The 144179-nt window shown below is 37.6% G+C and overlaps 3 protein-coding genes across 3 annotated transcripts; 1 reads left to right on the forward strand and 2 right to left on the reverse strand.

Moving 5' to 3' along the window:
* Nucleotides 1-49607: 49607 nt before the first annotated feature.
* Nucleotides 49608-93779, reverse strand: LOC115226843 (pyridine nucleotide-disulfide oxidoreductase domain-containing protein 2-like). Its single transcript, XM_029797842.2, has 16 exons — nt 93478-93779; nt 91229-91248; nt 90438-90531; nt 87615-87688; nt 82118-82273; nt 81666-81819; nt 78731-78792; nt 76615-76712; nt 73769-73910; nt 70534-70665; nt 68527-68599; nt 67165-67321; nt 63781-63935; nt 54621-54727; nt 51170-51290; nt 49608-50962 (listed from the first exon to the last, which is right to left on the reverse strand). The coding sequence occupies exons 1-16, from the start codon at nt 93626-93628 to the stop codon at nt 50889-50891; spliced, it is 1770 nt and encodes a 589-aa protein (XP_029653702.2). The 5' UTR covers nt 93629-93779; the 3' UTR covers nt 49608-50888.
* Nucleotides 93780-100918: 7139 nt separating this feature from the next.
* LOC115226854 (39S ribosomal protein L49, mitochondrial-like) lies at nt 100919-101749 on the forward strand. Its single transcript, XM_029797849.2, has one exon. The coding sequence runs from the start codon at nt 100951-100953 to the stop codon at nt 101518-101520; it is 570 nt and encodes a 189-aa protein (XP_029653709.1). The 5' UTR covers nt 100919-100950; the 3' UTR covers nt 101521-101749.
* Nucleotides 101750-109041: 7292 nt separating this feature from the next.
* Nucleotides 109042-122338, reverse strand: LOC115230490 (tryptophan--tRNA ligase, mitochondrial). The gene is made up of 7 exons (XM_029800657.2): nt 121930-122338; nt 119173-119363; nt 115981-116062; nt 114122-114202; nt 111588-111670; nt 110763-110881; nt 109042-109531 (listed from the first exon to the last, which is right to left on the reverse strand). The coding sequence occupies exons 1-7, from the start codon at nt 122071-122073 to the stop codon at nt 109077-109079; spliced, it is 1155 nt and encodes a 384-aa protein (XP_029656517.1). The 5' UTR covers nt 122074-122338; the 3' UTR covers nt 109042-109076.
* Nucleotides 122339-144179: the final 21841 nt, after the last annotated feature.

Genomic DNA, 144179 nt, shown 5'->3' on the forward strand with positions numbered 1-144179 from the left:
CGCACACACACACACACACACACACACACACACACACACACACACACACACACACACACACACACACACACACGAGGAGGTGCTGAACGTTCCCGACTTTAAGGGTATCGCGAAAGGCCTGGTTGGGGCGGGCTGGGGGGCGGCGGAAAGTCGGGGTCTCGCCGGCTATGTAGAGTCATCTGTTATTATAAAAGGCAGATTTTATCTGCCTCCCTTTGTCTCTTATAGAAATCTACAATATAGGATTTCTTCAATTACAATTTACCTAGCATTTTTAAGAGTAGAATAAATCGGGTCGTGCCAGGTCCAGTTTTTAAAATTTCAACCCCAATTAAGCAAAATTTAGAGAAAACTCACATTCTGGTGTGTTAGTCAAGTGCTTTTCTTAGTGTGGGCTATAGCACACGCACACACACACACACAAAAAGGGAGCGATCTGCTTCACTGATGCTATCACCCTAATATCTCCTCCTGTCTCTTTGCAAGTGTGCAACGATTAAAGTGAAAACAGTGAATCCGAGAGCTCCGACAGCGATAAAGAAAATGAATTGGCACCTGAATGGAGTGAAAATTTAAAAACTGTTTCTTTCGGTGATTTTTCTGAAGAAACTGGACCAAGCCACAGACTTTCCCAGAAGAGTAAAGCCTTCGACTATTTCTTTTTACTTTTTCGAATGAGCCCATTTGAAATCATTATGGCGGAAACGAACCGTTACGCTAAACGTAAACAAAGCGAAAGAAAGGATAGTTTGTTATTTCCCACAACCTTAAATGAAATTAAGGCCTATTTTGCCATAAATATTATTATGGGTATCAGAAAGTTACCCAGAATAACAAATTCTATCGTAAAATTTTGTTGTATACCCAATTGAATATTAGCTAATAACCCATTTTCTATAGCGATGTTTGAACAAAATTTTAATAATTTTATATTTTGTTGAATTTATCTGTATCTACCTGCAATTAGAGTCACTTTGTGACAAAAATTATAGTATAGAATTGGTTGAGAACATTTCATTAAATTATCTTCCAAAATTCACGTTAATATATTGATAAATAAAAAAGTTATAAATGTTTAATGAAACCAGACTGAATTTATGATTACGTTAGAAATTAATTGAAACACATAAGGGGTGTATTTTGGTCAGAAATATAGTAACGAAAGGGTTAAGAAAAACCAAAAAATATTTTATTCTTTATAAATGTTGTGTTCAAAATAACATTTTCTTTTAAGAATGTGTATATAACAAAGTATGTGTATATAACTACGTGGCTTATATCTTTATATATAAAAGTGAAGTTGTGTGTCTGTCTCCTACGATTTAGATTCGTAACTACTCCCACATTTTGCGGTGCAGTTTAACCAAAAGCGGGTATCTTAAAGTCGTGAGTCATATCGAGCCCTTCTGGGTATTAGCGCGCGTCTACGATGAGTCTACGATTTAAAAAAAATTTACCATCATATTTTTCCATTTTAATGCATTTTTTTCCGCTATTATATAAGGGAGGTAACTCTCTAAAAATATCTACGATGTGTCAACGATTTATAAAAAAAATTTACCTTAATTTTTTTCCATTTTTAATGCATTTTTTTGCTATTTTTTGGCTATAACTCTCTAAAAATGCTTATATAGTTATTTCTCTTACAAACCCGAGCAACGCCGGGCGATACTGCTAGTGGGTACTAAATTTTCTTCCTGACTGAAAGACACCCAATTAAATTATTATCCCAATAGTTTTGGTTTAATCAGAGAATCAGCTAAAAAATATTATCATCCACCCTATTAGTACGGTTTAACGTGGGTTCACTGTATTAGTATGCGAGTGTTTGTATGCATGTATGCATATATACATACATACGATTCAAAATACTGCATATACAGACACTAAAGTACCTCGTTGTTGTTGAAATTCCAACGAAAGAGCCTTGGATCTAGGTTAGAGGGCGGCTCTTTATTGGCAAGAAACCTTGAAATAAAACTGAATAATTACCTACACACACGTGCGTATACACACACACACACACACACACACACACCACACACACACACACATTGTGTGTACAGTTAGAGATTGACGTAGATTATCATTATCTAGTCGGCTTCCAGTATGAGTGGTTTGTCAATACTAACAGAACATACCTAGCGGAAATTCTGATTAAGTTCTATACAGCCACAGTGTTATAAAAATTAAAACTTACTCATATATCTTCGTAAAGTGTTTTCTAACCTAAATTAACATATTTCTTTCCGGTTTAGGTGAATTTGTTCTCTAAGTTTTAAGTTTTAATTAGATAATTTTTAATTAGGTTTTCACACACACACACACACACGCACACACACACACACACACACACACACACACACACACACACACACACACACACACACACACACACACACACACACTCCACCCACTGTAACGTATACTTCCGTGTGCGCGTGTGTAAGTACGTGTGTGTTGGTGATAAAATATTACTGACTCACAGAGCTCGAATAACCGAATGACGTGTTAATACATATAAACCGTTTGAAATGATTCTTAATTTACCGACCTAGCTGTCCATTGAACATATATATTTATATCTACCTTTATTGGGAACAGTATAATATATATTCGTTATAAAGAACCGTGGACATGCCTCAACACGCAGTACACACAGGCACCTCTATACAGTGTATGTTTATTTAAGATTTATGTCAGTTCAGATTTCCTCTATCGTAGTAATTTTCTGGCAAACATGATGCTCGCGGGAGTCTTTACGTATCTGCTCCACTGGCAGTCCAATTACCGTCTAATCATACAACCACCGTCTTTAAGTAGGAAGAACACATTACGTAATGTAATTCTAGATACACTACGTTTGAGTGAAAGATGGGATAGTCACGCTTGAAACGCTTTTCAGTTTATTAGGTGTGATGAGTAGAGCTGAACGGGAGGCGAGGTTACTAAACAAGTAAGTGCAGATATAAACGTAAATGTTCTTAATTTGTACTGATGCGTTCAAATCTCTTTATACTAGAGCATCGGATAGAATATCGGGCGGTATTTAGCTACGTCCTTTTACATTTTTTGAATTTAAATCCCGCCAGCCTTAAGTTTGTATCAGTTACTGAGGTTGATTTAATCGACTGTTCGCTTCCCCAAAATTTGTGATCGTATTCATATTTATCGTTACATATTTAACTTAAGTCATTCGCTTCCTATGAAGCATAGGCCATCGACGGTTTTTCTGTAGTTTGGTTTTGAGCTAACATCGATACTTCTGTAACTTTGCTTTTTTTTTTTCTAGTTAGTGTTGTTGGCCTTAAGCAAATCCATTTGGTGGTCAATATAAGTTTGGCGTAAGACAGTGAGCTGGTAGAATCGTTAGCACGCCGGGCAAAATGCTTAGCGGCATTTCATCCGTCTTTACGTTCTGGTTTCTTTGTTTTGCTGAGGCCATCTTTGCCTCTCATCCTTTCGGGGTCTATAAAATAAGCACCAGTTGAGCACTGAGATCGATGTAATCGACTTAACCCCTCTCCCGAACTTTCTGGCATTGTACTAAAAATTTGAAACCAATATTAGTTTGGCCCCCATCCTTTAACCTATCCAGCATGGGAAGCCCTACTAGGAGTTGTATGGTGGCTTGTGTGCCACCACCTGTGTGGCGGATGTCTATTGTGGAAAACCATACTTTGTCTTTTCCTCGCTTCGATCAACTTTGCATTGCATTCTTCCTGGAAAGACAAAATTAGTATGAACCAAATATTGGGATCAATTTAATAACTACGTTTCCTTCCCACCACCTAAAAAATAAGGCTTTGTATCAATGTTAGAAACCATTATTACCACTATCTTCGGATACATGTCAACTACAACACATGTAACTCTTTTCTCTTCTTCAATAAAGGGCCTGACTCTGAAACGTATTCCTCATATCTCTACTATATTCAATTAAACTATAACACTTCTACTTGAATTACTGTTACCGATTCAGACCCGTCTCGTTTCCTTTTTTTCTGATTTCTACATTATTAGCACTGCTTTGTCACCGAAAATTATGTTTTGAGATTCCTTGGTGCCAGAACCAGCACTAGGGCTTTTGGAACGCTATGAAAGCAGAAGTACTCCGCATTGCTTTTATATATATTTAAAAATTTTCACAAGGAAGTGAAATTGCAAGTAGTTCCAAATACTCCCAATTAACTACTCTCAAGATCACTAATTACGCAAAATTTAGAAATACGCTTAACTTTACTCAAGGACTTTTCACATTTGAATACTTTTATTTTCATATTCTCCCTTTGTGTTTAGAAGATCTCAACAGCAGGAGTGGCTGTGTGGTAAGCTTGCTTACCAGCCACATGGTTCTGGGTTTAGTCAAACTGCGTGGCACCTTGGGCAAGAAGTGTCTTCAACTATAACCTCAGGCCGACGAGAGCCTTGTGAGTGGATTTGGTACACGGAAACTGAAAGAAGCCCGTCGTATATATATATATGTATATATATATATATATATATATATATATATATGTGTGTGTGTGTGTGTGTGTGTGTGTGTGTGTGTGTGTGTGTGTGTGTGTGTGTGTGTGTGTGTGTGTGTGTGTATGTGTGTGTGTGTATGTGTGTGTGTATGTGTGTGTGTATGTATAAGTTTGTGTGTCTGTGTTTGTCCCCCGACATCGCTCGACAAACGACGCTGGTGTGTTTATGTCCCCGTCACCTAGCGGTTCAGCAAGAGAGAGAGAGAGCGATAGAATAAGTACTAGGTTTACGAAGAATAAGTCCTGGGGGTTGATTTGCTCGACATAAAGGCGGTGCTCCAGCATGGCCACAGTCAAATGACTGAAACAAATAAAAGAAATAAAGAAAAGAAAAGAATATGATTTAGAGTCCCCTAGCACGCGTGACCCTAGGAGACTGCCTAAGTGGCCAATGCCTTCAGCTGGCTCTGGTTGAATCTATATTACATACTCAACCTTTCCTTCAACTGTATTTAGGCGGCGAGCTGGCAGAAGCGTTAGCACGCCGGGCGAAATGCTTTGCGGTACCTCGTTTGACGTTACGTTGTGAGTTCAAATTCCGCCGAGGTCGACATTGCCTTTTATCCTTTCGGGGTCGATAAATTAAGTACCTGTTACGCACTGGGGTCGATGTAATCGACTTAATACCTATGTCTGTCCTTGTTTGTCCCCTCTATGTTTAGCCCCTTGTGGGTAATAACGAAATATGTATATAGGCTCGTTCGATAAAAAACAACAACAATTGTTTATGTTTGCACTCCAAGAAGAAATGTATCTATTAGAGGAGTAAATAGAGCTCTTTGCTTTTGATGGTGGTGGTAGTAGTGGTGGTTGTGGGAAGTATTTGAAAGCGGGAGAATTCTGAATTCAAACGCCTGCTGGGTCTCTTTGTTTGGAGAGGATTAAAAGTTGAAATACTATGTGATATAAAACCTAATCTTTTATTCCGCCGAAAATTAAAAAAGTAAATTATGTGAAGTGCAATCTCAGTTTATTATAAAAAGTTCCCATACAGTTATCTTTTGTTAACGTTACATTGTCAGGCGATTTCCATTGATATGAATATTTGAAAGTCTATTGACGGTTAGATATTTGGTGACGTGTATAAGTTTACCAATTAGAAGTAAGCAGGTAAAACCCAACCCACGCGTAAGGAGCCTGTAAATAATTTTGATCAAGCTTCAGTTGTCTACTCGGAGAACGAGTATGATTAGATTGAATTGTGAGTAACCAAGCAGTTTTTCATATAAATGCTACTGATCGGTATGCGCGGTATGCAATAAAGAGTAACACTCGCTGGAAGACCTGAAGCATTACCTTACGGTTCATGAGTTGTAAAACAGATTGACACGGATGGTAGACAGCCATCGTGTAGGCATGCATGTTTGCATGTATATGCGTAGTATGATTTTTCAGTTTAATTGAAGTTCTTGAGAGGGTTCAAACCAGTTGCTAACATACATACATGCATACGTACATATATACATACATGCATACATACGTACGTACGTACATACATACATACATACATACATACATACATACATACATACATACATACGTACGTACGTACGTACGTACATACATACATACATACATACATACATACATACATACATACATACGTATGTACGTACGTACGTACGTATATACGTATGTAGGTGTATGCATATGTGTGTGTATGTATGTTCAAACCGGTTGCTAACATATGTATGTATGCATGTGTGTATGTGTATATGTATTCATATGTGTATGTATGAATGTCATTATTCAGTTTTTATTTCAAATTTTATTTTTGCCAATAGAGAAAGATCCGGTTTCTAACCTAGATCCAAGGTTCTTTCATTGGAATTTCAACAAACATCAACAGGGTATTTTTATATGTATGTATTTGTGTAGATTTGTATGTTTTCTTGTGCACATAGTTGCATATCTAGACATGCTCCTATATATTTAAATGATAAACTTCTGGAAAGTTTTGCAGATTTTTACAGTTCCAGTGATGGACTGGATCTGCAGTCTTCGAGTCAGCTTTTTCTTTTCTAGTTTTGAGAAGCCTAATTTCTCAAATTGGCATTTAGGTAGTGTGTTACATATCCCAATGTCCCAATAATTACAGGTATAAGCCTGAACTTGTAATCTGGATAGAGTAGTGTCAAATTTCTCAATATTTCAACGTAGGTATTTTGTTTTTCGCTGATCTTTAGCTTTATGTTAGCATCCGCTAGTTTCCATAACCCTAACCCAAATCATTGTGTCAGGTTTATTGTGTTTACATTTTATTGAGGTTTTTACTGGGACATTCTACGAGTGCTCCTTTTTATTATGAGTAGCTATGGCTTCCCCCATACTGTCGGTTCTTATTTCTTTGTCCTCGCGGTTACCTTTCCGACGGATCTCATTATACAGTGTCCGAGCTACAACATCTTGTCTCTTCGGTAGATAATACCGTGATGACATTTTACGGCAAATGATTATGATGTGGGTGATATCTTCGGTGTTAACTCCACAAAGTCTGCATCGGTTGTCACATTTTGCAGCTTTTCCTGTATCTCTGTTCCTTTTGTGCATCAGGTATTTGGTTGATATTCCCTGTTTCTGGATTGCAAACGCATACTCTTCAAAGTGCAAGGTAGTAATTTAGTCGGTCCATGATAGACTGCTTTGACGATCAATGTTACTATCATCTCAGAGCTTGGCAGAATCGTTAGCACACCGGGCGAAATGCTTCGCGGTATCTTGTCTACCGTTACGTCCTGAGTTAAAATTCCGCCGAGGTCGACTTTACCTTTCATCCTTTCGGGGTCGATTAAATAAGTACCAGTTACGCACTGGGGTCGATCTAATCGACTTGGTCCGTTTGTCCTTGTTTGTCACCTCTGTGTTAAGCCCACTGAGGGTAGTAAAGAAATAAATATATTAACATATCCTGCTGACATACTTTCATATTTTCATCTGATGATACATAGCAGTAGAGTCGTGTGACTTCTTTGGGCAAGTATTGAAGGTTATCAGACAAGGAATGCTGCTCAATGAGCTGCTTTCCGTGTCTTATGATGTTATCAGCGTCATGAATACAAACTTTGTCAAGTGATGCACTTCGACAAGAGTTGCCGATGGGATATGAAACAACATTCAAAGGCAGTCTGGATCGATGTGAATCTTTTGCCGCCTCGTTTTCGTTAGAGGCGGACTGAGTCACTGTCGAAGTGGAAATTATGTGTGCTGGTTAGTATTTTTTCGGGTTTTCACATCAATGGCTCGGATCTTATTAAGCGGCCCGAATGTCGGCATGAGCACTGGCACTGTAAACACATTGTGGGCCTCTGCTTTATTGAATGTAGAGTTCCGAGGTCCAAATTTTCCTTATTCGACTGTAATATGTGTGTGTGTGTGTGTATGTGTGCGTGTGTGTGTGTGTGTGTGTGTTGTGTGTGTGTGTGTGTGTGTGTGTATTTAAGTAATAGTTAAGTTCTATTTCGGAGAAATGAAGCCGATTACTAAGAATGAATCAAGACAGTTCTTAGGATTCGTGGGTATGTGTGAATATATGGTGTGCGTATATGTGGGTGGATGTGTGGATGTTGTTCGCACTCGTGTAATTAGTGTATGTATGTATGTATGTATGTATGTATGATCGCCTGGCTTTATCATTAAAATTTCTCACCAATAGAAAAAGAGCCGGTTTGCAAACTGAAAAAAAGTCATTTTTCAATGGAATTTAGAAAACATTAACTAGCTAGCCATGTGTGCATGTATAAATGTGTGCTTGTATTTATATGTATATGCATACATATTGATATAAATAAATATATATATATATATATATATATATATATATATATACATGCATATATATTTTTTCACACATACACATGTATGTGTGTGTATATACATATACGCACGTATGTATGTATGCATGTATGTATGTATGTATGTATGTAGTATGTATGTATGTATGTATGTATGTATGTATGTATGTATACACACATATATGTGTGCACGCATGGATGTTATTGCATGTGTGGTTCTGTATGTTTTACCGTATATGCTTTTAGGTCTCTGTGCATGAATATGTATCTACAAAAGTCTAAATTTTTCGAATGCTTTACATATTTTCACTTTTCTATTAGTGAATTGTAAATTAATTTCATAATTAGTAGTGACTTTTCTGGTTTCATGAATTCCACCTTTACATGATTGGTACTGAGGCAGGCCAATATATTCACAGGTGGACGGATAAAGTTTTAGACAGGCTTTCCTTTTTTCCTTTAAATTTGCAAGACAACTGACAATTGAATGCGACTACTGTGTACTTTTTCTCCGTTCCGGATCATTGTCAAATTTGTTGTGCCTACATTTTGCAGAGGTTCAACAGGAACATGTGAGAGTGCGTGGCTTAGTGGTTAGGGTATTCGGCTCACGGTCGTAAGGTCGTGAGTTCGATTCCCGCCCGGCGCCGCATTGTGTCCTTGAGCAAGACACTTTATTTCACGTTGCACCAATCCACTCAGCTGGCAAAAATGAGCAGTACCTGTATTTGAAAGGGCCAGCCTTGTCACATTCTGTGTCATGCTGCATCTCCCCGAAAACTACGTTAAGGGCACACGTGTCTATGGAGTGCTCAACCAGTTGCACGTTAATTTCACGAGCATGCGGTTCCGTTGAGCCCTCGTCGTCGTAATCGACTGAGTGCCAGAAACAGAAATATTCCACGCGTATTCCTTTTTATGGATATCGCTCTTTACATCACTGAAATTCCTTTCCTCTCCAGGACTGTCATTTTCGCAACGTGCCGTGTTTAGCCACCTCATTATGCTTCATACGTAGATAGCATCAGGAGGCCTCTCTAGATAATTACTTATGATATGTGTGACATATAAAGTATCAATTCCCACGAAAGTGTATTCAGGTGTTTTTTAATCTGCGTCTCTATCCTTTTTCTGCATCATGTATTTTGTTATTTTCTGTGTTAGGAAAATAATTTTGCTCAGATTGCTTTCAGTTTGGGCGGATCGATCCAATTTTGAATGTTGATTACGATCAACCAATTACTATATCACGTAAATTTTAAAATCTGACGTTATTTGGAATTAAAGTTGGGAAATTTGGGTAATTTTAGCCAATCAACAGACGGCGTGACATTAGCAGCTTGTTACCATGACAACCGCACGCTGTATTGTGGTTCACTGTTGTCTGTGTTGATTTTTCACACTTGATTCTTCTTTCGGGACTCATTGACTCAGCTGGATTTATGATTTCACTAGGTTAATTCTATTCATAAAAATCTAAATTAAGAGTATTTCTTAAACCGTTAGCTTCACGTTTCAACAGCTTAACTGAAATTTAGCCTACGTAACAGGAACTGAGAGGGACATCGGGGAACAGAGAAACTGTTGGTGATACAGATAATTTGACATTATTTTTGAATTCTGCATGCAAAAACACACGAGTTACAGGTATTCTTTTCTTTGGGACAAATTCTTTGTTGACCAGTGTTACTCTTACCGTAGTTTACAAATCCAAGTATGAAAAACGTTACTCAACTTTGGAGTTTTGAAGACAAATGCCCCTTTCACACACACACACACACGCACACATACATTAACGATGTACGCAAATACATGACATGTATACATAATACTGAAATACGCATAAGGTATGTATGTATGTATGTATGTATGTATGTATGTATGTATGTATGTATGTATGTATGTATGTATGTATGTATGTATGTATGATCGCCTGGCTTTATCATTAAAATTTCTCACCAATAGAAAAAGAGCCGGTTTGTAAACTGAAAAAAGTCTGTTTTCAATGGAATTTAGAAAACATTAACTAGCTAGCCATGTATGCATATATAAATGTATGTGTGTATTTATATATATTTTTTTCACACATACACATGTATGTGTGTATATACATATACACACGTATGTATGTATGCATGTATGTATGTATGTATACATACATACATACATACATACATACATATATATGTGCACGCATGGTGTTATTGCATGTGTGGTTCTGTATGTTTTACCGTATATGCTTTTAGGTCTCTGCGCATGAATATGTATCTACAAAGGTCTAAATTTTTTGGAATGCTTTACATATTTTCACTTTTCTATTAGTGAATTGTAAATTAATTTCATAATTAGTCGTGACTTTTCAGGTTTCATGAAGTCCAACTTTACATGATTGGTACACAAATGGACAAATAAAGTTTTAGACAGGCTTTCCTTTTTTTCTTTGAATCTACAAGACAACCGACAATTGAATGCAACTGCTGCGCACTTTTTCTCCGTTCCTGATCATTGTCAAATTTGTTGTGCCTTCATTTTGCAGAGGTTCAACAGGAACATGTGAGAGCGCGTGGCTTAGTGGTTAGGGTATTCAGACAAATATATTAATATAGCAAATTTTTAAAAAATAATAAAAAATACAATGAATGAAGAGACAAAAGAAATAGTAAGATGATACATGTTGATTTTATTAGGTATTTCTGTTTATTTAGAAACCTACAATGTACAGGTCAGACGCTAAACTATAAATTTCACAGGGTACAACCTTGAAGTCGACACCGCTCCGCTAAACGCAAAAAAAAAAAAGAAAAAAAAAGAAAAAAAAGAAATTCTGTCTCGCTATTAGCTATAAATACAGTTTTTTTTTTCGATTTTTAAACCTCTGTAACTTTTTTCTCCACATCATCATACCTTCAAAGCAGTGAGACTGGTAGGCTACATTAATATAGGCGATTTTAAGATTTTTTACTTCTTTTTAAAAACAAAATGCATATTTTGCAAAGGAAAAAACTAGATCCTGTAAATGCACTCAGTGGAGTAGCTTGAGTGTGTGCCTCCCAAGGCAAGCCTAGAATGTGCAAACCTTCCGAGCTCCCAAGCCTATTCAAGCTTTTACAGTAGATCCAAAAATGTTGCCCATAAAAGCGTCGCCCGGGGCTGACCCCCTCCCCCAGCTACGCTACTTATACCGTTCAAAGAGCTAATATAACAGTTGCTTGATAAATAGAGTGTTCTAGTTATCTCTGTCTCTTTGGCTCCCCACCTCTCTCTATCTCACGTTGAAGTTTTCTGACAACATAGCCATGCATGGACCTTCTGCTGATAAGCCAAAGTTTTTCGTCTGATGATCTTTTGCTCTAAAGCTGCGCAACTTCTCTGGATGTGTATCTTTCCCTGGTTATCAACCAAGGAATAGTTTGCAAGGAGCTCTTGCTCCGCTCTCATGATTCTAATGATTTGTGTAATTCGACGCCTGGGCTTAGTAGTTACCATCAAAAGGAAATGATACGACATTTGAAGGCCGTTTTTTTTTTATCTTTCTGTCAGGAAAGAATCTTTATAGGATCTACGGGACGGGAGAGAGAGAGAGAGAGAGAGAGAGAGAGAGAGAGAGAGAGAGAGAGAGAGAGAGAGAGAGAGAGAGAGAGAGAGACAGACAGACAGACAGACAGAGACAGAGACAGAGACAGACAGACAGACAGACAGACATACTGTTATCATCAAGCAGGAGACACTGTGGCCTGAATTCTTGCAATAGAATAGACTCAATTAAAGGTAGCCAAGAATTAAGTGATGGTATTAAACTGGGCGACGAATGAAGTCTACCACACATCTAGGCTATAACAGGATTTGAACTCAGAACGCAAAGAACCAGATTAAGTGTATTCAAACAATGACTGGAATCAGCGATTGCCATATTTTCTCTCTTCGTAAGAGACAAACAGACACGATTCTTGACGCACACGCTTACATATACAAATACACATGCATACATTCACACACAAACAAATGCGCTGATATGGAAGCAAACAACAGCACCATCTATTCTTCATAGACAGAGTCAACAGACATGCGATGATGTAGGTGGCATGCCTCTGTAGAAAACGATGTCTTTCATTCAGATCTTAGATACATAGACTGAACATGTTGAATAAAAGCCGTTGTGATGAATAATTTCTGTTTAGCTTTTATTCGTCACCATTAATTTCTTGCTTACGTTCTTACTCTATTTTGTTGTCTATATTTTTCTTGTAGCTTTTCTAATTAAAACCATCATTCACATCGTAGTTAAGATGTCATCCATTCATAGATTCATTTAAGATATTTGATTTACAATGATGTATTTATTCATACTCAGTACACCCTATATCCTAGAAGTTTCTAATGAGAATATCTGATCTTTGTGGGTTTTTTTCTTTTTTGTCGGAGAATATCTCTCTTTAGTCGATGTCTGTTCAAAACACATGCAATTCACAAATGTAAGGGAACATGAGACACCACGGTGTTTCGACCTTATTGAGCATCTCCTCAGTCAAAGCTACTCCGCCAACCCGATGAATCTAACAAGAATACAGGGTCTTCTCCAATAAAAATAAATAACAAGATATTTGTGTTCAAAATGCTTTGAGAATGAATACATACTTTTTTGTTTGGATTCTCGCTTTCTGTGTGTGCCTCATGAATTATCATCTGTTTGGCAGACATAAACATATACCAGTAAATAATTTGTTTGCTGATTTCTATAAACAAGGGCCTGTGCTCCTGTTAGAATTATCGGTCCGGGTAGCTTTATCTGAGGAGACACTCAAAAAGGTTGAAACACCACGATGTCGCTAAGTTCTTTTACTCTGGTGATTGACGTTATCGAAAAGGAAATGTTCTCCAATGATGAAAAATAACTGCGACCAGAATCTGCCAGAACGTATTTAGAATGAACGGACAAATTATTGTTTGGAGTCTCACGGTTCTGCATGAACCTCATGAATTAATATCAATAGAATAGTTAGGGAGCGGGTACTAGGGGACGGTTCGTCCGGGCGACGCTATTATGGTAGGGCGGTATTTTGAGTTTGTTGTATAAGCCTGTATAAGATTGGTGGGGCCGTGAGCTGGTGGGGAAACAAGGGCTGTTTCGGGCCGCACACACTAACTATGCCATTCATTAATATTTGATTTATTTTATCGCTATTTCCTTTTTGCTTGGGGATGTTTATGGCAAAGCATTTATTTTTTATCTATTACTTGCTTCAGTCATTAGACTGCAGCCATGCTGGGGCACCGCCTTATAGAATTTTTAGTCGAATGAGTCGGCCTCAGTACATGTTTTAAAGCCTAGTACTTATTCTATTGGTCCCTTTCTCGAACCACTAAGTTACGAGGACGTAAACACACCAACACCGGTTGGAAAGCGGTAGTGGGGGACAAACACACACACACACGCACACACACACACACACACACACACACACAGATACACACACATTATATATACACACGATGGGCTTCTTTCAATTTCCGTCTACCAAATCCACTCGCAAGACTTTTGTCGACCCGAGATTGTAGGTGGCATGCAGTGGGACTGAACCTGGAAATATGTGCTTGGGAAGCTATAAGATTTATCACTTTTTGCATACATACAAGCTTATGTTTTGCCATAACTGTGCGTGTGTGTCCGTGTGTCTCCTAAATGATGTTCGAGATACCCCGCCATCTCATTTCATTTCCTACACAGATATTTGTTGTTATAGTTTTAGTTAAATTCTAATTAATTATTGGACACTTCAAAAAAAATTCCTCGTTTTCCTTTTCTAAATGAATCAAAAGGCTTACTATGAAGCACGTGTGCATCTTTAACCTACACACACAGACACGTACGTGCACATGTCCACATGCACACATATACTCGTACACATTATTTTCATATACATATTCACAGTCATACAGGCGCACGCATGCAGACATTTGGCAACATATGGCATCCGATGACGTAAATGAAGTATAATTTCACTTAAAAAGAATGAATATAAAGAAAGGTCAAGTAATAAGAAGTAATTGAGAGAGAGAGAGGAAGAAAGGAAGGTGAACAAGATATAATAGTAGAGAGAAAGAGAGTGACACAAGTGTCTTGCGATTTTAGTTTCAACGACTGTTATAAAGAAACAATAAAACCTTGACTTCGCTGTTGGTGGTTTTGAAGATGATATTGGTGTTGGTGGAAGTAGTGACGGCGGCCTTGATAGCCATCTCGATGGTGGTGATTATATACATATGTATATGTGTGCGTGTATGTGTGTGTGTGTATGTGTGCGTGTGTGTGTGTCTACATATATATATATATATATATATATATATATATATGGGTGAATTCACAAAAAACAAACAAATTTAAGACGAAGGCAGGTGGTGTAGACAACAAACAGATGTATTAGTATAACGCTCGGGAAGTGAAAAAGTTTTTAACGTTTCGAGCCTGCGCTCTTCCACAGAAAGAAACAAGGAGAGAAAATGAAGAATGTATAATGGTTAGCGGTCTATCATGGTGTGTGTGTGTGTATATATATATATATATATATATATATACACACACACACACACATACATACACACATACATACATACATACATACATACATACATACATACATACATACATACATACATACATACATACATACATACACATACATACATACATATATGTATATGCATGTGGAGGCAAATGACCTAGTGGTTAGAGCAGCGGACTCGTGGTCGAGGGATCGCGGGTTCGAATCTCAGACAGGGTGATGTGTGTGTTTATGAGCGAAATACCTAATCTCCACGCAGCTCCGGCAGAAGGGAAAGGCGAGCTTCTGCTGACTCTTTCGCCACAACTTTCTCTCCCTCTTTCCTCCTGCATTTTGAAGCTCGCCTGCGACGGACCGGCGTCCCGTCCAGGTTGGGACCCTATACGCTAAGGAAACCGGGAAACCGGCCCTTATGAGCCAGGAGTGGCTCGAGAAGGAACAAACAATATATGCATACATGTATATATGTATACATATTTATATAGATATACACATATATAAATACACGCGCGCGCGTGCATACACACGCACATGTAAATGTATTCTTAAACAAGGACATTTTTAATTAAATTTATATTTTATGGCCTAGTCAGAGGAGGAAGAGCACCACCCACGACCTTTGCAAAGCTTCCCTGCGACTGGAGGTAGAAATCATGACTTGCGACTTTTAGCTGTTGTAATTGTTATTGTTGCTATCCTCCTCTTCCTCCTCCTTAGATAGTTATCGTTGTCGCTGTTGTTTAACCCCTGTTTGATGAGCCATGATCAAATTAGGCTGTAGCCTTGATCATACTGTGGTCTCTGTCTCTGTCTCTGTCTGTCTCTGTCTCTTACTCTCTCTTCAGATATGGTGTACTTGGGACTACATTTCTCAATATATCCTTCTTCTCTTGATCCTCTAGGGTGTGATTTGAAAGAGATTTGAACGCTATTTTTAGTAGGCCCAGTGAACGTTTCCAAGAAGCAATGCCTCGATACATTGAGTTATCTTCAAAGCTGAAACCTAGTCCTAATACATGCAAGGCGGTGGTGGTGGTGGTAGTAGTAGTAAAAGTAGGGGCATTATTGTGGGCGGGGAGTGGTGTTGGTTGTGAAATTTCATTGGTGAGTGATGGTGGTGTATTGTTGTTTGAGAGTTAAGGGACGTGTGGTCACGATGATAACGATGACGATGGTGATGATGATGATGATGATGAGAGTGATTGGGTCATTGCTTTCATGGTATTAATGTCTGACGTAATTGTTAGAGGTGGCTGTAGTAGTTGTAGTAGTAGTAGTAGTAGTAGTAGTAGTAGTAGTAGTAGTAGTAGTATTGATTGGTAGTGTATTGGGAGTGAAGAGTAATATTGGTAGTGATGGTGCTTTGTTGTTGGATAGAAAGTGTATTGCTGGTACTTTTAATAGTTATTGTTGTTTAGCCCCAGTCAGGTAATCGAACACTGTTAAAGGCCTGCAAGGACCAGATGTTGGCGTCAAACTGGACAACAAATGCGCTAATATTACCAACCACACATTAGTAAAGTCCTTTGGAGTAAATGTGATGCAGTTTCGATACCTGATTAAGCCATTTGGTTTCAGTTGCATCTCGTATTTGAGATTTTCCCCTCCTTAGTTGATAAGGGCATGATTGACCCATAGGAAACTCCTCGAATACAGGGTTCGAATTATAACGATCCGATAAAAGTTATAGGACATTTTCATAGTGTTGATAGCGATGGTGATGATGAATACGGTTATGGTGGTGGTGATGGTGGTGTTTGGGTTGTTGCTAGGTAGTTATGGTGGTTATGACAGTTGTAATGGTGATGTTGATGGTAGTCGTGGTTAATGGTTGTGGTTGGAGGTGTCGCAATGGCATTTGTAATGATTGTTGTTGGGTTGTTGTTGTTTTGTTAATGTTGTTCTTATTGTTTTTCTCCAAGTCAGCCCCGGTGGCGTTAAACCTATGATCAAAGGTGTCCCAAACTTGACCATACCGTCTTTTATCGAATATATTGTATCTAAGACTGCATTATCTAATTTATCCTTCTTAGAATTTTAAGAAAGCCGGGTATGGTTTGAGGGAAATTTGGCTTCAGTTTCTAACAGGTCGATTGACCAGACAGAAGTTCCCTGATTCCTTTTGGTGGTGATGGTAACAGTAGTGGTGGTAACGATTGTTATGGCATTGTTTTGGAGATGCTAGAAACAGTATTGGCTGTTAGGTGCTGTATGTAGTGTTGATAGGAATAACTAGTAAATATGACTAAAATACACTCTAGCAGATTAGGTTGTTTTTCCCGACGATTCCAACTGAATCGAGTGGACGATGGTCAAAGGCAATGCTGCTATGATAACCACCGTTTGTGTGTGTGTGTGTGTGTGTGTGTGTGTGTATGAGAGAGAGACAGAAAGAGAGAGAGAGAGAGAGAGAGAGAGAGAGAGAATTTGAGAGAGTAATTCGATGGAGATTTGGTTACTATTTCCAGCATATCAAACGACTGCGTAGTGGATTTCTATTTTGATTCCAGCTCATGAAACACTGTTTCTCTTTCATATCTGACGCAAGCAGATCATTTATTCCAATAATGGTCCTGCCTATGTATTGAAGGTGTTGCCGTTGGACCATCGTTGTTTAGTTTAATCTAGTTTCAGTTCATGAATTCAGTATTGCCATACTTAGCGTTCTTATTCTAGAAATTTGTAACCAAATATTCTAATACTAACAGGATCTTACTATATTTATGGCAGATGAGTGTTATCTTCCCTGATAACATTTGTTTAATATATTATCTTGTACTGCTGTAGTTCAATAGGTAGACACAGGTCGGTGTTATGAGTGCATACGTGACATCTACACAACAAAATTTGCACTCACTACGCAGTTATCCACAAACAAAAATAGTTATACAAACGCTGATAAGTGTACGTGTGCATAAATGTTTTTGAGTGTAGTCTAAGGTCGCAAGAACGAAAAGTTTTCTAGATACAAATATTTTGTTTCTGAAAGATACACTAGTGATTACTAAAGATAGACAGGTTTTTTTGTAAGATGATGTATTCTGGAGACTTTTCTGACTTCAAAAATAAAGAGACTTTGTGACGTATCGTATTTTAAATAAAGGAATAGATAAGCCTTACTTGTATTCAGTTGCATTTAATTTGGGAATGGAACTTCTACAGTGAAACACACACACACACACACACACACACACACACACACACACACACACACACACCACACACATTATAGACATCCTAGAGGCTATATCATTGCACTTGAAATTTATTAACCCGTGATTATAGTTGAGTACTCAGTGCTTATGAATTTGACGCACACAGCCACCTACTTAAATCAGTAATGTTAGTTTGGGATAAAACTGTCAAAAAAATCAGTTAGATGTTAATTATGGGAGATTCACATTCAGAGAATGAGTAATAGTTTAATTGATAAAATGAATATCAGCGGATAAATATTTGATTGTCGTTGTTGTTTAATCTCGGGATGGTCCTGATTAAGTAAACCTATGATTGAAAGTATTTCAACTGTGTCCATCTCGTTATTTTCTTATAAGCAAGAACCCACATATTTTTTCTTATATATATATATATAATATATATATATATATCTATATATATTTAATATGGTGTGTGTGTGTGTGGTGTGTGTTTGAAGTATATTTGCCACTTAAATGTGGCTAACCACTAAGGGTGGATGCTACTGTAGCTTGTAGCTCCGGGAGAACATCATCTCCAGCTGGCTATTGACACACTTTCTGTGCCCTATGCCTATTTCTGTACTACCCACAAGGGGCTAAACACAGAGAGGACAAACAAGGACAGACAAACGGATTAAGTCGATTACATCGACCCCAGTGCGTAACTGGTACTTAATTTATCGACCCCGAAAGGATAAAAAGCAAAGTCGACCTGGGCGGAATTTGACCTCAGAACGTAACGGCAGACAAAATATGGCTACGCATTTCGCCCGGCCAGCTAACGTTTCTGCCAGCTCGCCGCCTTCTGTGCCCTATACCTCGTTCAGAGATTTATATGTGGTCGTGGCTGTGTGGTAAGAAGCTTGCTTCCCAACCACATGGTTCCGGGTTCAGTTCCACTGCATGGCACCTTGGGCAAGTGTCTTCTACGATAGCCTCGGGCTGATCAAAGTGAGTGGATTTGGTTGACGGAAAACTGAAAGAAGCCCGTCGTGTGTCGGTGAAATGAAAAAAAGGCCCAGGGATTTAGCTGGGAGTTATGTCCCTTGGTTAGGTATGTTGTGAAGTCGGCAAGAGTTTGTATTAATAATGTGGTGTTTCTGCGTGGTGTATAGTATGTGTAGCGGTGTCATATGTATAAATTTTTCGCGGGGTGTAGATATATATAGCGCTGTGTTCGTTGCTCTGTTTTCTTTCTGTAAAGGACAACACTTTGGTGTTTTTTATATATTAGGTACGGTGTGTAATATATGTGTTATGTGTGTGTGTGGGGGGGTGTCTGTTTATATGTGGGGGTACAATTTACGTGAGGGTGTATGTGCTGGAGGATAATTATATGCGGGGTGTCCGCCTTATGGGGATGGGCGTGTGTACATGGGTGCGTTGGTGTGTGTCTTGGTCAAAATCTTTTTGGTGGGCCCAAGGCCATTGGCGGGAGGTCGTTTACGAAGGTCGAGGCACGGGACCTGTGGTTGCAGTCATGGTGGGTCGCGTAGGTACGACAGAATATACTTTTTTTCATGCAGAAAAGGACTAAACACCTCGCTCCTGTTACTGAGGTAAACATCTGGGTGTTAGGTACCTTTTAAAATCGATCTCTTCTCAGCCACGTATAGTCTGCACTTCCTGCTACTATTGAAGTACGGATTGCATCTTTCCATGATCTTCCTCTTTATGCTGTACTCCGTGGTGCTTTCTTTTAAAGCCCAGTTGTGCTTGGCTTGGGTCGTGGCGTTAGTCTCTCTAGAATGTTAAATGAGGACTTGTGGTTATTATAGCGGGTTCTGAAGGGGCTTCCGTTGCCTCCACATATTTCTGCACGATCGGTTGTCCATTGGGTCCTGAAGCTGTACTTCTGCCTCGGAAACAACTGTTTCTGTATTGCATTGGCCGTTTAGTGGACAAGTTGTGTTAACCCTACATGAGCATCATGCTTCAGTCTTGGGTCTGGGTCTACCTACTAAAATCTTTTTTTAATCTAGGTGCACAGCTAAAAGATAGTCTCAGAGTATGTCTATTAAATATTTCGTAAACTATATTGGTACGAGGAAAGTGTCTATCAATTAAACTAAGGAAGTTCTTATCTACTGCTTAAAGAGAATGGCAGTGTGAACCACAGTACTTTCCGGTGGCGCTTTCCCTTGGTGGGGATAGGGTCTGGTATGTAACTAATACTATCCTTAAATTCGCTGGCAGCCAGAGCCCAGTTGTAGTTCGGGATGGCAGCATCGAAGATCTCTGAGTGTATGTTTCGAGTCGCTTCGGCTGCAGACTTTCCTTTTTTGTACTCATAAAGCATTATGTGCCTTAAATGTTATTTGGATACTTACATGTTAGAAAGGGTTTTATTCAAAGAAATTTTAATTTTATTATTCTGTATTATAATATCTAATTAGTTTAAATGTACACAAATGCATAAAAATAATTTTAATTCCATTAGACATTCTAAAATACTATTAAATTTCATTCAATTTTAAAAAAGGTAAAATCGGACAGAACATATGGGATGAGCTGATATATACATATATATATAATATATATATATATATATATATATCTATATATATATATTATTATATATATATATATATATATATATGTATATATATATATATATATATATATATATATATATATATAATATATAATATACAATATATATATATATATATATAATATATACACACATATAATATATATATATATATATATATATATTATATATATATATATACATATAAACATATATATATACAATATATATATACACATATATATATACGTATATATATATATATATATATATATATATATATATATATATATATATATATATATATACTATATATATACATATATATATATACATATAAACATATATATATATATACAATATATATATACAGATGTATATATACAGATATATATATATATATATATATATATATAATATATATATATATATATACAATATATATATATATATATATATCACATATATATATTACCTGGCACTCCGTCTGTTACAACGGAACAGCCTGCTCGTGAAATTAACGTGCAAGTGGCTGAGCACTCCACAGACACGTATACTCTTAACGTAGTTCTCGGGGAGATTCGGCGTGACACAGAGTGTGACAAGGCTGGCCCTTTGAAATACAGGTACAGCAGAAACAGAAAGAAAGAGTGAGAGAAAGTTGTGGTGAAAGAGTACAGCAGGGGTGGCCCCCTCCCCTGCCGGAGTCTCGTGGAGCTTTAGGTGTTTTCGCTCAATAAACACTCACAACACTCGGTCTGGGAATCGAATCCACGATCCTACAACGTCGAGTCCGCTGCCCTTACCACTGGGCCATTGCGCCTCTACACCCCCACATACATACACACACACACATATACTTTACTTTGATACTTTGATAGGTTTCGGCCATTATTGGCCCAGGCCATGTCTAACTTAATAGCACCACCTGGTGAAGTCTTTCAAGTCAGAATTTGGGCACTATGGCCCACTCAAGTAGAGAGTTATTGTTTACAGAGACATATCCGGGTGTAGGGGGTTTATCCGGGATTTCTTGAAGGAATCTGTCCAAAGACTTCTTGAACCCTATAGGGTCAGTTTCTGTTTTAATGTGTTTTGGTGTAATGTTAAAGGAGCGGGGCCAATTGAGGTGAAATAATTGTGCCGTATTGTTGTTATGAGATGAGAGTGCGATTTTTTTTTGGGCGGATGGCACGGGGCCAAGCCTTGGATGTACCTTAAAGGTGATGCCAACATCATTTGGGCAATGCTGATGGAATATTTTCCACATCATGCAGATGATGTAGCGCTCACGACGACGTTGGAGAGAATAGAGTTTAGCTTTTCTAGTCGACCCCAATAGTCGAGGCCGTGTCATGCCATCTCTTTTTTGTGTATATATATATATATACACATATATACTCAAATATATATATATATATATATATATATATATATAATATATATATATATTATATATATATATATATATATATATACATACATATATTTGTACATACATACATATACATACATATATACACACGTACATATATATATATTTACATACATACATATACATACATATATACATATAACAGCTGCATCCTCGTTGCACGAGAAAAACCATTGCCAAGAAGACTTACTGACATGATTCATGATTGTTGCCATGTGATGCTCTTATATGACTTTTAAGCCCAGCCAGTCTTTTACACATTTTATTACATACTAGACAACTGTGCTGGCTGGCAGGAGGGACAGGTGCCACCATATGCACTCTCTTAACATATCTTTTTAAACCTCCAACTGAGAGGCACACCTTTCCACATTTTAGACACGTTTTGCTATGAATTTTAATAGCCACATCATTGTTTATCATGGGTCGATTTCTATAAGAATTTTCGTGGCTCACCAGGCCTGCACGACTCAAACACCTCCGCCCACAAGCCACACATATAAAAAGCAAAACTCTCTCTCTTTCCACAAGTTCCCCCCTTCTAAGCCCCCTCCTTATTCTCTCATACTTCACTCTCTCCCTCTCAAACCTTGAACAACTATCATGCACTATCTTCCCCCATCCATCACGGTCTTGTGCCTCCCTCTCCCAATTACAAGCTGCAATTCCTCTCTTTATTAGAGCAATTTTAACGCAATCCTTAAACCTTAGTTTAGGCTTATGCGCTGGTCTCCTACGATCTTCCAGCTCACCATACAATAGCTGCTTGGGCAGTCGCTCATCACTCATCCTTACCGAATGTCCCCCCACCTCAAACGTCTTTGCAAAATCATTGACTCTATACTTCTACTGCCACTCCTCTCAAGCACCTCCACATTATTAATGGCCATTTTTCAGTTTATCCCCAAAATTTTTCTCAGACAGTATTGATGAAATCGTTCCAATAACCTTACCTGCCTACAATAAACAACCCTTGCCTCACTTCCATATAGCATTGATGGGAAGACGCATGTGTTACATACCTTCACTTTAATCCGTGAAGATATATTATGTTGTTTCTACAGACGCCTATCAATCCTACGAAAAGCATTACTAGCCCTGCTGATTCTGTATGAAATTTCATCATCAGACCAGCAGTGCTCCAGGTACTTCCTAAATAACTAAATCTAGGTACAGTCTCCAACCTTTGACCATTCACAGTTATAAAAGGTTCCACATACATCTTGGAGGGAGCGGGCTGGTACATTACAACAGTTTTTTTTAGATTGATTGTTAGACCCAATACTGCACATGCTGCAGAAATCGCATTCACTTTGTGCTGCATATTTTTCTGAGAATGTGCCAACAGGTCACAATTATCTGCACACAGAAACTCAACATGGTGAGAATGCAGAACTTTCGTTTTGGCACAGAGTCTTTTGAGATTAAACAGTTTTCCTGTTGTCCTATATCTTATGTAGACCCCTTCAAGGCAATCTTTAAAAGCTATTTGATAGACTATTGCGAAATGTATAGCAAACAGTACAGGAGCAGGAATATCACCTTGCTTTAGAACATTTTCTACAGAAATTGGATCTGATAAGGTACCCCTAACATTAACTCTCACTTCCATCTTGTCATGAAATTCTCACAAATTTTTCAGGGCATCCTAGCTTTTTAGGGTCTCCCAAGGTGCAATTCTATTGATAGAGTCAAACGCTTTTGTTAGGTCAATGAAAACCAGGTATTAGTCCATATCCTGTTCGATGCACTTCTCTTGCAAGTGTCTAGCCGAAAATATCATATCAATAGTACTACTACTATCCCTAAACCCACATTGCGATTCTGGTAGAACCTCATCAGCAATGTGCAGAAGCAATCTATCCAGCATTAACCTACAAAGGACCTTTCCAGCAACAGGTAACAGACAGGTGCCGCGATAATTATCACAAACATCCTTTCCACCTTTAGATTTTTATAGTATCTCAATAGTTGCATCACGCCAATCCGGAGGAATCACATCCGTCAGCATTGCACAAAGATGATCACAACCATATTTATATATCTCTGCATCTAGTCCATCCATACCAGGGGCTTTTCCATTGTTCAATTTCCTAATTGCTGCTTTTATTTCAGCCAGGTTTGGAACTTCTGCTATAAGACGTTTTATTGGTCTCTCGGGTATATTATCAAGAAAAGAGAGATCAACTTCAGTGGGTCTATTGAGCAACTCATCAAAATGTTCTTTCCACCTCCCAACAATATCTTTAGGATTTGTTAATAATTCTGTGCCATCCTTGCACCGAAGTGGCACAACCTTTGATGAAACTGGTCCATAAACATTTTTCAAGAGAGAGTAAAAAAGTTTAGAATTGTTAGCATTTGAGGCTTCTTGGATTTTATCGCATCTATCACACCACCAATTCCTCTGCACTGTTGCTTTTACAGCCTTGAAATATGTAGCCACTGCCTTTCGCTTCTCCTCTAAGATAAGATTAACTTCATCATTATCGTCAAACCAAACTTGGTGTTTTTTTTTTACAACAAAGCCAAGAATGTTACTACAAATCTCGTACACTCTTTCTTTGAAAAACCTCCAGCTTGCATCACAGGACAAATTATTTATCCCACTCATAAACTCACTGCGTACTGGCGGAATTTAAAGTTTATTCACATCAATATATATATATATGTATATATATATATATATATATGTATGTATAAATGTGTATATATATGTATGTATTTATATATATATGTATATATATATACATACATATATAGATATATGTATAGATATATGTGTATATATATATGTATATATATGTGTGTGTGTATATATATGTATGTGTATATATGTTTATATATATATGTATGTGTATATATGTATATATGTATATATGTATATATATATATATATATGTATGTGTATATATATAATGTATGTATGTATATATATATATATGTATGTATATATATATGTATGTGTATATATATTTATGTGTGTGTATATATATGTATATATATGTATATATGTTTATATATGTGTATATATATGTATATATATATGTGTATATATACATGTGTATATATATGTGTATATATATATATGTATATATATATGTGCATATATGTGTATATATATGTATATATATGTGTATATATATATGTGTTTGTTTGTGTATATATATGTGTGTGCGTGTGTGTATACATATATGTGTGAATATACGCGTGTGTATATATATATGTGTGTATGTATATATATATATATATATATGTATACTTATATTCATATATAGTTGTGTGAATTCCCGTGTGGAGTACACAAATTCTGAGTACACAAGTTTTCTGAAACCAAGAATTAAAAAATTATGCGGGCTTATATGGCGCGCTTAAAGTAGAATTTTGCCGACTTAGGATCTTACCACACTTGTGTGTTACTGAAATGTTTAACAAAATACTTAACTATTTAACATAGTGAGATGAATATTAGATGACTCACTAAAACCTTCATATAAATGAATAATTTTGACGTCAGTTTCCTATCAGGGAACACATTTCAGTTGATCGTCAACAACGTCTCTCTTCTGTCTGCCATCCCTTCTCTCTTTTATGTGTGTGTTTGACATAAATACAGAAACGAATACCTCACTAAACTAGAACATCAAAAGTCATGATTCTCACGATCCTCCAGTAAATTTCCCATAATTTTATAGGTTTCGAAATACCGCCAGAAAAACTAGCTGCGATAATAGGCCATCGATGTACACACTCGTGAAGGTGCTTGACCTCTGCTTAGGATATTGCATTCATGATCACAAAATCTTGATTTCGATTCTACCAACTTCACTTAAATTGATTGCAAAGAATATTACAAACGTTTTGGCACTTGTAGAGGAAGGTGGGTGCTACTATTGTATATCCAACATCCATGTTCTACTATAGTATATCTACATAATGGATGTTGGATATACAATAGTAGCACCCACCTTCCTCTATAAATGCCAAAACGTTTGTAATATTCTTTGCAATCAATTTAAGTGAAGTTGGTAGAATCGAAATCAAGATTTTGTGATCATGAATGCAATATCCTAAGCAGAGGTCAAGCACCTTTACGACTGTGTACATCGATGGCCTATTATCACAGCTAGTTTTTCTGGCGGTATTTCGGAACCTATAAAATTATGGGAAATTTACTGGAGGATCGTGAGAATCATGACTTTTGATGTTCTAGTTTAGTGAGGTATTCGTTTCTGTATTTATGTCAAACACACACATAAAAGAGAGAAGGGATGGCAGACAGAAGAGAGACGTTGTTGACGATCAACTGAAATGTGTTCCCTGATAGGAAACTGACGTCAAAATTATTCATTTATATGAAGGTTTTAGTGAGTCATCTAATATTCATCTCACTATGTTAAATAGTTAAGTATTTTGTTAAACATTTCAGTAACACACAAGTGTGGTAAGATCCTAAGTCGGCGAAATTCTACTTTAAGCGCGCCATTAATTTTCTACCATGATATGATATCTACCAAATGTTGGTAATGTGAAATATGTTAAAAATCATTAAACATTTATACTAGAAGAAGAAAGGAGTATAACAAACAGCTTGTGTAAAATTTATTCAAAATCAGTAACACATTATATATAATTTTTTTTAAATCATCAGATATTGATTTTAGTGTTTGTTAACTGATCTGATATCATTAAAAAAAAGCAGTAAACAGGTCATCGTTCTTCCTAAGTATTTTCCAACAATAATGATCCGAAAGTGATTGAAAATGTTGAGTAGGTACGCTTCTTTTTTTTCTTGAATATTTCAATCTTGGCCTCAAGCCACGATCGCTCAAAAGCTTGTATGTGAGGTCCTGATGTCGGGTCCATATAATACACTTGATGATTGACGGTTTTGTGCTGATAGCCGATATTCTTTAAGCAACGGTAGGACGGCTACTCATAGAGCTAAGCTTACATTCACGTTCTATGATAGGAATCAAAGTGACCCTATCTCTTCGTTGAACATAAAAGTACCGACAATCAAGCCCATTTTACAGACCAAAAACTCAGGGGCCATTTATGCCCCATGGTTCTTCTAAGTTCGTCATCAGATTCCTTTGAGTTCGGAGGTTGATCACCAGTCAACATACGACCACAGTTATATTTACAACAACCAGCAAACCATGCCTCGTCGATCTGTATAGGATTTTCCTGTGTACCAATCATTTCACTCCTCGTTTGGTGTGATATTATCACGCTACAAACTTCACGACACATATTAAACCAGTCTGTAATAGTAGTAGGCAACTTTCCAGTAAAGTACTCATCAGGATTTCGTGAATAAAATAGGACAATAATTCTAAAATTTTAACACATTCAATCTGCTATTCATCTTCCCATTTAAGACGGTATAGTGCAAAAACTGATTTCCTTCCCGAACTGAGCTTGGCGCCTTTTATTTGGCCATCTCAATATTGGCCAGAATTCTCCGGTTCTAATCCTCTTTCTTCTTTTTTTTCATTTGTGTCCCGCATTTATGACAAGGAGACACATTTCCTACCTGGTCAATAAGATTGTGCTCTCTCAAAAAAAGACACCGTTTCATCATCACTTGAGTAAAAGTCTCTGGCCAGCATGGTGCTAGTGTGAACAACTAAATAGCTTAGAATTAATTGCTGAAGGCCGTAAGTGGGTTGTTTGGTAGAGTGCATTGCCATTTACGGTAGATCACAAATAGTAAGGTAGATATCACACTATAGTAGCACCAGAGGGCATTTAAGTTTTTGCTGATAACGACCGCAATCGGGAAGGAAAAAAAGATTATATGTGGTGTCTACAAAGTGGATAGTTCCACCATTGAGGATGATGCACCATAAATATCAAACAACTATGGATAAGTTCTTCACGCCCTATCTAAATATTGATTTTAAATTTTGGCATAAGGCCAGCAATTTTGGAGGAGTTGAGAAGTCGATTTACACCGACCCCAGTGCTCAACTGGTACTTATTTTATCGAGTTCGAAAGGATAAAAGGCAAGTCAACCTCGGGGGAATTTGAACTCAGAACGTAAGGATGAATGAAATGCCGCTAAGCATTTTATCCGGCGTGCTAACGATTTTGCCAGCTCGCCACCTTACTAATCAACTAGATATTAATGATGATTAAACTGTACGGGAGAAGATAGTGTCCCGTATCCTCACAATTTAGTCAACATCTTTCGAAGTAAAAACGTACCCTTTTAGAATATTATGAGTCATGTCTATTCTCTAATGTGTTTCTTTCCAAATGTTTTTATATACATATATTGTACTATCTACATCTTGAAAATATTTTCATAATTAAAAGAGGTTCTGAAGCTTTTTCTTCTTTTTCCAAACCCGTTTGTAAAATCAATGGGAAAATAAATTCCTCATTACGCGATTTCGCCCTGCGGCAAACTCAAGAATGCAATACACCCTTAACGCAGTGGATTGTACTTATGTCAATGTTTTCCACCACTGAGCACATGTAATGTGCTCATTAACAATCGCACACTCCTACTCTATCTTTTTTCTTAAAAAAAATAATAAATAATTATATATATATGTACTGCAGTTCGACGATTGCTTAGCTGGCCGAAACTTCGAAGTCACTGTCAACAACATTCTTGCATAAGAATAATAAATTTGTACTCTACAAATGTATAGAGTAACCCATCACATTATGGTAAAATTGCTTTTATTATTACCGAGCATTAAAAACAAAGATTACTTTACCTACTTACTTGCCTGCCTACCTGCCTACCTACCTACCTACCTATCTCGAATAGCTTCCTAGATTCGAAACTCAGTCTATCAAGAAAGAGTTTTTGAGAATCTACTGTCACATACATATTAGTTTCTCTTCTTTCATTAACCATTCAAGTCAAACTTAGGTCAAGGCAGCTAAGAAACGAAAAATTAGCGCAAGTGCCGAGAAGAATAGGAAGGACCTCGTAGAATACATCTAAGCTGGGGTTCTAATCTTGACTAAGAATCTAAGAAGCTATTCGCTACGTACGTACGTGTGTATGTATGTATGTATGTATGTATGTATGTATGTATGTATGTATGTATGTATGTATGTATGTATGTATCTGGGTGGAGTCCTAAGAACCTATAGCCACGTCAAACTCATCGGCCGTGGACTATCTGCAGCAGTGTTTTTCAAACATATTTTGCCTATGGACACCTTTGATTCCTTTATTAACTTTACTGGACCTCCATAGCTATTTACTGTATATAAAAAATGATCTTACTGTATTTTTATAAATAAAATATTATTAGGAACTGTCTCCCCCAAAATTACAGTATCTTGCGTATTGTAGAAGTATAAGCAATTCATGGCACATAAATTCTAACAATAAAATCTATAGTATAAATTGGACATGGACAAGCGTTGTATTCTTTCTTGTCTTGAGGTTCACAGCCAAACGGCTGAGTGTATTCGCGTGAAAAATGGCACACATATGCAGACAGATGCATAGATTGGAATGCGGTTTGTATTTTTTTCCTAGCACCCATACTTACCGAGAATATCGATCAAAACATTTTTTAATGGCGTTCCCCTCTTTCTTCTGCCATTAAAATAACCAGTTGCTTAGAAGCTGTTTTCTGACGGAGTGGGGTCAGGAAATTTTCATACACCTGGATGCTCCAATCGAAACAGGGGACCCGAAATGATAAGGTTGAGAAAAGCTGTTATAGATTATGCCTAACCGAAAACGATCACAGCCACATCATCCAAACAGACCGGGTGAAACCGGACTTAGCTGCTAGTCTTATATAAATGAAAACCACTGGTCTACACAAATGGTCAGGAAAGGCTCGGATTCTGTTCTCTATGCAGTCCAGGTTCACCAAACATAATCGCATTGCAACACAATTACTTTTCCTCAACAGGCCATGCGTTTTAATTCCCTTCTTAATATTATCCGGAAACAAAGCAGCGAGCTGGCAGACACTTTAGCATGCCGGGCGAAATGCTTAGCAGTATTTCGTCTGTCTTTACGTTCTGAGTTCAAATTCCGCCGAGATCGACTTTGCTTTTCATTCTTTCGGGGTCGATAAATTAAGTACCAGTTACACACTGGGGTCGATGTAATCGACTTAATCCGTTTGTCTGTCCTTGTTTGTCCCCTCTGTGTTTAGCCCCTTGTAGGTAGTAAAGAAATAGATATTTCGTCTGCCGTCACGTTCTGAGTTCAAATTCCGCCGAGATCGACTTTGCTTTTCAGTCTTTCGGGGTCGATAAATTAAGTACCAGTTGCATACTGGGTCGATCTAATCGACTGGCCTCCATATCCAGAAATTCGGGCCATGTACCTAGAATAGAAAAGAATATTATCCGGAAAAAAGGCAGCGAGCTGGTAGAATCGTTAGCACGTCGGGTGAAATGCTTAGCCGTATTTCGTCCCTCGTCACGTTCTGAGTTCAAATTCCGCCGAGGTCGACTTTGCCCTTTATCGTTTCGGCGTCGATAAAATAAGCACCAGTTGAGTACTGGGGTCGATGCATTCGTTTTCCGCCTCCCTCGAAAACAAAGTCAAATATAAAGATCCCATAACTTTCAAACGATATCTGGACAAACCCCGTATACCTGAACATATCTTAGTCAACAACAACTATTTACTAGGATAGCACAAAACCTGACGTAATATTTACTTAATCGATTGTATTAAATTAGCCAAAGTCTGAGCCAATAATGCCCGAAACATATATCAGCTTATTCATATATCGACCACCAGTGTATAATATATATATCCGAAAAAATCAGCACATTCTAAAACATAGAACAGTAATGTATTTATATGTTGTATTTAAGAATGGTCATTTTGCCAGTTTAGCCAATAAAAACACATGCACTATATATTTGGTGTGACTTTGCTTCAGTGTTATTTATTTATTTATTTTTTACATTAATCTTAATCTTATTTCGGCCAGAGTTCTTTCGCTACACTCCTGTGACCACATCAGTGGTCCTTTGCTTTCTTCTTTCTTATTTGTGTGTCTCTCCTTACTAACCGTCAGCCATTTTGTATTACTATTGTATGTGTCTTCATTTGCGCATGCGTATATCTCTTTGTGCGCCTATGTTTAGTTAGTGTGTGTTATATGCAGTTAAGTATATATCCGGCCATAGAGTGACCAATGGTTTCGCATACATAAAAGCTCAGCCCTACGGCTGACTCGTCAGAATCTAATGGCGAAGGTATGTGCTCTCACTCATAAGGCGGCTCCATACCCATGATAGTTCTCTCGAGTATGAAATTAATACCTTTTGTTTTCAAATCCCAAATGCACCAATTTAGAATAAACGATTAATGATGGAAGCAATACTTATAGCAAAGCATTCTGCTAAAACAAACATAAGCGTAGCTGTGTGGTAAGAAGTTTGGTTCCCAGCCAAATGGTTCCGGGTTTCTAAGTGAATTTGGGAGACGAAAAGTTAAATAATCCTGTTGTATATGTATATATCTAGGTGTGTGTGTGTGTGTGTGTGTGTGTTCACGCGCACGTATCTGTTTATCTCCCCTGTCGCTTGACAACCAGTGTTGGTGTGTTTACGTCCCGTAATCTAGCAGTTCCGCAAAATGACCGATAGAATAAGAACCAAGCTTAAAATGAAATTAGATATAAGTACTGGGATCGATTCATTGTTCTCAAAATTTTCCAAGGCGGTGCCCCAGCATGGCGGCAGTTTAACGACTGAAACAAATAAAAAGATAAAAGAGATACAATATATGGATCTTTTCGGTTTGAACGGCAGTTTTTAACATAATTTCTAGGTAACTAAAAAAATTTAAACTTCGTATACTGGTAGAATGTGTTTATAAAACATCTTTTTCTCTTGGCTTTATTGAGAAAATTCTATAGTTTGTAAGATATTTGTTGTTTTTTTTTCTTCAATTTCTGCAATTTCAACCAATCAATGACGTTTATTGAGGTGAAAACATTCTGTGCCGTATGAATATGTCCCTTGTTTAAGAAACAGATTGGGTTTATTTACATTTCTGAAGACAGAAAGATACCCTTCCCCCACCCCTAACCCTAACCCTAAAACAGATTGAAATGCAATAGATCGATACTAGGGTCATAATTATGGGTGACAATTTCATATGACACCGCTAGAAAAAACTGCCGTTCAAACCGAAAAGATCCTATTTACGTCCCGTAACTAGCAGTTCGGCAAAATGACCGATAGAATAAGAACTAAGCTTAAAATAAAATCAGATATAAGTACTGGGATCGATTCATTGTTCTAAAAATTCTCGTAGGCGGTGCCCCAGCATGGCCGCAGTTTAACGACTGAAACAAACAAAAAGATAAAAGAGATACAATATACAAATCAAACAAAAATAATCAGCCTATTAACTGTTAATCTCAGTCACCGTGTGAATGTATGCGTGTGTATGTGTGTGTGAGCGGAAGCAACGCTTATGTATAATCACTGCAAGGCTTCTTTCATATGGAAGCCTGGCAGTGATTATATTTCTAAATAGTAAATAAATATGTAGTCTTATACCCTAACGTATTTAGTTCCATTATAAATTAGACCTTTCGAGAGACTTCCGGCAGCTTGGGATCAAAATGCAACTAATCAGTTTCTTTGCTTTTTAACAACTCATCGAAGGTCGTTCGCCTCTTCCTGCCAAGATGACGCGCAATAATAACAGAAAATTATTCATTAAGATGTAAACAAGATTGTCTACAGGGTAGCTTAAACGCTAATAGCTAATGCTTAACCTCGCCATATTGGAACTGGTTTCATGGTAGATATCTATGCGACAGACAGAGAGCAATTATGGAATCCAGAATCTGTGTATGCGTGCACGCTATGTGAGTGTGTGTGTGGGGTATGTATGCCTGTATGTCATGCATGAAATAGTTAAGAGTGTTGAATGTATATGTGTATATATGTAATTGGGAGGTCAAAATTTCCTTATCTAAGTTTTTAAACGATGATGTGTATTTTACGGATATGAGCAATCATGTGTGTGAGTGCATGAATGTGTGTATGTGTCTACTTTTATATCAATTTATTAGAATCATAAATGTGTATGTACATGCGGATGTATGATCATAAGTAGGTAGGTAGACATGTACGTAATTATGTATGGAAGCTTGGAGAGAGAGAGAGAGAGAGAGAGAGAGAGAGAGAGAGAGAGTGTGTGTGTGTGTGCGTGCGCGTACACAGTTTTTTTTTTGTTTAATATTGCACGTTGCGAGATATGCTGACTAGGGTATAGTCGGAGCGAAATATTCATCTGGGAACCTACTCTACAGCATGTATTGAGTACTTTCCCTCTTTTTTGTATACTGAAACAGTTTTTACTACGTTTTACCGCCATCGATAAATATGTCTACCAAAATATATGCCAAAATCGTTAACACCAAGGAGATAGTCATGACAGCTGAAACCAGCTCAAGAGACCGCGGGTAGAACCCTTCCACAGGCGACGTCTAACTTAGTTCTCGCTGTCTAACTCATGCAAAGTGTACAAGCAAAATGGCTGTGACTCTGATATACGTGCTGATGATACAGAAGGGTTTCCAACATGGCAATGGAGTTAAGAGAAGAGCTTCCAAATCTTCCGAGTAGCTCCTGTAGTTTCTTCGTGGTACTATAAGCATCTTCGATATTTATTTCACCTCGTAAGAATCAAAGCAGTCGCTGGTATGGATAGGAAAACCATTAAAGATTGGGATTAACAGTTTCAAACTAGAGATTAAAACAAGAATCTATAAATCGTGTGACATGTCATCTATTATGTATGCTGGTGGCAACACATCTGGAGATGTCCGAGCAAACGTAAGAACTTCTTCGGAACGAATGGAAAACATCTTACCTAGATTAACATATGGTTCATCTCACTAGCAAGTTCATCTAAATATCCATATACAAATAAATAGATGGTTGACAAACTTTCGTTAGGAATATATAAAATGTCCAGCAATGAAGCAAGAGAATTGGTATCGGAGAACTATCGGTAATATAAAAAAAATCCTGTCTTTGATTTACTACTAAAAGAATGTAGACAGCTGTCTGTAATATAGCAACGGAATCTGTCCCTCGCCATTCCTGCCCAACGGCTTAAACCTATGGTCACTAACAACATGCTGTATTAAAACCGAGTTAAACAAAATTTATTTAACCAGATACCCCTTATAACCTCACCTGACGAGGCACTTCTGCATCGAAGGATGCATCACGACGAGTTGTACAGTATCCCACCCGCAAGAGATCGATGCAGAATGGGTCGAAACGATCATCGAGAGCAATAAAGTTTCTTGTATACTCCATTTTCCGTTTCTATTATTTGTTATGTATATCTGTATGTGTTTCTTCTATTTTTTAAGTATTATAAATCTTCCACTGAAGAGGGAGCCGGTTTCCAACAAGGATACGAGGTTGCATCTTTGGGATGTAGTTAACACAAATTCACCCTTGGAACTTGAGAAAAGTCTTACATATTTTTACTGTTCCACTCACAGATTGCACTTGTACGAATTAGCCGGTCGATTTCTCTTTCTGAAAATCCCAGTGTATCCAGATTCTCATTTAAGCATTTACTAACAAAACCTAGTGATCCAATTATTGTTGGTATGAATATGTATGTATGCATGTATATATGTCTGCATGTATGTATGCATGTACGTATGCATGCTTGCATGCATGTCTATTAGTTCTTATTAAAATCCCAAAATTAAAATGAACGGATTATTTAGCATGAAATGTCCGTCTGTCTGTGCCTTGTAAATCTTTTGGCTTGTTTTCGTCACTGGACTACAGTGGGGACGCCGCTCTGACTCCGGTACCATATTTTTCAAAGTCTGGTACTTATATCGATTTCTTTTGCCGAACCACTAAGTTACGGGGACAAACACACCAACACCAGTTGTCAACCAATGGTGGTGGGGACAATCACTGGAATATATCACAAAGACATACTTATACATACATATGTCTATATATTGGCGACGGGATTCCACAGTTTCCGTTTACCAAATTCACTCTCAAAACATTGGTCGGTCCGAGATTATAGCAGAAGACACTTAATCAAGACCCCGTGCAGTGGCCTGCGCCTCAAAAACCAGAAAATGAAATAAAATGATAATATCTAGTACAGTAGATGAATGACACATTGTGTACATACACCATTTGAACTCTCATAGATATAAGTAGAGAACAAGTCGTCGGCTAATTTATATACTCTTAACGAAAGAATGTCAAGCGGATTAAAGTTTTAAATCCAAAAGGGTAATTTGATATAAGTTTCGGTGATCTTTCGTATTATGTACATAAAATGGCCTGTGACAAAGTGAAAGGGTGTGGTGCAAATGAAAGCGAAAGAAAACCATAATTGGCATTAGATAAAATTTACCATATTTGATGGTATAGATGATGCACGGTCATAAACGCATCTCAATTTCGGTAGCGCGTCTTAAAAAGAAATAATTTAGTGCATTTAAGCATGTGTTATGGGCCCAACTTCATATACAGGCAATTTTTTGTGACATTTTTTGAAATAAAAAATGCGTCTTATTTGCTATCAAATACAGTAGTAATCTCTAATGTATTTGATAAATAATGTAAAAACGTTATATTTGTGAAAATAAAGTCAGTTATACATTAACAATTTAGAAGAGTTTACTTGAAATTCTTGTAATTTATAACACGTTTGGGAATAGCCAATTACATTTTTAGCAAAATTTCCCTGGAGTTCGGAGAGAAGCTCTAGTCAGGTACAAAATGGATTTGGAGCTAAAACTCCTGTGCCAGACGGCCAGCGCCAAAACAGCTGCATCCAGTCGTCCCACTTTGACAACGGGTTGTCAAACCATTTACAATGTTCTAAGTCTCTTTCAGTGAGTACCTGATAGTGAACTCCATGTGTCCAACTTAATCTGGGAACATCTACAACCTATATTATGGAAAACGTAACCTAATCAGATGTAATGAGAGCACTTCTTTTGACAAACATACCCCAACTGAAAACAAGTGGAGCAAAATTGATTAACATTCAGAAAATGCTTAAAACGACCTCTTCTGAGTAACCATTTTCAGAAAGAGTTAGTTTGATATAATAATTGAAGGATCTGCCAGTTAGTTTCCGGTTTCAAAAGCCATATCGACAACAGGTATTAGTTGGCTTCTGCCTGAGCTGTTTACTTGTAATCAACTACATGTGGTTTCTATGGAGATCTGTCCATGTCAGTTACCTGCAGCCTTGTCTTTCTCGACTTTATTGACTGCGTAGGTTGAGAATTGAAGCCAAATCGCAGATTCCATTGACCATACTCTTTCCAAATTATTGTTGATTTCTAGCATTGCTGTCACCAGGTCAGAAAGTTTTTGAGTGCGTTGGGCTGGGTATAATTGAGTATTTTGATCTTTGTACATTATTGACCCTTATTTTATCGATCGGGAGGAACAGAAGGCAAAATTGACTTCGGTGTAATTTGAACTCAGAGCATAAAGAATCACAATTAGATGCCACAAAGTATTTTGTTTCCATGCTCTACTAATTCTGCTAACCCGGCACTGCTTCACCTGGGTAGTGCATTGATTTCATATTTTGGCACAAAACTGTCAATTTCAGGGATAAGTCAATTACATCGACCCCAGTACTCAATTGGTACTTATTTTATCGACTCCGAAAGGATGAAAGACAAAGTCGACACCGGCAGCAGTTAAACTCAGAATATAAAGACGGACGAAATGCCGCTAAGCATTCTACTCAGCGCAGTAACGGTTCTGCCAGCTCGCCGCGTTACCTGGGTAGTATATTTGTTTCAAATTTTGGCACAAGGGCAGCAGTTTGGGTGGGTGGAGGCAATTCGATTGACTCGACCCCAGTACTCAACTGGTACTTATTTCATCGATCCCAAAAGGATGAAATTCGACGGAATTTGAACTCCACGTAGACACAGACGAAATGCTAACGATTCTCCCAGCTCGCCGCCTTGGCGAGCTGGCAGAAACGTTAGCACGCCGGGAGAAATACTTATCGGTATTTCGTCTGCCACTACGTTCTGAGTTCAAATTCCGCCGAGGTCGACTTTGCCTTTCATTCTTTCGGGGTCGATTATATAAGTACCAGTTACATACTGGGGTCGATATAATCGACTTAATCCGTTTGTCTGTCCTTGTTTGTCCCCTCTGTGTTTAGCTCCTTGTGGGTAGTAAAGAAATAGATATTTCGTCTGCCGTCACGTTCTGAGTTCAAATTCCGCCGAGGTTGACTTTGCCTTTCATCTTTTCGGGGTCGATTATATAAGTACCAGTTACGCACTGGGGTCGATATAATCGACATAATCCGTTTGTTTGTCCTTGTTTGTCCCCTCTGTATAGGTATTTCGTCTGTCTTTATGTCCTGTGTTCAAATTTCGCCGAGGTTGACTTTGCCTTTCATCCTTTCGGGGTCGATAAATTAAGCACCAGTTGCATACTGGGGTCGATCAAATCGACTGGCCCTCTCCCCAAAAATTTCGGGTCTTGTGCCTAGAGTAGAAAAGATTCTGCCAGTTCACCGCTTTTTACCTGGACAGTATATTAAAATACATTTTACATCCTTTAACAATCGGTATAATCAGGAAACGGGTGCGATAAGATTGATAGATAAAATGTCTGTTCTGGCGGAAATCATTTGTAACCAGATTGAGGAAATTCAGTGCATGAGTGGGTTGTAGAGAACATAGCTCAAACCTAGTATCTGTAATCAAGCAACTATGTAAATAAGATAGTCTTATCTTGTAGTTTGTTTTTTCGACGAATGTTGAGTAGATACATTGTTGGAGTGGAAAACATATCGGCTTTGTAATGTGTCAGTTCGTCCTCTGTGTATGATGTGGGTGTGTATTAAGTTTTGTAGTTTGCTTATTTCGCAAGCACCGGTATAGGAACAAAGATCAAATAGCTGTAAACTGCGAAGGAGGCACAACCAACAGCAGAAAGGAGAAGGGGTAATCAACAATATATATATAAAAAAAGAAAGCAGACGAGTACACCTGAAATTCATACATGCCATGTGACTGGCGGTTTTTAATTATGTATTTATTTTCTTGACCGCTTATACGTACTGTTCTTTATTTGGCTCTACGGCCATAACACAGAGGGGGCACTACAAGGACACAGACAGAACATCACAGTGGGGACGAAAACAAAGCGAATGAAAATGAAGATATTATATAATGAAAATGATATGGCTGCATGGGCCCCACTCCTCATGCAGTATCATTTGAACGTTTAATACACTGTTTACAATAGTTCAATTTCCTTTATTTTTTTCCCCTTATCATCGTTTCTCTCTCTCCCTTTTTTTTTTTAAATAAAACAATTTTACTTCTTTTCTTTTTTTCCAATAAACAATTTCACTTACTTTTTTTCTTTTTTAGTATTTCATAAAAGGTTCGAGATCTTTCAGTTCCACTACTGGTGGTAATCCATCGAATTCCACCGCTACTCCTGGCGGATCAATTCCCCCTCCACACACATCTCTCAGCCTGTTGTACTTCTCCCTGTCGACCACAATGGCCTTCACATTCTCCGAATACACAACTATGGGCAGCTTCACCCTTATGATAGACTTAAATTTCATTATTTTCCGTTCTGTTTCCTTGTTTTTCGCCTATGTCACAAAATTCCATCGATATTTTGGGAGCTTTCTTACTTGCTTTCCCTTTTCTTGCTCCACTGCTGGTACCTTTTCTCTTTCCATTCTGAATAATCTCTCCATTTCACCCTCGTTTAATTGTTCTCCGTGGAGGCGCAATGGCCCAGTGGTTAGGGCAGCGGACTGGCGGTCATAGGATCGCGGTTTCGATTCCCAGACCGGGCGTTGTGAGTGTTTATTGAGCGAAAACACCTAAAGCTCCACGAGGCTCCGGCAGGGATGGTGGTGATCCCTGCTGTACTCTTTCACCACAACTTTCTCTCACTCTTACTTCCTGTTTCTGTTGTACCTGTATTTCAAAGGGCCGGCCTTGTCACTCTCTGTGTCACGCTGTATATCCCCGAGAACTACGTTAAGGGTACACGTGTCTGTGGAGTGCTCAGCCACTTACACTTTAATTTCACGAGCAGGCTATTCCGTTGATTCGGATCAACCGGAACCCTCATCGTCGTAACCGACGGAGTGCTTCCTTCCTTCCTTTTAATTGTTCTCCTGAATCCTCCTCCTCTACTGGTACAATCAATGTCCTTGCTGCTGTCTCCTCCTTCTGAAACTCCTCTTCGATCTCCTTTTCAAGTTCCTTTTCGATCTCCTTGTCAATCACCATTTTATTTTCCTTCCTTCTGACTTCCTTCATAACTTCTTTCTTTACCGTTTCTTTCTTCTTTTTCTGCCTCTGTGGCGGAGAGCTTACTCTATCACTTCTCTTTCGTTTTTTTTTACTACCGTAAATCCTTCATCCGTTCTTGTCTCCTTTACCTCGACTTGTGCCACTTGGTCTGCACTTTGTTGCTTCTCAGTCTGTTCCATCTGTTGTTCTCTCTGGGGGCACCTCGCCGTAATGTGGCCTTTTTCACCACCACTCGCAGCCTTACGTCCTCAGGCAGAACTATTTCTTCCGCAATTCTATATTCGCTTGAATGGCCATTTCTATGCCATATCCCCAATAGTTCACCCCTTTGGTTCTTGTGGCCTTGAGAATCTTGGCCTCCTCCTCCATATTAAACATAATGGCCGCCATAAGTCATGTTTCTTTTATTTCTGGTGGCACTTTGCCAACTCTTACCCTGGCAACACGCTTGCCACAGTAGGACAGCAAAAGCACCCATTCCTCTGTTCTTATGGCTACCGTGGAGTGCTTAATCGCTTCATCCTCCGTCGCGAAACGCACCTCCACAGTGCCGTACTTTCTTGCTCTGGTAATGAACGTGGTCAGCCTCTTTATTTCCTTCAACCATTCCTCATTAGCCTCGATTGTTGCAAATTCGATCTTTCTGCTTGCTACCTTCAGTGTTTTATAAATTACTATCCTTTTGGTTACATTACTTGTGAGTTCTGCAGGCGGCGTTAGTCTCAATGTTATTCCTTCCTTTTTCAACAATTTTTCACATTCTTTCATTTTCTTTGGTTCGACTTTTACTTCATGCAACTCTAGCACGTCAACCTCCGTTCCTCTACTGGTTGCAGCCGCATAGCTGTGGCCTCCTGTTGGCACCTTCTCCATTTTTCCCACAATGGGGAAAAAAATAACAATTCAAAAATAACAATAATCAGCAATTTTAACAGTAACATTCAATAATCTTAGGTACACCCCAGAAGGGAGACCTTCAACAAATATTCAACAAAGTGACTTACGTCTAACAAATAACACGACAAAATTAACTCCGATACGAATATCTCAAACCACCAGCTACGTACTCATTCTTTCTATTGTCCACAAGGAACCAACAAAGAGGGGACAATACAGGACATTACATATGGGGCCGAAAAAAAAATCGAATGAGCAGATGTATGATTAATAAATGAAAAGGTGAAATGATAGTCACCCGTGCCCCACCATCCAAGCAACATCATTGAACATTTTTTGGATCTTTATCTTTTGACCTACTGAGTTAAAAAATAATTTTTGTAACTAAACACTTTCAAACTTCGGACACTGGTAGAATGTGTCATATAAAATATCTTTTACTCTTCGCATTTTTAAGAAAAACTTATATTTACGATGTTATTTCACGTCAAAGTTCTGGTATTTCGGTAATTTCAACCAATCAATGACGTGTATTCAGCTGAATAAAATTACTGCTGTTGTTTGTCAACAAGAACTTCCGGCGGTGTATATTTTGTTTGTCACTGTTATTTATGACAACCTTAACCCTAAAACCTTAACCCTTGAAGTAGACGGTGTATCTTTCTCTGTCTCCACCATCACCTCCTCCTGCTTCATACTTGCTTCCATCTGGCTTTCTGCCCACATCCGAAGCACTTTGGTACTCTGCCCTGAGCAGCGACCTTCACTCTTGTATCATAGGGAAGGATAACAAACTCCGGTATGCTATCAATATCTGTTGGTGTGGCCTGGATTGTTGCTCTTACGCCCTTGCCACATCAGTTCTGGGTACCTTTTTCTTCCAACTCCAATAGAGTCACTTCTTTTATGTTGGCGAAGGCCGCCGCCAGGTGCCACATTGGTTTGATTTCCGGATCGAACCCGTTTATCATTATTTTCGTCTTTCTTTTGCTGAGACATAACGGTAAAAGAGCTAATCTGCTTGTTTGCATGATGGCATCGCTCTCAGTCACAAACTGCGCCTCCACCGTTCCAAACTTTCTTCCGCGCTTAACGTACACCAATTTATACATAATAGGCTTTAATGCTTTTCAATGTCCTCTATTGACGCTATCTCTATTTTTCTGGTCTTCAAACATAGCATCCTTTAAACAATTGTTGTTCTCTTAATTCCTTCCATCACCTTCTTGGTGGGATTTAGCCTCACGTTGTCTCCCTTCCCCTGAAGAAATGTCTGGAACTTCTTGTCTGCCTTAGGCTTGATGTTGTAACGTTTCGTCCTTCTTCGTGCTGCGGCCGTACTGTCACCGGAATCACTTGTGTAGTCCTCTCCCAGAGCTCGTAAAATGTGTCGTCATCCATTTTGTGTTGGACATCCTACACAAAATGTAAACGCTTCACCCTCCAAAGGGAGAAGCCAACAGGAAACAAGCCTGTGAAAGCTAACAATGTGTCGCAAGACACTAACAGTTTTAAATAATTTTAAAAAAAAAAGTGATCCCAAAAGGGAAAACCTGCAACAAAATCAATGGCAATCCAACTATAAACTTCAGATAAAAAAATTATAACAGACCGTAACCCGAAAGCGAACACACACCATACCGCCTACTACGTATTTCATTTTTGATTATTTAAACAAATATACAGCATTTGTTATATATTCATTAGGAGTTCAATACTGGCAATTCATTGGTTAAAATTCGAAGAATTAAACTACGTTAAACTTACAAATTACAATTTTCTCAAAAAAGCCAATGTTTTCTTTTGACACATTCTACCAGTATACGAAGTTTCAAATTGTTTAGTTAACTAGAAATTGTGTTGAATTCCGTCCATCAAAAGGAAAAGATCCGAAATACAAGTAACTATAGAATATGTGGAGATGGACAAGAAACAATAAATCATATTGTCTCTGGCTGCCCAGTCTGACTAAAAAGGAATATATTCAGACACAACAGAGTTATAATCTATATACACTGGAAGCTATGCCAACTCTATGGAGTAATAAGAGAAAAAAGATGTTATAGGCACACACCAGAAAAGGTCACAGAAAATGAGAAAGCAGCCATACTCTGGGATATGCCAGAAATTAAGACCAATAGGCCGGATATAGTTGTCAAAGATCAACAAGAAAACAAGTGCTTTCTAATCAATGGATCAATACCAACAGATGATAATGTTTCTCTTCAAAATACAAAACTCTGGAAATAAAGCTAACTCGAATGTGGAGTTTAAAAACAGAAATAATTCCTCACATAATCGAGGAATTGTTTGTTCCTTCTCAAGCCATGCCTGGCTCATAAGGGCCAGTTTCCCGGTTTCCTTAGCGAATAGGTTCGCTACCTGGACGGGACGCCGGTCTGTCGTAGGTCAGCTGCAAGATGCAGGAGGAAAGAGTGAGAGAAACTTGTGGCGAAAGAGTCAGCAGAAGTTCGCCATTACCTTCTGCCGGAGCCGCGTGGAGCTTAGGTGTTTTGCTCATAAACACACACATCGCCCGGTCTGAGATTCGAACCCGCGATCCCTCGACCGCTGCTCTAACCACTAGGCCATGTGCATTAGGTTTGATAAAAGCATATTCAGACAAATACATAATAAAAATATCAGGATTAACAAGTATATATAACATACAGAAAATAGCACTTATTGGCACCGCACACATCCTACGTAAAACACGTTCAATACTGTAAAAATAAGAGTATCTCAACAAACCACAGCACACAGAGTTGCGCTCGGTATTGCAGTGAAAGCACGTGATTAAAATAAGACTACTGAATAATAATAATTATGGAACTGAAGAAGGTGGAGGTTATACCTCTTGTAATAGGGGCACTTGGAACCGTAACAAACCAATTTCAGAAGTAGCTCGGTAAACTTGTATTCACTATCAACACCGATACTTCAGAAAAACAGCACTACTTGGAACAGTCAATATTTTGAGAAGAGTTGTGTCAATGTAACTGGAATGAGAAAGTTCACAGGACCCATGGTCAATGGTTATGACTCGCTCCTGATCAAAAGATATCGACATACAATCAATTTGAGAAATGTAACAATGATAATAATAGTAAAAGGGTGGGTAACTAACTTTTCCCCTTTCCCCTGCATTCCAAATGTATTGCTATAAGTTTCGAAGCGCTTAGAATCTGGGAGCTATGACATTGTTAGAATGCGGAAAGAGAGATGAGTGTAGGAAATACGTTTCGGAGGCATGCATTTTTTAAGTTAGTAGATACCACTGAGTATAAGTGGAAACAGCTCAACGAGAGTCCAATTGTTGTTTAACTCAGTCAACTTAGACCCATTATCAAAGGCATTTCAGCTACAGGAACTCCGACAGAAGTTTCATAAGGAGCAATAAAACTTCTTTTGGGATCAGGGAGAAGGAATCTCCTTTCAAAATTTAAGGAGGCAGGAGTTTTTTTTTAGAGAGAGAAAGAGAGAGAGAGAGAGAGAGAGAGAGAGAGAGAGAGAGAGAGAGAGAGAGAGAGAGAGAGAGAGAGAGAGAGAGAGAGAGAGTCTTTCTTTGGATGTCTTGGTTCTGGAACGCCACTTTTAAAGGCCCAGTCCAACCGTGAAATAACATCTTGTTTTTTATTATTATTTTTTTCGGTTGGGGACTACATTATCAAATGTGGTTATTCCTTTTTTTAAGGCGATAGTTTGTGGCTGAGAGATTTACCTACTGTCTCTAGCACAACGAATGACCGCTTCGAGGCTCCTTCAGTGGCTGGTGGTGAGTGACTGCGACACTTTTGTCTCTCAAGAATGTGAATGCGTGATGATCACATCAACCATTTATACATTACGTCTATCTGTTCAAGGTGAAAATTTCTGTCTGTAAAGAAAACCCGGATTTGTGATGACGAGTTTTGGAATGTAAAAAAATATATGATCATCATGAAAGGTCGTCAGAGATTTAGAAGAATATGTGTGATGGTCATAAATATTGAGGATGTAATGCTATATTACCATTTTTATTTGTGTAATGTCTACGTTTACGTCAGCATATAATTATGTATATGTATATGTATCTATGTATGTGTACCTGATTGTGACAATGTACATATTTATAGTTTATTGCCTGAATTGTAATTTTTATTGAATTTTTTAGTGTGTATGTGTAAGCTAAGTTTTCCTAATGACGTCAACAATGATTCATATCGATAATTATATCATTCCATTTCTCCACATCCTCTTGTTATATCAAACTAATCCACAAAACGAGTACAAACGTGTCTTGTCCTGTCTGCTGAAGTGTATAGTTATACTTTCTTTCTTTACTCATACCTATACATTGCCACTCAGAACGTAAAGACAGACGAAATACCTATTTCTTTACTACCCACAATAGGCTAAACACAGAGAGGACAGACAAACGGATTAAGTCGATACATCGACCCCAGTGCGTAACTGGTACTTATATATAATCGACCCCGAAAGGATGAAAGGCAAAGTCGACCTCGGCGGAATTTGAACTCGGAACGTAGCGGCAGACGAAATACCGCAAAGCATTTCGCCCGGCGTGCTAACGTTTCTGCCAGCTCGCTGCCTTAGAAGAAGAAGAAGAAGAAGAAGAAGAATGCCCTGATGCAGTACCAGGCAGTGGCTCCCGTGGCTTCTGATCTTAACTGGTTGGAAGTGTTATCATGTACATTGTTTTGTCTTGGTATAAAAGATGGGCTACAGCAAATATTCTGCTCAATACCACAGATTTGCTTGTCAGTTGTTTGACCTTAACCAGTTGAGCATGTCCCTTAGTGTCTGACGATATGTGCATCTCTGATCACAAGCAGAAGTAGTGGGGGAGCATCATAGCCATGTGTTGAGAGGGATTCTTTGGGGTTTGAATAATTCACCTCTGGAAGCATGGGTGTTTCGTTCAACATCCTTAAACAACCCTTACTCAGTGACCTTTTGAGAGGGATGGGTTACTCGACCAGAAGAAAATTCTAACTGGGCCTCACCTGCAAGATCATGTGCTGTTTATCTTGATATGAGATCACCATGTCACGCACATATGGTTATGATGCATGTGCCTGGTGTACCCTTATCGGACAGGTAGTCATGATGGGTATACTGGGCTTGGTATATTTTACCCCAGTGTCACTTTGATGGCATGCACTGCTCTCTCACTCAATAATAATAATAATAATAATAATAATAATAATAATAATAATGGAAACATTCCTAAAAAAAATACAAAGCCAAATTTGAAAACATTTAATATATTTCCATTTACTGACATTTAATAAATGACTTACGGAGATGTACTTGCATAGCAAGTGACCTGATCTGAGATCGTGTGCTGGAACGAAAATAATTGCAGCGTGGAAAGTGTTTATAAGCCATTTAAGAAACACACAAAAACCGTTAGATTCACTTCAACATTTAAATTTAATTTGTCAAAATATTTTCATCGCTTTGAGACCGCGACCTGTTCACTGACTTCTTTCTCTCTCTAAAAAAACTCCCGCCTCCTCAAATTTAGAAAGGAGATTCCCTCTCCCTGATCCCAAAAGAGGTTTTATTGCTCCTTATGAAACTTCTGTCGGGGTTCCTGTTTTCGGTTTATTTCAACCAGAAAAATGTTCATTTAAAGAGAATAACAAGCTACATAATGCAAAATTTTTACTTTTCAAAAATTCCAATTCTAAAGGGTTGAAACAAACCCGAGCAACGCCGGGCGATACTACTAGTATTGTGATATACTTCTGTTAATATAAATGTTATCTAAACAACTTTGGAGTTGATTTTATTATAGGACATCACGTTGATTAACATCACACCAATACTTCAATACCCATTTCACTTATTCTCCAAATATTCCTCAACATTAAAATATCATAAAGAAACAACCTACACCGGAACATTTTACAAAGTGGCAGTCATTGAAGTTAAGTGCTCAGTATTGACTCGTAAACAGGTTATTTTTCAACGGTTAACTAAGCGTTATCGTCTGTCACTTAAATAGATAAATTAATCTACAGTCCCACTACTGGACGAGTATAAGAATCAGACAAGGTTTCGATCAAATGCGCAATGTTCAAGAATGTAAAAAAGAAATCGGCGCATATGGGGAAAGGGTGGACATGCCCCCCTCTCTCTCTCTTTCTCTTTTTCTCTCTCTGTAACTGGCAGGACGGAGTTAATGAGGAAGTTAATGATAATAAAGGCGGCGAGCTGGCAGAAACGTTAACACGCCGGGCGAAATGCTTAGCGGTATTTCGTCTGCCGCTACGTTCTGAGTTCAAATTCCGTCGAGGTCGACTTTGCCTTTCATCCTTTCGAGGTCGATTATATAAGTACCAGTTACGCACTGGGGACGATGTAATCGACTTAATCCGTTTGTTTGTCCTTGTTTGTCCCCTCTGCATTTAGCTCCTTGTGGGTAGTAAAGAAATAGGTATTACGTCTGTCTTTAGGTTCTGAGTTTAAATCCCGTCGAGTCGACTTTGCCTTTCATCCTTTCGGGGTTGATAAATTAAGTACCAGTTGCGTACAGGTGTCGATCTAAGCGATTGGTCTCCTCCCACCAAATTTCGGGCCTTGTGCCTAGAGTAGAAAAGAATATATCTGACAATAAATGCTGAATCATTGACAGACAAATGCGCATGACTTGATATGACAAAAAGATAAAATCACAAATATCTCTTTTGTTACTACTGGCTAGATGGAGTCCGAGATAACAGGATAACTCTAATAAGCGTAGGAGCATAATGAAATCAACCACAGCTCGTTCGAAAATAGGGAGAGTTACTAACAATTGCTGATAAGTTTTTATTTTCTTTCTCCAACTACGAGGGAGATTTCACTTTAAAAAAAAAAAAAAAACCTGTGTACATCATTCCAAATTCATGCCATCAGAGCAATTGAATTATTCCCCTTAGCTTATTTTATTTATTATTTATTTTTAATTATGCAAATGGTTAAAATCTTTGCAAGTATTTTCGGAAATGCACCTGATCAAGTTTGATTATGCCCCACTAGTGAGGCTCCAATATGGCCAAAGCATGTCTGTAGCTAACACTTAACTCTAAGCATGTGACAGAAATGGATGAGACATTATTCCCCCTCCCCGTAACTGAATGAAATATGACACTGAAATATTGCAATCTTGATAACTTAGCTTTCCAATTTATGAGACATTTTTGAGAGGTGTGCCGATAACAAATAGGTTTTTGAGTTAGTATTCTTACTGACATGTCAGATGATGTTTGTTGGAACACTTGCCTATTCCACTCCCTTGAAGTCACTCACAGAAATATTCTGGGGTTTCAAACATTTTCAGAGCACACCAGTCTCACCAGACACAATGTATAAATTGAGGGAGTGAGCAGGCCTTCATCATCATCTTCATTTAATGTCTGCTCTCCATGCTGGCATGGGTTGAACAGTTTGACATGGAGCTGATTGGACTCTGTCTGTTGAGGCATAATTTCTATGGCTGGGTGCCCTTCCTAATGCCAATTGCTGGGTGTGTTTATGCAGTACTGATGCAAGTGCGTTAATGTAGCACCAACATGGGTGCTTTTTAAGTGGCACCGGCATCTGAAAGGACAAGCCTGTATGTGTGGAAGACAGCATTTTTACTTAGCTTGATGCGTCTTATCAAGTACAGCAAATTGTCACAACTCCCGGTCCCTTGTCATTTCCTCAGTGAGACTCAGCATCCAGAGATCCTTCCTCGTCACTTCGTCCCATGCCATCCTGGGTCTACCCCTTCCACAGGCACCCTCCACAATTAGAGCTCAGCACTTTATGCAGCTGTCCTTATCCATATGCTGCCTGACAAGACCAAACAAGGTCAAAATCACGTGATTTGGTGGTCTCAGAGTTGGAGGTAGCAGGGATCTAATTCCCCACTAGTGATATAAACAAGAGTGCATTTTGTACCCAAAGACAATATAAGAGCTTCCCTTGTGATAACTAACGCAATAAAGTTTCTTCTAATAGAACATTCACGTTTGAGTGGAGATAAATACTATCTGTAGAGGAATGTCAGCTGTGGAACACTGATGTTTGTCTTTCAATCATCTAATTTCACAAAATTAAATGGTTGAAAGACTGTCTAATTTCCAATTTTTGAACATGGTTAAGTATTGGCTTTATAGAGTTTTAGTGAAATTTATTTAAATGCTTTACGAAAAACGTAAATGTCAAAAATACTGAACTTGAAATTATAAAGCCATATTTTGTGACGTCATCATCATCATCATCATCATTTAATGTCTGCTTTCCATGCTAGCATGAGTTGGACAATTTGACTGAGGACTGGCAAACCAGATGGCTGCACCAGGCTCCAATCTGATCTGACAGAGTTTCTACAGCTAGATGCCCTTTCTAATGCCAACCAATTCTGAGAGTGTAGTGGGTGCTTTTACATGCCACCGGCACGAGGGCCAGTCAGGCGGTACTGGCAACGGCCATGCTCAAATGGTGATTTTTATGTGCCACCATTTACTATTAATAATTTATCAGTATTTTATGAAAAAAAAATTTTTTACTTTTTTGAAAAATGTAGTATTATTGTAAATATTTCAATGACATCATCTATAGGAAACAGATACATTGTATTTTCAACTAGGTAATGTAATATTGACTCAAATTATATAACTGGAATTGTTTTCAAGATGTCAGAGGTTGAAAAGCAAAATCAACCTAGGAGGTGTATAAGCTAAAAGACCTGAGGGTTCAAACTTAAAAAAAAACAAAATACCAGTGTAGCATCATTGTTATAATTCATTATGATACACAAATCAATGTAGGTATATAGAATATACTAAATTTTTGTTTACAGGCAACATGTTTTGGATATAAAGTTGGAGAAATTAGAGTGCACACTTTCACTTTTTGAGGGACACTGACAATGTTAAGTAGAATGTTTACAGTTGGGAATATAAACCAGCATGTCAAGTTCTCTGCTTTGATTTACTTTTTTTCTTTGTAACTCAACACATGACTATGGTTGCTACTTACGTAGAACACATTTTAAATTATGGGTACAGACATGAGATATTTGATAAACAAGTCAAAAGCAAGTATTCACCCTTCTGTTAATATTCTACCCTGAAATGCTATTAGTGGTAGTAGCGGGAGAAATACTTTGATCATACATAATCATGTGTAGCAGATGGTGAATGGTATTATATTTATATACAAACAGAAAAGTATCAGTTTGTATTATATCTTCCCATATCAGTTTTCTGTTACTCATGATCTCATTCTTACAGAGACCAAAATCTGGAACATTTTTATTGTTTTTGTTTTCAAGACAAGAGTTTTTGAAAGGTAGAATGTAGGACGTTGACATATTTAGACTTTCCTGTAAAACTACCCATTTATTAAGTCATTGGATACATCATGAAAAGCTCATTAAAAATTCTTTGTTGGCATCTTATTGTTTTGTGTCGGATGCTATGTTTAATTCAGCCATTCAGCCAACAAGGATGACTTAAAACAGTGTAACATTGACGTCAAACAATCCACCTCATACATAACATGACAAATCAGAGATTTATGTTTAGATTAATTTAGAACAAGTTTGCGTAGGTCTGCAATAAATATTCATAATGCTGCATTAATTTTTAATAAACCAAAAATGAAAAGGCAAGTCAACAAAATTTGGAGACTGAATTATAGAATTTATAGATTGGTGCCAACCTTCTCTTTCATTCCTTTGAGATCAACAGATTTAATCAATCCAACCTGCCCCTACTTCATAAAATCCTGTTATTTCTCTCTCTTTCTCTCCCCCCCCTCTCTCTATCTATCTATATTTTGGTAAACAGATATGACAATATGGTTTTGATTCTTGTTTTATGCCATTTATTTTTCATATAAGCTAAGAAATTCCAGTTTCAATTGTAAGATCTCAGGTTCAATCTTACAACCATTGACATCTTGAACAAGGTGGGGTATCTTTTGCCATAATCCCTGGTAGACCCATTGCTGTGAATAGAATTGAAAAGCTAGAAATTGTAGAAACCCATCAGATGGATTTTACTCATGATTCAAAGGGCCCGTCATTGTCACATACTGTGTCATGATGATTCTGTTTGAGAATTATGCTATGAATACATGTGTCTGTGGAACATTTAATTACTTACATTTGTCTTCAATAGATAGTTCAATTGATTAAACAACTGAAATATACATTGCTGAAACTGACAAAGATTCATTTACATAAACTGCAAGCGCCTTTGGGAAAAGCCTGAATGCCTGAGCATTGTATTTATTCACTCATGAAACTGTAGGATCTTAGAGACAAGTTGAAAGAAATCAATATATTACATATAGGTCTTAAATTTGTGTTATTTTTTTCCCTCAGTTTTTCATTAGTTTATTTTATCATCCTTTTTAGTTATGCTTTTTCAGTTGACAAAATCATTACAGCAGCAGACAAAATGCCTAACAGGGTTTAGTTATGGCCTTTTGTGAACTGGAGGTCAATCTTTGCTTTTATTCTGGAGCTGATGAAAGAAAATATCAGCTAAATACTGTAGTTAGTTAATATTCCTTCTGTGCATCCTAAGTGTCAAAGGAATTATAACAGAAGACTAAAATTTTCCTCATCTCACACTAGAAGAGAAAAGAATTGTTTTCACTTTAGTTTCTTCAGATCTTTCAGAAGTTTTTCAGCGGCAAGTTTCCCAGCTGCACCCATCACACCTCCACCTAAATCAAAGATAAAATATTAAATAAATACCTAAAAATCATAGAAGTTAGATGAAGAATAAAAGACAAAATAACAGGCAAGATTTTTATCTCAATTTCTCATAATCTTTGTAAGTTTAAAATTGCCAATTCATTAAAGAATGATTGAATATTACTACAAATGCTTTGTATCATATAGGTAAGCTTCCAGTCAAAAAATAAACATACCTGGGTGTGCACCACTGCCACAAAGATAGAGGCCAGACACAGGAGATTTGTTACCACACAAGGAAGTTGTTGGCCTACCAGAATATAGCTGGTCAAGACTCATAGAACCATGGAAAATGTTCTGAAAAGCATTTGAAAATTAGTACATATAAATAAACATATATTAGTAAATATCTGTTGGTCATTGGATCATATCTATTACATGTTAGTGTGTAAGGGTTCATCATCATCACCATCATAATTTAATGTACATGTTCCATACTGGCATGGGTTGAATAGTTTGAAGGGATCTGATGGGGCCAAAGACTGCATTGTATTGCAGTGTCTGCTTTGGCATGGTTTCTACAGATGGATGCCTTTCCAAATACCAACCACTTTATAGTGTGTATTAGATACCTTTCCATACCACCAGCATTACTGAGGTTGCAATGCAACTTGCAACACTATGAACTCCAAAGGAACAGCTGTACACTAGAAGATGAGGAGTAAAAGTATGAGGGAAAGGGGAAGTTCATTATTCACGAATATCACTACTTGGGTAAAATGGTTAAGAGAAGCCAAATCTACAGTAGTGTAAATAAACAGCATATCATAGCATATTCAAAGGAATATACTATTTCATTTAACAGTGGAAACTACTCTATGACATAACATTCATAAATTAAGTTTGTGAGGAGAATATTTGTTATAGTCGATGGTACTTGTGACAAAGTCATTGTTTTTATGTCTGCTTTCCTGTGCCAGGATGAACAAGATTGAACTTTTGTGGGACATTGGTTTATAGCAGGATGCCTTTCCTAATACAACTTCCTACAACACAGGGTTAACATGTACCGGTTCAAAAAACTAGTATACACATGGATGAGATGAGAAATATCAAAACTGATCCCCTCCTTGTTTTATGAATCTTATTAAGTAGTTTTGCCAATGCAAACTTTCACCAGTGACCTTGAACTGTGGTTTTTCTCTTAGCACAATGAATTAGCTCTGTTGAAATATTGTATTTCATTTAATAATTGGCTTCATGATGGAATTTTAACATATAAAACAATATGTCAAAATTGTATTGACGTAACCTGTAATGTTGAATACTCTTAAATAATGGGGTTCATCAATAACTTGCTTTCTTTCCTTATGATATATGGCAATTTTGACTGTTAGAAATCATTATTGAGGCAGAAGAATGCTTAGATAATATTTAGTTTCAGCACAGGGCCAAAGATGTGTAGGGATGGGTAATGTCATTTAAGTCAATTAGATCATGTATTTGGTACTTATTTTAGTGACTTTTAGAAGATAAAAGGCTGAAAATTGATTCCAGTGAGATTTGAAATTAAAATGTTGACGTATGAAATTAAATACAACTTGACACATACTTTAACATTCCAGTGTTTTTGTCTGTCCCTTCACTAATTGTTTTAATATAAAAATATTATTTAATAAGTTTGACCATAACATATTTTTGGTATTTTATTGAGGCTGCAGGGATGGAAAATAGAGTAGACTCTGAATGGAAATGAACTCAAACTATTGGCCCAAGACCAGAATTCTAAAGGAGCATATAGTCAATATAGTTTATTGACCCCAAAAGATAAAGTCAGCCTTTGTAAGATTTGATCTCAGAATGTAAAGCACCGGAATTAAATAAGCAAGTAATATTGTTTGATGTCTCTAAAGTATTTAGATTAATGTCTGACTGCTTCCATCACTTACAAAAGGTTCAAATAATTTTTTTATAAATTAAACACAAGGCCAATAGTTTTTTGAGGGGAGGGATTACTTGAAACTATTACCTCTAGTACTTGACTGATATTGATTTAACTTTATCAACCCTGGAGGGGTGAAAGACAAAACTGATCATGGGAGGATTTGAACTCAGAACATAAAGAGCTGGAACAAATACTGTTTTTCCAACGTGCTCATTACTGCTAATCCATCACCTTATATAAAGGTTCTAACAAAGAATTGTTATATTGAAACAAAGCTGTAGATTTTGAAGAGCAGAACAAGTTTATTTTATTGGTACATATTTGAAAATGGGATAAAAGTTATGCCAGCTTCAGCAGGGTATGAACTCAAAAAAAATATAAAGATATAGCTAAAAACCATCTGCCACCCTTTATGATGATATCCCAAGATAGGTTATGATTCTAATAATAATAATAATGATAATAATAATAAAAATAATAATGTCTGAAATTGGCACAATGTGAATACAAACGACGCCATGGCAATGTGGCAAAAATGACCCATGGGGAGCTCTGTGGAAATCATGGCCTACAAGGAGCAAAGATGTGGTATGAACAATCCCCAGAAGGAGTCACTGAAAATGGGAACTGCAAAATCTTGTGGGATGTAATGATCCAGTGCGATCACCTGACCAGACATAGGAAACCAGACATTGTTGTGGTGAATAAAAAAAAAGAACATGTATGATAATCAACATAGCATGCCCCAGTGACGACAGGATCAAAGTGAAAGAAGAAGAAAAAATAAACAACTATGACAATTTGAAGTGGGAAACATGAAGGTTGTGGTCAGTGAAGAGAGTAGACATGATATCAGTAGTAACTGGTGCACTTGGAAGTATCAGCACTCAACTACCAACATGGCTGAAAAAGATTGGTTTAAGTGTGAAGGTAGAACACTTACAAAAATCAGCATTGCTTGGAACTGCAAGAATTCTTCGCAGGGTTCTTGAAGCATGACTAGTAAACAAGTGTCACCTTAGTCTGCTAGCTGTGGACAGCTGACACTTCTCATCATACCCAGTAAAATAAGCTGTGAGTTTTTATATAATACTCCTTTCTATTATAGGCACAAGGTCTGAAATTTTGGGGGGGGGATAGTTGATTACATCAACCCCAGCAACTGGTACTTAATTTATTGACCCTGAAAGGATGAAAGGTAAAGTCGACCTTGGTGGAATTTGAACTCAGAACATGGCGATAGACAAAATACAACTAAGCATTTCATCCAGCGTGCTAACAATTCTGCCAGCTCACTGCCTTAATGATGATGATGAGGATAATAATAATAATAGTAATAATAATAATAGTAATAATAATAATGTAGGATCTCTAGGAATGATAAAAAAAGGTACTGAAACCTATTTGAAAATCTTACCAGGCTTACCATCCCTACAGGAAGTGCAAAAAATGATGTTAACTGGAGCGGCTCATATACTGAGAAGAGCATCATCGCTGTGAAAACAGTATCCATTCAGGAATTTATTTATTTATTCATTTTTTAAAATACATATTTTACCAGTGAATTTGCGGGTGTTATCTGGGAATGCTTCTCTGCCCTAGGTTTATGAAAACACTCGGCGAGAAATGGAAGAAAATTTGAAGAAAGAAGGAAAAGAAAAATAATAATAATAATTACAAGGTTGAGCTAGAGATTAGTAGAGTTGATTTTAGTTTCTATAAACATAGTAAATAAAACTCACCCCTCCTGTAAGTCCAAAAGTACTTTCAAGGTCTGGTGGAGCCAGTAGGTCATATCCAATGATGCTTGATTTAAATCCAGGGGCATAGTTTTCAATATCATTAAACACTGGAAAATACATACATACAAAAGAATATATATATATATTATATATATATATATATATATATTATATATATATATATATATATATATATATATATATATGTATATATATATATATATATATATATATATCATCATCATCATCATTTAACGTCCGCTTTCCATGCTAGCATGGGTTGGACGGTTCAACTGGGGCCTGGGGAGCCCAAAGGCTGCACCAGGCCAGTCAGATCTGGCAGTGTTTCTACAGCTGGATGCCCTTTCTAACGCCAACCACTCCGAGAGTGTAGTGGATGATTTTATGTGCCACCGACACAGGTGCCAGACGAGGCTGGCGAACGGCCACGCTCGGATGGTGTTTTTTATGTGCCACCGACACAGGTGCCAGACGAGGCTGGCAGACGGCCACGCTCGGATGGTGTTTTTATGTGCCACCGACACAGGTGCCAGATGAGGCTGGTGAACGGCCACGATCGGATGGTGTTTGTTACGTGCCCACAGCACGGAGGCCAGTCGATGCGGTACTGGCTACGGCCACTTTCGGATGGTTTTCTTGTGTGCCACCGGCACTGGTACCACAAAGATACAAATTCCATTGATGTTCATCTATTCTGATTTGTTTTGATTTTGATTTTGATTCTGATTTTATATATATGCATATATATCAGAGCTTCCTTGCAGCTGGCAAACTTCCAAGAAAACTGAAGGAAGGTAAAATATGCCCTATTCATAAAGGAGGTAGCAGAGCGGAGGCCAAGAACTACAGACCTATCTCTCTGACCTCACACATCAGCAAGGTCATGGAATGAATAGTCAGAAGGAAACTAATCACCTTCCTTGAAGAAAATGACTTGCTGCCTGACACCCAACATGGTTTCCGACCAGGAAGAAGCTGCTTAACTCAGCTCCTGCAGCACTATGACTGGGTGCTGAAACAACTGCTCAACCACTCAAATGTGGAAGTCATATATCTCGACTTCGCAAAGGCCTTCGATAAAGTCGATCATGGAATGATATGTCACAAACTGCTTGATCTTGGCATAGTTGGAAAACTAGGAGAATGGCTTCATGACTTTCTGAAGAATAGAAGTCAGGTGGTAGCAGCTAATGGGGCCACTTCCATTAGCACGCAAATAGTGAGCGGTGTTCCACAGGGCACTGTTTTGGGACCACTACTGTTCATAATGGCCCTCTCAGACATGCCCTCAGCCACGTGGAGAGCCACGATCACAAGTTATGCAGATGATACAAAAGTTTCACAGGCAATACAGAACCCTGAGGACACTAAGCACCTGCAATGTGAGCTGGACGAAATATACAAGTGAGCTGAAAAGAATAGCATGCAGTTCAATGCTGAAAAGTTTCAAGCTTTATACTATCAGCATGCAAAACTGAATGCAATACCCAATGAATACACTGGACCCGGAGGGATTGCAATCCCAGAGGCACAATCAGTGCGTGACCTGGGTATTCACATGAGTGATGACGCGACCTTTCATGTACATGTTGCTAAACTGACAATGAAATGCAGACGGCTGGTTGGATAGATTCTTAGAACCTTTAGAACAAGAGAACAAGAAACCATGATGGTCCTCTGGAAGACACTTGTCCTAAGCCACTTTGACTATTGCTCTCAGCTATGGTCACCATCCAGTGTCAAGTTGATCACAGAACTTGAGGCGATCCAACGAAGCTACACGAAGAAGATAGCCTCTGTGCAGCATACGAGCTACTGGAGAGACTCAAGAGATTAAAGCTCTATTCCCTGGAGCGTAGGCGAGAAAGATATGCCATAATATATATCTGGAAGATCCTGGAAGGTCTTGTCCCAGACTTTGGCATCGAGAGTCACACAAATGCCAGAACCGGACGCCACTGCGTAGTACCAAGGACTCCAAATTTGCCATCAAGATGTAGGACAAGATATTGTGATAGCCTGGGCTTCAGAGGCCCACGGCTCTTCAATGTCCTCCCGAAGAACCTGAGGGACCTGCATGGTGTAGATGCGGATGTCTTTAAAGTAGGACTGGATCTCTTCCTGTCAGGTGTCCCGGATGAACCAACTTCACGGCAGGAGGTGCAGATGAGGGCAGCTGCATCGAACTCTCTCATGCATCAGATGGCGTTTGCTAAAAAGCATCCGTGAGGTAAACCCGTGTAGCAAACCAAATGGCGGTGCCCCAGCATGGCCACAGCTCATTAGCTGAAACTGGAAAAATCAAAATCAAAATCAAAATCATATATATATATATATATATATATATATGTATATAGTTTCACCAGCGATAATAATTAATTTTATTTTATCGCAATTTGACTTGTTTATATATGTGTATATATATATATATATAATATATATATATATGTATATATATATATATAACATCCTCCTCCTCCTTCTAGTCATCATCGTCATCATTTCAGTATCCACTTTTTCATGCTTACATGGGTCAGACATAAGAATCAAAGTTTCTATGATTGCACCCCCTTCCTGTCACCAACCCATGCCCATTTACAAGCAGGGTGATATTTCCCCGAGTTCTTCAAGCAATCAAACAATGAACAACTCAATGGCTGGATATATTTCCATGGAAGGTTGCAAACAAATGACACTGTTTGTATGAACATGGACTTTGTGTACAATCAATGCCCAAATTTCAAAATGAGGGAAGACAAATGCACACATACATACATGCATGCCTGCTTGCCTACCTATATATATATATATATATATTATATATATGAGTCTGATGAGATTTATTGAGGTAGATTTTTCTATGCCTAGATGCTCTTTATGTTGCCACCCCTCCCTCTTCCCAATCAAGGTATTATTTCTCCATGATTTGACATGTTTTATTAAAGGCTCTACTTGTATGGTAGCGATACTTGCTATGTCTATCCATTGGTGTCAAGACAAGGAGAGACAAACACACACATGCAAGCATGCATACACACACACACACATTACGGAGATGTACTCGCATAGCAAGTGACCTGATCTGAGTTGTGTGCTGGAATGAAAACAATTGCAGCATGGAAGGTGTTTATAAGCCATTTAAGAAATGCACAAAAAACGCTAGATTCACTTGAACATTTAAATTTAATTTGTCAAAATATTTTCGGCACTTTAAGACCGCGAGCTGTTCACTGACAAAACTTCGTGCTGCATCTCTTAGGTGTGGGTGTATATATGTATGTATTATATGTGCAGGCATGTGTGGTAAGAGATGCAGCACGAAGTTTTGTCAGTGAACAGGTCACGGTCTCAAAGCGACGAAAATATTTTGGCAAATTAAATTTAAATGTTGAAGTGAATCTAACAGTTTTTGTGTGTTTCTTAAATGGCTTATAAGCACCTTCCATGCTGCAATTCATCATCGTCGTCATTTAACGTCGTTTATATATATATATATATATAATATATATATATATATATATATATATATATATATATATATATATATATAGCTGCCAGTACCGCCTGACTGGCCCTCGTGACGGTGGCATGAAAAAGCACCCACTACACTCTCGGAGTGGTTGACGTTAGCAAGGGCATCAAGCTGTAGAAACTCTGCCAGAGATCAGATTGGAGCCTGGTGCAGCCATCTGGTTTGCCAGACCTCAGTCAAATCATCCAACCCATGTCAAATTGTCCAGTATGGAAAGCGGATGTTAAACGATGATGATGATGATGATATATATATATATATATTATTATCATTATTATTATTAATATTATTATTATTATTATTATTATTATTATTATTATTATTAAGGTGGCTAGTCACTATCTAAATTTCTCTCTCCCCTAAATTTGTGACATAATGTTTATGTTAGAAAATATTTTCCTTACTAGCATTTCTGCCATCATCATCACCATCACTATTCTCTCTATCGTTAGGATGGGCATCCAGTTGTAGAAGCCATGCCAAATTAGATTGGAATCTGGTGCAGCTTCCAGCTTAATAGTTTCAGTCAAACTGTTTAACCCATGCCAGCATGAAAAACAGATGTTAAATGGTGATGGTGATGATCACACACATACACATATGACAGGCTTCTTTCAGTTTCTGTCTCAAATTCACTCGGTATAATAAAAAACACTTGTCCAATGTGCTGCACGTTGTGACTGAACCTGAAATGATTTGGCTGCAAGCAAATATCTTAATCACACAGCCATGCCTGTGCCATGTATGCAACAAAATATGAAGTTGATATTTCGGAGTATAAATTGTGTGGTGCTAAATATTTTAGTGATTGCTGTTAGGCTTCCATAAATTCAAGAAAGTGGGAATTGGCAATAAAGTAGAACTACTTCACTTCACAGAGTTAATTCTTGCGAAAGCTTGCCACTTTCCTCATCTCATCTCTCTCTCTCAACATACACACCCAGCTTAATGGCATAATATATGTAAACAGCCCACTTATGAGTACCCCTCATTCATTGGACAATAAACCCTGCTTGCAAAGATCAATTGAGGCAAGTGAAATCAAATCAAAATCACTGACGTGGCTGATGACAGTACTGCCTGATTGGCACTCATGCCAGTAGAACATTAAAAGCACTTCTGAGCATGATCGTTGCCAGGGCCATGGATTGGCTCCTGTGCCGGTGGCATGTAAAAAGCACCATTCGACCGTGATCGTTGCCAGCATTGCCTTATTGGCACATGTGCTGATGGCACGTGAAAAACAACATTTGAGTGTGGTCATTGCCAGTGCCACCAGACTGGCTCCCGTGCAGGTAGCACGTAAAAAACACCTTTTGAGCATGGTCGTTGCCAGAACCGCCTGATAGGTCCTCATGCCAGTGGCATGTAAAAGCACCCACTACACCCTCGGAGTGGTTAGCGTTAAGAATGGCATCCAGCTGTTGAAACTTTGCCAGATCAGATTGGAGCCCGGTGCAGCCTTCTGGCTTACCAGTCCTCATTCAAACCGTCCAACCCATGCCAGCATGGAAAGCAGACGTTAAACGACAATGATGATAATAATGATTTATATATATATATATATATATACAGTTGAAACACTCCTGTCACAACCTGGGACCTTGAAGACTGCTTTAATGCAAGAAAGTATACTAGTCCCTTAATATTTTATATTCAATATTTCATCTATTCAATAAGACGATCAATACTTCATTTCATTTTACTATATATATATATTATTTATACTATATATTCTATATTCTACATTAATATTATAAAGAATGAAAATAAAACATAAAAAACAGAGTTGGAATTTCTTTGAATAATATATATCCCTCTATACACAATCATACAAACACCTTTATACACACACATACATATTATATACTCAAGTGTGTGCATATAGTGAAGAGTCCAAACAATGCTACCTACATCCTGTCTGTGATTTTTATCTCTGTTTAGTATTATTTAGTGCTGGAAATAAACAGTTGACGTAACACACAAAAAATATTATATATGGTTGCATGTTTCCCAACAGTGGTATCTCACTGCTGTAGTGTTACAAAAATGCTGAATGACATTACATCAAAGATAACTGATACTGCTATGCCAGATCATCAAAATTTAGCATATCTCCTCTTTAATCTATTTTAGACTCCATGCCTTTATAAGAAACAATTATAGTCAAGGTCTTATATGGCATGATATTTTATCAACACAGAGTATTAATCTCTTAAATTTGCATTAATGTGATAGCTTCTACAGGTTAACCTAGATAAAACCTGGTTGAAGAGAATTATGATCAAAGATTATCTAGCTGGTGTCATCCCCCACTTCATTTTTTTAAAGATAGTAGGATCAGATAAAAGAGGAATTTAGCTGCTATTTGTAGCAGACTGAGTGACTTTGTAGAGGCCTCCTCATTGGCTTCGGCACATATAGTTTTTACTCTCCTGTGCAACATTACTTTTGGAATAAGGAGTGAAGTAACTGAGTACAGTGAATATTCATTCATTCATTCATCATCATCAGCAGCAGCAGCAACATCACCAACACCACCATCATATTCACCAATACAAGGTAGCTTTTAAAGGGTCATTTGATCTGCCAGAAATAGCTGCTACATCTTACCATCTTGAAAAAGAAAGTATGCATCAGACAATGCACTATTTCCGAAAACAAGGCAGAGTGGTGGTCAAAGCTGGAATGCCTTTTGATCATAGATTTCCTAAATCAAGGCTAAACTTAATCTAAACAATATGATCACCACCACTCACTCAACCTCCTCCTCCTCTTCCGCCCACCACAACCACTGCTGCCACCACCACTACCACCACCCAATATATCAATCATTCATTTTCCCCATCCATTGAGTTGAGGTTTCTATTGACAATAAATCTTGAGGCTTTCTTCTTTCAGTTGTTTCTTTATGAAGCTCTTTCTCTGCTGTATTGATTACTTCCGATTGATATATTTTACAGGCTTAAACAACCACATCAGTGTTATCCAATAGTTTGTTATGAATTACGTAATATATAGCAATCCCTCCAAACCTTTTTTTTTTGTTATTAGGGTTTTATGTGAAATAATTCAACCTTGTATTTAGAGGAGAGCATGTGGAATATCGATAAATTCAGTTTCCTCTCCTACTTTACTCCACACAGAACAGGCCTACAACACCTTCATCTTTCTCTATTCTCCACTGATGAGCAAGAGCTGGAAATGGTTGATTTTTTTCATTCTTCTCCTCTTGCCAACTGTATTTACTGATATCCTTTGAACTCCTTTTAATCAATTACTACTGATGCCCACTCTCCCTCGTTTCCTTAGATTGTACTTTACACACACACACACACACACACACACACACACACACACACACATACATATATATATATATATATATATATATAGGTGCAGGCATGGCTGAGTGGTAAGAAGCTTGCTTCCCAACCACATGGTTCCAGGTTCAGTCCCATTGCGTGTCACCCTGGGTAAGTGTCTTCTACTACAGCCTTGGGCTGACCAAAGCCTTGTGGGTGGATTTGGTAGACAGAAACTGAAAGAAGCCCTTTGTATATGTGTATGTGTCTTTGTGTTTGTTCCCACTGCTTGACAGCTGGTGATGGTGTGCTTACGTCCCTATAACTTGGCAGTTCAGCAAAAGTGATTAGTAGAACAAGTACCACGCTTTTAAGAAGTAAGTAGTGGTGGGGTGGTGCGATTAATACATTCGACTAAAAATTCTTTAAGGCATGGCCCCTGCATGGCCAGTCTAATGATTGAAATAAGTAAAAGAAAAGAGATATATATTATATATACGGTGATACCTTGCAGTAGAAGTTTAATTTGTTCCACAACCAAGCTCGTCTTACAATTTACTCATTTCATAAATCAATATTTCCCATTAAAATTAGCTAAAATATAATTAATCAGTTCCAGCCCCCTAAAACCATTGAAAAATATTTTTTTATGGATTTAAAAATAAAGGTGTAGTAGTTACAAGTAAAGTGATAATTATAAAAAAGAGAATGCAAAAGAAATATGTAAACTAGTTTTATTAACTGAAGTACCTTAAAGACGAGATGATTTGTGTGCTTGTACTGTGGATTTCCGCTCATACTTCAAGACAAAAATTGGCACGTGTCTTGGCTCGTACAGCAAATTACTCATACAATGCTACATTCGTACTGTGAGGTTCTACTGTATATATATATATATATATATATATATATATACACACACATTATCATCATCATCATCATCGTTAATCATCTGCTTTCCATGCTAGCATGGGTTGGACAATTTAACTGAGGTCTGGCGAACCAGATGGCTGCACCAGACTCCAATCTGATCTGGCAGAGTTTCTACGGCTGGATGCCCTTCCTAACGCCAACCACTCCGATAGTGTAGTGGGTGCTTTTACGTGCCACTGGCATGAGGGCCAGTCAGGCAGTACTGGCAACGGCCACGCTCAAGGGGTGTTTTTTACATGCGACCTGCACAGGAGCCAGTCCAGCAGCACTGGCAACAACCTTGCTCAAATGTTTTTTCATGAGCTACCCGCACAAGTGCCAGTAATGCAACACTGGTAACGATCACGCTCAAATGGTACTTTTTACGTGCCACCAGCACAGAAGCCAGTTAGCTGCTCTGGCAATGATCACACTCGGATTTTTGATGTGCACTAAGGCATGACATTTAATTTTGCATTGCCTCAGCCTACCTAACCCAGAGATAAGTACAGGACAGGCTTTAGTAAGATAGGGAGTAAATTACCTGTGATAGCCAAACATCCCGTCCAAGGGATCTTTATCTCGTGTTCTCTTAATATCAGAGGATCTCGAGTTTTGTTGCTGACATCATCATCATCATCATCATCACCATCACCATCATCATCATCATCATCATCATCATTTAACACCCGTTTTCCATGCTGGCATGGGTTAGACGGTTTGACTGGAACTGGTAAACTGGAAAGATGCACCAAGTGGCATGGTGTGTATGGTTAGATGCCCTTCCTAATGCCAACCACTCCAAGAGTGTGACGGGTGCTTTTTATGTGCCAATGGTATGGGTGCTTATATGTGCCACTGGCACAGATGCCAGTTATGTGACACCAGTATTGGCCACAATTATGATTTCACAAGGCTTGACGAGTCTCCTCAAGCATGGTATATTGTCAAAAAAATAGCTTGGTCAGAAGAAGAAAGGAATCAACCATGGTTCTTCTCAGAATATCTGAGACTGATTGGAGGAAAAGAAGAATTGATCCACAGATCAGAGAACTTGTCTGGAGGCTTGCAACAGAGTGGGTTCCACAAATAACTCAAGTATCAGATTGTGGTATTAAACTTGAGAGATAGATTAAATTCTACTATCCAATAACAAAAATGGTCTCTCTAACAGACTCCCAGTCAGTTTCAAGCTACCAAGTTTCACTTATGAAGATTTGGTTGATCTGAGGCTGGAGTGGAAGACACTTGTTCAAGGTACTACACAGAAGGATTGTACTCAAAGCTATTTGGATGTAAAGCAATTTTTTTTAGCTGCAAAGACATGCCTGCAGAATGATTAACTTAATATTGGCATCTTGTATGATAATAAATCAAATGATAAGCTTACCTATGTCTGCATAGTTCTTTCTGGCTTCTTCATCCCAAAAGAGTCCATTCTTTAGAGTGTATGGTGTGTACTGGGTAAAGAGTAAGACAACATGAGAGCCAGGGGGAGAAATAGTTGAATCAACACTGGATGGAATCACCATTTCAATGACTGGCCTTTCAAAAAATAAAAAAGAAGAAACGAAAAAGAAAAGGCTTATAAAATCAAAAATTATATATGTATATATGTATGTATATATATATACTGGGAAGCACTCCGTCGGTTACGACGATGAGGGTTCTGGTTGATCCGAATCAACGGAACAGCCTGCTTGTGAAATTAACGTGTAAGTGGCTGAGCACTCCACAGACACGTGTACCCTTAACGTAGTTCTCGGGGATATTCAGCGTGACACAGAGAGTGACAAGGCCGGCCCTTTGAAATACAGGTACAACAGAAACAGGAAGTAAGAGTGAGAGAAAGTTGTGGTGAAAGAGTACAGCAGGGATCACCACCATCCCCTGCCGGAGCCTCGTGGAGCTTCAGGTGTTTTCGCTCAATAAACACTCACAACGCCCGGTCTGGGAATCGAAACCGCGGTCCTATGACCGCGAGTCCGCTGCCCTAGCCACTGGGCCATTGCGCCTCCACTATATATATATATATATATATATATATATATGAGATCAGTAGAATATCAGGTAAAATTATTATATTTGATGGCTGTGTGAAGAAGTTTACTTCCCAACCACATGGTTTTGAGTTCAGTCCCACTGTATGGCATCCTCAACAAGTCTTCTACTATAGCCCTTGGCTGACCAATGTCTTGTAAATGGATTTGGTGGACGGAGACTGAAGATCATTGTGTATATACATAAACTAATAACACCTTTGTTGAAACTTGCTCCTCTTGTGTTAGTTTTTTTTTTGTTTTTGCTCATTCACCATATATATGTATGTGTGTGTGTCTGTCTGTCTGTGTGTACTTGTCTTGGCATCATGGGATAGTTGTAAACATATGTCACTGTCATACAAACAAGGTCCTTTGTTTCTGGTCTTCCATAAAAGCATGGTCCTGCCACATATTACCTTACCTGGAAACAGGTGAAGGTTCCTGATAGGAAGGGCATCCGGCCAGAGAAAACCTGCCTCAAAGAATTCCATCTGACCCATGCAGGTGCGGAAAAGTGGACAAGAAAATGATGGTGATGATGGCTTATAAGGCAAACATTTTACCTAAAAATGTCCGAGAAAATCAGTCTTTATCTTATAAACATACAGTCAAGGTTTGGTTTATGGGTGGTTCAAAAAAAGGCTGCTAATTCAAGCTCATGTATTTTATAAGCCATCAACTGCAGTCATTTTTAAATGTCAGAAGAATTTGATCTTGTTACTGCAGATTACCTAATTATTTGTTAAATCTCTTTAGTTTGGTATTGTATACAGGATTTTCTCTTAAAATTTGTTTTTCTATTACTACTGCTATGTGTGTGCTTGGATAAGATGTGGATGTCAAGTTGACCCAAGTTGCCTCTATGGCGGTCTTTGGCATGTTGGTAGAGTATAGAGGACTGTTTTTTGTCACTGGTAATGATCACGCTTGAATGGTGCTTTTTACGTGCCACCAGCACGAAAGCCAGTTAGCCACTCTGGCAACAATCACGCTTGGATGGTGCTTTTAGTGCTCCACTAGCATGGATACCAGTCATCAAATTTGACTTCGATTTTGATTGCCTCAACAGGTCTTTGCAAGCAGAGTTTAGTGCCCAATGAAGGAAAGGTATGCATAAGTGGTCTGGTTACACTCCTGGCATAGGCCATGAGGTTATGGTCTCATTTGGCTTTCCGGGTCTTCTCAAGCACAGCATATTTCCAAAGATCCCGGTCACTAGTCATTGCCTCAGTGAGGCCCAATGTTTGAAGGTCATGCTTCACTACTTCATCCCAGGTCTCCCTGGGTCTGCCTCTTCCACAGGTTCCCTCAACCGCTAGGGTGTGGCACTTTTCCCACAGCTATCCACATCCATTCTTGCCACACGGCCATACCAGTGCAGTTGTCTCTCTTGCACACCACATCTGATGCTTCTTAGGTCCAACTTTTCTCTCAAGATACTTACAATCTGTTGAGTATGCACACTGACATTACACATCCATCGGAGCATACTGGCTTCATTCTTTGCAAGCTTACGCATATCAAGCTTACCAAACCTTGTGTGAATTTTGTATACGGAAATTGAAAGCTTGTTGTATGTATGTGTATATTTGTGTGTGTGTGTTTGTGTGTCTGTATGCAACACCATCGTCTGACAACCAATGTTGCTGTGTTTACATGCCCATAACTTAGCAGTTCTGTAAAAGACACTGATTGAATAAGTACTAGGCTTAGAAATAAATCTTAGCGTTGATTTGTTTGACTAAAGACAGTGTTCCAACATGACCACAGTCACATGATTGAAACAAGTAAAACAATAAAAGACTAATCCATTTTAATCCCAAGCAATGTCAGGTATCTCTGCTAGTTTATATATAAAACACTACAATTAGCCGTCATTTTTGACAGCACAGGGCCAGCTAGTTACTAACATAAACACTATGTCAACAAATTTAGTGGAGGAAGAGGTGGAGGAGCCAGTCAATTAAATTGATATTAGTACTTTACTGGTATTCTATTTTAATGAAGGAAATTCTATTTTTGAAGGAAGAAAGACAGAGATGACCTCTGTAAGATTTGAACTTAAAAAGGAGAGGGCTGTAAGCCATTTTGTCTGATGCCCTAAAAATTCTATTAAGTAGTTAATACTTTTAGTGATGAGAACACTGATGATGGCAGTGGTCATGGTGAGGAAAATAATGATGCTAATGAGGACTGTAGTATGATGATGATTAGGAGAAAGAATGAGATATGATGCTGATACTGATATAATATTAACAAACAATAGTATATAACTGTTAACTTAAAATATATATAATAACAACAGCAATGACAACAGCTAGGTGCAGACATGGTTTTGTGATTAAGAAGCTAGCTCCTCAACCATGTAGTTTCAGGTTCAGTCCTACTGTGTGGCACCTTGGACAAGTGTCTTCTACTTTAACCTCAGGCTGACCAATGTCTGTGAGTGAATTTAGTTGAGGGAAACAATGGAAATATGTTGTATATGTAAATATATGTGTGTGTGTCTTGCATTTGTATTTGCCTCCACATCACCTGATAACAGGTGTTGGGGTGTTTATGTCCCTATAACTTAGCAGTTTGACAAACTGATAGAATAAGTATTGGGGTCGATTTGTTTGACTAAATCATTCAAGGCAGTGCTCCAGCATAGCCACAGTTCAATGACTAAAAAAAGTATAAGATAGTAAGGACTAAGCAACAAAGGTTCGAAAGTTGAAATTCTTTATTACTTGCGTGAAGGATACCCATTTTGTGCATCTAGATAAGCTTGATGAATTAAATCAGTGTGTTCACAGTTTAAATGGATGGTACACTGGTGATGTGGCATTGGTGTGTTCTTCTTGGTGTTTGGATCAGCAGTAAAGTTGGGCAGCTCTTTCACAGCGACTAAAATTACATGTTGGTATTTGGAAGGAAAAAAAAAAATCTCAATTAGCAAATTTTATGACTTTAAATAAATTATTTATTCAATTATTTGACTTTATTTCTAAACATCAGATCCACTACCACTCCTCTCAAATAAGTTAGCTTTTCAAAGTTTTAATTTTATTTGATTGCTTTGTTGTTACACTGCTAAACCTCAATATAATTTACATTGTTAAATATGGCACATAAAAGGCACCATTTGAGCATGGCCGCCGCCAGTACCGACTGACTGGCCTTCATGCCAGTGGCACGTAAAAGCACCCACTACACTCTCGGAGTGGTTGGCGTGAGGAAGGGCATCCAGCTGTAGTCCAACTGTAATCCAGATTGGAGTCTGGTGCAGCCATCTGGTTCGCTAGACCTCAGTCAAATCGTCCGACCCATGCTAGCATGGAAAGCTGACGTTAAACGATGATGATGGGTAATCAAAAGATTGAGAGAGACTGTTACATTCCTGTCATTAATAGGGAACTGTTGCAAGTGTTATGCATTACATAAACTGGCTAATTGCCTAAGGCATTAAAATCAGGGTCCTCCCACATCAAGTAACCTACTCAAAATTTCTTAATACAGTTTGAAACATGAATGAAAGGAAGTGAGGTCATTCTTGGAACAAAGAAGAAAGGACATGGGTAAGTGGCAAGGCAGGGTGAGAGGTCTATGCGGTGTTATGACCTACCACATGATTCAACATGAAATATTTCAGATTTTACTCAGTGAAAATTTACTTATAGATTACTTGTTTGCAATTAATTAATTTTCTGACTGTATTTTCCAACTGGTGTGAAGGGAGAAATAGCTGAAGGATGTTCAGGGGTAAAATTGGAGACTCTTATTGTAGGATTGGGAGAAGCAGGTTACACTTTGTTGGACTGGAAGAAGGTCATGTAATTTGTAGGGATGGGTTAAGGGTGCTGAATATTTGGCCCCAGCCTGGTTCTTTTCTTACATGTTATTTTCAGAATTATGTTATTCTGTATATTCAGCCATTTTAAAAATGGTATGGAAAAGTTTAGAGGAGATTTGGCTATCATTTCTAGCAAAATGAGCAGCCACATACAAACTGCCAGTCTTCCTCAAAACATCTTGCCTGTAGACACATGTGCAGAAAACTAATTTTTATTATAAATAAATAAATATAAAAGAAAGCACAATTTTTTTCTTACCATTGATCTTTGTCACTGGTGAAGTATAATCTATCACTTCTATTTCTTTGGTAAGGTCACTGGATAAGGTTCCCTGAAATATTGCAAATTAGAAGCTTGACTTCATATAAGAAAGTACTTCTACCCTTACTGTAAATCAGTTTTAGATTTCTAACATCTAAAAATAAGATAGTAGAAGGAAGATGACCAGTGATGATGATGTTTGCAGGACCTATGAAAACCGTAGATATTAGGTTTGTTTGTAGCAAAAACATAGGCAAAGAAATAATTCTAGAGGAATGTAGTTTTAGAAAAGATGGATTGGGAAAGTAGGAAAGATTTTGATTAGTAACATTCAGATCAAACCACAAAGGTGTCATAATTTTGCCTTTATTTAGCTTTTTATTTATATTTGGTGTGGTTAGGGCTGTAAGTTCTCTCAAGATTAATTCATATTCTCTATGATGTTCTGTAAATTTCTTCAGAAATTACTTTGTAATGGCTATTAAACTCTACTGGAAAACAATGTTGATAATTCTGTCAACATTATGTTGATCTGTTGTTCAAACCAGCAAACTGGCAGAATTGTTAGCATGCTGGGCAAAATGCTTTACGTTTTGGGTTCAAATTCTGCCGAGGCCAACTTTGCCTTTTGTCTGTTCGGGGTAGATAAATTAAGAACCAGTCAAGTACTGGGGTTGATCTGATTGACTATCCCACTCCCTACAAATTCCAGGCATTGTGCCTACTGTAGAAAGGATTATATTGATCTCTTGTGAGTTAAATATATTATTTACTTGACAGTTACCAGATGAAGTGGAGTACTATTTACATAAATGGGATCCTGTTGCTATATACGCACTCACACATATGTACACATACACACACGCTAGCTCACATTCAACAGATTGCCAATCATTAAACTGATTGGCAATGATGCACTCACCTACATGCAGCAACAACTTACACACAAATAGGGTTTCTGCTCTCCTTCTATTGCTACTACAATGGCTTCTTTTCTGAACTCTATGCCCCATACCCTCTTATAATAATAATAATAATAATAATAATAATAATAATAATAATAATAATAATGAAATTATTGTATACAGTGCTCAGGTGCACCACAACTTGTCAAAAGTGCATATAAAGCGTATGCAGTAATGTACAAATGTCTGGAAAGTGAACAGTGTATGAGTCAGATACATGCTTGCGTGTGTATGGAGTGGAGAAAATCAGGTGTAGTGTTGGCGAATCTCAGGAAGCATAGAAGTTTTGAAGGATGCAGTGCTCCGACAACTAACAACTGATGCCGGCAGTTTGTTCCATGCTTCAGCAACTCTTAGCGTGAAAAAATGTTTCTGAAAGTCATGGGGAAGATCTTATAGTTCATTCATCTTTTTTCTTCCTAAAACCTCCATTGATTCTCACCTCACAGGCTCTGAATTAGTCTCAGAGAAGGAAGAGTTAGCCAGTGTACTACAGTTTTCAAGACCTGTTTCAACTAAATAATCTTTCCATTGCTTACAACAAGGAATTGTACTATTCTTTAAAACCTATTTACATCTAGATGAACTGGATTCTTGACAGTTGTATTTTGGTCAAATACTTAGTGTAGAACCAGTGCACAACACCTTTATTAGAACTTATTGTACCTCACCCCAAACACATCTTACTATATCACATCAACAACCTTATTATATCACATCAAACATCTTGCTGTAACACATCAAACATCTTGTTATATCACATCAAACATCTTGCTATAGGACTGTATCTCACATACTTAAGTAATAACTTGCATCAAAACACATTTTACTGCCTCATCACCGAACACACCTTGCTATGCTGTGCCTAAAGCACATTTATGCCCTCCTCAAACATAATAAACTATGTCTGAAGCAGGACAGATTTCTGAAAATTGGTTTAATTATGCCATAACTCTAAACAAGAAAAAAGAGAAAATGCATTAAGGAAATGGAAATGGCAAATAAGTACAAATAATTAACTAATTAAAAAAATACTAACTTTTGGAAGAAGATCCAAAAATGTAACTTTAGGAGTGGCATTGGACAATACTGCTCGAGCAATTACTTCAGTACCGTCTTCTAGAACAACACCTCTAGCTCTGTTGTTCTCTATCAGAATGGTGCTGACAGGCTGGAATAAAATACAAGGGAGATAACAGTGGGTTGACCTAAGAATAAAAACTTCTTTTGATTAGGTGCAAAGTTGAGCTGGAGTCAATTGAAATGGAATAGTTTATTACTCTATTGATATCTATGAAATACAAAACTAGATGCATTACAATGAAGTAGTCGATTTAGTACTCTGCTGTCTTAGCTACAGCAATTGTATGAATAAAACCAAAAACGAAGCATTATGTGAATATAACCAATATATTAATCAAATAAATGTATAATGAAATAAATTTAGTTATATATTATTCTGGAAAGGGATGTTATTATACTTTTGTTTTATTAGCAAATAGTTTGGGAGTTTGAAGTGATAAAAGAATAACTGAAGTTATTTGTGAAAAGTGTAACTGAATCCATATTTTTATTGGATAAAAATTAAACCATTTTTCTACTCTTATTTTATTCTGAGGCATCCTATGACTATTCCTCCTCCTCCTCAACCCTTGGACATTAGTATCTCCAGTCCCAGGAATCATAGGGCCAGTTACCTGGTTTATATGGTATATATGAGGGACTCCTGAAAAGTTCCTGATTTTGGATAAAAGAAAATACCGGAGGATCAGTTAATTATAATTTCATTCGACATATCCCCCTCTCAGATTCGCACATTTATTGCAGCTGTCCTTCAGTTTTTCTAAGCCCTGTAAAAAAACTCAGAAGGTTAGATTTCTAATCAGACCTTTCCCAATGCCCTTAAAGCCAGGAACTTTACAGCACCCCATTGTGAATAACCAAGATCAAAACATTCCCCCTGCACAGGATGCCAGTCTGTCACAGGGTTATTTATTTACAGCTGAGTGGACTGGAGCAATGTGAAATGAAGTTGTTTGGCTCAAGAACACAACACACAGCCCAGTGGGGTACCTCAAATTTTCTATAAGTGCAAAATAGAACAATTTCAAGTATGCTCGGAATGCTGACATGGTGGTATGCATGCTATAGCACAGATATTCTTTTACTTGTTTCATTCAATCTGACTGTGGCAAAGCTGATGGGTAGTATTGACAACTCCAACCAGTATTGGGCATACTACCCAGTTGGATGACCTGGAAAGAAATGGCGGAGGTACATTTTGTGGTTTTTTGTGAATTTAGCTATTGTTAATTCATATATTGTTTATGTAAAAAGCCACTAGGTACCTCCATTACCAAAGGACTATGATTATATGAAATTTTGGGTTGAGATTGCATCTCAGTTATAATAATAATAATAATAATAATAATAATAATGAAATTATTGTATACAGTGCTCAGGTGCACCACAATTTGTCAAAAGTGCGTATAAAGCATATGCAGTAATGTATAAATGTCTGGGAAGTGAACAGTGTATGAGTCAGATACATGCTTATGTGTGTATGGAGGGGAGAAAATCAGGTGTAGTGTTGGTGAATTTCAGGAAGCATGGAGGTTTTGAAGGATCCAACAACTAACAACTGATGCCGGCAGTTTGTTCCATACTTCAGCAACTCTTAGTGTGAAAAAATGTTTCCGAAAGTCATGGGAGCTGTGCTGTTTTCTGACTTTGTAAGCATGTCCACGGGTGTTAGACAGTTTGAAAAGGTGCTCAGAGTTATTGTTAGTAAGATGGTTAATAATTTTATGGGTGTCTGCAAAGTCAGCTGCCAGACGTCGGAGTTTCAATGCATCCATGCCCAAGGAAGTAAGGCGTTCAGAATATGGCAAATGCCTGATGAATGGAGGGTAAAAGCCCTTATGTAAGGGCTTTTCTTCAGGAAAGTACAGAATTGGGAGAAAAGCAAAATTAACTGAGATGGATGTCAACAGAGAAAATATCAACTTCCAATAGATTGCAATGAAATTAAGAAAGGTAGTGTTGATAATACATATTTTACAAATCTTTTGACACATGAACATAAGAAAAGATAATAAAGTATAATGTCACTATATGTCATAAGATTGAAGAATATAATTACATGTGTTATTTGGGTAGATTTTGAGATAATTTATTCAGTAGATATTCATACTGATAAAGTTGAACTCTTTAGTTCACCTTTATCACATCTGAGATTAAGCATCTTATATCAACAATACAAGCCATAAAACGACCATTTGACTAGTGGATATTATTTGATATTTTAATAATTTACTTCTAATTCTCCATATTATAAAAAGTGGAGTGTTTATTAACAGAGTAACAGAGTAACAGACTGTCCTTCATATCATTATCTTGCCATCTTTGAAACAGGATTTAACCATTTTGATGCCAACCTGCTTGAGATTGTCTCTGATTCTGTTTTTAAACTCTTTGCATTTAAATTAAAACTTTTTATCATAATTTTATATAAGAATCTTTTATTAAACTATGTTCCAAAAGCCAGTTTAATTATAATAATAAAAATGTTAATTTACTAAATCAATCCTAATTCTTAATTATTTTCAAAATACAGTCACAAAAGGGTTGAACAACTTATCAGTCATACAAACTGGGGCAAATTGACTTATGCATTTCAATTTATGACTTAACTAGCAGTATCGCCCGGCGTTGCTTGGGTTTGTAAGGGAAATAACTATAAAGCATTTTTAGAGAGTTATAGCCAAAAAATAGCAAAAAAATGGAAAAAAAATTATGGTAAATTTTATTTTGAGTTAAAAAGGTCGAGTTGCGTCCCCTAGACAGTCTGTGGTTTGAGTTTCTGATTCTCGACCCCATTTCGAATTTATCGTTTTTTTTCAGAACTGGGGAAATTTTCAAAATTTTCGCTGCGTTAGTTTTGAATTATGACATTGGGCTATGTGTGTGTCAAGTTTCATCAGAATCGGTTGAAAGCCGTGGTCAGGGTGAGGGTACAACCTGACAGACACACAGACATGCAGACACACAGACAGACAAACTGCCGTTTATATAGAGAGATATGAATAGTAATGCAGTACCCTAAACTCATAGTAATCGTGTCTTATACATTACTACAGATAGGAATATCTATTGGAAGATCAGAAAATTCATGGTATGTTTCTGCAGTTGACACTGGAAGGTATCAATATTCATCTGAGAAAGAACTAGATGTAAAAATCAAACAAAGATTAAGAATAATAAAAAAGCAATACCTTGTTTGTGAAAATATCTGCACCTTGGTCTGTGGCACAATTAGCAATTGCCTGAGAGACTGAACCCATACCACCTTGGACATAACCCCAAGCACCCTTCACACCTTCCAGCTGACCCATCACATGATGCAACAATACATATCTGTAACAATAAATACATTTTATATATCAACACAAAAAGACTTTTGCATTTCATGTCGTATCTAATTATATTTCTGAAGAAAGTATATATTCCTTTTAAAGACAAATAAGTCTTAATGGCTCTGTTAACCTTGATGGTTCAACACTGTAAACAGCCGTCCAAGAATTTGGACCTGGAGATCTCCATTTCCAGCGAGTTCGAGGGCCACCTCCCAGTGGTGTCAGGCGTCAACGAAGAGCCCTCGACTACAACAAGACGACCAAAGTTTTTTTTTTCCTTCAAGGTCTGGGGTTTCCCGCCACAAAGCCCTAGACTATCACCTAATCACCCATACCCATTTTGTTGCTTAACAACAACAACAACACTGTAAACAGTAAGAACATATGTATGATTGACGAGAGTCTTGTTGCCTACTAGCGATGCATATGTCAAATTTAGCCACGAGTCAACCTTAGAACAAACTAGTAGTTTATATGAAGGAAGAAATACTTTGCAATTGCTTAAAGCCATAAAAGAGATCAACTTCAATGCACAATCACATTTTCTAATAGCAGTAATGTAAGAAGAAGGAGATTGTTTTTACCATTTAAAAATGTCATATTGACCAAAAACGCCTCAGCAGACGAAAATGAATTATATAAAAAATTGTTTTGATGTATCTAAATCTGTTGTCAAAATTTTCTCTGTAACTAGACAAAAAGATTATTCTGATTGTTGTGCGAATATTGAAAATGTAAGCCACTTGGCTACCGAATGGCATAGAAATGTAAACAGAGTGTAAAGTCTGTTGTTGTAATAACAGGCAAGATAGATTACTCTACCTTCTTTACTCTCTTTTTACTCTTTTACTTGTTTCAGTCATTTGACTGTGGCCATGATGGAGCACCGCCTTTAGTTGAGCAAATCGACCCCAGGACTTATTCTTTGTAAGCCGAGTACTTATTCTATTGATCTCTTTTGCCGAACTGCTAAGTTACAAGGACACAAACGCACCAGCATCGGTTGTCAAGCAACGTTGGCAGAGACAAACACAGACACACAAACATATACATACACATACACTCACACATATATATACATATATATGATGGGCTTCTTTCAGTTTCTGTCTACCAAATCCACTCACAAGACTTTGGTCGACCCAAGGCTATAGTAGAAGACACTTGCCCAAGGTACCACGCAGTGGGACTGAACCTGGAACCATGTGGTTGGTAAGCAAGCTACTTACCACATAGCCAACTCCTACGTTTAGTGAATTTAAATGAAAGACTGACTTCGCAGTTCAGAGAAATATTTCAATAAGTGTTTAAAACGATATGGCTATTGATTTCTATGAGCTATTTTGAATTGAGCATCTCCAGGTCAGTAGGACAAAACTTTAATTAATCAACCACTACATTTCTGGAATGTAGGAATGGGCATTTAACAACTAGTGATGGAATCTTTATGTAGCTACACAACATGTTGCTGTAATTGTCAAACCTCTTTTTCCTTACACCACTTTAACTAACTGGTACTCCATCGGTTATGATGATGGGTATTCCAGTTGATCCGCTCAATGAAATTAACATGCAAATGACTGAGTACTCCACAGACACGTGTACCCTTAACATATTTCTCAGGGAGATTCAACATGACACAGAGTGTGACAAGGCTGGTTTCTTGGATTACAGGTAAAACTATGTTTTTCCGGATGAGTGGATTGGAACAGCATGAAATAAAGTGTCTTGCTCAAGGACACAGTGCACGATTAGGAATCGAACACACGACCTTACGATTGTGAGCAAATAACCCAACCACTAAGCCATGTGCCTTCACAAGTAAGCCACATTATTTAAGAAAGGAAACACAAATTGCAGTCCAGTACACATTCCTCTGAAACCAAAGCAGAATGGATACAGCTTGAACATTGATTAAAAAATAAATTGTAATATATGTGTAACGGTAATAATTTGTTGTTATAATTGCATGTTGTAGGATGTGAAAGATGAACAATGCTTGAAGTTTTAAGGAAATATTTATTTACCGTTACGTTACAAATACCTTGCCTTGACGAGCAGGTTGTGATAAATCCAAAAGTATGCGAAGTAAAGTTTGTGTTTGTGTCCTCTTCATTGTTTAGTAGTAGTAATTACAGAGAGAGATAGAATGATGTTGTAAGAGAACAGAATCAGAGCTAATGAGAATTGTAGGGTGTGGGACGTTGCCTCACAGTTACTGACAATAAACTTCATTTCTCCCCCAGACCAAGGTTCTAGCTGGTCAGCCAGACTTCATTGAGTCGTCACCGACTGTGACTAACTGATTTTGGGGTGTGCTTGCTTATATAACTATCCAGAAGGATAGATATTTCATTGAGAACAATAGATTTAGTTGGTGGTCGTGTTATCTCTATTCTAGCTTTTGGTGAAGTAGAAGAGGTTAGAAAGGGTCAAGTGATGAAGACATTATTTCGGCTTAGCTAAAGGCATCTGGAAAATGTAAAACTGCTGTCAGAGAAAAACCATTATTCCACCATGGGAAAAGTTCTGTCACAGCATTAATTTAAATTTGGCTATGGTGGATCAAATCCACTTCATGCATGCAAGATTCACTACATGCTCCTGGAGGTTAAAAACGGTAGTAATGTTGGTTCCTACTACCTTTGGTTTTGTTGAATAGAAATAACTAATGATGATAGGAATAAATGAAGCTATTGACTTACCCACTACCTGAATGATGAGGACTGGTCATTGATCCAATCACAGCATCAGTTGCCAAACTGGCTTTCAGGGGTTCTGATTCAAACCATTTATTCAAAACCTGAAAGTATCAACGTCATCAAATAGTCGTGAGGCTGGTTTAAGAAGGAATGGTACAAGAAGATCAAGGCAGACCTAGTAATTTTAATTCACATAAAAACCTGAACTAGATAAATTAGGAGTAATTAAATAGAAATAAGTTAAGTCGTATATAGTAAACAGAGATTGTAGAACAAATATATAAAGTAGAATTGATACAATAAGTTTGGGGCTGGGGATTATATTTCTTTATTACCCACAAGGGGCTAAACATAGAGGAGACAAACAAGGACAGATAAGTGGATTAAGTCGATTACATCGACCCCAGTGAGTAACTGGTACTTAATTTAACGACCCTGAAAGGATGAAAGGCAAAGTCAACCTCAGCGGAATTTGAACTCAGAACATAATGGCAGGTGAAATACAACTAAGCATTTTGTCTGGTGTGCTAACATTTCTGCTAGCTTGCCGCCTTTGGGACTGAGTATTAATGATAGCTAGGGTAGTGTTAAGTCAAGGTGTACCCCAGAGTAAAGAAGTCAGAATACACATTTGGAAATTGACAAAAAGAAAAAAGATCACTGTTGATCGCTGATGAGAGGATTATTCATCTGTGACTAACAATATGGCTTCTGTGGAATCATATCTATCTGAGACTTCTTTCCCTGTCACACACCAGGAGGCTCTTCTCATTCAGAACTTAGGTGAAATTTGCCAAAAAACATCGACACAGTCTGACATCAGCTCCTCCAAAGTTTCTGACAAATGGGTCTATCAGAAACATTACATCATCACAGTTTATACTGAGGATCTCTCTAGCTCACATTCATTTAACACTGGTAACGTAATTCCTTTTGTGAAATTATTTCCTCCTACTTCTTACAAATCTCTACCCAATGGTATAATTTTCTATTTCCCTTTAACTTTCTGTCCAGGATTTAAGCACACCATGAAAGATATTCAATATTTCCATAAATAGAAGTCATCATCATCATCATCATCTTCGTCTAACATCTGCTTTCCATGCTAGCATGGGTTGGACAATTTGACTGAGGGCTGGCAAACCAGATGGCTGCACCAGGCTCCAATCTTAATCTGGCAGAGTTTCTACAGCTGGATGCCCTTCCTAACGCCAACCACTCTGAGAGTGTAGTGGGTGCTTAGATATTTTCTAGCAGGCAGAGACTCGCAACCTAATTTCCTACAGCTGACTTAAAACACTCACTCACATGTCAAGAAAACACTCTTGCAACATTGCACCACCTAACTTTAAACAACACACAACTAAAACTCTCAAAGTTGCAACAAATGTAACACATTGTTGTCTCTGGTAATTTACTATGGTAACCACATATACAACATTATTAAATCAACATCCTAAAGACTATGACACATCTTCAGAGCTAAGATGCACTTTAGCTCTGATCAGTAGCTAATCTTCTACAAAGCACAAACAAGACTCCAATGTTTACATATTGAGAATGGGGCTGTTCCACACAATACAACATTCTAGAACATATATAAAAGAAGGTCATTTGATCGACTGCAGAAAACTAATTTACAATCAGACATGTTTTTCTATCCACATCCTCTGCCACTATTTCAATAGTTTCTCCCCTTCTTAATTAACAAGCTTCATACCACCATTGCCTAATCCACTGAATGCATCAATTCTTCTTCTCTCGTTCACCATTCTGTGTATCCCAATCTTCCCCATAAACACTTTTACTAGTTATTCCTCCCAAGAACTGCAGACCCCTGAGAACGTTTTCTCAATCCATTGTTTTTCTACGGGCATTAACCTACACAAGTTGAAACTGAACATCAGTTGTATATATTTCTCCAGTCTAGTGGATATTTATGAGGACCATTGGTACTTCACACACACACACACACACACACACACACACAGAAAAAAAAGAGACAATCACATTTTTTCAAACATGATAGAATCAGTGTGGACAGCCCTCTTGGTTCTCAACATTTTCCAGACAGAAAATTTGTTGGACAAAAGAAAACAAGACATTGAGTGAAACTAACCTTGGAAGCAGGGGCTGTCATTAACTCGAGAAGTGCTGTTTTATCATGTTTCAGTTGTTTTACTAAAAATAGAACAAAATGTTGACATTTCAAAAGAGAAAATATTTAGTGTAATTGGTTAAAATAAAAAAATTATTTGTTTGTGGTTGTGTGTAAGAGGATTGCTTCCTAACCATAAGTTTCTGGGTTCAGTCCCACTATGAGGCACCTTGAGTAAGTGTATTCTATTTTGGCCCCAAGCCAACTAAAGCCTTGTGAATGGATTTGGGAAATGGAAACTGAAAGAAGCCCCTTGTATATTATCATCATCATCGTTTAATGTCCACTTTCCATGCTAGCATGGGTTGGACAATTTGACTGAGGACTGGCAAACAAGATGGCTGCACCAGGCTCCAATCTGATCTGGCAGAGTTTCTACAGCTGGATGCCCTTCCTAACGCCAACCACTCCGAGAGTGTAGTGGGTGCTTCTACATGCCCCCGGCACGAGGGCCAGTCTGGCGGTACTGGCAACGGCCACACTCGAAATGGTGTTTTTACGTGCCACCTGCACAGGAGTCAGTCCAGCGGCACTGGCAACGACCTCATTCGAATGTTTTTTCACGTGCCACCGGCACAAGTGCCAGTAAGGCGACGCTGGTAATGATCACGCTCAAATGGTGCTTTTTACATGCCACCGGCACAGAAGCCAGACAGCCGCTCTGGCAGTGATCCCGCTTGGATGGAGCTGTTAGCGCTCCACTAGCATGGGTGCTTGTCATCAAATTTGGTTCAATTTCGATTTCACTTGCCCCAACAGGTCTTCGCAAGCAGAATTTAGTGTCCAATGAAGGGAGGTTTACATCAACTTATCTCCTCTGAAATTGCTGGCCTTGTGCTAAAATTTGAAATCAACTTAAAACAATGTTTTATTGTAAGTAGCTTCGAGTTTTGGGCCTTGCATTTCTGAACTGAAATGGTATTTGAATTCATGTCAGTATTTGTTTCTAAGTTAGAAATTATTATTAAACCCACTCTTATGATATCTGTCTGTCTGTCTGTCTCTCTCTCTATATATATATATATGTGTGTGTGTGTGTGTGTATGTGTGTATTTAGCATTCTTCTCTACAAAAGTGAAGTGACTAATAACAACAAAGGTATTTTGATCATTATTTACATTATTTACATTTGACGGATATTTGTCCTCATCTTGTTTGTTGTTAACACATTTCGGTTGATATACCCACCAGCCTTTATCAGGTGTCTTGGTGAAACTTCAAACCTGGGTTCTCATTCCTAAGGTATTTTTCGATATTATTATTATTATTATTATTATTATTCAGATCTTACTACTTGGAATCAAACTTGGAATCTTGGGGTTAGAAGCTTGCGCTCTTAACCACTATGCCATATCTGTCAAATGTAAATAATGTAAATAATGTACATAATTCTTCATCTCTTAAATATAGAACTGAACAGTATTTTGAGTTGTTTATTGCAGATACTGCTTTTTATATTTGGATAGATCACTTTATCCTGCATACCTCAGTTTACTTAGAGCTGTTATTGATAGACTTTTATGACAAGGTTATGTGATAGAGTAGCATCTATCTAGATGAATACTATTTTCCTTGTTTTGAAACTTAAATGTATTGAGAAAATGGTTGGGCATAAGAACCCAGGTTCGAAATTTCCCAAAGACACCTGATGAAGGCTGGAGGGTATATCAGCCGAAATGTGTTAACAACAAACAAGATGAGGACAAATATCCTTTAACTGTAAATAATGTACATAATTCCTCATCTCTTAAATATAGAACTGTAAAGACAACTTTATCTGTTAATCTACCTGTGATTCCACTGCACCTCTTATGTGTCCATAGTTTCTTCCAACTTCTTTCCTACATATTGAGCAGGGCCATTTACCCGATGGAAAGAGAGTTTTATCTTCTTTCTTACTAACAACTTTGGTCTTTGCTAGGTTAACTTTAAGGCCCTTTTATTCCAGGTTTTGTTTCCATATCTGGAATTTCTTCTCCAATTCTGCTAAAGATTTTGCAATAAGAGCAAGGTCATCAGCATATAACAGTTCCTATGGGCACAGTTTTGAATTCCTCTGTTATGGCCTGAAGGACTATAATGAATAAGAGTGGGCTGAGAACTGAGCCCTGGTGACTCCCTACCTGTATGCTAAATTCATCACTGTATTCATGGCTAACTCTCACCTTACTGACAGCACCAATGTACATGGCTTGTACAGCTCTAACAAGCTACTCCTCAACTCCTAACTTCTTTAGAGACCACCATATAACAAAGCTGAGAACTCTGTTGAAAGCTTTCTCCAGGTTGACAAAGGCTTACTTTTGGCCAAGTACCTTTCCTGCAGCTGTCTTACTGCATCTGTGGTACTCTTTCCAGGTACAAAACCAAACTGCATCTCATCAATACATTAAAACTCTTGAAGATACTATCTTACCTTTTACCAGTAAATAAAAAAAACCCAAATAAAACAAAAGGATTCTTATATTTTAAACCATTTTTTCATGTCATTGAAGCAGATATTGAACTGCCATATATCTTTCTTTCTTAATAGAGAAACTGTAGATTATTGTGGAGGTGGTATAAACTTAAAGGGATATAGAAAACCAACACCATGGCTTATGATAAAAGGCGGGTAAAAAAAGACCCATATTAAATATTTAGAAACATAATATCAGAAATATTATCAAATTTGAGAGAATATCAGACAGAATAATTTGTGGTATATTGTCCCTTTAGATTCTGATTTCAAATTTAGTTGAGACCAGCTTAACCTTTTGTACTTCTGAAGCCAATGAAATAATATATCTCCCAAATACTAGTGTTGATATAATCAACTACCCCATTTGAGGATTTGCCCCAGCATGGCCACAGACTAATGAGTGAAACTAGTAAAAGAATAACACAGACAACTTACTAGACTTTCCAAAAGAATTCAAGGATGACCATAATTCTATGTATTTCTTAATCCCTCTTTCATTGAAAGTTGGTAAATGTAGAGCAGGATTATCTAACAAAGGATCCAGAGAATCCACAATTCTTTGTAATTGCTCTTCATATCTTTCAAATTTCTGAAATATTTGTAAATAAATATAAATGTGTGTGTGTGTGTGTGTGTGTGTGTGTGTTGTGTGTGTGTGTGTGTGTGTGTGTGATCACAGTATTATACCTTTGTTAGAAATGTTTGTGAAATATTGTTTTGTAAATGTTGACTGGAATTGAAGATGAAAAATATCTTCATAATATAGGTGCAAAAATTTGAATGAAGATGCATTTTATGAACCCTCATTTAATAAACCTTCATTATTATATTACATAGATTTATAAAACATATTTGTGTTTACAATAAATGAATTTATGATTCTTTACCTCAGCATCAGATTGAGAGAACTGAGCAATTTGCAGTTTATTAAGGTGGCCATCTCGTCCCAGTGTGAGAGATTTAGCTTTAGGATTTGAACTATTTGGCTGCAACAATGGTGTGTAAGAACTTGGATTTCTTAGAAAGATCTTTAACCCATATTTCTGGAAAAAGAAATGAAAGAATAAAGTTATGTTTACATTAAAATTTGATGCTGTCTTCAGAAAACTTATGAATGTAGTTAAAAACCTCTTTATTTATACTCATACAGGATTGGTAAACTGTGGTTTTGAATACAGAGTGCAAAGAAGATTATGGACAAGATAATAGTTTCTTGGAAATAAACACCTTAATGTTTAAATAACTATACACTTTATTTATAAATATTGAAAGAAATGTAAAGTAAATTTAGAACAGGAGACCCGTTTTGTAAATATTGAACAGAATATGAAAATAACAACTCAGCACCAAGTGTTGCTACCTAAATTTTTGACATTATGTGATAGTGATACAGACTACCATTCTTAATTTCTTACATTCTCCTGTGGCTAGTATTTATCTGTGCTTGAATATGTGCTTACTATCTTCCTTCTTAGTTTCAAGTCACAGTGGTTTTGGCTGCTGTTACAACAATTAAATGGTAGCAGCTTAGCTTGACAGTTGATGTATGCAAATTGTATGTTATAATGCATTGTAGTGTAGCTGATGAAATGAAAATTGGTAATTTATTTGCACTAGATAAAATTACACAATCATTATGTCATCTCTATTTGTGAGTATGCAGTGCAGACATATGACATCAAAACATACACCTACCAAATCTAAATATATATATAAACTACATCAACATACCAGAACTAAACATACATAAACTACATATGCATGTATATATCTCTTATTATAATCTATATATATATATTGTATCAGACTGCCTGAAGGGGAGCTAGGAGACAGGTTTATTTAGCCAGAGGGGAAGCAGATAAAAAAAAATTTGCCAATGTTCTGTACCATGAGTACCAAAGACTTGACCTATTTTGTGTTGCAAGACTATGTGAGAGAGAATTGTGATGTCATGGATGATGGTTCATTTGCATTAAACGAGGCTGCAAAGAGAGAGGTTTGGAGATACCACTATGAAAGGTTACTAAATAAAGTGAATGAATGGGAAAAAGAGAGTCTGCTGAATGCCAACCCAACAGAGGCACCAGCCATCCAAATTGACAATACCTTAGTAGATAAAGCAATTAAGGGTATGAAGACAGGGAAAGCCCCCAGCCCATCAGGAATCATTTGCAGAGATGCTCGAAATATCTGGCGGTGTTGGCTATAGCCTAGTCACCCATATAGTCAACCAAGTGACACAAGAAGGAGTCATACCCAATGACTGGTGTAGCAGCATCATAGTCAACTGCTACAAAGGTAAAGGTGACACATTAGATACAAATAATTACAGAGGGATCAAGTTGTTGGATCAGGTAATGAAGGTCACAGAGAGGGTCATAGCCCAACTAATTAGGGAAAGAGTCAGCCTAGATGAGATGCAGTTTGGGTTCATGCCAGGGAAATGCTTAAATTCATTATTTTAAACTCTGAAGCTTGCATTTAAAAAGTGACCAATCCACCCTCCCCTTTTTCAATTCTGTACAATCTTAGTTATGGTTGTAATGCACAACTTCCAGTTGTTCATTTAAAACTTTCATTGCACAACCTAAATATATTGCTTCCTAACATTAGTACAATGCCATACATTCTGGAGAAGGTATAGCTGATTAAATTTACTCCAGTAATTTATTCCATTGACCTGAAAAGGACAAAAGGCACTGCTGTTCTCAGAAGGAATTGAAGTGAAGTCATTACAGGATGTAATGAAATATCACAATGGATGTGTCTAATGCTCTTACAGTTCTTGTAAATTTATTGCCTTTGCAGAAGCTAAATATATTAGTAATACAGATATGTAGTTATTTTGTGATGTGGTTGGATACATTGTCTATCCCAAATGACTTTTGTTTAGAAAAGATGTTGATAGGCACTGTGGAAACTTGTGAAAAATATAAATCTCTCTATATATATAAAGCTGAAGTTGTCTGTGTATGGCAGGTTTGGTAGCCTTCAACTAACACTATCTCCTCCAAGACCCTGCAGCGCAAGTTGACCAAAACTGAGAGTATGATAGAAGAAGGCTTGCTCTTCCTTCCATAGAAGAAAACAATTCAAATCGGACCATGTTAACAACAAAAATTATTTACATCAAAAAGGTGCTTTTTTCCTATGAAAATCCCTATTTTTTACGATTTTTTTACTGCTATGTCACCATTTTTCAGTGTATTTCAACCAGAAAAATGTTCACTTAAAGAGAATAACAAGCTACATAATGCTAAATTTTTACTTTTCAAAAATTCCAATTCTAAAGGGTTGAAACAAACCCAAGCAACGCTGAGTGATACTGCTAGTCATAAATACAAATAAATGAATAAATATATGTATGTATGCACGCATATGAATATATGTGCGTATATATTATTTATCGTTACATTTTAGCTTTTACTTGTTTCAGTCATTGGACTGTGGCCATGCTGGGACACCACCCTGATTGGTTTTAGCTGAATTAATCAACTTCAGTATTAATTGTATTAGACCCTTTTACTGAACTGCTAAATTACAGGGACATAAACAAACCAACACTAGTTGTCAAGCAGCTGTGGGAGCAAACACACACAAATACACATGCACCTCCACCACAGACGCACACACATGATAGATTTCTTTCAATTTCCATGTACCAAATCCACCCACAAGGTTTTGGCTGACTTGAGGCTTTAGCAAAGACGCCCAAAGTGCTGTGCAGTGGGACTGAACCCAAGGCCACATGGTTGGAAAGTAAGCTTCTTAACCACACAGCCATGCCACATCCACCCACACACACACATACATCTATCAGATTCCTTTTTAAAATAAATATGAACTGCAAAACGCAAAACCTCATATACTGCATTACCTGCCCAAACTGCAAAGAAAATTACATTGGCAAAGCAAATAATTCCCTCTGCCAACGTGCAAGAATCTACAGGCAACATATCCGACAAGAAGAATTGCGCAAGATTCCATAAAGTAAGCATCTGGAAATATGCGGTGATGGAAAATTCAAAATTTTTCCCTTTTACAAATGTGCATGGGACGATTTGCAATACCAAAAAGCAATGGAGCTACATTTCATCAAAAAATTCTCTCCAAAATTGAATGCTTGAAAGAAAAGCAGAGACAGTACGTTTTGTAAGTGTTATACTAATGTTCTCTAATGCAAAATCATGAATTGAAAGAGGCGTGATCGAAGTTACACAGTATAAACATGGACATATTCTCAACCACACATACACACACAAAATCATGCACACATACACACACACACTTCATCAAGGAATCTTCCCTAAAATTGAATGCTTGAAGGTAAAGTGGAGAATTTGAATACTTTATTCCAAATGTAGCTCATCTCTAAAAATGTTCAGATACATATATGTGTAGCATTGGGATGTTCTAGCTTTACATATATATATAAACGTGTGTGTGTATATATATATGGATGAATGGATGGACAGATGGCCAGATGGATGGATGGATGGATGGATGGATGGACAGAGGGATAGATGGATAGACACACGGATGGATGGATGGATGGATGGGTAGAGGGAAAGAGAGAGAGAGAGAAGGGGGATCCACCTTCCTATTCACCATTCATTCATTTATTTAATTATTTTGCCTTTACCATTATATTGGAATGGGTTTAATGATGGTGACCACTTAAAAAAAAGAAAGGAAGGAAAAACAGGTGATGATGATGATGATGATATATATATATATATTCATTTTATTTTATTTGTTAATTTGCAAATATCATACTAATGTTTTTTCCTTTAGAACTACACTGTATCAAAAAATTCCCTCCAAAAATTAAGGTTTGGAAGGGGTATATTCTAAATATAACTCAAAGAGGAGAAAAAGAGTGGAGGAAAAAGGAAAAAAATGAAAGAAGAAAGGGGAAAAGGAAAAAGAAAGAAGAGAGATAGAAAGAAAGCAAAAAGACTTTCAGTGATGACCAAACCACACCTGTTTTTCCTTTCTTTCTTTTTTTTTTTAAGTGGTCACCATCCTTAAACCCATTCCAATATAATGGTAAGGGGAAAATAATTAAATAAATGAATGAATGGTGAATAGGAAGGTGGATACCTTTTCTCTCTCTCTTTCCTTCTACCCATTCATCCATCTATCCCTCTGTCCATCAATCCATCAATCTGGCCATCTGTCCATCCATTCATCCATCCGGCCATCTATCCATCCATCCATCCATCAGCCTATCTACCTACCTATATTTCTATCTATTCATCTCCATTGTCTTGGAACCTCACCCCCAAAAAACAAACAATGTTCTCTTCTAAACAATCCCCCCTCAAAAAAACGTCTGTTTTATATAAATGAACAAGCTGTTTGTACATTCACAAAATTGTATTTTACAAGTTCTAGAGAGGAACGAAAGTGCTAATAATAATGAAGAAATAAAAGGATATTTTCTCAAAGTTCTGACTTTTTTTTCAATACATACACATACATACATACATACATACATATATATATCATCATCATCATCATCGTTTAACGTCCGCTTTCCATGCTAGCATGGGTTGGACGGTTCAACTGGGGTCTGGGAAGCCTGAAGGCTGCACCAGGCTCAGTCAGATCTGGCAGTGTTTCTACAGCTGGATGCCCTTCCTAACACCAACCACTCCGTGAGTGTAGTGGGTGCTTTTTATGTGCCAATGACACAGGTGCCAGACGAGGCTGGTGAACGGCCACGCTTGGATGGTGCCAGGCGAGGCTGATAATGGCCACGATCGGATGGTGTTTGTTACGTGCCACCGGCACAGAGGCCAGTCGATGCAGTGCTGGCTACGGCCACGTTCGGATGGTTCTCTTACATGCCACCGGCACTGGTATCACAACTACAAATTCCACTGATGTTGATTGATTTCGATTTTGATTTTCACTTGCCTCAGCAGGTCTTCACAAGTAGAGTTTTGTGTCCCAAGAAGGAAGGTATGCACAAGTGGACTGACTACATCCCAGGTAGAGGCCACGGGTTATGGCCTCACTTGTCCTGCCGGGTCTTCTCACGCACCGCATACTTCCAAAGGTCACGGTCGCTGGTCATTTCCATATATATATATATATATATATATATATATATATATATATATGTATACTTTTGTATGTATATGCATGTGAGTGTCTGTGTTTGTCTCACTACTTCACAACTGTTGACAACAGGTATTGGTTTATTTACATTCCTGAAACTTAGTAGATCAGCAAAAAGAGGCTCATAATTTAAGTACCAGACTTCTACAAATGATGTAAGAACTGGGGTTGATTTGATCATCTAAACCTTTGAAGGCAGTGCTCCAGCATGGCTGTAGTCCAATGAGTGAAACAAGTAAAAGAATATAAAAGATATACCTTCAGTTCCAAATCTTTGTAAATCTGTGGCCGTAACAAACTCAGCAGATATGAAGCTCTGGAAAACTTGAATCCTAGAATGATTAGTAAGAGTAGCATGAATTACATGGCTAGTTTGGCATCAAATGTACATGGGGTTACATAAAAGGACATTGAATTATATAATAATTGCTTGCTTTGATTAGAAACATTTTTATTTTTGTAAGCAGGAAGTTATATCATCTGCCGACTTGATTTCATTAGATTAAGTAGGAATGACACAAAATAAACTCCAGTACAATAGAATTTAGAACAACGGTGAGACAACAAACAAGGTATGTAGTAGTAGTAGTAGTAGTAGTAGTAGTTGTAGTAGTAGTTGCAGTTGTTGTTGTTATAGTTGCAGCAGCAGTGGTATTTGTTTTGGTCTTCTGCACTCTGAGTTCCATCCCTGCCAAGGGTCAATAAATAAAGTCCAGTACTGGGACTGATTATACTATTCTATATTTTTGAGATGATGAATTATGTACATTATTATTTACAATGGACTGATAGGTGTCCTCATCTTGTTTGTTGTCATCACAACATTTCGGCTGATGTATTCTCCAGCCTTCATCAGGTGTTCTGGAGGAATTTCGAACCCAACCCTTTAGTTGTCTACTGGGGTACACTGTTTTCATTCTTAAGGTATATTGCTGATGTTATTTTTCTGTTGATATTATTTTTCAAGGCCCCTACTTGGGATTGAACTTAGAATCCATTAGTCAAATAAAAGGTTGGGTTTGAAATTCTACTAGAACACCTGATGAAGACTGGAGAGTACATCAGCTGAAACGTAGTGATAACAACAAACAAGATGAGGACACCTATCTGTCCAGCGCAAATAATGTGGGATTGATTATTATTATTATTATCATTATGCACTCTATTAAGTTTAAAATGCTCAAGACAAGCTTATATCAAGACAACACCCCTGTAATTCCATCAGGAGTTGAAGGACCAGGAAGGATCAAGTATGTGACTTTTTGGGAAGGAGAAATAAGATGTGATGTTTATACCTTTCCCAAAGACCCAAAATTCATTTCAAGAAAATGAATCTAACAGGTTACAAATGTGACTCCCTGAGATTTCCATGTTGTTAATTGACCAGACATTGCTATTGAAAGTTATCTATTAATAAATCAATATATCTAAGTGAAGGCTATAGTAAAATGGTCATGTTATTGTAATTGTATAGATGCCAGGTGAGCTCAGTGCTATAGAGCTGACCTACGATCAAAACTGTTCTGACCATGACCATCACGTCCCTTTTCTGTACATCCAGAACTACATTGTCCAGTATATTATTATTTTCTAAAGACAGTACAATATGATATGAAAGATTTAGTTGTTTGCCGGTGGCATATAAAAAGCACCTTTTGAGTGTTGGGCCTCATGGAAGCAATGACAAATGACTGAGACCTTTGGCAATATGTTGTGCTTGAGAAGTAGACCCATCAAGCCAAGTGAAATCATAGTCACAGCAGATACTAGTGTCACACAACTGGCACCCATGCTGGTAGCACATAAAAACATCCATTACACTCTCAGTGTAGTTGGCATTAAGAAGGACATCCAGCCATAGAAACCATACCAAATCAAACTGGTGTCTGGTGCAGACCCTCAGCTTACCACTTGTGGTCAAACTGTCCAACCCATGCCAGCATGGACAACAGATATTAAACGATGATGATTATGATGATGATGATGATGATGATAACATAGATGCTCTGATAAAAAGGTACTAATTTTTCTGTGAAAATAACCTGACATAAACTTGAGTTATATCCAGGAGGTGACTATCTCTCGTTTATTTAACAAACAATTAGGGACAATTAAACTGAACCCCGCAGTAACTTTCTGTTGCAGTCTTTAACATGAAAGGACTTTTGAGCACTTCAATTCAGTATAAGTTAATGAAATAGTCATCAATTATACAAGCAATCTTTAGAAAGGTCCCCACTTCGATTGAACTTAAGGTATGAGTAATTAGGTATGAGAATGGGTACTGAAGAGGATTGTACATATTATTATTATTTGTACATTATTTTGTGAGTGTTGTATATCTAAATGAGATTAAGTAGTGTACTAAAATATTGAAATAGACAGAAACACTCAAGGAATGTATAATCACTAAACCTTTAAAATACCGTGTGGCTTTGGATAGGCAGAATTAGTTGCAGGTGAGTGCAGATGGTACATACATGTCTGCTTTTTTTTTTCTCTTGTTGTATGTGATACTGAAATGATATTACCCAGGCAAGTGTAACTAACTTTAACATTATGCACATTATAAAGCATGTATTATTTATGTAACCTCATCATCATCATCGTTTAACGTCCGTTTTCCGTGCTAGCACACTATATAGTAGCAAAACATAGCAAATTTAGCTATTTCTCTGCAGATTGAAAAAAACTGTGAACTGCTGTAATCAATTTTTGAACTTTATTGGGTTCTCATTAGGAGTTTCTACATCAATTTGATCAATCCCAGAGAAACAAGCAGCCAATCTGTTTGTATACTCATCGAATCCAGTAGCTATAGAAAGCTGTAGCAATTAATTTCCATACTATAAGTGTTTAGCATTTTATTTAATATCAGGGGCCTGTCAGTTATGTACATATATACATCCCTGCATGGAAAATTGCTTGGAAACAGCTGAGAGTTGGTGACAGGCAAGGTGACTAGATGTAGAAAACCTGCCACAATGAATTCTCATGTATGCCTGGAAAAGGTGGACATTAAAACAATGATGATGATGATGAACATGAGTTACTTAAGGTTTAATTACATGCAACACTTACCTGGTATTATTTCCTCTGTTACAGCTGCTCCACCAATTACATGACGTTTCTCCAAGACACAAACCTTCAAGCCAGCTTTCTGCAGGTAGGCAGCCTGTGAAAGGAAAAGTTGTTAATAATATATGTTGACTGCTCAAATATGTGGATCATTTGAAGACTTAATTGTTTACTTTAATAAATTGAAAGATTTACTTCTTAAATTCACCATCACTGCCACAAGTATCACAAGTAAGCCAAAGACGAATGAAGGCCTCTACATAATTGCTTACCCTACTAGAAATAGCAGCCAAATCTTCCCACTGTCTTAAAATGGAAGTATGTTAACCGTAGTTGAAACAGTTTTGGAATTAAGCTTTTCTAGATCATGGCTGACCCAAGACTAAAAAAAAAAAAAATCATTATCTCAATAACTGCTATCACCTCCCAGAAATAAAGGGATGAGCCATTGAACAAAGATCAATGTAGAGTTACTTGAATCAGATTATTGAAACAATCAAGTCTTTCCCATCAGACTGTTGGATTCAAGATGTGTGTAAGAGAATAGATTGCATTGAGGTGGACCATATGCTTAAGCATTGCAGGTGTTATTGCATTTGACCACATCTTTGCATTCTTCTAACTTCTTGGTATCAAAATCATTCTTTTTTCTGTCCCTACTCTCACATCCCTGAGAGAAAAGGGAGAAGAGAGACAAGAGGAAGAAAAAAGACAGGGTGACTGAGAGATCTAATCTAAATTAAAGAGGGGAGAATTAAAACGTTGTAAAGCAAAAAAATTGAACTTCAACTTACAGTGATCAATCCATTGTGTCCTGAAACACAGAAAGAGAGAGGAAGATGAATCAAAGAATAACAAAGAGAATGAAAGTCATAGAATAATTAACACAAATGAATCACAGAATAAGTAACTAAAATGAAGAGAGGTTTAAAATAATCTATTGTGAAACATACTTCAGAAATTTCCTTGCATTCAATACTCTTACTCTTTACTCTTTTACTTGTTTCAGTCATGTGACTGTGGCCATGCTGGAGCACCGTCTTTAGTCTAGTAAATCGACCCCAGGACTTATTCTTTGTAAGCCTAGTACCTATTCTATCAGTCTCTTTTGACGAACTGCTAAGTTACGGGGATGTAAACATACCAGCATCAGTTGTCATGCGATAGTGGGGGTGAGGGGGACAAACACAGACACACAAACATATACACACACATACATATATACGATGGGCTTCTTTCAGTTTCCGTCTACCAAATCCACTCACAAGGCTAAACTGTTACCACACAGGACAAAATGCTTAGTAGCATTTTGCCTGTCTTCATGTACTGAGTTCAAATCTCACCAAGGTTGACTTTGCCTTTATTGCTTTCAGGGTTAATAAAATAAGTACTAGTTGAGCACTACAGTTAATGTAATCAATTACCCCAACCATTCAAAATTACTGGCCTTGTGCCAAAATTAGAAAGAAATTATTATTATTGTTGTTGCTAGTTTTCCATAGGCATAGGAGTGGCTGTGTAGTAAGTAGCTTGCTTACGAACCACATGGTTCTGGGTTCAGTCCGTGGCACCTTCAGTAAGTGTCTTCTACTTATTGCTTTCAGGGTTAATAAAATAAGTACTAGTTGAGTGGATTTAATAAAATAAGTACTAGTTGAGTGGATTTAGTAGACGGAAACTGAAAGAAGCCCATCGTATATATGTATATATATACATGTGTGTGTATATGTTTGTGTGTCTGTGTTTGCCCTCCCCCCAACATCCCATGACAACTGATGCTGGAATGAACCCTTGCGAAAATTTTGTCGATCTGATAACAAATGTTCATACGTTTTAAGAGTATAATGGGGGTACCAAAAACGGGTAGTGTGTTATATCTATTTAATTTGTTAACAAAAATTATTTACGTTGTTTAGGAAAAAAAAATTTATTTGTTTAAAAAAATGATTTACTTTGTGTTAAAAAAATTATTTATTTTCTGTTTTCTCTACTTTGCTATGTAGTCGTTGTAGGATCGACTAGCCACGACTAGCTAGCGCGGATGCGCGAGTACGCGAGTGCGCGCACCGAGACCGCTCTTCTTATTATCGTTATAACTGTTGACTCCGACATTTCATATTATTGTTTTACCTAATCAATCTTACTCGTTACAATTGGTAACTATACTAATTAAACCTAAACGTTACACACTCGTAAACAGACTTGTATATTTATTAAAAAAAAAAAACACTCTCTATAAATTTCTTAGTAACATGCAGAAGCATTTGTTATGGTAGTAGAAACTTCTGTTAAAAAATATAGAGCTTGTGCTTGAAAAATAAAACTCGTAAATCCAGGATCTCGTAAAGCGGGTCCTTGTAAAGTGAACTATTACTGTACTGCTAGGTATTTTTGCCCGGCGCGCTAACGATTCTGCCTGCTCGCTGCCTTAATAATAGTAATAGTAATTCTTTTTATTAAAAGCACAAGGACTGAAATTGTTCTGGGAGGTAAGTAGTCGATTTCATTTACTCCAGTGTTTCACTGGTACTTAATTTATCGACCCCGAAAGGATGAAAGGTTAAGTCGAACGTGCAGATGAACGTGCAGAAAGGTTAAGTCTAACGTGCATTTTGCTCAGTGTGCTACCGATTCCGCCAGCGCGCAGCCTTATAATTATAATAAGAGGAAGGCCTTAATCGATTCCAATGACTCTAGTACTGCACTGGTACTTTATTTTATCGACCCCCCCCAAAAAAAAGGATGAAAAGCAGAGTTAGCATCGGGGAGATTAACTTTGCTTTTCACCCTTTCGAGATCGATGAAATAAAGTACCAGTGAAGTATTGGAGTCAATGGAATTGACGAAGACCCTTCCCTCTGACGAGGCATGTTGTAATGTTGATGCATTTCCCTTACTAATGGAATTACAAGTGAAGGGCTTTAACTTGTAAGCGAATTAGCAAAATATCTTCTTTAAAATAATGTTGACATTTAAAATCAAAGAAACATAAAGCACACATAAAATAATTTTAAAATTTTAAATCAGAAAAGATGAAGAAAACCTGCTCCAATAATAACAGCATCATATTTAAGTTGCAGTGCTTTGGGTTTACAGTAATATCTTGTCGGGTTTTTGAAGAGTTTGTGCTGAGCAAAAACTTGGTAATTAATTCTGGTCCAAGAAAAAGACAAAAATCTGGGGTTAAACATCATTGCTTCAACACTTTTTTGCTGATGAGAAGTTATTAGGTAGTTATCGTTGTGCTAACAGCAAAGACCAGTCAGGTAATAAATTTATGTCAAGAGCTTAATTCTTATCTGAATAATTAGAGAAATCGCAAGTTATTCGAAACGAAGTTCAGTTTTTTTTTTTGTAAGATTATGTTTAGCTTTAATTTAATGACATACATGTATTCTAGTGATGTTTAACGTGTATCAAATTTCAATTGCTGCTGCTGCTGTGTAACCTACTTGTCCCGGTATCAGTATTGTCTTCTAATATTTAACAAGCAGCTGCGGTTTGGTAGAATCAGTAAAGTGGCGGGGTTAAAACGACATACGTTCTTTAGTTCTCTTTACGTACAGATTTATGATTCCACCAACATAAATTTTGCATTCCATCCTTTTAAGGGTATCAGTCAAAATACTGAGATTAATATGATTGACTATTCACCCAATCAATTTGTATCAGTGTACCACTGTTTGAAATCAATATTTATTAACAGCGTGCAAAGAAGCGGTCTTGATACAGGACATAACAACTTAGTGACCCAGCCTAATAGCAGTTGGGTGTTGTGTTTAGCAACAGGCGGAGAGCTGGCAGAAACGTTAGCACGCCGGGCGAAATGCCTACCGGTATTTCGTCTGCCGTTACGCTCTGAGTTCAAATTCCGCCGAGGTCGACATTGCCTTTCATCCTTTCGGGGTTGATTAAATAAGTACCAGTTAATCACTGGGATCGATATAATCGACTTAATCACTACATCAGCTAGCTTTCGTTAAATAGAAACTCACTTTACCTATACTATGCATGTCCTTGCTAAATGTATATAAACTACAACTTTTCTTATTTATTTATCTTATGCTGTGCCTTATCTAAAGAACTACGTCCTTGATGAAAGTATGAATACTACAACCGCCAATAAATATTTATTTGACACTGTGTCTAGATAAAAGGTACGATATAAGCTACAATAAAACTCTCTTCTCCACGCTCTGAAAAACAAAGAGTAACTTACAATCTGTAAATATAAAATATTATATTTACAAAAGAAAGATCGGATAATGGGGTGTTCATACAAGGCCATCTTATAGGCGCCCGTGAAAATCAATGCATTGAGCCCTGTAATATTTGTCCCCGGCCAGCGAATTTTTTCCCCACGAGAGTTCCGGACCCCAGTTATGAACTCATTTGCATACAGCCAATCAGAGCTTAACTATCAAACTAGTTTCCACCTAGTCACGAAGATACTCTGGTTGAATTCAGTGGAAAATGTGCGTTATAGCAAAATCTAACTGTTCACGGGTTAATAGGGGTGACAAATGTGAAATTTAGTGTATAAAGTGATGGTCCGTTTTGCCCCAGCACTGGGGCAAAAGATTTCAGGTTAGACCGTTTTGGCCCATTAGGCCAAATATCACGAAGTGTTATGGACTTATAAAGACCAGTTGCAGCTTAGATAGCAATTATTCCCTAATCCATTGGTTGCTTAGATAGCAATTATTCCCTAATCCATTGGTTGCAGAAGAGATGTGGTGTTCGGAGGGAGGTATACGACGGCAACGTTGGGGTCAAAACCTACGATATTTTGCGGGTGGCCAGGAGCATTATCTAAGATATGTAAAACCTTAAGAGGAATCCCCTTCTCTTTACAGTATTTCTCTGCTTCAAAAGCGACAACAGTAACCCATGCCTTAGAATTAGCCATCGATATAACAAGGAGAGATGCCTTGGGTATGTTCATCAGGGAACGGGGGTTGTGTGCATGATACACAAGCAATGGCTTTAACCTAAAATCTCCTACACAATTACCTCCCAACATAATGGTCACACGTTCTTTTGAGACCTTGTTGCCTGGAATACTTTTCTCCACCTAGGAAATAAATGAACGGTCAGGCAGTTTTTTTTCCAATACAATCTAGTTTCGTTTCCGTTAAAAATCTGTTCGGGAAGAAACCCGTTTTTTTTTCGATGATTTTCTTTAATGCATTAGGATATTCCGCTGCTGCTTGTTCGTCAGCTGATGTACTTTCACCTTGCTTCTTAATGGAGTGATAACTTCGCTCCTTAAATCTCATGAACCCTCATTGACTTGCCTTGAACTCTACATCTTTATCGTCTAGATATTTTCTCTTCAGGTCCTCAAACAAAGACAACCTTTTCTTGACTAACAGTCAAGAATGATTTGACTAATGTTTTCATGACTGATAATAGCACACTGACGATTCAACCTAAGACTCCAAAGAGAAAGAAGACTTTCCATTTCTTCAAAAATTTTGCTCCTTTTCTTATTGATGACAATGTTTTTCATCCCTGGGCTTCAGATTTGATATGTGCTGAAATCTTGTCCTCATTATGTAGAATCATCGATAGAGTTACCCGACTCATCCCAAAAGATTGTGCAATTGCTACCACTTTTTCACCTTTTTCATGACATTTTATCATAGCCAGTTTACCTTCCAGCGTTATAGCATAATGCTTAACACTTTCAATATGAATTTTTAGGAGCCGTGGGGGCAAAAAAATAAAGTCACAAATGAATGAGAATGAGAAAGTAGCCAATAAACAGGCGTAAACAAATTTGAATTAAAAATAATCGCAGGTATCAAGAGTGACAACGACGCCTAACGGCAGATATTGGTGCTGAAGTGCAATAGGAGCTCCAAAAGACCGATAAATAAGACAACATAGTTGATTTCATGATTTCGTTCACTAAGCTACACAACTTTACTGTACGTATTTTAATATGATTTTATATGCTTTTATTCTTATTTATTATACAGTAACATGGTTTTATGTGCTTTTAACGGTTTTCTAGTGATTTTTGATTTTAATTTTTCCTTATATTATTTTTGAAAACCGACTATAATCGAGAACGACTTAAATCGAAACGACTTAAGCCGAGTTATGCCTGTATATATATTTAATTTCTCTTAAATGTTTAATTTATGAATATTCATTGAAAAGAACATATCACGAAAGGAAACAAAGAAAATAGATAGAAACAGTATAGTAGATATATATTGGAATAGAGGTCAGCTAATTCCCTCAATTATATATCGCGCCAAGGGAAAACTGGTGTTACATTCTAAAAGGTTTTGAGACAGTCCAAAATACTCACGGCAAAATTGCACTGGAACAGCCAGTTAACTTCACTAACATCATCTAATAATTCAGATTGACTGGACGCTAGCGAAGTCAAAATTTTGCCGTCGGTCCAGTACCTTCCGTCCTCCAACGTCTCAAAAGTCATAGGTTGAAAACGTTAGTTACCGACATACTCTGATATTTCAGTGCTTTATTTCATTCAGTCACAAATACAGTAATACCCCCCACCACTTCCCATATCTACTACAGCATTTACGACGCGTGACATACAAACGAATCGCTCAGCGGTAGCGTACAACACTCAGCATCTTACTCTAACCCGAAAGCAAAGAGTGGGTAAGTCGAGCCTCTTCCCTATAAAGTCACTGTTTCGTGTATACATGGTCTGATCAATAAGTATCCGGACTGTTGCCATAGTAACGAAGCTAAAGCACTCGCGTTGAAGCCGCTTGGTACAGATTGACTTTGAACTCTGCAGATTGAACTCTGCAGATTGAACTCTGCTCGATCGCCGCATTGACCATGACAGAGAAAGTTGAGCAGAGAATCTGCGTCAAATTCTGTCAAAAGCTTGGTGATACCTGCTCAGAGGCCTACGCAAAGTTTTTAAAAAGTTTTCATCGTTCTTGACACAATCAAGGAGATCATGTGCAACTGATATCCGAGTGTGCTTTTGGTCAGCTGAAAGCAGTTTTGGCACAAACTTGGCAGATATGCGTATCATACGCAAGTCTTCAGTGATAATGGACTGAAATGAACTGTAATCTGCACATCCTCTGATAACTCAGGTTATGTTGATTTGACGATTTCCCCTCACAGCTGCATGCACATCTGCGATGTTTTTCTCAGTTCTGCTGGTTGCGGGTCTCACTGAATGTTCGTCAATATCGACATTTTTTCGGCCATCTTGGAAACATCTTGTACACATATGAGCGGCTCACAAACTCTTCTCCATACACTTTCTGAAACTTTGAGTAGGCCTCTGAGCAGGTATCGCCATGACAACTTTCTCTGTCACGATCAATGCGACGATCACACTCTACACACGTTCCTTCCAAGCACTGTTGTAAGAGCGGAAGTGAACTAGAACGTTAAAACTTACAGCGCTTGCACAACAGAGTTCTAGGTCAATCTTTGCCAAGCGGCTTCACTCTGCATGTTTTAGCTTTGTTACTATGGCAACCGTCCGGATACTTATTGATCAGACCTCGTATAAGTAGAAATATTTTCAGTGAAGGAAACTTGGAAATTTGTAACCTCTATACATCCATTCCTTCTTTTCTCAAAAGCATTAATGATTCAAATGAATTATAATTGGCACAACTGGAGACTGAAACCGAACAGCAGTCTCATACCGTTCAATGTTATTCAAAATAATGAAATCTCGAAGTAATGTAGTGAGGTAGATTCAATGATCTATACTACCCACTACAAACATTAATCCAGCGGTTCATGTTTTGTAAGTGTGATATAATTAACTGGTGTGATCTTATTACATATTGGTACTATTTCGTTAAATCTGTGGGAAGATGAAAAGAAAGCAAAGTTGACTTTGATGAGATTTTGTCTCTCAACAATAGAATAATGATGAAAATATATGTTGAGGCGAACTGCTTTAAATTTTGAAATAGCAAATATTCTATAATAATGGTTTCAGATATTGGCATACGGCCAAATTTTGGTACAACGGCCGAATTTTAAGTGAAGGAAGTCGATTAATTCGAAGAAAATCGATAAATTCAACAAAAATGGATGAAAAGTTAAGTCGACTCGAGCTCGGCGGAATTCAAACTCAGAATGTAAAAAGCCGGAAGAGATGCTTCTAGTCATTCTGTCCGGCGCAATAACGATTCTACCAGTTCGGCACTTTACTAATACTTCATCGCAATAATAATAATTAAAAAAAAAAAAACTATTTTAAAATAGCATAAAATTGACAAAACGAGAAAACAAATAATAGTTTAAGGGAGATAACTCTTCTTCCCAACATTGCAGTTACGCTACTTGTATAATCTTGATGGCATCTTTTAAATAGGCCACGTTTTAAACAGTAGAATATACTATTGTAAGGGGGTTTTATTCATAGAAGGAAATAAAAATTATTATTTACTGCATAGTTTCTGGAAAATATGATGGTGGAGAGTTCTCTGAATAAAACTGCATCACAATACGCTAATTATTGGGTTTAAAATATCTCAGGGGATAACTTTTCCCTTAATACATCCAAGAGAAAAATGTATTCCAAATTCCCTTTAATCTTCATGTCACAGTCCAGCATGGAGTCAGTGTGATTCAACAACTTTCTGGTTATACACACAAGAGGAATTAATATTTACTCCAAATGGATATTACTTATCAGTGGCGGAGTCACAGGGGCGATTTCCTAAGGCGCAGCATTTCCAAATAAAACATAATAGTAATAATAATAATAATAATAATAATAAATATGATAAAAATAGTTACGCGACCCCCCAGCAATACTTGCCGTGACCTGGGAGCTGGAAACCCTCGCTATGTCACGGGTCCTTTAACTATGGATTCGTTATCACACTGGTGTTACAATTAAAGCTCCGGGGCCTTCGGCTTATCCTCTATTCGAGTGACTCGAATTTTTGGAGCTTTTTCATCTCTTAAAAAAAGATTTTCTTACATGGTCATAATCTTTCTGTGGGGAATAATTCACCCGGGTTCGCGCCTTCGGTTATATGCTCGCCGCGGCACCGTCCTACTCGATCGGGCATCGGAAAGTCACCTTGCCGGTAATTGTCACATCAGAGACAAGCTAGGACAAGATATAATAATATGGGTCACAGGCTCAGGAATGTTGGATCACCATGATCTTAAGTGCAAGTAAAAGATTCTCAAAATGTTCAATGCCATTCTCCATATAGCTGGGTTTTTTTTTATCAGATTGACCTTCTCCTTGAGATATGCTTTAACAAAAACTGAGATGTGCTTCACACCCAGTGTGCTTCCAGTACTCCGGGCACCTACCCGGAATTCCTGAGGGCCCGTGTTATTACTATATAGTCGTTGAACTTACACTAGGTTCATCCGTTCTTTTGATAGGTCTTGTTTGTAGTCCTGCTAGGTTTCGATCAGGACAGACTGTTACCTTTTCATGAGGAGGAATAGAAACACTTACGTCTCTTTTAAGAGCATTTGTTATTAGTGGGAGAAGATAAATGGAATGCCTACAACAAAGTAGATATACTTTGGTTTTATAACAGATGATGGATTAAGTCTACCAATCAAGAACAGGAACGGTTCTTCGGATAGGCTTTGAACCCAATTATCCTCACAAGGCTTTGGTCAACTTGAAGCCGCGCAGTGAGATCGAACTCAAACTCGCGTAAATGCAAAACGGAACTCTTTAGCCACACAGCCAGGTATATTATATAAGCAATGTAAAAGATAAATCTTTAATTATCGTAACGGTTTCATTCTTTAATTACACGCAGCATGTATATGTTTAGGAGAACATTTAGTCTTTGTTTGCAGGCAAAGGGCAACTGTGGATATGTTTAGGTCTATTAAAATGCACTAGTATAATACAATTTCTGCAAGAATGCACGATCAATTGACATTAATTGTTAAATACAGAAAAACAGATATTCATGTTTGACCAGTGCAATTTCTATAATAAAAAACCAACAGAAACAACACAGCACAAAATGAGTTATAAGAAATAACTGTAATGGACCAATGGCATGAATTTAGATACGTTACGGGGAAATGTACTGAATTCTATTTGCAAAAAACTCTAAATTAATAACATTTTCTTTCTTCGTACTAGAAATATTACAAAAATGCGGCATCATTTGTTAGCAAATGACAAAGGGAAGGGAAATAATTTTTAGAAATTAATCTCTTTTGTCGGCAAGGGTCACATAAAGACATGATACAATCTATAAGACATCATTAAAACAGCATAGTCTCATCAAGCCGGTTTGATCAGTTGACATAAGTTCTTACATATAAAAAAGTTACAAATATTTTTTGGCCAATATAATTTGAGACATTTATTCCAGATTTCTTGACATTACTCCCCCGCCGTGTCGTTTAGAGTCACTGTGTGTGTATAGATGTTTTGTTAATACGATATAGGTTTAAAGCTTATATGAATCCAATACCACATATGCATTTGTGCTAAAATGATATCTCCCTTAACCAAGGGGAGGTAATTCTCATTTTTAGATCGACCAACATGGCGACTCTAGGTCGCACATTTTCAAGTCTTCGTCCGAGGTTTTTACTTTCGAATGGGACTAAATCTTTTCAAAGATCCTTCTTGTCGCCTGTACCAACTTTCAATGCCGGTAATTTAAACTTAGTGTGTCCAGAAAAACTTCCAGAAGCGCCTCCTGAATATCCAGGATATAAAGTGTGTAAAGAAGATTTTAAATACGTTGAGAGGCTTTTGCCGAAGGAGATCGTCCCTCCACCACCAGCCGAATCGGTAACAGGGGTTCCTACACCATCAGGATGGATACCGCCTAATGAGAATGGCTCAAAACATCCTTATTTCGTGAAACGAACCAAAAATCATATGTTGCCTTTATATCTGGAAGTAAAGTTCCACGGGTCTCGCATCCTCACCAAAATTTGTAAAATCGATGGGAATATCTGGAAACTCGAGTCAGATTTAAGGACATATTTGCAAGAGAGAAGTACAAAAGACATATATACCCAAGTCCATGAAGTATCAAGTTTTATAAGGGTGAGAGGAGATTATTGTGAAGACGTATGTAAGTTCCTTCTATCTAAAGGATTCTAAATATCTGAAGTTAACTACAAACTGTTCTTCAGAAATGATCGAAGGACATTTTAGTCTTTGGGTGAACTATTTGTTTCTGAGTAACTCTGTTGACCTTTTTGTTGATAAGAGCTTATATTCCTTATGCTGACAGAGTTACTATTGTATTACTGTATTATATCTAGTTTTATATTTCATCTCCACTATTCCTTGTAGTTGGATTAAAATTTTTTTACTCAAACTACATGCATCATGTGTATGTTATTATTTCTCCTGTAGAATTGATATCGTTCAATTTCAGTAAAACGGTATGCTGATTCGAAGACTCTTTTTCAGGTGCAAAGAATCTACAGTCTCGACACCGAATTTTTTATTACTAGTCAGTATTGAGATTTTTCGATAAAATCTTACCCAACGATAAAAAGGATGCTTAGAAATTTTTTAAGAGTTCGCAACAAATCCCTTTTTACCAAGGTTAAAATTTCATATAGATTCAAAATTTGTATCCAACCTGTCATCAATATACATTTTCGTAATTTTAACCCTCACAGATTGTTAATTTGATATTATTGCTTGGATATTATGATTATAAAAAAATAAGAAGGCAGTTTCAGATTATGATTATAACTTTTGCTATTCTTAAAAAACAAACAAAGAAAACAACATTTTTAAAAAAAGTTACGAGGAAGCAAACTCAAAGAGCTGTACACTTGTATCGGTATACCCATTTCTCTGTATTCTTAACCTGTTTTATTATTTGCTCTATTATTTTATACCTGTCTTCCACTTTAGAACATCCACAACTTCTGTGTTCTGTTTCTCTCTTAACTAAGAGTATTAACTTCACATTGTATGTAAATTGTCTACACAATGATATTTGCCATCCCTTCTCTAGTTTCTTAGTTAACCACTAAAGCTTAAACCTACAGAGAAAGAATATAGTGTTCTGATACTGTGACATTTTTCTCATATATATTAGGGACAGAAGTGAAATGGATTTGTTTCAACTGGATGTCAACATAGTACAGACTTAAGATAGGAACAATTTATTGTAATTTTGATGGTAATTCATTCATTTTTTTTTTTACCATGCTGGCATTGGTTGGTAAGTTTGTTACACAATATATATGATGCATATTGCGATCATTAGTCCCCGTCCCTTATTCTTAGATCTGCATTTCACACATTTGCCCTGTCTTACTAGGTTACTTTTTGCCTGAGTAACTACCATTGACAGTAATTTTTACACTCATTGTCCATTCACATAACATTTCTCATCATCATCATCGTTTAACGTCCGCTTTCCATGCTAGCATGGGTTGGACAATTTTGACTGAGGGCTGGCGAACCAGATGGCTGCACCAGGCTCCAATCTTGATCTGGCATAATTTCTACACCTGGATGCGCTTCCTAACGCCAACCACTCCGAGAGTGTTGTGGGTGCTTTTTTTACGTGCCACCGGCATGGGGGCCAGTCAGGCGGTACTGGCAATGACCTCGCTCGAATCTTTTTACATGTGCCAGTGAAGCGACATTGGTGACGATCACGCTTGAATCGTGCCCTTTTACATGCCACGGGTACGGAAGCCAGTTGGCTGCTCTGGCAACGATCACGCTCAAATGGTGCTCTTGGCACCCTACTAGCACATGCACAAGTGCCAGTAAGGCAACGCTGGTAACGATCATACTCGAATGGTGCCCTTTTATGTGCCACTGGCACGGAAGCCGGTTAGCCGCTCTGTCAACGATCATACTTGTATGGTGCTCTTTACACCCTGCTAGCACGGATGCCAGTCACTGAATTGATTTTGATTTTGATTTCACTTGCCTCAACAGGTCTTCGCAAGCAGAGTTTAGTGACCAAAGAAGGAAAAGGTACGCATAAGTGGGCTGGTTACGCTCCTGGTGTAGGCCACAGGTTATGGTCTCATTTGGCTTGCCGAGTCTTCTCAAGCACAGCATATTTCCAAAAGTCCCGATCGCTAGTCATTTCCTTGGTGAGGCCTAATGTTTGAAGGTCGTGCTTTACCACTTCATCCCAGGTCTTCCTGGGTCTACCTCTTCCACAGGTTCCCTCAACCGCTAGGGTGTGGCACTTTTTCACACAGCTATCCTCATCCATTCTCGCCACATGACCATACCAGCACAGTCGTCTCTCTTGCACACCACATCTAATGCTTCTTAGGTCCAACTTTTCTCTCAAGATACTTACACTCTGTTGAGTATGCACACTGACATTGCACATCCATCGAATCATACTGGCTTCATTCCTTGCGAGCTTACGTATGTCCTCAGCAGTCACAGCCTATGTTTCATTGCCATGTTGCATGGCTGTTCGTACACATGCATCATACAGTCTACCTTTTACTCTGAGCGAGAGGCCCTTTGTCACCAGCAGAGGTAAAAGCTCTCTGAACTTTGCCCAGACTATTCTTATTCTAGCAGCTACACTTTCAGCGCACCCTCCTCCACTACTGACTTGGTCACCTAGGTAACAGAAGCTATCAACCACTTCTAGATGTTCAAAATCACCTTGCATATATTAATAAATACTGTTCAATATGAGTCTGCTCACTCAGCTCATTTGTGTTCTACTTTTCATGCACTTTAACATTACGTATTCACTGAACCATATACACTTGTTTTTGCTGATCCATGTTTTATGAGCAGCAATACACTTGTTGCATAAGCTTCTTAGTTTGATTAGGTAATAAAAACTATCATCTCCATCTGAGTAATTCATATATTTTGTTTCATGGGTGTGCTCACTACCAAGAAATCCCATTTCATCTTATATCTGTTGTTTGCAGTAGGTACACAAATTTGACTCTCTACCAAATCTTTTCCTTCATGTTAAGCAAGGTCACTTCCCAGATGACAATGACATCTTCTGCTCTCTGTTACTAACTACGACTTTAGTTTTTGCAATATTGAACTCTTGACTATACTAGGTATAAACTTTTTTCTTTGGCTCCTTAACAGGTACTGCAGTGGGAACTAGGCTGTCAACTGTTTCTTAGATATGCAGAAGGCCACCATTTTGGTGGATTAGGGGTTGATGAAATTGACTCTTGCACTCACTTGACTGATATTTTATTTTATCAACTCCAAAAGGATGAATGGTAAAGTGGCAGGATTTGAACTTAGAATATAAAGGGCTATTACTAAATACCACAAAAATATTGTCTAATACTTCAATGACTTGGCTATCACATAATAAAAATTACAAAGATTGATAATAAATGAAAGTTGAATAGATTTTTACAAATGGTTTCTGAACACTGACCACTCAACCATCAAGTGAAAACTAGTTTTTTGTCACATAATATAAATCCTCCCAAAATACATCAGTAATATAATCTTTCCTATCTGATCCAGGTAAACATTTCACAGTAAAATATTAAAAGATTAGCATCAATTTTTATTATTCTTGGGCGACACTTTGTGTTGGGATGCCATCTCCTTGTGATAAAGTCTAAGAACACTTAAAGTTACATTACATCTTTTAATACCACATTGCCTGTTTCTGTTATTATCAACCCATATGAATAGCTGCATGTCCAGCTATTCCACTAAACCAAATACTTCAGCTGAGTGTGTATTTTCAGATGTGACAACCATGGTTTTCAAGATATGTTTATTGTCCCTGTAAATTTAATTAGTGAAACACTGTCATAAGTCTGTTTGAGAACAACTGACAGCTTGTTCAACATGTTAGTGGCACAGTTTGAACTTGGGGCTTTAACAATTCATCTTATATACATATATGTAATTTGTTGCAAGTCTTGTAACAGATCACTTATCAATCAATGATGACACTACTCTATTCACAGTCTCAGTTGTTGGGGTAGTCCTAGCTTCCATCATCTTTTTTAATTGTGTAGCTCATTGCCTCATTTAATGATGTTTTAAGGAGCAAAGGTTGTATTTGTTCATGTTTGTGCTGCAAAAGAGTTTAGTGAGACAGAGGTTCCTTTTAACATCTCTTACCCATCAGTGATTATAGTTTGCTAGGAGGAAGCCAAGCGTACTTTGCAAGCAAAAGTGAATTATTGTTGAAGAGTGATGGATAATCATCTCCATGCTTTGAAGCCAATATTTTCATCACATTTCACTATATATTAGATAGCATAAGCCAATGTCAACTATATGAAATATATCATCTTGTGAATTTAACTATAAGGAAGGTTTTATGAATGGTATTTTTTGTTAAAATATATATATAGTAAATATGTCATCATACTGTAGGAAATGGTATGAAATGAAACCTTAATATTCTATACAGATCAATCTTGATGTAGTAGCTATCTGCCAGATATTCTGTAGGAAGCAAAATGACAAAAAAATAGTCCCTGTACCATAAGGTCACTAAAAATTTTATTTTTTATTTTGAAGATGTGTGTAAGCCAGTTTTGCTGCTATCATTCTTGTGGTGGAGGCACATGGCCTAGTGGTTAGAGCAGCGGACTTGCGGTCGAGGGATCGAATCTCAGAGCAGGCGATGTGTGTGTTTATGAGTGAAACACCTAAGCTCCACGCAGATCCGGCAGAAGGTAATGGCGAACTTCTGCTGACTCTTTCGCCACAACTTTCTCTCACTCTTTCCTCCTGCATCTTGCAGCTCACCTGCGATGGACTGGCGTTCCGTCCAGATGGGGAACCTATGCGCCAAGGAAACTGGCCCTATGAGCCAGGCGTGGCTCGAGAAGGAACATCAACTATCATTCTTGTGATAATTGAGTTGATTGTCCAAATTGATATTCATGGTTATTATGAAGTCATCCTATAAATAATCATCATCATTGTCGTTTAACGTCCTCTTTCCATGCTGGCATAGGTTGGACGGTTTGACTGAGGACTGGTGAGCCAGAAGGCTGCACCAGGCTCAATCTGATCTGGCAAAGTTTCTACAGCTGGATGCCCTTTGTAACACCAACCACTTTGAGAGTAGTGGGTGCTTTTATGTGCTACCTACATGTGAACTAGTCCGGTGGCACTGGCAATAACCATGCTTGAATGTTGTTTTTCACATGCCAGTAAGGTGATGCTGGCAATGATCACGCTTGGATGTGCTTTTAACGTTCCACAAGCACGAGTGCCAATGAAGCACTACTGTTATCGGCCACGTCAGCGATTTTGATTTCACTTGCCTCAATAGGTCTTCGCAGGGAAAGTTTATTGTCCAATGAATGAGGGGTACTCATAAGTGGGCTGGTTACACCCACTGGCATAGGCCATGGGCTCACTTGGCTTGTCGGGCCTTCTCAGGCACAGCATATCTTTAAAGGTCTCATTCACTTGTCATTGCCTTGGTAAGGCCCAATGTTTGATGGTCGTGCTTCACCACCTCATCTCAGATTTTCCCGGGTCTACTTCTTCGACAGGTTCCCTCAACTGCTAGTGTGTGACACTTTTTCACACAGCTGTCCTCATTCATTCGATGTACTTTGTATCAAATTTTTCAGTATTCTAAAATGTCAAATGATATTACATACTCATATGAATTTGGAAATTTCAAACTTATAATTCCTTTTTACAGAATAATGAAACTGAATTAATTACTAATATTAACCCCTCAAAGATGGACATATTGAAGGAGTATTCATGAGTTCAAAAAGGGAAACAGTGCAGCAGAAGCAACCTGAAATATCCATTCTGTTTATAGAAAGAGTGCTTGAACAAAATAAGTTGCAGAAAATGATTTCCAAAGTTCAAAAATGGTGATTTCAGCCTAAAAGAGATGCCGTGATTTTGTTGAATTTGATGAGCTTTTGTCACAGTTTGAAAAAGATAATGCTGTATCAGTTGAAGAATCGGCAAGCAAGCTTAATTCAAGCTATTCAACTGTTCACTGCCATCTTCAACAGCTTGGAAAATAAGTTCTTCATTATTTGACAGAAGCCAACCAAAAATCACGAGTGACTGATAATGAAAAATGGATTTTTTATGAAAATGTTAAGTGACGCAAACAGTAGTTTAGGTGTGGAGAACAGCCTAAACCACAATCCCAAAAGGGTCTCCATGCAAAAAAGGTTCTTTCTATTTGATGGCGTTGCATTGGAGTCATCCACTTTGAGCAGCTACCAGCTAATGCAACTATTATTGCTCACACCTTTTGCCAACAGAGTGTTTGGATGTTGCTTTGAAGTAAAAAAGGCTGGTTTTGGCAAATCATAAGGGAGTTATGTTTCATGATAAAACAAGGCCCCACACTGCAAAGATCATTTAGATGGATTAGCTCTCAAAAGCCCCAAACAGGTTAAAACTGACCTCTCTTTCTTTTTTCTCATCAAAACCAAAGAAGTTTTTCACCAATGGAATTAAATCACTTTTTCCTTACCAAAATTAAGACATTATTTATGGGATGACCTGATATTTAAACTATAGGGGAAAAAAATCTCATTGTTTTAGTGTACTTTCGATTGTTTCAAGGTTTTTATTTTTTACTTGAGATTGTAGCTCATTTGCCTTTGAAAGGTGTCTTACAATATGGATGTTGCATACTGGTGCTTGAGCAGTTGACATATCTCCTTGCTTGGATAGAAATTCCAGTCCAAAGCAGCAGATGCTTTTCTCATTTTATGGTAGTATTTGAACTTAGCTTTACCAATTACAGTAGCTTCTTCTGCGTGCAGCCGTAAACTGTCTCCCTAGAGTACCTATTTCAGAACAGGGCAATTGAGAGTTAAGTGTCATTACCAAGGTCATAAACACCATTCTGGGATGCAGATTATGGTTAGTAGACACATTTTATATAGTATCAGCAATACTAGTGCTACTATTACTAATTAAAGGTACAAGTTTCAGAAAATCATCATCATCTAACATCTGCTTTCCATACTGGCATGGGTTGGATGGTTTGACTAAGGACTAGCAAGCTACAAGGTTGTACCAGGCTCCAATCAGATCTAGCAAGGTTTCTACAGCAGGATGCCCTTCCTAATGCCTACCACTCAGAGTGTAGAGGGTGCTTTTTACATACCACCAGCATGAGGGCCAGTCAGATGGTACTGGCATCAACCACATGCTTTTTGTGTATCACCAGCATGGGAATCAGTCAGGCGGCACTGGCAATGCTTTTTATGTGCCATCAGCACAGGAGCCAGTCAGGCGGCACTGGCAACGACCATGCTCGAATGGTGCTTTTTATTACCACTGGCCACGACAGTGATTTCACTTGACTTAACAGGTCTTCTCAAGCACAGTTTATTGCTCAATGATTGAAGGGCCAGTTATGCTACACTGGCATAGGCCAGTTATGGTCTCACTTGACTTGCTGGATCTTCTCAAGCACAGCATATTTCCAAATGTCTCAGTCGCTTCTCATTTGCCTCAGTGAGGCCCAATGTTTGAATGTTGTGCTTCCCCACCTCATCCCAGGTCTTCGTGGGTCTACCTTTTTCATAGGTTCCCTCTACTGCTAGGGTGTGACACTTTTTCAATCCATACGTAACACATGACCATACCAGCACAGTCGTCTCTCTTGCACACCACATCTGATGCTTCTTAACAACAAAATTTAACAACTTGAAACAAGTTAAAAAAAGAATGTATTTTATGTTATTTTATGATTTCAATTAATGTAAAGTGAAGCCTAATACTTCTTTTACAGTCTTCATTGTGTTTTCTGAAATGTTTGTGGCTTTTTCTTTACCAGTTTCTAAAACCTGAATAAGATAATCTTTATTAGCTTTTAATTCTTTTATGCATGAACTGATAGGTGTTACTGTTTCAATAATAGCTTCAGCCACTACCTTTTTATATTGTCCTGTGTCTAAATGAGTGTATTCTTTACATAGCTGTTCAGGTGTGAGGTCAGTCAAGTTGCTATGGATACTGATTAAATTAGAGACTCCTGGTCGGTTGGCAGGGTCATATGTGACTGCTGAAGTAGAGTCTGTTCGAGCTTTTTTTATTTTTAAAAATATTTCATCAGCACTGTCTGTTAAGTCAATCCGGCTTAGTTTATTATTGTCTGATTTACTCATTTTATCTTCAGGATTTTGCAAACTCAGCACTTTGGGCAACTCGCCTAAAATAAAAAAAAAAAAAAGAGCAAAGAGTAAGTTATCAAAAATACTCTCAGGCTATAAAAAGACAAATACAGAAGATCTATAGTGATGGGGAAATTATGAGTTCACTATAAACTGCTGGGATATATAGAAGAAAGGTTGGGTTGTAAGTGAAAGGAAGTGACTTGGTATCAAACTCATCATCATCATTTAACATCCGTTTTCCATGCTAGCATGGGTTGGATGGTTCGACTGGGGTCTGGGAAGTCAGGAGGCTGCGCCAGGCTCCCGTCTGATCTGGCAGTGTTTCTACAGCTGGATGCCCTCCCTAATGCCAACCACTCCATGAGTGTAGCGGGTATTTTTTACGTGCCAGGCGAGGCTGGCAAACGGCCACGATCGGTTGGTGCTTTTTACGAGTCACCGACACAGACGCCAGTCAGGCAGTGCTGGCATCCACTACGTTCGGATGGTGCTTTTTACGTGCCATCGGCATGGGTATCATAACTACAATTTGCATTCGATTTTTATTTATATATATATATGTAAGAGACATTTATATTTTGGTTTGGACATATAAAAATGAACGGATGACAATGGAAAGAGTGCCTTGAATTGGTGGTAGAACTTGTGCACTGAACTGAAGATATTGGACCTCACAGAGCTGAAAGAAAGTATTGCTAGCCTATGCATGCCATATCTGTGCAAGAAATAAAATGTTAATGGTCACGGTTGAAAGCTCTTTTTGCAAGAATTGTTGGAACAAGTTATTCTACAGCTGGTTACTACTTCTTGATAGTCTTCACACTTCTATGATATTGGTATGATTACATATTTACTTGTAGGTCAAACATAAGACAGTTGTGGGTATTATTTCTAAGCATTAAGGTTGAAACAATTCCAGTATCTGACCTGGTTAAATCTATTGCTAGATAGATGAAAGAAATAATCATTTCAATAGAATCATCCTATTTTGTTACCTGTAAATAGTGACCATGCAGAGCTAGAGCTTGTTATTTGTAAACATTGAGGACAATGTATAATTGAGAAATATCTTGTCAGCCTGTGGTGCAGGGTTCAAATCCTTCCATGAAGTCAGGTAAGGTTAAGCTATTGTTACTGAGATAAAGTACTGAGTGATTAACATAAGAGCTGATCATGTTGGGTGGGAAATTGGTAAATATATGACAATTTTATAATAAAATAGTATGAAAAACATATTAGAAAATATAAATAAATTCTTCAAGTTACCTGTAAGAATATTTGGTTTCACAAAAATATTGCCATATTTACGATTGAATTGTTTAACAAGATCTCTGGCTAGTTCAATGTGTTTTACTTGATCTTCTCCAACAGGAACCAGTTGGGATCTGAAAATGAGGGAGGTAAGACATGAAGTAGCAAAATTTAAACATTCAGCTGCTAAGATTTTTAATAATACTATTGTTTGAGTAGCTTCACTCAGCTTTAGTGAAGCATACCAATGAAGAAAACAGTAAATTAGATTTATTTTGTGTTTGTCTAGCTCTGCCTACCCCAGTCATTACTGTGGAAGATTTAGGGATTTCTATTATTAGTCCCTATTTTAAACAATTTAAAGAGTTTTTTTTGCTACGTAGTTTGGTTTGGTGACAGAGTGATGACATGTTGGAAGAAACAAAAGCTTTCAGAATTGACTATCATTTCTCTTCTACCCATATTTTCCTGGCAGCTGTTCAGGCTGACCATCAGTCACATAGGAGGACCTACCCTTAAATTATATATATATAAAAAAAAACACAAAGAACGTGACTAATACTCTACACATTTTGTGTATTTAAGGAGGTGTTTAGTGAAAGAGAAAGTAGATCCTTTATGAACTAGAGTTTGGATAATTAGAGTCTAATTTGAGTAGTTGTTAGATTAACACTCTTTGGAAAACAGGAATAGGAGAGATTTTTGTGACACAAGAAGAAAGGTTTAGGTAGAACATTTAACATGAAATTTATGTGCAGGATGCAAATGTTTATGCAAAACTAATCTGGAGGAACCAATATAAAATATTAAACTTAACCAATGAGAAATACTTTCACTTACTTATAAAGAAGAATATCTGCAGCTTGTAACAGAGGGTAACTGAACAATCCAACAGAAACTGTCTCCTCATTTTTAGATTTCAGCTGAAACACCAATATACAAATATATAACAACTGTTTATAAAGAAAATCGAGCATCATTTAGAAACTTCAGGAATTCAAGGTTTTGTATTTTGATCTATTTTTTGCTGTAGTAGGGAATGGAGTCAGTGGTTCAATATCCATTTGTTCATTTCAGCAGTGCCATGGAAAAAAAGACAATCCAATTGAGTTAAGTTTACAAGAAAATAAAGAGGATCTAACATTTTGTGGGTAATATTTTCTTGTGATAAAGGTTGGTGATCAGAACTGGTACTTTGGGAGTGACCCAAATATTTGATTAAAGTGGTGCAAATGTTCAAACAAGGTTTGTACTACAAACAGCATTTCTCAGTTCTGAAGTGAAGAAGTAGTAAGACTAGTCTTCTCAAAGATTAGCATTTTGCTCTCAGTGCTCCATCAAAGAATATCAAAAGGGCCTTTTCTCTCTGGCCCACATTCTACCAACTCTGGTGTAACTAAGGGTTTGATTAATCCTACCACACTCTTTCATGTTTACGATATTGACCTCTCTGATGTTACTGCTAACCAAACACTCAGGCATTATCCTTATGTATTCTACATACAATACACTACAATTGCACAACTTTACGACAGACCCCTGAAAATATTATGCAAAGGAGCCATTACAACCTTATAACATTTAACAGCACAAAGGCAGTCACTATATGTATCATTAACATTCATATTTTCACTGTTGATAAACTCAACTAAAATCTCTATAGTTTTCACATAATCACAAGATCTGAAAATAATAATAATGAGCTTATTGTATGCAGTGCTCAGGTACACTACAATTCATTGGAAAAGAGTAAAAGATGATACAAAAAGCAGTGATAAGTAAAGAAAGATAGCAATGATAGTCAGAATTGGTTTTATAGTACATCATCATCAAGACAAACAAAGGAACAGTAAAAGAGCCATAAAGAGGAAAGGTTGCATAGGTACATCAAGAGTAGTGTTGATGATTTCAGGAAACATGGAATTTTTGAAGAATGCAATGTCCTGATAGCCAATAATTGATACAAATAATTTATTCCAATCTTTGTCAATTCTAAGTGTGAAAAAATGTTATTGAAAATCATGGGTACTGTGTTGCATTTTGATTTTATAAGCAAAATCTAGAATTTTATAATTTTCAATAACATCTACATATTTCTGACATAGCCAAAACTGCATCCAAATATTAGACTCTTGTCTCAGAGACTCAAATCCCTTCAGGTTTAAACAGTTGCTGAACTTCTTGAAAGCATCCATATACTCTATATTAGAGAACTGTTCTCATCTCTGGTATCCCAAAGCTGCCACACACCAATGATCTAAACCACATACTAATAAAAGGTCATTTATCAAATTAGTAAACCTTCCCCATCAACATGTTACAACTATAAATTCAGCGATATTTTGTATCCTTGTATATCCTTTTGGGTCTCTTACTGTTTCTGGTTTAGACACAAAGCTGGCAGTTTTGAGGGGAAGGGATGGTAGTTGTTACCATTGACCCCAGTACTTGACTTGTACTGTATTTTATTGATGAATCTTTTACAGTTAATAGAAAGGTTTCTTGCTCCTCTGACCAAAAAAGGTGTGTACCAACTTTAGCCGAGCCCTCCTGATGTACCAGTCTTTCTAACTTTTATCATTGTTCCTGTATTAAATATCTCATGCAATGCTTCCTTGTCTGAATCTTTTTTGTAACTTCTGTATCAAAAGAACTAACCAGCTGAACATCAACCACACCAAATTCACTGGTCTGGTTAATGATGCAAATGTAATGGACACTGTCCTTCATCAATGAGAAGAAACAAACAAAAAAAAAAACAAGGTAACCATGTGTCTCTTCTACAGCAAGATGCTTGTTTCTGACCCTTTCATGGTTTAGCTTCTCACGACCAAGTACAGGGCTACCTCCCTCAATACCACTCTCCATCACTGTTGAAAGGGCTCTTTGTCAAGTTACTTGGTGATCTTGCCAGTGCTGGTGTCATCCAATGCACTCGGTAAAGTGGTTGGCATTAGGAAGAACATCCAGCTGTGGAAACCATGCCAAAGCAGACAGTAGAGCTTGGTGTAGTCCTTTGGCTTGCCAGCTCTTATCAAAATAGCCAACCCATGCCAGCATGGAAAATGGACATTAAATGATGATGACAATGATAATGAAAGCCGGTCCAAAAGCAGGAATTTCACTCAGCTCCAAAAACAAATAACCATTGAACCTCTATGGGTGAAAGAGTTGATACCTTTTAGTTTTAATCTCTTTTTCATCGACTTACATTTAACCTCTTGAAGGAAGATCTGAAGAGGAATTAACAGATGTTATTGCAAAGAAACCTGATACATTTGAATCCAAAGATCCCTTCCTCAGTTATCTATAAAAAATCCTAATTTTTCTTCTATTTTTTGTACTTAAAAACTTGGAAATATAAGAAATCTTACCTTCCACTGTGGTAAATGCTTCAACCGTGGCAGAGAACAGTTACAAGAAAGAATCCAAGCAAGTTCTGTGTGTTGTGGAATCTTAAATTCAAGAAATTTCACATTAACATTCATTCAAAAAAGAGTTGGTGGTATGTAAAATACTAATAGTCTTAATGACTCATCTCAGACATTTGTTTAAACGTCTGAGTCGAGTTGTTAATAAGATTATAATTTTTCAGAATGATAATGATGATGATGATGATGAGATTATTGATCTCTTCTTCAGAGACAAGATATTTTCTAATCTTTATATCTTAAATACGTATTTGTTGGTTTTTATCTCCAACTGTAATAGTAATATATTTTTCAGCTCTAAAGATGATGAAATCAACAGTCTGAAAAAAATCCTCAAGAGAATTTAGATTTCAGCTCAGAAGGCACAACAAGATCAAGTCGTATCCAAGTGTGATATATTGGAGAGCTATTAAACTCATGCTAGTGTTAAAAATAGGATGTAAATTGAATGATGATGAGGACATCAAGAATTATGAACCTAATTTAACAGTCTATATAGCATGGGCATGAAAGAACTGCTTATTGTAAGACAAATTTCTCCAGCAGAAAGAATTTTACATAGAATGGTAATTGTTTCACTAAATTCTGCTTATGCTAGACTGCTAGCTTTTCCATCATTGATTTGCTCCAGTCACTTACTGTAGTGTATAACACAGGTATTTATTTAGTCAATAAATTTTAACTTTTAAAGGAATCAGACATTGGGCTATGGTGTCATAAATGTAGAATTCTCATTACCGAGCTACAAACTTCTGAATTGAGACACATTGTGTCACAGTGTGAAAAGTTTTAGATTTATGACATCATAGCTCAATGTTTGATCCTGATAAAACTTCAAATTTATTGTTTAAGTAAATACCAATACTATATTGCAGTGAGTGGCTGAAGTCTGGAGTTTGAACAAACTTCTGATTTGTCACAGTTGGTGACAACTTGATGATATAGATGAATTCTTGGTTCATTAGCATAAAATTATGCTAACTTAGGATTCTAACTATAATTTTTTTGGTAGCAGTTAAAAGAAGAGCGGCAATTAAGAGGGGAAAACTTGCAGTTGTAATTGTTTAAGTGTGTAAACTTCCCTTGTAAAAAGAATGACACTTTCATCTGTAATGTCATCATTTCAGATCCAGTTGTTGATCTTCTGATTTTTTTATGTGCAGATGGAACACATGAACTTATAAACAAGTTTGGTGCTGTAATGACAACTGCTTAAGATGCAGGTGTGGCTGTGTGGTTAAGAAACTTGCTGCCAACCAGGCAGTCTTGGGTTCAGTCTCACTGTCTGGCACCTTGGGCTGACAAAAGCCTTATGAATAGATTTGATGGAAAGTGAAAAAAGCCTGTAATATATATATATATACTGCTTCAACAAATTTCGTCCATACAAACATGGAAAAGTAGATGTTGATAATGATGATAACCATAAGCTTAAATCTTGCTATAGACATTGGGTCTATTTAACTAAGGAACATCAACTAGTTTATTTCAATAGTTCAGGTTGACAACAGAAAAAGTACTGAACTGTAAGAGTAATGCTCCACAATAAGCAAATGTCCAAATTTATAAGAACCATCCTACCCATGTTAGGATTAATGTACAAACTTAAAAATAGAAAAAAACCCCCTTCAGCTGAGTTAAGTAAAGGTTTCTGAAAAACCTACATAATTTAAGAATTTTCTATAGTGTTCTCTGAACATGTTTGTGAGTTTCTATGGCTTCACTTATTGTACTGATACTTAATTTTAAATACTAAAACTTCAGTGACTAAAGAAGTCTTCTAAATAAATATAACAACTCACCTGAGATTGCTGGAAAAGAATGACTTTTGTAGGGTCTAAACCACAGGCGAGAAGGCAAGCAGTCATGTCTAGAATGTTATTCCTTAAAGAAATTATTGTAAAAAATTAAAATTATAAATATTTAGAGGCTTATTTTAGATGTTAATTGTTTTATTGAGGAACTTTCATTTGTATCAATATTAAATATTTAAACCTAACAATACTATTTACAAAACAGCATTTTTAATATTATTAGATTAAAATGATAATGAAAGTTATTTTGATCAGAGACCTTTTGAAATATTGACAGAAATCAACATTTAGAAATATTACATTTCTAAATCTCTCAGGGAGATTTATACAGTAGTAGCATGATAAAGTGATGGTATGTTGCCAACTTAATGTGGAAGTCCCACAGGGGAAGAATGCTACTGCTATTTAGCCCAAGGAAACACCGTTTCTATTTGGCCATGACACATTTTCTGTGTCCTTTGAAAACATAAGGACACAGAATATGTGTTGTGGCCAATTGGAAACGGTGTTTCCTAGGGATGAATAACAGCAGCATTCTTCCCCATCATGGGACTGCCACATCAAGTTGGCAGCATACCATCACTTTAAATCAAAATTTATTTAAGATCATAGGTAAAGAATATATAGCTAAATATATGTATTGACTTTGATTTAGAATTATAATGCTTAAATAGATTATAATCTTAAATAAATGTTGATTTAAAGTGATGGTATGTTGCCAACTTGATGTGGCAGTCCCATGATGGGGAAGAAAGCTGCTGTTATTTATCCCTAGGAAACACCGTTTCCAATTGGCCACAACACATATTCTGTGTCCTTATGTTTTCAAAGGACACAGAAAATGTGTCATGGCCAACTAGAAACGGTGTTTCCTTGGGCTAAATAGCAGTAGCATTCTTCCCCTGTGGGACTGCCACATTAAGTTGGCAACATACCATCACTTTAAATCAACATTTATTTAAGATCATAGGTAAAGAATATATAGCTAAATCTATGTATTGACTTTGATTTAGAATTATAATGCTTAATGCCCTTGAGATAGCCTTGAATATTGCAAATTCTATTTAACTATTTCCTAAAAGTCATAAATTTCATGATGTTTCTCTCATGAAAAAGTAGTGTAAAACTTTTGGTTAATACTAGAATTATATATTAAGACAGTGAACCTGCACACAGTATTAATATTAATACAGGTGTTTTATTGTCTGTGGCCCAAATCCTTAATTCTATATGCTTTAGTGCACATAGCTGGTAGGAACTGGTACATAATATTATTTGCTTGTCATCTTTAATATCTGGTGTGCTTCACTAAAGGACTTAACTTTTCCACTCAAAACTATGTGCATAGGGCAAAGCACCTGACCTTATGAAACAATAAAACAGCAGTTCTATTAGTGTTATCTGCACCAACTGCAACACTATCACTCATACCACTGCTACCATTATCATCAACATCACCATCAAAATTATATTTAATATATGACAGTATGTAATACAGTAGAGTTTACTGTGTAAAGTATGGGCAGTAATGAAATGCCAATAATATTGGTACATAAACTTAATAATAATAATTTTTCCTTTTTAAAGATGAAACATATTTTCATATTTACATCTACACTAATTGTTCAGTAGTAGTAGACAAGAGCCTTAGTTTAGGAATATCATCATCATCATTTAACATCCGCTTTCCATGCTAACATGGGTTGGACGATTTGACTGAGGGCTGGTGAACTAGATGGCTGCACCAGGCTCCAATCTTGATCTGGCAGAGTTTCTACAGCTGGATGCCCTTCCTAACGCCAACCACTCCGAGAGTGTAGTGGGTGCTTTTATGTGCCACTGGAATGGGGGCCAGTCAGGCGGTACTGGCAATGACCTCGCTTGAATCTTTTTACAAATGCCACCGGTACAGGTAATGATCACGCTTGAATGGTGCCATTTACGTGCCACCGGCATGGAAGCCAGTTAGCCGCTCTGGCAATGATCACGCTTGGATGGTGCTCTTAGAATAAAGGTTCCTAATTCGAATTCAATCCAATACAGTGTAATATATCCGAGAATGAAATAATTATGATAATTACAGATCAAACAGATTAAGATGTAGTGTGGCTGTAAATATATATATAAAAAAAACAACAACTTATCTAAGACATTGAAGTAATGATTCATTAATTAAGGAAGAAGCTTCATAAAGGTAGGTAAAGTTAACTGAAATATTGTATTTGCTTGGGGATAGTGAAATAAAGCATCAGTTAAGTATAACTCAATGGAACATCATCTTTGAACAATCCATATTTATCATCTAAATCTTAGGTTATATTAGAATTAAGAAGTTTGGGCGAAGCATTGTGTAATATTAAGTTAGATAAAAACTTGTTAAGACTGAAACTGTGAGAAATGAAATACAAAAAAGCACCATCTGATCGTGTCCGTTTGCCAGCTTCGTCTGGCACCTGTGCCGGTGGCACGTAAAAGCACCCACTACACTCACAGAGTGGTTGGCGTTAGGAAGGGCATCCAGCTGTAGATCAGACTGGGCCTGGTGCAGCCTTGTGGCTTCTCAGACCCCAGTTGAACTGTCCAACCCATGCTAGCATGGAAAGCGGACGCTAAACGATGATGATGAAGACAGCACAATTACATCTTAACTTGTATTTCCTTGATATTTTGGGGTTAGGGCCATTTTATGAGGACATATGGAGAAATTGGAGATGGAATGAAGTTATTGTTGTTGCTCAGACATGTGTGTGAGGGTAGTGATATGCAGAGACTAGGGTTGTTGTAGTAGCCAGTCAGCTTCATTATCCCTTTTGTTACTGTATTTATTTTGAGATGCTCTGTGTTTCTATCAATTACTTTAAATATAACAAAGAATTTATCAAAATAACTTAGTTAACATTCAGCTAGTGTTAGGAACATAAATTGTGACCAAGGTTTGGTGGAAGATTTTAATTCAAAACTTATGAAAACAAGCTATTTGTACTCAGAGCCAGAGCCGGTTTGGTAACGAAAGGGTTAAATATTTAAATAACCATGATATTTAAAACCCAAATCTTAGTTAAAACTACAGCACACTTCATATCAAATTCTAATGGAATTAAGACAAATGAACAGATAATTTGGTACATGTTTCAAAGCAGTTATTTCAATGAAAATGTTTCTTAATGCTTTCACACCTACCTGAGCTGTTGAGGTTTGTGAGGCAGTGTAATTGTATGAAGGTCAACTAAACTGAGGATTACTGAAGAGTGTTTGCTCTGTAGACTGACCCAGTTCTTGATAGCACCAATATAATTGCCTAAATGTGGAACATCTGATGTTGGCTGGATGCCTGAAAATAACCGTTGTGACGAGTGATCTGGGTTTGATTCCTGTGTAATGAACATTAAGACATAATTAGGACTTCTTTTCAACGAAGCACAAAAATTAATTTTTACAAGAGGAATAAATCAGACTTCTAGGGCCTATATAGCTGCTTATTCTCAGAAAGATAAAATGTTAGAGAGGACCTCTCAAGATGAATACCTCAGTATTTGGTGTTCTAACAAGACATCCATATGAAGTTGAATATAAAGACTGCCTTTTAGTACTGATACTGCTTCCATCACTAATAACACTGGTCAACACAATTTTTGGTGCCAAGAAATAGAACATGTTTTTGTAGCTAATTTGATGGTGCTGATTCTGAAAATGACCTTAGATTTTTATGATTAGCTACTACCATTTTTGTTGTACTGAAATTGCTCATTTTTGGAAAAAAGATCAATTTATGATCTTCGCTGATCGCAAAATTTAGCCTGCTAAATGTTGACCCAGTAGAGGGACTAGCTATAGATAAAACAGTTAAGGGTATGAAGCCAGAAAAAGCCCCCAGCCCATCAGGAATCACTGCTGAGATGCTTAAAACATCTGGTGGTGTGGACTATGGCCTAGTCACCCGCATTGTAAACCAGGTAGTTCATAATGGAGTCATACCCAATGACTGGCATAACAGCACTATAGTCAACTGCTACAAGGGTAATGGTGATGCTCTAGATAGAAATAACTACAGGGGTATTAAACTGTTGGATCAGGTGATGAAGGTCACAGAGAGGGTCATAGCCCATCTCATTAGGGAGAGAGTCTGCTAAGATGAGATGCAGTTTGGTTTTGTGCTAGGTAGAAGCACCACTGATGCCATATTCCTGGTTCGACAACTACAAGAGTCAATGTAGCAAAGACCAAAGTTATAGTAAGTAAGAAAGCGAACTCATCACACACCCCCTCAAGTAAGTGGCCCTGCTCAATCTGTAGAAAAGGTGTAGGTAGAAACTTCATAAGATGTATCCAGTATAAGCTATGGACGCATAAGAGGTGCAGCAACATCAAAGGAAAATTAACTGAGAAGATAGCTTTCATGTGCGGCACAGGTGCAATAGACATCACAGATACTCAGAAAACAGATTCCATCACACTCCAGGGAGAGAAACTAGAAGTAGTTGATAGTTTCCACTACCTGGGTGACCAAGTTAGTAGTGAAGGTGGATGTTCAGAGAGTGTCACCACTAGAATACGAATAGCCTGGGCAAAGTTTAGAAAGCTTCTACCCCTACTGGTGACAAGGGCCTCTCGCTCAGAATGAAAGGTAGATTGTACGATGCATGTATGTGATCTGCCACGCTTCACGGTAGTGAAACATGGGCTGTGACTGCAGAGGACATGCGTAGGCTTGAAAGAAATGAAGCTAGCATGATCCGCTAGATGTGTAATGTCAGTGTGCACACACGACAGAGTGAAAGCACCCTGAGAGAAATGCTGGACATAAGAAGATCAGAGGTGGCGTGCAAGAGAGACGTCTGTGCTGGTATGGTCATGTACTATGGATGAATGAGGAGAGATGTGTGAGTTTATGGCTGTTTCCTGCACCAACTTCACAGAAGCCCCAGTTCATCCAAACTACCTTGGATCCCGGTCGAACCGTCCAACCCATGCTAGCATGGAGAACGGACGTTAAACGATGATGATTAAGGCAGTGGATTGGATGAAAGTTTAGAGTTATGGCTAAAATGCCTGGTCATATTTTGGCAAAGTTCTTTCATTCTGAATTAAAATCTTGCCAAATTTAACTTTTGAAGTGACTAAAGTAAAAGTACCAGTCCACTGCTAGGGTTGAATTATTCCTATAATGCATCTTAGATATGAATGGAATGATAATAGAAGAGAAAGAGAAGAACGAAATACAAACGACAGGCATAACTCTATCTAGTATACATCGGGCACCTCGAAGTGGTGGAGTTCGTTCATTTCTAATTTACTCCGCTTTACATGTTAATGAACCACGTCTCCACCGTTTAATGGGTAATATGCACTTCAACATGTAGTTAGTGAGGTTGTTGTTGCTGATTAGCTGTGACCATCACATTTTTTGAGAGATATGTAGGAATACATGATTTAATGTATCATTCTTGTTTAAAACGGTAGTTGGTGATTTGAGGGAAATTTGACCCACCCATTTCGAACAAGTCGAACAACACAGTGGTTTCCCCCAGCTGATAGATTTGACCCGCGTAAACTGTGTCGTTGTTGAGGACATTGTCTAGCGCTAGTCACAGGATACGAGCCATTTCGTGACCCTCAATAACATAAAAGGAAAACTAATATAATTTTATGTTATACATGTTAGGAGGATGTGGAAAGGCTACGAGCAGTGCACTTCTCAAGCAGATAAAGAAATACATGCAAATATATGGCAATAAGTGTAATTATTTAAAGATAAAAACGGATGCAGGAAAATGTCATTCACATCTCTACTCTCTAAACTTCAAAAGTCCCCTCACAATAAGCTATCAGTAAATATTAAGAGAAACACCAAACATAAATACAAATCTGTAAGGTGACATTCACGGAATATCATACTTTTGAACTTTGAATGGAATTTACAGTCGAATTTATACTTACTGTCATTGTATGCACAGCGGTGGTAGGTATTGAAGAACGTTGTCGATGATGTGATGAAGGCGACAATAATTTGGACACAGAGAAATGACACGCACCTTGCGCGTAACGTGCCTTCAAACCAACATGTTTAAAGGACGACGCCATGATTGTTTACTTTATAAAGGGAAGCAACTCTAAAAAAAATAGATTTTGATGGAAATTGCCTCCCTTCTTTCCTATGAAATAGCAGTCATAATAAGTCATATGTAATGAGTCTTGCTGTAAATTTAAGACACAGGAGGGATTTTCGGTTGTTTGGAATGAGGATCGAAGCGATTAGCTTCATTGTTATTTAAGAAACCACCAGGATTTGAATGTCTCTCTTTCACAAAATGCCGAATGTCACAGAAGACTACACATTAAAAAGTAAACAAGCATGTGACTTAATCTCGTTTACATAATAGTTCAAGTTTAATTAAAAAGCAACACAACGTAGGTTACGGATAAATCATATATCCTTATACGTTTGACCTCCCTATGGAATTAAGTCCCACGAAGGCCTTTTTGGTAGGATTGAACTGCTTGTTCAATTGTTTTACCAATTCTTTTGACTCATAACAGTGACAGACTGTTCTTTCTAATTTTGGCATAAGACCATTAATTTTGAGCGAAGTTTATCGATCCGGAAAGGATGAAAGGCAAAGTTGACTACGACTGAATTTGAGCTTAGAACAAAGAGCCTGGAGAAATGCAGCGAAATGCATTTTGTCAGAACGATTCTGCCAATTCGCCGCCTTCAATTGATAGCTAATTAACCGCAAGAACTTGTTTTAAAAATGTATGGAACCATTATTATCGAAAAGTTAGACACTAAAATATTTAGATGAATTTAATTAATTTGCAACAGTAATTATTCATACGGAGTTGAAGTAATTATTTGACATTACAGATGAATGCTAAACAAAAAGCTGTAGATTAAGAAATACTGTACGTCATTCTCGATGCTCTGTGAAACAGTAACTGTTTGGAAAGATACAATGGTACGTCCTTTGTTAGCTCTGGATGTGTACATTGTCTATAACACTGACAAAAATGTTGAACTTCGTAATAATAATAATTGTAAATAAATGAAGCAATTAATATGTGAATTCTCCGTATCTTTTCCTGAGGAATTTCAACCGTGTTTCGTGGTCTGCTCCTTTATAGGATCCAGTTAGCTCGAGACACCATCAGGAGGAACCACGTCTGGTTTCGGCCCCTACTCCTCGGTTAAATTCCTTAATTTAAAATTCAAGGTTCTAATCGCGCTAAATATCTTGATGAAAGGATTATTTCTCATGTAGTAGCTGCGGCCACGAGGGGAACCACACGCGTTTGAGTATTTTTTGGAAACTAGGGTATTTCTTCGGTGTGGGGAAAGATCTAGAAGTTTACCTTGATTGTTTCCTGTATCTAACGTCAGTGTAAGGGAAGTATTGTAAGACTACAGAGGAAGTTGAGAATGTTTTCCCTTTTTACGAACTGACCAAGTCCTTGATATTTAATGGTTTGATTTATATGTAGACCTCAATATGATTTGGCTCGTAGGGGTTAGAATAACATTTGCCGAAATCATTTTTTAAAACTGGGGAAAGATTGGAACAATTGAACTGCAATACATTATTCCTGGCCCGCATCGCTGAGCTTTTGATTCAGATGTTTAACTCGTTATATACAGTGTTATAGAAGCTGCAGATATAAGTGGGACAACAGAATAATTGGGTATTGATTGAACAGATCTCTTACGATACACGATCGGTTATTACTCTCCCAAAATAAAACGAATCGGGGTACCTTTCACCCACATGTATTAAGAGAGCCCACTTTACATTCGAACGTCATTTTTCACAAGAAAAGGAAAGCAAGAAAGAGGGATGAAAGAAATAAGATGGGGCTGATCAAGAGGAAAAGGAGATGAAGGTGAAGGCGAGCAAGGAATGAAGTTATAAAAACGAGCCAGTTTCAAATACTTTTCGAAAAACAAGAGGGTAAGTCAGAGAAAGTTGGGGGGGGGGAGAAAAAAGACCTGTATTCTGTGGAGGCTCCGTGGCTTATACCACTATAATAATCCTACTCGAGGCACAAAACCTGAAATTTTGGGTGAGGAGACTAGTAGATTATATTGACCTTGTACTTATTTTATTGATTCCGAAAGGATGAAAGATAAAGTCTTCCTCAGCAGAATTTGAACTCGAAACATAAGGTCGGAAGAAATGCCGCTGAGCATTTTGTCCGGCTTGCTAACGATTCTGCAAATTCGCTTTCTTGACTCCGTTATAATAGTCTTTTCTACTATAAGTACAAAGCATGAAACTTTAGTGGGGGGAGGGCGCTAGTCGATTTCATCAACTCCAGTGCTTAACTGATACTTATTTCACCGACTCCCAAAAGATGAAAAACGAGGCCAACCTCGGTGGAATTAGAACTCAGACTGCAAAGGCGGAGAAAATACAGCAAATCCTTTTGTCCGGTGTGCTAACTATTTTGCCAGCTCACCGCCTTGACAGCACTGTAATAAAACCAGTAAAAACTTCATCGTTAGATTCAACCATTTGCAAATGTAGCAGCTCAGTTTTACATCGATAACTACTAATTATTTACAGTAGCTGACTGAAGTAGTCAAGGGAAGATTTTCTCGCAGGAAAATATTAAGCCCATATATAATGAATGGTTGGTTGTACATTGCTGCAAAACGAAATACGAATTAGATTTCGCTAAACCATCTTGCTTGGTAAAAGAACAAGAAAGAAAATGATATAGTTAGAAGAAATTTATGGGAGTGTTATTAATGAACAAACTTATGGGAATGCTATGAACGAATAACTTTCGTGTGAGTACTAGCAACGAGTAAACAGGTGAAAATGCGAGTAACGAATATATTTGTTAGAAGCTGTAATGAAAAAATTGATGGGGGTAAGGGTAGCGAACAAATTGTTGGTAGTCAGAGCAGCGAACAAATTGTGAGGGAGTTAGCAATGAAAAAATTGGTGGGAGTCAGCAACGAACAAATTGGTGAGGTTGCTAGCAATGAACAAATTTGTTCTGGGGTTAGCAACCAACAAGCTGGTGAAAATCCTAGTTACGAACAAATTTGATGGGAGTGTGAGAGCCACGAAGAAATTGTTGGGAGCCACAGCAACGAGGAATTGATGTGGGGGTGAGAATAACAAAACAATAGACAAATTGTGGCGGGTGAGTGGGGGTGGAGCATAGCAACGAACAAATTGATGAGGGAGAGAGCATCGAACAAATTCTTGGGAGCCATAATAACGAACAATTTGGTGGGGAGCGATAGCAACGAAAATATTGGTGGGGGTGAGAGCAACGAAGAAATTGTTGGGTGCTATAGCAACGAACAAACTGGTAGGGGTGAGAGCAACGAACAGTGGTGGAAGCCATAGCAACGAATACTTTGACCTGCTATCAATAAACAAATAGGTGGGAGTGCCTGCAATAAATAAATTGATGCGAATAATACGAATGAGTATGCTGGTGGGGCCGATAACAACGAACAAATTAGTTGGGGGTGATAACAGCAATCAAACTAACGACGAAATTGGTATTTTACAGTTTCAAGATCGAAATTTCAATGAATGATTAACTAATAACTTATCCTTATTTGATATCACTGGCAGAGGTCATCTCAACCTTTAATCCCTTTAGAAAGTAAGTGATCGATTAAACAAATACTTGTAGAATCTAGATGGATGTTAAAAAGCCTGGTGGATATTGTATTAGCTGATGGCATTTTGAAATTCATCTGTCGTCCACTCGCTAACAACAAACCAGTGAAGAACCGATGATTTCACAAGCTTCTGAGACATTAAATTAAACAAAAATTAATTAACTAATTAATTAAATTCTACTAGGTATAGCACTTATTTAGCTCTTACCCCAGAGTAGTATTAGGTTAACAAAAGTGAAGCATTTGACACGCTTATGTCGGTGAGCCGACCACTTTTCTGACTCAGGACAAAATATCAATATATTCTCTTTCCATCACTATCAACCAATCGTTTTGTTACCGAGTCGGAAATCTTAAAAAGATGAGGTTACAGTGACATGTCTGGTTATGCTGACATTCAGCTGGCGTCTCGAGAACAGCTGTGATTCCAAAACCAGATAACATAACAAATGGCAATTCAGTTGTGTTTATAACGACTATACAATTTCATTCAAGCGTAATTCAGTTAATATCAATATATTTATAATTATTCCTTTAGATTTTGTTTTTCATATTTTATTTCCGTCATTGCTCTTAGTATGTTCGACTTTACTACGTTCCTTCTCAATATCTTTGTAGCAGTTTGTTGTTTTTGACAAACCCGTTGTCAATATGTGGAGATGTAAAGAATATTTTTGTCACACATTTCTTTTTGAATTGTTTATTGAAAATGTTTTTATCACATAAGTGCTTTTTATCTATCTTTTAAAAAAATTGTTTCTGAGTTATATAGCATATTGCTTTGTTTTTGTTGATCACTGTCGATTTTATTTATACTATTTTTACAGAAGTGAATTTTCAGTTTTCAACGAAATATTTTCTTTTATACAAATGTCATCGTATTGGCAAACATATATTTACTCTGTTCACCTGGTTTATATTTCTATACGGTGTATGTTTGCGTCGTGACGCTTCATAATTCTAAGATTGTAAACATAACGTTATTTAAATGTCGTCACTCGAGTTGTTTTCTTTTCAGACCAGTAATTCAGCGTTGGAACTGACACAAGATTGATAGCAGCTAAATTATAGCAAATAGTTGAGTCCATTTCAAAATCATGTTTTCTATTTCTAGTTTGGTTTTTCTCTGGAGAGCTCGATCTTTGGTTTTATTTCACTACGCCTATATTAGATTGACATAAAGCGAAGAGCTGGTAGAATCGTTAAAACACCGGGCAAAATGCTTAGCGGTATTTCGTCCGTTTTTACGTTCTGAGTTCGAATTCCGCCGAGGTCGACTTCGTCTTTTATCTCTTCCGGGTCGATTAAATAAGTACCAGTTGAACACTTAGGTTGATTTAGTCGACTTATCTCCTTCCTGAAATTGCTGGCCTTGTGCCAAAATTTGAAACCCATATTAGATTGATATACCTCATATTATAGCGAGGATATTGATTGTAAAATAGATTCGTAGATTAGTCAACTTGTCAGAAGTAAATGATATTATTTCGATCGTGAATCTAAAAACAATTTCAAATTCCGACTTCTAAGTTTCATACAGAAAATCCTTAATGCTATCATTCAGAGAAAATAAACTTTACACACCACCAGTAATGTAGGTAGTCGGCGATGGCGACATTTTTGAATCTGGTTTATAAGCTTATACAGGCTGTGTATCAAGAGTCGGCCCAGTGTATATATATATATATATATATATATATATAGGAGACCCCCTTCGGTCATGAATGACCATGGGATTGCACCTAGAAAGTTACCCTCCGAGGCACAAGTCCGAGCAAGATTGTTTGTGGAAGGCTAGCTGTCGCCCATGCACACCAGCCTTCCTCTCCACACCACTGATGTTATCCAAGGGAAAGGCAAAGGCCGATACAGCTTGGCACCATTGACGTCGCAACTCATTTCTACAGCTGAGTTAACTAGAGCAACGTGAAATAAAGTATCTTGCTCAAGAACACAACACACAGCCCGGTCCGGGAATCGAACGTCACAACCTCACGATCGTAAGCTCGACACTCTAACCACTGAGCCATGTGCCTTCACCCGCCCCCACAGACCCCCCCCCCATATATACGTACTCTACAAGCTAGTAACCAGGAGTGTCCCTAGTTTGGTTAATTGATTCTTTTGTTTTTTACCAGGACAGGGAAGAGTTTTTAGAAGTGATATTCGTGACTTGCTTTCTCAAATGTTAATTTCAGGAATTGCGGCCGTTTCTGTAAAGCATGGTATTTTGCTGGCAGGAAGCATTTTAACTAATTTCTCGACATTTCGTCTGCTTCTATTATTGTCCGACTTAACTTCTCCGTTTCAACAGAACCAACCTCGTACATTATCAGTATCCATTTACAGCTGTCTTAAGCTAACGACAATATCTTTTAATACTTGTAACTGCTAGAAACATGCATTGCATTCGCATACGGAGAAAAAAATATATAAAACACACCCACACACACCCACACACCCACACACACACTCGCGCATGTGTGTTGTATGTAAGTATATGAATATATGTATATATTATGTAGGCATGTATTTATTTGAATATAAAATACCTGTTTATATTTCCCAGTGTAAATTCATTCTAACTATAATTATATATATCATAGCTTATTGCTCTAAATCTGATTTTATTCATTTTTATTAAGCCCTTTTGCCTGATGATAGCAGAAGTGTGAAACTCAAGTCGCAAAACAAACTCTCAGTGTCAGTTTAAAAAAAACAAAAAAACCATATATCCTCTACAAGAACTGGGTACTCATTCGTTCGAATATATCTCTCTCTATATAAAGCTGAAGTTGTCTGTGTATGGCAGGTTTGGTAGCCTCCAACTAACACTATCTCCTCCGAGACCCTGCGGCACAGGTTGACCAAAATTGCAAGTATGATAGAAGAAGGCTTGCTCTTCCTTCCGTAGAAGAAAAATTTCAAATTGGACCATGTTAACACCAAAAATTATTTACATCAAAAAGGTGCTTTTTTTCTATGAAAATCCCTATTTTTTAACGATTTTTTTCTGATGTGTCGCCATTTTTCGGTGTATTTCAACCAGAAAAATGTTCACTTAAAGAGAATAACAAGCTACATAATGCAAAATTTTTACTTTTCAAAAATTCCAATTCTAAAGGGTTGAAACAAACCCGAGCAACGCCGAGAGATACTGCTAGTATATATATAAAGTCAGTCGCTACATCAAAATGGCTATTCCATGTTACTACTAGTTTAACCGCAGGCAGATTCTCCGTCAGCTGGTTATCGGTGCAACCATGTGTGTGTGTGTGTTGTGTGTGTGCAGGTGCGTGGCCCAGTGGTCAAGATGTTGCACTTACGATCTAGTGATCGTGTTGTGCTCTTGAACAAAACACTTCACTTCACGTTGCTCCGGTACACTCAACAGTAAGTGGGCAACCCCGTGGCGGATTAGTCTTCCGATCAGTGGGGAATGTTGTCCTGTTCGCCTAGTCATTCGAAAGCTAGTATCATTCGAAAGCTAGCATTGTGAAAATCCGATAATCTGGTCGATCACATGATATATATATATATAAGTTTGAGGCTTTGCATATCCTCTGTGATGAGTCAATAAATAGTTTACATAAAAACATTGAGATTAAGTAATAAAATGTTTTACAATGATAAGAAGATAAAAATTAGTTTACATAAATATATCCAAATCGAGTAATGGAGTTTTTGACAAGAAGATAAGGCATGTCTGGTTTGTCAATAAGTGGGTGCTAAAGTTTTAGTCTCACTGTGATCAGAAACCATAATTGTTTGCAGCACCTTAAATTGAAAAAAATGGAGAATAGAGAAATAACAGGCCATTTATAGTTCTCGGATCTGACAGTAGGGTCTCGCACCCACTGATTGACAATCCAGACACGTATATGTAAATATACGTTTATATATGGACACACGCACCCCACCACACACACACACACACAGCAAATGAAAGACGGAAGATGGAATATATATTCTTTCATCCTTTTCTTCTTTCACTTGTTTCAGTTACTGGAAGGTAGCCATGCTGGGGAAACACTTGAAGGGTTTTAGTCTATCGGTCCCTTTGACCGAACCGCTAGGTTACAAAGCATAAACAAACGAACATCTGTCGTTCCAGTGATAGTGGTACACAAACATAAACGCTAAACGCTAACACATACACACATATGTATGTATGTATGGCTGCCCCTCGTTATCGAGTATGGCCATTGCACGAAGCTTAATCAATGTTGTTATCGTGCAATGCCTGTGCAAGAAGATTTTTTTAAAGTGAGGAAAGGCTGTGCACTGAGTCCATCCCACTCACTAAGCAACAGCAGCCATAATCCGAAAAGAAGAACAAGTCAACATCATCGGTAATCACTGAGCCGCAGGTTTTATGTCGGAGTTATCCCAGTTACCTGAGTTACCTTCTCCTAGAAGGGTGCCCTAACAAAGGCTAGGAATCATACACTCCCAATGGTTTAACCGCGCGATCGGGTATTCAGTCTGATTATTTCTATGTCCCCGCGCATGATACAGGCCTTAAGACATTTATTGGATGGCCGTTGACTCTCAGAGTTCCCGCCCTTTGACGGGTGTTGTTTTTCATCCCGCAGGTGTCCAATAAACACCCTCCTCACCAAGCAAGCTTGGTGGGGATTGCCGGTTTAGTCGCCGACGACCCGACCATGCAACAGGTTGTACTGGGTTACATGTTACCAGTAGCACTCAAAAGTGACCTGACACTAACATACATACATACATACATACATATATATATATATACACTTTTTTTCTGATGTATTTAATTCTATATATTAGGGGGAAGATGGACCTCCTTTACTGTGGTGAAGGCATCCCATCTAGGAGAGGGAAACGCTGATATAAAACCAGGTCTTTTGTTGCTGAGGGTCTCCTTAACAAGCTGTATATTGTCAGCAAACTCTGACTCATAGGGTAGACTAGGCTCTTCGGTTTGTTTATAGTAGCTCGTCTAGGAGATGAAAACCTGTGAAGAAAAAGCCCGAGGTGTATTGTTCTTGGTATTGTGGCACATATGTGCACCATATTCTTGCTAACATCACTTCCAAAAAGTGTGACTGGTTCTACACAAACCTTCAATACTCAAATCAAGTTATATGTGTGGGTTTTCTGACAACTTACATTTATTCATTCAATATGGCATTGCTTCAACTTGAAAATATTCCAAAAGTCTTCTGGCGAGAGAGTGAAAGCGGCAGGAACAGGTAAAGGATATTACTGGAAGTTTCTTGCTGGATCTCTACACAGTCAGCAACCATTGGGTAATGGCCGTTCCAGCACAGAACTTGTGAGTAAATGTGTCGTCCGTGTCTTCCAATGGTGACAAAGCAGGTCTATTTAGATACAGCACTACTTTCCCCAACAGGACGAGAAAAGGAGCCCCAAACATTGCTTACTCACCTTAAACATGTTAGCCTGCTGCAGCTGTCTGATTATTCAGTAACGCAGTCGAAACACGAACAAATCTAAGAATATTTACCTCGGCTCTTGGAATGTGCGCACTCTCCAAGACAGTCACTCAGCACCAGCACGAAAAACAGCACTGGATGCCCCTTGAACTAAAGAAATACAACATTGACATAGCTACATTCAGTGAAACTCGTTTAGCAGGATCATCACATTTAGGAGAAAGTAAAGGTGGATACATATTTTTCTGGTGTGGAAGAAATGAAGACGAGACACACCACTCTGGTATTGGTTTTGGCATCAAAACAGAATTAGATAGATCCCTTCTTTCTCTACCCAAAAGTATTTCTGATCGCATCATGACACTAACGTTGGAACTTGATCACAACACTCGTACCAAACTTGTCAGTTGCAATGCCCCAACCATGATTTTATCTCCAGTTGTCACCATAGGGATAAACGTATCCTCATGGGCGACTTTAATGCTGGTGTTGGTACTGACTATCAGGCATGGAAGGGTTTACTTGGTCGCCATGAATATAGATCGAATGAACTCTAGCGGTCTGCGTGTGCTTTCCATCTGCAGAGAATTCAGTCAAAGCACCACAAATACCTTTTTTCAACAGCAAAATGATTGCAAGGCGACCTGGATGCATCCTAGATCTAAGGATTGGCATCTCATAGACTATGTTATCACTAAGAAATGAAATTTTAGGAACTTTAAACATTACACGTTCCTTTCATAACGCCTGCTATATCTCTGACCATTCTATTCTCCGTAGTAAGGTTACGTTCCATTAGAAACACACAAGACTACAAAAGTCATCAGTGCCTAAGCACATTAATGTTCTGCCTTTGAAAACTGTTGAAAAGTAGGCTGAAATCTCTATCAAGTTGGACACTGCACTCAACATTGTTGATATCAATGATGACATAGAATCATCTTGGAAGGTTTTGCGTGATGCAACGCACACTGCATCTGTAGAGATTCTTGAAATTCCTGTTCGTAAACATCAATATTGGTTCAACAATAACAACACAGATGTCCAACAGTTGATAGATAAAATGCACAACTTTTACAAAACATGGATAAATGATAAGAGCTCATCCAGAAAAGAGAATACCTGCAAGAAATGCAGAGGCCAGGTGTAACATGCTCTTAGACAGATGAAGGAGGCTTGGTGGTCTTTCAAGGCTACTGACCTCCAAGAAGCTGCAGACAGAAAGGATTCTAAAGCCTTTTATGATGGCCTCAAGAAAGTGAATGATCCTCAAGAGCACAGTGTTACTCCTAATTTTTCATCGAATAGAGAGACACTGCTGACCGACAAATCTGACATCTTGAAACGATGGAAAGATCACTTGGAAGCCGTGTTGAACTCCACCTCAGTCACTAATGATGACGTCATAATGTCTGTCCCACAGCACACTAAAAAACCGGAACTGTCTCTGGAGACAACCTTCCTGGAAACTGAAATACCGGAACTGTCTCTGGAGCCAACCTTTCTGGAAGTGGTAAACTTTATTAAACAGATCTCTTCTGGTAAAGCACCTTGCAGGGATGTTATTCCTTCTGAAATCTACAAACATGGTGGAAAGACGCTTTTGAGAATTTGCATGATCTCTTCATAAAGATTTGGATGGTAGGCCGTGTACCACAGGACTTCAAGGATGCTTCGATTCAACATCTTTAAAAGAACAAAGGAAACAGAAGTGTTTGTGATAACCACCGTGGAATATTGCTTCTGTCTTTTGCTGGTAAGATTCTTGCTCGACTCATTCTCAACAGGATCATCAAACACGTTGTAAATGATGTCTACCCAGAATCACAGTGCGGATTTCGCTCTGGTCGTGGCACTATCGACATGATCTTTTACCTCCGACAAGTCATGGAGAAGGTACATGAAGAAAATCAAGAGTTGTTCATGGCATTCATTGACCTTACTAAGGCCTTCAACACTGTTAACTGGCAAGCACTATGGAAAGTTCTGGAAAAGCTTGGTATACCTGACAAGATGTTGAATGTTATCGTCTCTTTTCATGAAGGAATGAAGGCTGCTGTCGTGTCTGGTGGGGAATCTTCGACTTCCTTCGACGTTATAAAACGGCACAAAGCAAGATTGTGTTATGGCCTCTGTTTTGTTTGCACTCTTTGTTTTTCGGTGACGCTGAGGTATGCTTTTGACTACGTACAAAGTAGTATCAAATTCCAGCTTCGAACAAGTAGTGGACTATTCAATCATCAGCGTTTCAAAGCCAGACCACTGCTACACATCAGTATCATTCGTTATCTACATTTTGCAGATGCTGCTGCACTAGTAGCGACATCCTTAGAGGAAGCCCAGGAATTCTAGACCGGTTTCTGCCGAGTCGACTTTACTTCTCATCCTTTCAGGGTCGATAAATTAAGTACTAGCTGCATACTGGGGGCGATCTAATCGACTAGCTACTCTTCCAAAATTTCGAGCCTTGTGCCTAGAGTAGAAAAGAATATCACCCCTTATTCTTATTTCAAATAGGCACTTATTTTGTCATTTCGTGTTTATCGAATCGCTAAGTTACTCCTTAACAGAAAATGACACATTAGCCTTTGGTCTGACCATCAGCATAAAGAAGACGGAAGACACCAGCCTTGCCCTATTCCTAAACAAATTCGAGGTGTCAAGTTGAAGCCACCGGTTCACAATTTCCCTGACACTCCTATACAGGTTGATGGAAAAAAGCCTAAATTATGTGAAGCCGTTTACATATCTTGGTAGTAAAGTGAATTTGAGTGCTTCCATTGATGATGAAATCGCCAACCGTCTTGCAAAGGCACCCAGCGCACTTGTCATCGCCTAGGGAATGAAAGGAGCATCAAACTTCTTGACACCAAAGTACAGGTCTATAAAGTAGCCATCCTTACTACTCTCTTGTATGGCTCAGAATCGTGGATACCCTTTAGACGACACATTAACCAACTAGACATCTTCCACAAAGACTGTTTGAGGACAATCTGCGGTTATTCCCTAAAGACAAAGTTTCTAATGCCGACTTGTTTAGCAAGTGTAAGATTGGTGGAATTGAGAGCTTCCAATTGCGCTGGGTTGGTCATATCGTTAGAATGAGTGACGAAAGAATATCCAAAGTCCTCATGTACAGCCTGCCTGAGAGTGAGCACAGGAATATTGGTCGACCATGGATCAGATATAAGGACAAGCTGAAGAGTAACGTCTTAGAGATGAAGATAGCTCACAACACCTTTGAGTGAACAGCCTCGGGACGAACAAAATGGAGATCGTTGTGTCAAACTTAAAATTGTATTAAAAACTTTGTTGCATCCAGCATTAACAGGCCTCGGGGTGCAAGGCAAAGGAGAAAAGCGGCTGCAAATATATCATCTGCACTGACCTGTAATCCTCATACTTGCAACATCTGTGGCCTTCTTTGCAAAACGTTGACGTGACTTAAATGTCACATTCGATATAGGCATTATGAGTGGCAAAGAAAGAGTACGTTGTCGGAGCCTCATACGTCGAACACGTCAGGAGAGTCTCATCATCATATACATCTATATCTATATAACACCCCACTCCACACACATATGACAGACTTTCAGTTTCTGTCGACAAATCTGCTCAAGGCTTTGGTCTGCCCGGGGTTATAGAAGAAACTTGCTCAAGGTCCAATGTAGTGGGACTAAACTGGGAACCATGTGGTTGGGAAGCATGCGTCTTACGATATAGACATGTCTCCGCCGCAGTTAGTATTGTTTGGTTTTAGCATTGCTCTGCTGTCATACTTTAAGGAAAGGCAAAGGAAAAGAGATATGTTGGGGATACAATACTTATCAGAGAGGAAAGGAGCACTCCGTCGGTTACGACGACGAGAGTCCCAGCTGATACGATCACGGAACAGCTTGCTCGTGAAATTAACGTGCAAATGGCTGAGCATTCCACAGACACGTGTACCCTTAACGTAGTTCGCAAGGAGATTCAGCGTGACACAGAGTGAGACAAGGCTGGCCCTTTGAAATACAGGTACAACTCATTTTTGCCAGCTGAGTGGACTGGAGCAACGTGAAATAAAGTGTCTTGCTCAAGGACACAACGCGTCGCCGGGAATCGAACTCACAACCTTACGATCATGGGCCGAATGCCCTAACCACTAAGCCACGCGCCCTCACTATCAGAGAGTAATGTTCTGGTGGTGAGGTTAAAAAAAGGCAGATAAAGGGAGATGGGCAAGGGAGGCAGTTACATTAAGAGAGAGATAGAGAGTGAGAGAGTTAGTGGAAGTTAGAGGTGAAGAGAAAGAGAGAAATGTTAAAGTGCCTAGAAGAGAGGAATCTTAAAATCCTCTAATATATTATTATTATGACTAGAAGTGAAATAACTCAGCCAAATAAAAATGAAAATGCAAATCATCCTTTCTCTCTTAAGTATCTTCTCTTAATCTGTTTCGTTCTGTGGAATTTCCCCGGCTCCAACTAGTATATAATTATTTCTAATTTAGGGACAATGTCACAAATTAGGGACAGAGAACTGTTGATTAAACCAGCTGTACTTTTGAGAGTATTTGAAAATATTTTTCATCTTTTAAGAAATAGAAGTAGACTACATTTTTCTTTGCTTACTCGACGAGTGAGATGCTGTTTTGAGAAACGTGTCTTTTCCAAATTGCCTTTTTTCTACAAAAAAAAGTTTCATGTCCAGGCATTCTGTATTATTTAAAATACTAGCGAAGATGCTGTTACTAGGCGATAACGTCGAAATGCTTTCGTTTGACAAAGACAGTGTGTATGTGACAGAGCTGTTGTTGTTTTTGTCGGCATTTTCAGCAGAGATATTCAAACTGGATGTTAAAATAGTGTTTTGTTTTTGATCATGATCACCATTAATATTTTGCTGTGCGATCAACATACTAATCTTTTCCTGTCTGTATTCTGTTTAATGAAATGTGTTATTTTGTTAATTATCAGTTTTCTTTTTGGGGGCGTCACTCAGAACATTCGTAGCCATTGTGTGTGTGTGTGTGTGTGGTGTGTGTGTGAGAGAGAGAGAGAGAGAGAGAGAGGAGAGAGAGAGAGAGAGAGAGAGAGAGATAGATAGATAGATAGATAGATAGATAGATAGATAGATAGATAGAGAGAGAGAGAGAGAGAGAGAGAGAGAGAGAGAGCAATATTATAGAAAAACTTGGTTCAAAAATTGAAGCACAAATCTTAGTTTTTCTTTTCCCAACTCCAGTAGGTGGAGATTCCAATTTTTAGGAAGTTATCTCTATGCGATTAGTTTTGGTAGAAAAAAAAAAGCTAAACAAGACAGAAGAAATCAAAACAAAACTCTTTATTAGTTAAAACCCTTTGTTTCCGAGAGAGCAACTTGTAATTAACACATGCTTCGGTCAGCAGCGACTAATAATAATAGTGGTTTCAAATTTTGGTACATAGGTCCAGCAATTCTTGAAGGAGAGGGGACAAGTCGACTGCATCGATCCCAGTGTTCAACTGCTACTTATTTTATCGACCCCAAAAAGATGTCTGGCAACATCAGCCTCGGCAGAATTTGAACTCAGAACCTACTGTTAATGCAGAAGGTTTTACCAACAATGAAGTTGAGAGTGCAAATGAATTCCGTTCACGAATAGCCAACGAGAGAGAAGAAGCACTACTCCGAATGGAACTACATGGTCAGTTTCATCTTTCATCGCTAAACTAACAACTTAAACTAACAACAATGTGGCTCAGCAAAGATGGCCTTAAAAAGAGTACTGAAAGCTTGAACATCGCTGCCCAGGACCAGGCATTGAATACCAAGTTAGTGAAAAGGGATACCACATAACTGAAACGAACCTCTTCAGAATGTGTAGGAAGAAGGTCTCACATCGTTAGCGCTTGTGGCAGTTTTGTGCAGAAAGAGTAAAAGCACAGTCACGACAAGGTAGCCCCGGAATTTGGCATAGATAAGAACGTGATATTAGTCATAAAAAAGAACAGATAGTCAGCAGTGAAGGTATTCAGTTACCAGATGACCAGACATTAAAATAATTTAAAGAAGGAGAAATCTGACAGAGTACTAATTATAGAAATGAAAGAGATTGTTGAGGAGTACATTAGAAGGATGACGAAATTAATGAAGTCGAAGTTAAATGGTCCGAATCTAGTGAAGGCTGTAAATACTTGGACAGTATCGTTACTTAGTCAGCAGCTTTTGTAGATTGGACAAAACCTAAATGAGCAGATATAGGCAGAAAAACTAGGAGAGAATTCAGTATGAATGAAGGAGTTCACCCTAGAGTAGGAGTAGCAAGGTTACATTTATCTAGAAAGGAAGGTGGAAGAAGTTAAATATCAGTAGATAAAGCCTCCTATGTAGGTAAGAGTGAGGAAATTTTATCAAGAGCTGCTAGTGTAAAAGTAGGAGATAGGGAAACCAAAAAGCCAAATGCAGTTAGAAACCAGAAAAAGGAAGCAAGATCATCTGACTGGCTAGAGAAGGCTTTGCATTGTAGATTTCTAAAGATAGCTGCAGAAAATAGTAATGATTGTAGTTGCAGAAAGGAAGGTTGAAAAGAGAAATAGAAAGTTTGTTAGTAGCAGCACAAGATCCGGTATTGATGACTAACTAGATAAAATCCGAGGGAGAATAATAATAAGGAGGAAGGTGTCACTCATATAGTTAGTGAATGTAGTATGCTGGTACAGAAGAAATACAAAAAGACATGAAACCTAGGGAGAATCGTCCACTGGGAGTTATCTAGAAAGCTAAGATGTGATCATTCTGATAAGTGGTATGAACGTGAATCTAGAAAAGCGCTAGAAAGTAAGAAATGTAAGATGTGGGATCTTAACATTCAGACTGACAGAGTAATAGAAGCTAGAATGCCTGATTTAGTAGTAGTAGCTGTAGCAGCAACAACAACACCTGTAGTAGTGGGTGTATCGTTAAACATAGTTAAACAACCCTTATGCAGGGACCTTTTAAGCGGGATGGGCTACTCGACCTGAAGAAAATTCTAACTGGGTTTCACCTGCAAGGTCATATAGATGGGATTCGTGTGCCTGGTGTACCCCTATTAGGCGGGTAGTCATGATGTAATAATCCCTTCTATTATAAGCACAGGGCCTAAAATCAACTTATACATCCCATTAAAATTCACTGGTTTTGTACTTAAATATATTTATATATGCATTATTTATTACTACTATTATTTTCATTCTAATTCATACTAGAGTTAATTTTGACTTTTATCCTGCAAAGTCCGATAAAATAAAGTTCCAGTCAAGTTCTGGAATCGATTTAATCTAATATTCCCTCCAACCAAATTTGAAACCATGTACCACAAATTTGAAACCGCCATTTGATCGACTACATCCCCCACTCAGCAATTTTGTGACTTTACGCCTTTGTTAGAAATCATTTGTAAAGATACTTAAATTATTTTTCTCATAATTGATGTCATTTTTAAAATTTCATATTTGGCAGAAACGGTAGGGAGGCTGGCAGATTGCTTTTCGATATTTTCTTAAACGTTTTTACATTCTCAGTTCAAATTTCGCCTGATAGGATTTGCCATTTCCCCCTCCTTTGTCGACAAAATGAATTCCATCAGTCAAATACTGGGTTTGACTTAATGGCTTCCTTGCGCTTATGATAGAAACTGTTCTTGTTAATTTCTTTTTTCTTCACATCATTTCTTTTGTGTCACTTTTGCCATCAAGGAAATCATTCTCCATTTCATGTCTCCTTAAAATATAAAGTTCTTGCGTTGTCGTTGTTGAAAGATATTAACATTTTGTCATGTAGCCATCAAGTGTAGCACGGTTAACCATGGCAGTGGTAGTTTATAATTGTGGCAATTGTTTACAGCTTGTATTGTTTAACACGATGTCAGCATGCGTGATATGGACAGGAAACGGTGAAGAAGCAATAACTGTAGTCAATTCATACTGCAGTTTCGGAACTGTAGGCAGATTTTAATCACGAAACTCAGCAAGACTAACCAGCTGTTTTTATGTTCTTCATTCTCAGCGTCACCTGGATTATTTGATCGCAATAAAGTTTTTGTATAAAACTGAGAAACGATGCAATAGAAGCAGGGGTGATAAAGCAGAGTTAGTTCTCACTGTATTTACAGCTGAATCTCTGAACAAAATCAAGACGGCTCCCTTACTCAAGATACAGTAAAAAAGCCCGAGACATCGTTTAGTTGTGACTTTACCGGTAGGTTAAGTCACGATTTGTGACTCATCTAATATGGATTACCAGCATGCGTCTATTGTATGTGTTTAATATACCATTATCATGATAGTTTTTTAAATAGTCCAGTCGTTGCTGTCACATACAATGTAAAATACGTGTGTAAAGGTGACTTAAAGAAACACCGAAAAGTACTCTTAGAACTCAAAGTTTCATGCAGTATTAATATGTTTAAAAACATAATCATGCTGTGGAATGAATTTTCGATACATATACATACATAATACACACGCACATGTATGTATGTATGAATGTATGTATGTATGTATGTATGTATGTATGTATGTATGTATGTATGTATGTATGTATGTATGTATGTGTCTGTCTGTCTGTCTGTCTGTCTGTCTGTCTGTCTGTCTATCTGTCTATCTATCTGTCTATCTATCTATCTATCTATCTATCTATCTATCTATCTATCTATCTATCTATCTATCTATCTATCTATCTATATATATATCTATCTATCTATCTTTCTAGCTATCTATCTATATTAAAATTCAGGTGAATAAGGCATTTAAATGGTAAGGCATCGGGTTGAGTCAAAATTAAAATGCATACCCAGCAACTATAGACGAATACAAAGACTGGTACTGAAGTAAAAGCAGAAAGATATTCAGGTTATGAACTCATTCTGCGACCAGCGTTGTGGAATCACAAAATATGCACAAGCAGTGGAGTTTAAAAATTTTTTTAAATGTCCTTAATTGTATAGTTCATGTTTTCATCTGAAGAAAACATTTTTTTTTATAATGATATAATGTATTCATTAATCAATTAAAAAATTCTTTGGAAACAGCTGTAACGCATTGACATCAATTCATCGTTGCATACCCACATACAAACACAAACACACACACACACACACAGAGCCAAATTGTCAGTAAAATGGTTGGTACGGGTATCAATGTGACCGCGGTTATAGGTTTACTAAACCAAACCAATAGGTAAAGATGGGGTAGACCACATTTTTGCCATTCTATAGAACACATGAAACAGTAAAAGTTTTCAATGACGGAATTTTCAGTAACAGTTCTTTCAATATAATCACATATGTGTAGAAAAGCTCTACGAAAATATATATTCCAGTGATGAAGTTGTTGGCATTAAAACTATTTTGGTCCCTTTTGGTTGGTTCTGCTCACAATTCGGAACAGATAATGAGTCTTTGAGTATATTCATGCATGTATCTTGGTACTTGTGTGAAAGATGATTTCAAGATGGCAAGTCAACCAGCGTACGATTGATTTTCAATGTGGTTCAAGCTTTCTCTTGGTTCAATAGATTTTAAACTCTCGACTCAGGTTGATTTCGTTTGAAGAATGTAAGAAGTTCTGACTTGATTTTTGCTTAAATATCCACTCAAAGCTGATTGAAGAATTAGCAGAAGTGATAAAAAAAATATACATTAAAATGGTTAGCCGACATTGTTTTTCCTATCAAATCACTGGGCACTAATGTTATGTCGATCTTCCAAAACATGAGAAAATATCGGAATTGGTCATATGGACACTGTATTTCTTAGATTCTGATGAGAAATTGGTCACGTTTCAACAGAATCATGTTTCTCTTATAAATTGGCCAGTAATTAGAATAGCAACTTCGTTGCAGATAGGAACTTTAAATGCCATTCATGTTCTCTAGATGCAATATTCCTTGATTAGGTTTCTATTAGCCTTGTGTTTTAACATTTTGGCTTTACGGGAAAGTAATGATTTATAAAAGCAGCATGTGGCTCTGTGAATCAGAAACTGAAACATATAAGGAAGTAAGAGGCTGGCGCTTCGATGGTAGGAGTTTGTAAAGAGTGTGGTGTTAAAAAGTAAACAGATTTGGACAAAGGAAAACTCAACTGCATTTTCTTTGAAATATGATATTAATGCAAATTATAAATCATCATTTGCTGGTGTAAGGAAGCGTGCGAGAGACTCAAAATATACAAATCTTGAGGAAGCAGTGATGAAGTGATTTATCCATCAACAATCTTCTAATAACGAAGTCTGTGGTACAGAAATTCAAAGGGCTACTGCCAAACTAGTTAGGCACATAGACATCAAGACAGTCAAAGCTAGTAACGGGTATCTATAGCAATTTAAAAATCGCTATGGAATGGATTAAAATTTCACATGGTGAAGAAGACAGTGCACTAACCGACGAAATTAGACCATTCAAGTAGCAATCAAATGATTTAATTATTTGCGAAGGACTCCTTAAAATTGGGTTGTATTGGTGCTACTACCCCGGAATGCCCTAACTTTTAAAAACGAATCCACCAAATAGAATAAGGCGCGTTTTTCAGCGCTGTGTTGTGTAAAAGCTTTCGATATGCATCTTTTAAAATTAGTGGTGGTGGTGATGGCAGTGGATCGACATGTCTGCAAGTTTTGATAGGTATCAAGCACAATCTATTGGTATATTTTTGCCATTCCAAGAAACCTTGGCCCAACAAACATCATTAATATTTGTCGTTTCCCGCATTTCGTTCCTGCCTTGGGTTACAACTAGGGAAGAACCTAAAAATTTTCGCTGAAAAGGTGACAATGATTCTAATTCTGAACAACTCACCTACTCGCTCAAACGTCATCAACTTGGCAGTAATAATAGTAATATAATGTGCATGTTCTGGCCAGCAAATATTTCTTCCACGAGTCAGCCGATGGACGAAGGTATAAATTGTAGCCTGTGAAATAATATATCAACGAATATAATTGGCTAAACGTCACATAGTGGCATAAGACGATCTTCGGAAAGAACACACACACACACACACACACACACACACACACACACACACACGCACACACACACAAACAAACACACAATTCCTCAATAACATTAAGACCTTAGATTTGAAATATTTTATTTCTTGGAAAACACCGAAGATTGCTTCTTTAGCCAAAGTTTGAAAGAATATTTTTGTACGATGCTGAGATAGAAAATGATTTTGAAGGATTCAAGGCAAAAAATTTTCAATGTAAAATCGTTACAGTAGAAGACTATATCAGAACCTGGTTAGAATTCAGAGGGTGACTCGATACATAATCTTAAGAGAACAAATAGCTGATGAAATTCTCGTTGGCGACAGTAGAGATAGACGACGAATCAATTTCCAAGAAATTCAAATTCTGTGATACGGGAATTCCTGCATATTAATATTTCGTATACTGAAACTTATATCCAGTAATATCATCAACTCCTTAGAGATTTCAGGGAACTCATTCTCCAGAAACGGTTTCTTCAGCAAGGGAAACAACTGGAAATTGACTCATTTTTCGAGCCAATTCACTCGAACCCTGCTGTAGCAGCACAGCCTGCTGTTTGATATTGATGATTTGACTCACCTGCTATTGACCTAAACCTTCCACATTCACCCCATACTTCTACGAAGTTGGGGTTAGGGTCAATGAAATATAGTTTTCATATTCACCTCCGCCTCTGACACCACGACATCAAACACATCTACCATTTACCATTTAAATGAAATTAAAAATCAGCGTATCAACTTTTTGGCTTAGGCGTACTGTAAAGTTAAATAAGTTTATAAAATATACAGATCTCAGCTTCATTGTTTATCATATAAGTTACAATCAGAATCCTGCTCCGATAGCCTGAGATTCTTGTTGACAGAGCAAGTCTGCCAATATTTGTCAGCCGGTTGGAGACCTGACTAAAAGCCAAAAATATCGCTGTTGTAGGATGTTTACAATATTATCTGAAATCTTGTTACTCTCGATCATGTCTAGCATACAGTATAGATGTCTTCAATATCGTTTAGGCATACAGTACTAATCTGTATCTTCAATTAACGCATACATTCGGTTAACTCGGACACCTCTAGTACGTTTTAACGAGATTTCACCGAATTTAAGAACATAAATGGTCAGCTAATTAGCAGTCGTTTTTCTCTCCTCTTACTCTACCCCTACCCCACCAAAGGCACCACTATCGCCGAGGAACTTGCACAAAGTAGATGTAGCGGTTTTAAAATTAAAGCTGGACATCTTCCTGTCGAGAGTCCCAGATGAACCTACCTCACGGCAAGAGGTGCAAATGAGAGTAGCTATATCAAAATCCATTCTTCACCAAGTGCCACATATTAGACGAGGTTCTTCACAATAACGGTGTAGCACAAAACGGCGGTGCATCAGCATGGCCGCAGCTCTGAGTTGAAACCAGAGAAAATATATATATATATATATTAATATATAATAAAATAAATGTGCCCTTTTAAAGCCTAGCCAGGCTCATGGGCCCGGTTTCCCGGTTTCAATGGCGTATGTGTTCCCCAGCTGGATGGGACGTCAGTCCATCGCAGCGTTACTCATTTTTGCCAGCTGAGTGGACTGAAGCAACGTTAAATGAAGTGTTTTGCTCAAGAGCACAACGCGTTGCCCGGGCCAGGAATCGAAACCACAATCTTACGATCATGATGCTGACACCCTAACCACCAAGTGCACTGGTATTCTGGTCGAAACTGCCTTCGAATTTTTCTCTCCTAAAGGGATCTTCGACCCAATATTTACATTCTGTACACACATAGCTTTATGTGTGTACTTCGAGAAATGCTATTCCCAAAAAGTACTATTTCTCGTTCTCTCGAGAGTTTATCAAATTCTTATATATACATACATGCCTATATATAAGAATTATGCGAGTGTGTGTGTGTGCATGTAATATCAAAAGAAAATGAGTTTAAAAAAATAACTTTGAGCGGCTACTAGCATGAATATAGACAATAAATACGAATATTGGTATATTTAGAACCATACCAGATAAATTCGTGATTTATTGAATATACATGCATAACACAGGTTCATACATACATACATACATACATACATACATACATACATACATACATACATACATACATACATACATAG

Source organism: Octopus sinensis, linkage group LG2 (genome assembly GCF_006345805.1).
Source record: "Octopus sinensis linkage group LG2, ASM634580v1, whole genome shotgun sequence".
NCBI lineage: Eukaryota > Metazoa > Mollusca > Cephalopoda > Octopoda > Octopodidae > Octopus > Octopus sinensis.

Excerpts from the sequence above, each read along its gene's own strand:
- LOC115226843 (XM_029797842.2), bottom strand. The coding sequence starts at position 93,628 with ATGATGTTTAACCCCAGATTTTTGTCTTTTTCTTGGACCAGAATTAAT. Across the intron at positions 76,713-78,730 it reads TGACAGCCCCTGCTTCCAAG|GTTTTGAATAAATGGTTTGA; the intron begins GTTAGTTTCACT and ends TGATACTTTCAG. Across the intron at positions 68,600-70,533 it reads TTTTGGATCTTCTTCCAAAA|GGAACCTTATCCAGTGACCT; the intron begins GTTAGTATTTTT and ends GCAATATTTCAG.
- LOC115226854 (XM_029797849.2), top strand. The coding sequence starts at position 100,951 with ATGGCGACTCTAGGTCGCACATTTTCAAGTCTTCGTCCGAGGTTTTTA.
- LOC115230490 (XM_029800657.2), bottom strand. The coding sequence starts at position 122,073 with ATGGCGTCGTCCTTTAAACATGTTGGTTTGAAGGCACGTTACGCGCAA. Across the intron at positions 119,364-121,929 it reads CCGCTGTGCATACAATGACA|GAATCAAACCCAGATCACTC; the intron begins GTAAGTATAAAT and ends TTCATTACACAG. Across the intron at positions 114,203-115,980 it reads TTCTTTTCCAGCAATCTCAG|ATTCCACAACACACAGAACT; the intron begins GTGAGTTGTTAT and ends CTTGAATTTAAG.